At 42.8% G+C, this 144,179-nt stretch overlaps 3 protein-coding genes across 3 annotated transcripts; all 3 read left to right on the top strand.

Moving 5' to 3' along the window:
* Nucleotides 1–31,065: 31,065 nt before the first annotated feature.
* Nucleotides 31,066–39,835, top strand: C4BPB (complement component 4 binding protein beta). Its single transcript, XM_075540563.1, has 6 exons — nucleotides 31,066–31,160; nucleotides 31,677–31,850; nucleotides 32,995–33,171; nucleotides 37,027–37,120; nucleotides 38,975–39,080; nucleotides 39,662–39,835. The coding sequence occupies exons 1-6, from the start codon at nucleotides 31,103–31,105 to the stop codon at nucleotides 39,803–39,805; spliced, it is 753 nt and encodes a 250-aa protein (XP_075396678.1). The 5' UTR covers nucleotides 31,066–31,102; the 3' UTR covers nucleotides 39,806–39,835.
* Nucleotides 39,836–47,297: 7,462 nt separating this feature from the next.
* Nucleotides 47,298–105,484, top strand: C4BPA (complement component 4 binding protein alpha). Its single transcript, XM_075542366.1, has 12 exons — nucleotides 47,298–47,307; nucleotides 48,544–48,672; nucleotides 49,879–50,061; nucleotides 52,313–52,412; nucleotides 55,313–55,398; nucleotides 55,567–55,758; nucleotides 59,828–60,010; nucleotides 61,716–61,916; nucleotides 65,130–65,321; nucleotides 74,797–74,961; nucleotides 103,949–104,124; nucleotides 105,128–105,484. Exons 1-12 carry the CDS (start codon nucleotides 47,298–47,300, stop codon nucleotides 105,266–105,268), a joined length of 1,758 nt encoding a protein of 585 aa, XP_075398481.1. The 3' UTR covers nucleotides 105,269–105,484.
* A 19,606-nt stretch (nucleotides 105,485–125,090) lies between these two features.
* On the top strand, nucleotides 125,091–131,242 carry LOC142439774 (C4b-binding protein alpha chain-like). The gene is made up of 4 exons (XM_075542378.1): nucleotides 125,091–125,169; nucleotides 129,189–129,359; nucleotides 130,117–130,292; nucleotides 131,087–131,242. The coding sequence occupies exons 1-4, from the start codon at nucleotides 125,091–125,093 to the stop codon at nucleotides 131,240–131,242; spliced, it is 582 nt and encodes a 193-aa protein (XP_075398493.1).
* Nucleotides 131,243–144,179: the final 12,937 nt, after the last annotated feature.

The raw sequence follows: 144,179 nt of genomic DNA on the forward strand, positions 1-144,179 counted from the left end.
ATTCCACCTGCGAGAAGAGCCTCACGTTTCTGTCACTGTTCCCATGTATTGGATTAGCGTGCTAGACATTCTTGCTGTCAGTGCAATGCGGTAATCAAGCAGATTGAGGTTTTCTGTCTGAAGCCCAGAGCACAGTTTTACATTTCAGAAGACGGGTATCTGCCCTCTATAAAAGGACACCACTATGTGAAGACACAGCGAGCGTCTTTTGAATCTTTTTCTCTCATTGATCTCGATTATAAGTATATTGCCAAGAGATGCATTTCTTCAAAACGCATTTGCCTAATAAAACCATGCTCAAAAATACGAGTAATCAGAAAATGGAATAAATGTTATTTTTCACTTAAAGGGATGCTATTGGTTTTTTAAATGTTAAATTATACCCAAAAGGAAATACCATTCTGTTAGTTACAGTACGCAAAAATCGTATTAACCTTGTCCGAGATGCATTTGAAACTAATGTCTCCTGATGTGTATTTCCCACAAGGGGTTTTTGATGAATGACACCTGTCCTTATCGAAGGAGTCAGTGTTACAGGAGTTCAGGATTGGGCTGCTGACCCCATGGTGGGTGGTTCAAATCCACAAGCCACTCTGTGGAAGAAGCGTGTGTCTGCTTCCACAAAATTCATGGTCTGCAAACCCCGTGATGTGGCTCTCCTCTGCCATGGAGTGCTCAGCTGTGGGCCAGAGTGCTCGAAGGCAATGGGGGTATGTGTGTGTGACTTTATTTCCACTATTACATATTATCAGAGGAACATTATTCCCATGAATTAGCCACATCCTAGTCTAACGTAGGTGCTACTTAACGATCATCTGCTGAATGTCGGGCAAGGAGTAAAAGCCCCTATCCTCTCTCTAGAGTCCTTAAAGAAGAGCAGTTCACAGGTCTGCCACCTGCTGCTCGTCAAAGCAGGCCTCCTGAAGGACGCTCCCCCCAAACCGTGACTGGGGAATCCTTATATGGGCTTGACAACAGAATTTGGTACATTATTGAGGCCACAGCAACAGGGACTAAGTGGAATAGAGCATTTGTTCATTTCATAAGAAGGGTTCTTTTAAAAAAATCATTTTATTGGGGGCTCTTACAACTCTTATCACAATCCATCCATCCATTGTGTCAAGCACATCTGTACCTATGTTGCCAATCATTTCAAAAATATATTCTTCCTACTTGAGCCCTTGGTATCAACTCATCCAACCCCTTCTCCCCTGATAATTTACAAATTCTTTTTTCATGTCTTACACCGACTGCTATCTCCTTTCACCCACTTTTCTGTTGTTCATCCCCCTGGGAGGGGGTTATAGTCGATCATTGTGATCGATTCCCCTTTTCTCCCCCCACCTTCCCCTTCCCCTCCTGTTATGGCTTCTCTCATTATTGGTCCTGAGGGGTTTATCTGCCCTGAATTCCCTGTGTTTCCAGCTCTTATGTGTACCTGTGTACATGCTCTGGTCTAGCTGGATTTGTAAGGTGGAATTGGGGTCATGATAGTCTGGAGGAGGAAGCATTAAAGAGTTATAGGAAAGTTATGTTTCATCAATGCTATAATGCACCCTGACTGGCATGTCTCATCTCTTGTAACCCTTCTGTGAGGGGATGTCTGATTGTCTACAGATGGGCTTTGGGTCCCCCTCATTCACAATGATGATTTTTTTGTTCTTTGATGCCTGATCCCTGATCCCATTGACCCCTCCCACTCACACAGGCTGAAGAGGAGGGTTCTGATGGTTCAGGAATTCTCCATGTCGGACACGAAGGGGAGCAGGGTACGCTCTGGTGAACACACTGGACTGTAGCACTCCATCTGGAGGAGTGACCATAATAAGGGGCGTCCAGGCTTTCTTTGATGGATCTCAGGACACTGTTGCAAGTGTGATCGCTTTCAACCAAGAAAACCTCATTTGTAGAATGCTGGGCAGGTCGGGGATCATTCCCACTGTTTTCTGGATAGGTGAATTCAGTGTGCTAAGAGACATACCGCAACTTTGAAGGAGTCTGTCAAAGACAACACCTCAGGACAGAGCAAATGGGGGACAAGGAGGACGCAGCAAAGACACCTGCTGCTGGTCACCTACCAATGATATCAAGATTCCGAAAGGACTTCACAGTGCACTCTGGTGCTAGGATGCATCATCGCTTTCCTCTTGTAGAAATGATTGCATCATGGCTGAAATTCCCTGGGGCTTTACCCAAGGCTCACTGTAGGAGAGGCAGCCTTCGGGCTCATGAGCTTGCCTTGGTCCGTGCCAACCCCACTCGCACTTCACATGCTTTAGTGGTCTCGAGAAGCATTCTGCAACACCAGCCTAGATTAATTGCCTTTTTTCAGATTCCACAAAGAATAAGGACCAGGGGTGGGATTCAGCCCATTTTCCCTGGTTTGGCAGAACCGATACCTAATTTTGGGTTCAGTTTGGCCAAACTGGTGGTTAAAATGGCACTTGTAATCAGAGTTCTCTCTGAGGTGGGTGGCTGGGCAGCCACCCAATGTGGAAATCACAAACTTACATTCATTTCCATGTTCACCTGCACAATAGGGTGTTCAGATGCCACATTGTAATGATAAATTACCTTTTGGTATGCCTTTTAAAAAGTTATTTAAAATGGTCAATAGGGCAGCAAACCAGTTGTTAAATTATTTGAATCCCACCAACAACAAAGACTCTCTCCCAAGCAAAAGGTAGCTTTACAGTTGTGGGGTTAGGGACCATGACCTTGTGAGATGCATCTCTGGGCCCCAGGATAAGGTTCCAGGAGCCATACAAGAATCCCCACCCTTCACATCTCCCCTTTGAGGTGCGAAGAAAAAAACAGTTTCCTTACTTGGATACATACAAGGGAAAAAAATCAAGTGACATCCATTTCATTTAAATGCTTTTAAGCAGAGGATGAAGAATGTATGAGATACTGAAAATTTTTTTTTGAAATTTTTACCAGACACTGGAATAATTAAGAATTTGGGTGGATTTTAATGAACTCATGGAGATCAGTACTTTTAAAAACAATTCTCAAGGGACATTAAAATATTTTTTTGGTTCTCATCAAGCAGGTGTCAGCTGCTGTGATAGTTTATTGTGCCAGTCTGGCCGATAAACACAAGTGGGATTAATTGAAGGACGGAGAGATAAATGGCTTGGTGAGCCTCGCCTTTCTTGCCTCTCGCTCTTTAATCATCAGACCAGTGTGTGGCTGCCTTGCTTGTTCTGTGCCTCAATTTAAAGGGTACACTACCTGTGGGACGCCTAGCCTGTGGACTGTGTCGCTGTAAGTTGAGGTCCCTTTAAGCTTACACAATTGGAATGTACATCTCTGGAGCTAGGGACCAACAGTTGGTGACCTGCCTTGCTGTTTGCTGCCTGGTTATATATAGCCCAGCTCTCTCTACAGAGGAGGAACTGGCAGCCCTCAAGACTTAAAGGGCTGCTAGTGTCTCACTGCTTTATAATTTAACTGTTCATTTCTTGTATTATATATCTATATCTGTATATAATTTAGCAGTTCATTTCTTGTGTTATATATCTATATCTATATAATTACTAGCAATCTGGTTTTATCTCTCTAGAGAACCCTGTCTAACACAGCTGCTTTGTTGTTGGTAAGTGCAAATCCACTTGATGTTTTGACACATGGCATCCCCAAGTGACAGTGTGGTCCAACTGAGTGCCCCCAAGATGTTCTAAATACCCCGGGGAGTTTTTAAAAATAGTTATTGGCATATAATTCACATATCACAGAATTCAATCATTCAATTATATTAAGAAGATTTGGACAATCCTCATCACAATCACTTCTAGAATATTTTCTTATTTCTTGTCCTCATATAAATGCCTTTCTTGATTGCATACAATACCTAACTTGTGGAAGCCAGAGCAGATTCTATATGGGTCTTTCGCCTAGCAATTCAGCGGAACGATCTCAGAGGCATAGAAACCCTTGGGAAGCAGCATTTTAGAACTAACAGGAGCCTAGCCTCACAGAGTTTCATGTTTGTTAATCGCTCGCATGAACCACTATTGCACATCACCAGAGGATCGTTACTGCCACTCACACATTAGCCACATTCCAGTTTTAGTCATTTGTTTAAGCACTCCTTAATGACCGACCACCTGTTGGTTTTCAGGCAATGAGTCAAACCAGCCACCCGTCCAACTCACCTGAAGGGAACAGTTCATTTATCCAGCTGGTGTCCATTAGTGGTCAGTTAACCTCATTGTTTACAGTCAAGCTCTGTCTTTCTACTGTCATTCTAGGATTTATGAGTGGCATGAGGAAGCAGTCTGTGGCACAATTTAATAGCGCTCAATAAGCATTCTTTCCCAAATTCAAATTCCTGGTATTTTCACCCAAACTCTGGTTCACTATTATTTTCAGGGAATTGAGTGGATTTCTGTGTGCTCAGATTACAGTTTGGTTTGGCAGAAGGTATCAGGAAACCCAGAACGGCAGAGTTGATACCTTGGCAGAAGGTGTAATTTGACACACGGTCAAATTAAAGCACAAGGAAACTAAAGTCCATTGATTTATTTGAGCCGTCCGTCTGAGTAAATATAGGTAGAGTGCTCTGTTCATAAAAACATGGACACTCATTTTAGGCCAGGCGCTGTGAAGTAGATGAAAGGAATAGAAACAGTTGGAAATTAGCTAAAAAGATACATTTTGCGGTTAGCTAAAGCAGACCCGTGTCAGTGCCAACCTTGCCAATTAGGAGCCACACCATGGTGGGGGAAAGAGATGCCCATCCCTTAGCTCACCATAGGAGACAGAGCGACATCCAACCTCAGATTCTCTCTTCTGAGACTGGATTGCTACTTGTGTTAGTCTCAGAAGACTAAAGAAACAAATCTACAGAGATTTGTGTGTGTGTATAAGAAAAAGCTTTATATACAAGGACAATTGTACTTTAAGAAAACATCCCAGCCCAGTCCAGATCAAGTCCCTAAGTCTGATAGTAGCCCATATATCTGACGCCTATCTACAAAGTCCTCTTCAGACTCACAAAACACATACAATGACATCAAATTCAGAATGATCACAGGCCAGTGGGCGGGAAGTCTTGTGGATCCAGTGGCGGTGTAAATATCTCAGTACTGGCGAGGGTCTCCATGTGGCTCCTCCAGCTCAGGGCACTAGAGTAGTTCCATGTGTCTTGTCAGCTGCAAGGTCTCCCAGGGAGTGAGCCTGCATCCTGCCTCCAGTGAACTATTTATCTCCTTAATGCCTCTAAATGAAGTCATCAAGCTATGACCTGATTGACAGGCTAAACTCCACCCCATTCACTCATAAGTCTCAAATTAACACGCCTTTCCATGAAAGAGGACAATCTGAGGGCCAGAGTGCTTTGGAAGACTCCCCCAAACCTTAGCTATGTACTCTTAGAGGTTGTTGAGTTAGAAAGACCTAGTGACCACAGTGCGTCACTGTATCCTCCTATACTGCCCTATATTGTTTTCTTCCTATACAATTCTGTTAGAATTCATGATAAAATTGCAAACATTTACTGCTTCCCTTTCGACAATAAGATGAAATCATCTCCAGCTGAAGAACCAAACCCAAACTTATTACCATCAAGTTGATGCTGACTCTTAGCATGGAACTGCCCCTGTGAGTTTCTGAGATTCTTTAGAGGAGTAGAAAGCCCATATTTCCAGGAGCAGCTGGTAGGTTCAGACTGCTGACCTTGAGGCTAGCAGCCTATCACATAACCTCTATGCCAGCAGGTCTCCATTTGAAGGATAAATCTCGATAATACATGAGCTGGAATGTGGATGTGCCTTTCCATGAAAGGACAGTCTGAGAGCCAGAGTGCTTTAGGATACTCCCCCAAACCTTAGCTATAAAACACCCCTTAATCTTGAGGATGCAGACATTGATGGGCAAGGTCTCCTCTGCCTTCCTGGATGCTTAAAAAACAAACCATCTTTCTAGATAAGAAAAAATGGGATAAACAATCCGGAGGAGAAAACAATGGGACCAGTGGTTCCAAGGGAATGCGGGAGAGGGGAGGCGGGGGAAAGGAAGTGGGTGTTAACAAACTCAGGGACAAAGGAACAACAAGTGATCCAAAATAGATGCTGAGGAGGGTATAAGATGACTGTTAGGACTTGATAGAGGACAATGTAACTGAGCAGAATTACTGAAACCCAAATGAAGACTGAGCATGATAGTGGGACAAGAGGAAAGTAAAAGGAAACAGAGGTAAAAACTAGGAGGCAATGGGCATTTTTAGCGGTTTCTATATACAGGCATGTACATATGCAAATATATGTATATATAACAATAGGGAAATAGATCTATATACATATATTTATGTGTTAAGTTTTACAATAGCAGATGGACATTGGGCCTCTTCTCAAGTCCTCCCTCAATCCAAGAACACTTTGTTCTAATAACCTGACATCGTGACACAATCCCTGAAGACAAAATGGGTGCATAAAAAATGTGAAGAAAGCTGATGGTGCCCAGCTATCAAAAGATATTGTGCCTGTGGTCTTAAAGGCTTGAAGTTAAACAAGCAGCCATGTAGCAGAGAAGCAACAAGCCCACATGGAAGAAGCATACCAGCCTGTGTGATCATGAAGTGTCAGTGGGATAAGATATCAGGCATCAAAGACCCAGAACAAAAAATCACATCAATGTAAATGAGGGGGAGCGCAGAGTGGAGACCCAAAGACCATTTGTAGACAATGGGACATCCCCTCACAGAAGGGTCACAAGGAAGAGATGAGCCAATCAGAATACAGTATAGCACCAATGAAATATACAACTTTCCTCCAGTTCTTTAATGCTGCCCCCTACCACCACTATCATGACCCCAATTCTACCTTACAACTTCAGCAAGAGCAGAGTATGTACACTGTTACAGATAAGAGCTGGAAACAGGGAATACAGGACAGATAAACACCTCAGGACAATAATACCAGGAGGATAAGGGGAAGGTTGAGGAGAAAGGGGGAATCAATCACAAAGATCCACATATAACCCCCTCCCAGGGGGGTGGACAACAGAAAAGTGGGAGAAGGGAAACATGTAAGACATGGGAAAAAAATCATCCGTAAATTATCAAGGGTCCATGAGGAAGGGAGGGTGGGGAGGGAGGGCAAAAAATTGAATTGATACCAAGGGCTCAAGTAGAAAGAGAATGTTTTAAAAATGATCGCTACACATGTCCAAATGTGCTTGACACAATGGATGTATGTATGGATTTTGATAAGAGCTGTATGAGCCCCCAATAAAATGATTAAGAAAAAAACCAACCAAACTGATTGCCTGGAGTCCATTCTGACATGGTAACTTTTTTCAACAGTTTTATGGGCATATAATTCACATAACATACAATCAATAGTTCAATCACATCAAGGAGATTGTACAATCATCACCACAATCAGTTTAGAACATTTTCTAAACTCATTTTTTTATACTCACCCTTATTCACTCCCCATTACCCTGCACCCTCCTCTGCCACATCCATAGGAACCAGTAATCCAGCGACTGTCTCTAGAGTTGCCTATCCTGCATCTTGTATACAGAAAACATTAAAAAACAGACAAAAACCCCTAATAAGTATAACAAAGTAAAACAACCACCTCAATCCAAAAGAAAGAAGAAAATATTAAAAACTAGAACAAATTTACATGGATTATAAGTGAGATCAAATGATAGGGTGCTATATTTTAACCTAAATGCATCTGCAACAATCTACTTTCCAAAGCATGCTGGTTGCTAGCAAGGCTGTTCACAACCATGGCCATGGGCAGAGGGGATGCACCGGGAGCTTAATCCACGTGTATTTCCCATTTACATTTTTTAATTGAAACATCTTTAAAGTGGGTCAAAAGGGAGATAAAATATTAAGATATTACATTTTGTTCTAATTTTGTCCGCCATAATTGACTTTACAATGCTCTCCGTCTGGTAGCATGCCTATTCACATCCCACAACTGTGATCAGAAGGGATTCACCAGATGCTCACATGGACCCTGCAAGCAGATTTTGGCCATCCACTGGCGTCCACTGCTGCCTGCAAGCCAGGTGTCCACAATTTAAGCTCCTGCAAGCCAGGTGTCCACAATTTAAGCTCTGCACCATTCCCTTCTCCAGATTTGGATTATATTATTAACACTTCTTATATCACACAGACCAGTGTGCTTCTTCTATGTGGATTTAGTTGAGGCTTCAATTATATGGCTGCTTATTTGAAAAACAAAAAAAAAAGTCCTTTATGACCCCAGACATAATTCTTTCTGATAGCCAAGCACCATCTGGGGTTTTCACCACACTTTGCTGTAGCACGTGTATCTTCAGTGATCTCTTCCTGAGCTGGAACATTAAGCAGTAGCATGTCATAAGAACTAATGGTTCTTAGATGGGTGCTAGGATTAAGTGTAAGCCCCGAATCCATTCATACACCTATAGTTTATATATGTCTCTCGCTCATCTTAGAGACATCATTGACATTTTATGTTAGACAATATTATCGATTATCCACCTGGGGCATCACTTCCACTGCCATGAAATCAATGCTGACTCATAGTGACTCTATAGAGTAGAATTTCCCTTGTGAGTCTCCTAGCCTGAAAATTTTTCATAGTAATAGAGAGCCTCATCCTTCTAAAAGGGAAAGTATTTTTTATTCCTTAAGCTTAATATTTTTAATAATAGTTTTATTGACAATCCAATATATCCATTCACACAGATTGCTGATGTTCAATCCCATCAAGTGGAGTTATTCACTCATCAATGCTATCAGCTCCCTATTCACCCAATCCACCCCTCCCCTTCCGGCACTTTCAGGAAACCATTACTCCTGTTACTGTTTCTGCAGGGTTATCTGTCTTGACTTTCATGTACCTAATAATCTTAAATATGCAAATGAGCATATGCAACTTTAACATGTTAAATGAGATAAAACAAGTAACAGTCTTAATAGTGAGGGGAGGAAATATTTTTAAAAATTAGATAATTATGTGGTTGACCAAGGCCATATTGCACCCTGAATTTATTGCCCTTTCTGTGTGTGGCCCCTCTGAGAGGAACTGTCCAATTACCTTGCAGGTGAGTTTTGGGTCTTTATTGTTTCCACGCTCCTTCACATCTAGTTTTTGAACTTCTGATACCTCTTCCAGTCAACACCTCATGATCACACAAGCTGGTGTGTTTCTTCCATGTGGTCTTTGTTGCTTCTCAGCTAGATGGCTCCTTGTGTACCTTCAAGCCTTTAAGATCCCAGACACTATATCTTTTGATAGCTGGGCACCATCAGCTTTCTTCACGATGTTTACTTATGCACACATTTTGTCTTCAGCAATTGTGTCAGGGAGGTGAGTGTCATACAATGCCAAATAATTAGAACAAACTGTTCTTGTACTGAGGCAGGATTTAAGTAGAAGCCCAAAGTCCACCTGCTTCCTTATTATATTTATATATATAATGCATTTTTCCTCCTACCCCCAGTTATGCTTACCTGTCACTCACATTTCAGTAATTCCTCTCAGATATCGTTCAATTGTTCAAATACATAAAGAGAAGCTACCCTCTCCTCCCTGACAATTTCAGAGCACTTAGTATTTTCTTGTACCCATCATTATTGGCTTCCTGCTCCCCTCTCCACCCCCTCCCATGCCCCCCCAGCAACCATCAGTCCAGTTGCTGTCTCCATAAGGCTGTCTATCCTGGATTACTTGTAAAGATAAACACCAAAAACAAGCAAACAAACATACAAATAGTCACAAGTCTAGCAAGAATAATGACACGGAGCAGATAAAGACTTTTATGTGCAAAGGAAGGAAAGGACATGGGTTATCTATCCTGGGCCCACTTACCTAACCACTCATACCTCCTTTTAGTCTTCAGCAATATTGAGTCCGAAAGGCAAGCACCCTATAGGTCCACATTGCTCTCCCAGCCATCAGGGATGGAGTGGAGTAGACTAGTGAGTGCACCCCCCCGGCCCAGTTATGCTTTTAGACCAGTGGTTCTCAACCTTCCTCATGCCATGGCCCTTTAATACAGTTCCTCGTGTGGTGGTGACCCCCAACCATAAAGTTATTTTCATTGCTACTTCATCACTGTAATTTTGCCACTGTTATGAATCGGGCAACCTCTGTGGAAGGGTCATTCAACCCCCAAAGGGGTCTCAACCCACAGGTTGAGAACCGCTGCTTCAGTCTTTCATTCTGGCCACCCTGTGATTAATACCCACTCAGTTCAGAAGGGGTGCAAAATGCTGTCTCCTCAAGTCAGAAGTCTACGCTCGGGATTCTTTGGGGACTTTGCGGTTTTGCTCCCATCTTGGTTTGCCCCCAGGTGGGTGGGTCAGCCCAGCCTCTCCGAACTGTATCTTCAGGGCTGTCCTCTGCAGCACTGTTATCTAAGAAACCTGTTTCTGAGACCACCCTGCAGTCATCTCTGCGAATGAGCTGCTCTGAGCAGGGACAATGCCCTTGTGAATTGGCACACTGGAATGAGGTCCTCTTTCACTCTCCTGTTCCTGTGGAAATATAGACAAGCCCCTCCCTTTGGGTGGGCTAGGGTTCCCTGATGCCCCATTGCCCTCGTTATTCTCCCCCCACCTCTCTGTGGGCCTTGAAGGCATATGAGGGAGGGGAAAGATGCCTTACAGATCAAGTGCTAACTGAATCTGATGTTGATGAAATATGGATTGGCCTGGTGTGGCTCTTGCCGGAATGTCTGCTCCTCAGCCCAGGGATTGTGTGTTGTTCATTCTCCCTTGGGCCCATTCTGCTGTTTGAACTTACTATATGTTCTCGAGTATAAGCCGACCTGAATATCAGCCGAGGCACCTAATTTTACCACAAAACTGTATTTAAAATGCGCTCTAAAATTCGGCGTATACACAAGTATATATGTTACCTCAGTGGACTCATGTTGTACTTGACCTTTTTGTGCTTGGCTAACTTCACTCAGCATAATATCTGCCAACTCTTTCCATGAAATGAGGCGCTTCATAGTTTCATCACTGTTTTTGGGGCTGCATAGTATTCCATTGTGTATATATACCGGCGTTTTTTTTTTTTAATCCATTCGTCTATTGATGGAAATTTAGGCTGTTTCCAATTTTTGGTAATTGTGCAGTGATGAACACTGGGGAGCAGATGACTGGTGGTGGTCTGTTTCTTATTTCTTCTGGGTGTATGCCCTGTAGTGGAATTGCTGGGTCATATGGTACCTCAGTTTCCATCTGTTTTAGGTAGCGCTAAATTGCTTTCCATGGCGGCTATTCTATCGACAAGACCACCTGCTATAAATAAGAGTTCCTGTCTCTCCACCCAGCTTTCCGTTTTTTTTTTTAATTGAGTATCTTTGTGGTTGTCAGGTGGCATCTCACAGTTGTTCTGATTTGCATTTCCTTGATGGCTAATAGCTAATTAGGAACATTTTCTCATATGTTTATTGACCATTCAGTTTTCCCCTTTTGTGAATCTTCTGTTCAGGTCTTTTGTGCACCTCCTCAATAGGCTATTCATTTTATTCTTGTTGGTAGTTTGCAAGATTCTGTAGATTTTAGTAATAAACCCTTTGTCTCTTATACCATTACTAAGTATCTTTTCCCAGTATGTGTGCTCTCTGATTACTCTCCTGATGAAGTCTTTCAATGTACACGTGTTTTACCCTTAGTAGGTACCAAGTACCGCACATCTATTTTATCTTCCTCTATTTTATTTTTGTCTATTTTATCTTTCTTTAGTTCTGATAGCCCATGTAGTCCCTGTGCTAAGGTTCTTAGCTTTGGTACAATTTACTTATTGAGGACCCTGAGAGTTTTGGGTTTTACTTCTTGGTCCGTGATCCACCTTGAATTTGTTCTTGTGCATGGAGCTTCATTCTTCTGCAGGCTAATACCGTTTTTCCAGCACCATTTGTTGAAAAGGGCATCTGCTTCCCATTTGATATTTTTGGGGCCTTTGTCAAAGATCAATTGTCTATATGCTGCTGTTTTTATTTCTGGATTTACTGTTCTTATCTGTTGGTCGGAGTACCTATCGCTATACCAGTACCATGCTGTTTTGACAACTGTGACTGTATAATAAGTTTTAAAGACAGGTCATGCGAGCCCACCCACTTTGTTCTTCTTCTTGAGTCAATTGAGTCATTGAGTCAATGCTGACTTATAGGATTGTTTAGGATTGCCCCATCTTTCTCCTGCAGAACGCCTGGTGAGTTTGAACTGCTGACCTTGCAGTTAGGAAGCCAACAAGTAAAGTAACCACTACTCCACCAGGGCTCCTTATAACACCCATGGGACTTCCTAAAATATGTTTTCCCAATTCTCTCTCTCTCTCTCTTTCTTCTTCTTCTTCTTCTTCTTCTTCTTCTTCTTCTTCTTCTTCTTCTTCTTCTTCTTCTTCTTCTTCTTCCTCCTCCTCCTCCTCCTCCTCCTTCTTCTTTCTCTCTCTCTCTCTCTCTCTCTCTCTCTCTCTCTCTCTCTCTCTCTCTCTCTCTCTCTCTCTCTCTCTCTCTCTCTCTCTGTCTTTCTCATGTGACTCCTCACATTCTTCCCCTGGCCAATTTTTGTATTTTTACCCTCTCAACTCACTTCCTGATCTCTTCCACTAGTCATTGTCTGCTTGTTCCATTACAAAGCATTCAAGCTGGTTTGAATACAACTGACTTCTTTATCCCATTTCCCTGTAATGTCAAAATCCCCAAAGATTTCAATGCAGTTTTATTCTAACTTAATTGACAGCACCAAAAAAACCTCTAAACTCTTTCCATCAAGTCACTGCTGAGCCTTAGCAATCCTCCGTGAGTTTCTGAAACCGTAACTGTTTATGGGAGCACAAAACCCAGTCTATCTCCCTAGCAGCTGCTGGTGGTTTCTAACTACCAACCATTTGGATCACAGTCCAACGCATAACCACTACACCACCAGAAAATGACCGGTATTTGTAAAAATATTTTAAATCTCTATATAAGGAGCCTGAACTGTCAAAGAAGAAAATCGAATACTATGGTAGGAGTGAAAACAATTGAGGAACAGGAGTTTGCACTGGGCAGTACAAAGTGCTCCAATGTGATAGGTTTTTACAGGGTGTATATATACAGAAACTTCCAGAACAGGCATTTCCTTCCTCTCCACCCCCCACTCCCCATCCTCCACCCAATTGGTTGATATTTACAAGGCTCTGTCTAGTCAGTCACAAAGTTATTATGAGGCCCAGAGACTTCAGTTGAAAGAATAAAAGCCATTTCAAATTAACAAAGAGGTTAATCTTCAGACTTCTGTCATCCTGCCCAAAACCATCAATATGCAGTTTTCTAAGTCCATTTTATATCAGGAATTTTTGTCCTGAGCTCCCTGGAACATTCTGATCTCAATCTTAACCACACATTTTCTGAGAGCAATCACATACTTGGGTACTCTTTGGTTTCTCATGGGTTGTACAAGTTAGTGCACAGGTTAGTCTCCGGTTAAAATGGTCACGAAGCGGAGGAATTGACTCAGCTTCCACTAGGGGGCACAGATCACCCACAAAGACATATTCCTTCTTCAATGAGGGTTTTGTTCTGAGGCAGAGGTTCTCAACCTGCCTAATGTCGTGACCCTTTAATACAGTTCCTCATGTTGTGGTGACACCCCCCCCCCAAAAACCATAAAATTATTTTCCTTGCTACTTCCTAACTATAATTTTGCTACTGTTCTCAATCAGGCGGCCCCTGTGAAAGGATTGTTCGACCCCCAGGTTGAGAAGGGTTGTAGTGCTGTCAGCCCAAGGAAAGTAGATCGTTCTTCTTCACCTGGCCCAGCTAATGGCCCTGGCTTCAGGATGAATAGGTTGCTGCAGGTGGAAACTGTGGCGGCAGACAAGGCCAAGTTGGAGGAACAGATTTCGAGTGAGTTCAAACAAAGGAAGCAACCCATGGGTGACCCAGGAAGGTAAAGAAGGGCTTCTGCGTGCAAAGTGATTTGGTCTGTTCAACGGATTCATCTCCTTTAAAGGACTTCATTCCGGGCACAGCTGCAACAGTTTTGCACTCAGTACAAGTAGCAGACAATCATTTCATGTTGTATTTAATCCAAGAGCACAAGTCTAATTTGCAATATTCAGCAAACCCAATTGTCAATTCTATTTGCGCCAAGGCTATTTGGTAACCAGTTAAAACCAAACTCCCTGCCATCGAGTCAATGCCAACTCATTGCGACCCTGTAGGAGAGGGCAGCACTGCCCCTGTGAGTTTCTGAGATGGTAACTCTTCTGGGAGTAGAAAGCTCCATTTCTGGCCTGATGAGGGACCGGTGCTTTCTATCTGTGACCTTGGGGATCGCAGCCCAATGCATGACCACTTCGCCACCGGGGCTCCTAACCAGCTAAAGACATAAAAACAGCAAACAAGGAAGAGTAAAGGCTCAAGTAGAAAGCAAATGTGTTGAGAATGGTGATGGCAACAAATGTACAAATGTGTTTGACACAATGGATGTATGTATGGATTGTGATAAGAGTTTTAAGAGTCCCCAATAAAATGTTAAAAAAAAAAAGAAAGAGAATTCACACATACACACACACAAAATAATAAGGTGCATTCCGTGCTATTAGATGGTCTTCTGATGGATCTTTGTGATGCCTTGTTCTATTGTCCTTCTGATTTTTATCCAGGAGCAACAAGAGATGTTAACAATAGCACAAACTCCACCCTGTGGGCTCACAGAAACTCTAACCCCAAAAATAAACAATACAAAACAAAAATACAGCGATCAAAGTGATTCCAACTCAAATAGGAACCCTATGTAATGTAGAAGATTGAGAACAATCTAGAGGTTCTCAACCTTTGGGGGTTGAATGACCCTTTCATAGGGGTTGCTCAATTCATAACAGTAGCAAAATTAGAGTAATAAAGTAGCAATGAAAATAATGTTATAGTTAGGGGGTCATCACAACATGAGGAACTGTATGAAAGGGTCGTGGCTTTAGGAAGGTTGAGAACCACTGATCTAATATTACTTTGGCAAGAGATTCTAAAGACTTTTGTCCAGGGACCATTCTATCTGAAATATTATTGACAATTTGAGCCATATATATATTTTAATCATTTCTTAGAGGCTCATACGACTCTTATCACAATCCATACATGCATCAATTGTGTAAAGCACGTTTGTACATTCATTGCCCTTATCATTCTCAGAAAATTTGCTCTACACATAAGCACCTGGCATTAGGTCCTTATTTCCGCCACCCCTCTTCTGCTCCCCTCTCCCTCATGAAGCCTTGATAATTTATAAATTATTATTTTGTCATATCTTGCCCTGTCCACCGTCTTCCTTCACCCACTTTTCTGTTGTCCATCCCCCAGGGAGGAGGTCATATGTAGATCCTTGTAATTGGTTGCCCCTTTCCAACCCAGCCTCCCTCTACCCTCCCAGTATCACCACTCACACCACTGGTCCTGAAGGGATCATCTGCCCTGGATTCCCTGCGTTTCAGTTCCTATCTGTACCAGTGTACATCCTCTGGTCTAGCAAGACTTGCAAGGTAGAATTGGGATCATGATAGGGGTGGTGGTGGTGGTGAAGCATTTAGGAACTAGAGGAAAGTTGTATGTTTCATTGTTGCTACACCGCACCTGACTGGCTCATCTCCTCCCCAAGACCCTTCTGTAAGGGGATGTCCAGTGGCCTACAAATGGGCTTTGGGTCTTCACTCCATATTCCCCTCCTCATTCACTATGATAAGATTTTTTGTTCTGATGATGCTTGATCCCTGATCCCTTTGACATCTCATGATCGTACAGACTAGTGTGCTTCTTCCATGTTGGCTTTGTTGCTTCTGAGCTAGATAGCCACTTGTTTACCTTGAAGACTTTAAGACCTGGGACACTATATATTTTGATAGCCAGGCTCAATCAGCTTTCTTCGCCACATTTGCTTATGAACCCATTTGTCTTCAGTGATTGTATCGTGGAGGTGAGCACACAATGATATGATTTTTTGTTCTTTGATGCCTGATAACTGATCCCTTCAGCACCTAGTGATCACACAGTCTGATGTGCTTCTTCCATATGGACTTTTTGCTTCTGAGCTAGATGGCTGCTTGTTTACCTTCAAGCCTTTAAGACCCTAGATGCTACATATTTTGACAGCCGGGCACCATCAGCTTTCTTCACCACATTGACTTATTCACCTGCTTTGTCTTCAGTGGTTATGTTGGGAAGGTGAGCATCACAGAATACCAATTTAATAGAAGAAAGTATTCTTGCATTGAGGGAGCACTTGAGTGGAGGCCCAATGTCCTTCTCCTACCTTAATACTAAACCTATAAATATATGCACATAGATAGATTTCCCTATCCTCAATATATAAATATATTTTCATATTTACATGCCTATATCTATACTTTTATAAATGCCCTTTGCCTCCCAGCTCTTTCCTCTATATCCTTTGACTTTCCTCCTGTCCCACTATCATGCTCTGTCCCCACCTGGGTTTCAGCAATTCCTCTTGGTTACATTACCCTTGATCACACCCTACCAGGCCTCCCACACCCTCCTCACCACCGATTTGGATCACTTGTTCCCTTGTTCTGGGTTTGTTAACACCACTACCTTTCCCACCTCCCCCTCTCCCATGTCACCCCGGAATTGTAGGTCCCATTGTCTTCTCTTCTAGACTGTTAATCCAGCCTATCTTATTTAGACAGACCTGCAGAGATAATAACATGCACAAAAACAAGACAGAGCAAAAACAAGCAACAATATACAATAAAACAACAACAACAAACCAATGACAACAAAGCAAAACAAAACACAACAAGAAGGAAACGCTTGTAGTTAGTTCAAGGACTGTTTGTTGGCCTTTAGGAGTGTTTTCCAGTCCAGTCTGCTGGGGCACCACTCCCTGGCCCCAACCTTCAGCATTCCCTGGGGACCTCTCTGCTCCATTCCCTTACTGTTGTGTTGCACCCCCTTAGTGTTTTACCTCAGTGTGGCGGGATCAGATCGGGCACAATTCCCACACTGTGTCTCCGGTGTTTTCCCCTGTAGGGCTATGGGTCAGTGAGGGACATCATGTCTCAAAGTGGGGCCGCCCATGTGGTCCTTTCTGTGGACTGGATGCTCTAATTGGGAGCATCGTCCTCATGGCCTGGTGGGCCAGGATGTGCTTCACTCTCTCCTCCTTATTCTTCATCTGCTCACTTGTGCTCTAATCAGATATGTCCCTCTCCTGGAGCTGCAGATTCAATGCCTTCTTTGAAATAAATTCTTCTGTGGGGAGGGGCAGGTGTTCACATAGTAGTTGGGATTGGGGCTGGTCCCCCAGACCTCTCCACTGGGTCCCTACTCCACGCCAGCATGTTGCATTCACAACTTGGGGCACTGGGTTGAAGTCTGGTTCCTCTTTCCCTGTGGAGATATAAACAATAATCTCCTCGCTCTGTGCCCCCCAATACCCATTTCTTTATTATTACTATTATTTTTTTTCCTTCCCCACCTTCTTTTCAGTTGTCTACCATGTGTATCCCTGTATTTGGTCTGGTCCCTGCCATAATACCTGGTCCTCACCCAGGAATGTTTGTATACAGTAGCTTTTCCCCTATGCCCTTTTTGCATATATTTATTTAAAGCTTACCTCAGTGGACTGATGTAATCTGAGCCATATGGAGGATAAATTATAAATAGGCCCTTTGAGTTGTAGTACACCATATGTAGGTATATACTCAAAGAAGACTGTTGCTATGCAACATCTTTAAATATAAGCCTCCTTCATGCATGGAAAAGATTTTCAAATAACCAACTCAATGTAGACTTTCAGTATAGGTGTGGATATCTAAAGGCATTATAACAGTTCCTGGAGTGCATTGCTTTATCATGTTCCAGCCATTCAGACATAGGGATGGTCACGTGGAGGGTTGTCTCCTTTCCTGCAGCAAAACTTGATCATCCGCTACCTGTGCCCACCGGGGTGCAGGTCGTAGCTTCCCTGGCATTGCTTGTAGAGTGGAGAGGATGACTCACCCTTTCTAGCAAATAATTTTTACCAAGGTACAATATTTCCAACTTTAACAAGTTTTATATTTCAATACACATATATTTTTCCTCTCTCAGATATGTTGTTAAATTAATTGTATAGACATCTTTTTAAAACCTAGGGGCTTATCATGTAAGACAAAAAACTCACTTTGACAGTCAGAAGGATCCCAAGCATCTTCAGAGAAATATTTGCTTACAATTCAGGATGAATTACAGAATGAAGTACAGACATCATACACCTGATGAAGTTGAAAGGTTTCTTCAGAGGTGTGGCTACTTCCTATATAAGTGGATGCTATGGGAAAGCTTCTTTGCTTTCTACTGCATCTGGATCCTGCATCTGGTTCATTAACCTCCTACCTGCCGTATTGCTTGCTGACCATAGGAGTCATCACCGACCTGACATTTGACATGTCATTTGTTCTGCCTACATGAATTCATTTGCCTTTTAAATCATAAGCCTGACTTGCTGGCTTTGGATTGTTGCCCATGACCTTGCTGCTGGTCTTTGGTTGTTCCTAATTCTGAAGCTACACAAGTCAGGAGAAGCCTCCAGGTGAATGTCTGATCCATAGAACTCAGACTGGATGTGCCAATTCTACAATTTTGTGAGCCATTTTATTGCTATAATGCTCTATCTGTCTGTCTGTCCATCTACCTATCACTGGTTTTGTTTCTCTAGAGAACTTGCTTAAAAGTGTTGATGGTTAAAGTGACATCTGAAGCAATCTTCATTTTCCATGAGAGACACTAATGCATTTTAATTTTCATGCACAGATAACAGAGAGGGACGATGGATCCAACATTTAGTCAAATTCCTGGCACTAGCCACTGACTGGGCTAATTTAACAAATGCATCCCCACCCCTGCAAACCATCAGAAGAAGTTGTTTGCGAGAAAAGAACAAAACTTAATCGTGTTTTCACAGTGAACACAATCGTTAGGAAATAAGACCACAGGTATAGAATAAAGCAAATAGCAGGAGAACAGCTATGGTTGTAAAGCAAAGTCCCAACAATCCAGCAGACCGCGTGAAGGTTTGCTCCATGATATGGGACCAGTGATCCATTGCGTATGTTGCCTGCTTCTGACTGCCTGGGCATTTCAAAGGAGTTTCAATTCTTCAGAGGGTTGGCAAGTGCCCAAAGGTGCAGTGGCTTTCTTTGATTGACAAATGGATTCAGGACCTGCAGTTGTTCAATACATGGGTTAGCAAGGGGAACAAGTTATAGTCCTCTCCAGTGGAATGCTAGTAGGTTCTTCAATGATACACAGAGCCTCTTGGGGCAGATTCTGAAATTCTAATTTTCAGTTATCAAACTCGTCTATCTTATAAAAAGTGTTCTTTAGCGTATTGGCTTAGAGGTTAGGGACATTTCAATAGTTCATATTAGACAATGTTAGAGCCAGTGTGGGCAACATAGGGCATCTAATAATTATTCCATGTGTACTTGGTTATGGAGTCCAAGTGGAGCTGACCTTAAGTTCAAAGGGAAGAACATTAGTCCAGTTAAATTTAGGGTTTCTCCAAGTTTGGTCTCTTAAGTTTCCTTTTTTACCATTAGTTCATTCCACAAGACCAGAAGGTGCAGAATGATAAAGTCAAGGCAGCTTCTGAAAACTAGGAAAAAATTTTTATATACTTCAAATAATATGTCCAGGGAAATGAGTTCCCCTGTCACTACAAAGGATATTAGGTGCTCCTTAAGTGGGGATCGTCTATTCGATAAATGGCTTGGCTATGCATGTCACAATTGCATGATGGGAGGAGAAAGCCACTACCTAATGTGGCAATGTAAAGATCCTCACGAGGTTGTGTTTGTAGGTATCTGAAGGTAGGATCTGGCTAACATTCAGCTGCCATTCTAGTACAAAGCAAGAAGGCCAAGGCCATTTCCAAGTGAGATCTTAACAAGTCCCAGGGTTGTGGCAAAGGGAAATGGAGGCAGAGAGTGTCTTCAAAGAAAGGTCCCCGCCAAGATTCCTTTACATTTTCAGTCATTTTATCTCATCCTATGTGGAATCCTTCATGTAAAGACCACCTCACACTAATATAAAATAATTTGGATGGGATAGGCTTTGGGCTAGGTCCTGTCCATAGTTTAGTCATGGGATCTTGAAAAATTGTGCTCTTTTCCATATACCAGTTTCCTTGATTTTTACCCATTGGTGACTTTAAAATTGCATTTTGAAGCTGAACTATGAGAGGACTAGTGGTAAGCAGCAGTGGGCAGCACACTGTGACAACTGCCTTCTGTCTCATGGAGGCGATGATTGTTTTAGAGGCAGCTTGCTTGGCTGCATGGTGAACAACATTTTTGTTTGGTAAACCTGTATTTTTATGACAGTAGGTTCAGAGGGGTGCAGTGGAACAGCTAACAGGTTCACTACTTACGTTTCATTTTTATGGCTGTTCCAAAAGAAGTTAAAACTCCAACTTGTTCCCAGAAGGCACAAAACAATGTAAAACTTCGGAACACTATCTAGAATCAGTCTGAATGTTGACCGATTTTCCGGAAGCTGGTTTACCGGATATGGTAAGAGCACTCCACTCAGTTTGTTGAGCAAAGGTTGTCTCAGGAAGAGCTTGACTTTTGGTAGAGGTGACGATGGCATATCCTGTATATCAACAAGACTTGGAAAATTCAGATTTTAAGTAAGGCCAGCTACAAACAAAATCCCATCTGTGTTAGTGAAAGGAGTTCTTAGAACCTATTAGGGAGTCACACTTTGTTCAGTCAAGTCCAGGAAGTTGCGATTAGGGTGATTTTTATCATCACGTCTGGTAGTGTACACATATGTGGTGTGTTTCATGTTTCTAGAACACTCAGAGCCCTTCCAGAAATCCTATCTGCAAACAAGGATGAAAATGTAAGCGGTAATTGGGAAAGCCAAGTACAATTAAGTTTGCTAGAGCTTAGCTCAGGTTACTTATCACTTCTTGGTATTTTAGATCACTCTGAAAGGATCTGGTAAGGAAACTTCAAGATGCCTATGTAAGGGTTGAGCTAACAAAGAAAAACTAGGAATCCAAGTTCTACGGCAGCCACAAAGCCTTCAAAACCTACACCCCAGTCACGCCCTTAGTCCTACGGACAGGGAAGGAAACAATTGGCTTCCTTTCATTGGGGGTCAATCAAAATACTTTCTGTAGAAATTATGGGGCCTTGTATTGGTCAGTGGTTTGAGCACATTAGTTGACCCACAGAAGAAAGATAAGGTTGTCTGTTTCCATAACGATGTAGTCTCAGAGACTTAGAGAGGCCGTTTTATTCTGTTCTCTAGGGTCACTATGAGTTAGAGTACACTTGCTTACAGTGGGTTTAGGTAAATATTTTTGGCAAAACTGGAAAAATTGCACCATTACTGTGGATATTTTTTATGTCCTCTGGAGACCAAGTGTTTCTGTAAAGCTGTGTTCTATCCAGTACAAACCAGGTGGGAGGGAGAGGTAGAACACATTTGCAAAGCAAATCACTTGCCTAGTATAATGCTTTAAAGTCATGTATAAATCACAAAGGCTGCAAATCTGTATGTAGGATTTGGGAAAAGTAAATAGGAGAATCAGTAAAACTCGGAAGCACTGCCATCCAAATGAATGGTTAAATCTCAAGTGAAAGCAAATAAATATTGGCTATTAGGCTGTCCCGGAATACCTTTATTTTTTTCTTTTAAAAATTATTTTATTGGGGGGGGCCTCATACAACTTTTATCACAACTTGGAATACTTTTTCATTCACTACAAAGACCAGTCATTTTGAAATGTGCGGCATCTAGAGAAACATTGGAAAGTAATGCACGAGGGTTTGCCATGAAAAGAAATCTAGGCATAACAATGCAGTTTATGGGGCATAAATCTTGAGTAAACATCTACTCAGGCCTTTTAACAGAGAGTACAGCAGTATTACACGGGCTGGTGCAAGGGACAATACACCATTGGAAGGGGAGTCTTGCATAATGGGAACCAGTCCTTATTTAATTTCTCCTTTAAGGGGATATTGGGAATATTCTGCAAGGGCTGATGCATCTACTTGTGTTTTGATGAACTCTACTGATGACATTCGTCCCACATCCGTCTATGTAGTAGCCCAGGGGATTTCAGGAATTAAAAAAAATGGTCAGAGCAGAGTGAGTCATATGACATTAAGCCATCTTTGTGTATGACCTATCCTCGCAAATAAGACTGCTTTCTCCTCCGAATGAGCCCTGATTCACATTCGTTATCAGTGCTTTTTGAGACATAAGGCAAACTAAATAATATTTCTCAGTTTCCAGAGAAATCAGACACTACAATGCCAATGAGATAAAGAACTTGACCCAACAAATAGGGGCATCAGAGCTAAATAAAACGTGGGGTAAATTTTCACTGGGACCCAGTGATGTGGAAGTAGGCTTGGAATGAGTCAAAATCTGTTCTTTGCTAGTAACCCACGCTACGATGGATGTTTTCATTGTCCAGGGCAAGCGCTTCTGTAGAGCAATGGGATTCATAATGGGGCAGCTTGATTGCTGAGTGCTGATTGGTAGAACTCTCAGTTAATAGTCTTAATAGTCTTCCTTGCAAAGGAAGCACCGTTTCCTGAGACTTCCTCCATCAGGTACCAGGTGGAGAGACTTCTGGGCTGGGAGCTATCATTTTCCTCGGCAGTTTGCAGCATTCCTTTTGCCAGCTATCAGGCATTTTACAATAGTGACAAATTCTAGGGCTGGCTTACTTTGGGTTAGACTGAGGCTTGGTGCGGTTTGCCCTGGCAGTTCTGTAGTGTCATTAACTTGTTCTGCTTAGCTGCTTCCTTTGTTCTGGGCTCTGGGCTGATTTAAGGGTCAAATGCTCAGATCATTCATATGCGCACTGTCTCCCAGTCTAGTGTACAGTAGCTAACAGCTACCGTCAGTTTTGGATGTAGGCCATTTAGAAACATTACATAATTGGCCATTTCAGCTCCCTCTTTGGTAAGCATTCAACAGGAATGTTCTGCAAAGATTTGCACCAGTTGATCCCTGTGATTTTAAATGTCATCTTTCTCTGTTCACAACTGCAAACTTTTGCCCTGTCTTTTTTTTTTAGGAAGTGCTTTTGTGATAACATCTAGTAACTGCTTCGCTTTAGTTTTTGTCTCCTTTAGTGATCCATAGCCAAATGTGGCAGCTTCCATAACCAAAGGCTCCAGTGGGATTTTTCCATCCACCATTTAACCTCTCCTGGCCTAACATTTATTAGCTGACATATATCAGGTGATCCAAGCCCATAGGTTTCAGCTGGAATTTTAAATTACGTGACTCTGCAGATCTCTGTGAGGGCTAGGAAATTCCATCACAAGTGTGCAAGGTTCTGCTTTAGACAAAGGAAAGAAAAATTACCTGCAGAAGTTTATTATCTCCCTTTGGTGGTTTTATTTCCAAATGCATCTGATATTGGGATTTAGAAGCTGGAGTCCTGGACAGAAGATTTTTCATTGTGTTGCTACTTTAGATAAGAGATTTTCAGTTGGCTTCTCAGAGAAGAAAGAAAATTCAGGTTGATCAGAAGTTCTCAACCTGTGGGTCACGACCCCTTTGGGGGTCAAATGATCCTTTCACAGGGGTTTCCCAATTCATAACAGTAGCAAAATTACAGTGATGAATTAGCAACAAAAATAATTTACATTTGGGGGATCACCACAACATGAGTAACTGTGTTTGTCGTGGCATTAGGAAGACTGAGAACCACCGAGGTAGGGTGTTATTTGGAGAACAAGGAGTTAAAGAAGGATATAAAGGAGAGAGATCTGGTAAAGGGGCAGGTGTGAAGCAGCAGGGGCTGTTGAATCAGAGACCTGATATTGCAGCTCCTTATTTTGTTTAGTTAATTTATGAAGAGAACCCTGCAGGAAAGTAATTTTTCTACCTTGATGTCTGTTAGATGCTTCTCAAACTCCAAACACCACCATCAAGTAGGTTCTGACTATAGTGACTGTAACTATAGAGTAAACCTGCCCCTGTGACTTTCTGAGACTATAACTCTGTACAGGAGTAGAGTTTTGGCTTTTTCCCATGGAGCAGCTGGTGGTTTTGAACAGCTGACTGTGCAGTTAGCAGCCCAACACATAACCACGATGCCATGAAACTTGTAGGTAACAATCAAATAGGTTACTATCATAGAATGAATTGTGGCCCATCCTCCCCATGCCCCGCCCCCCACACCAAAGTAGTGTCAATGTGTCTACACCATGGGTTTCAGTATTTTGTCATTGTCCTTCATTTTGTGATTTAAATATCCTATGTGCTATAAATCCTAATCTCTATGATGTTAATAAGGTAATATTATGCTATTGAGGCATGAGGCAATCTACAGAATTAGTTTGTGTCTTGAGTCAATATCTTTTTAGATATCAAAAGGATTAAACAGGTGAGCAGAGATCAAAGGTACCTGATGGCCACCAAGGAAGCCCCTATGCTGAGTACCTCCTAGAGCCAGGGGAAGATAATGTTAAGATCCAAGGAATACCAGACCCACAGTGGATAAGGGCCTTCCCTGGAGTTGACAGAGTACATTTTTCCCTCTAGAACTGGTGTCCTGGATTCAGACTTCCAGCCTCCTAAACTGAGGGAGAATAACTTTCTAGTTGTGCAAATCAGCTGGCATTTCCCTTATAGCAGCAGCACTAGAGAACTAAGGCAGTAGTATCTCACTGAGGTTGCTTAATTTAGGAGTCTTTAATCTCAAATTTATTGTGCAGAAAAAATGAATTCAGGTAAATAAAAACACAAACAAATTATAAAGTAGCCACTGATTTTCTAAACTCGCATTAGCTAATCCATGCCCACCAAAATTACTTGCAATAATTTCCTGTTTTATGCTTTTGCTTATGTAAAGCATAAGCACTTTCACTTTAAAAATAATTGGTTAATGTGCCATTTTGATAGATCCTCTCTATAAAATACTACGTATTCCTGAAGAAGTTAAAAAATCATTCAAAACATGGGCTTATTCAAAAAGAGATTATTGGAGTAATTTTTCAGTTGAGCATAGAGCATTGTCTAGTATATATTCTGGGAATTATTGATTCTATTGATTCCAAACTTCTATAGATGTTTTAAAATTATTACATAGGTTCATTTAAAACATTGTGTTAGCAGAAGCTAGTTTGAAGACTAATAGGAAGACAAATGATTTAAACAAAAACAAACCTAACTTGTGTAAGGTAGTCTAGAGGTGCCAGGGACCAAATCAGTTGAATTTGAGCAAAAAGGCTTTATTGGGGAGAAAAACCCAGCCTGGGCAAAGTCCCACGGACCAGTGTCCAGGCCAAGGGAGTCGCACTCCAAACTACAGGAGTGGTGTTTATATAGCCGGGGAACATGTGATTGGGCTGCCTTGAGTCCATATAAGGTAAAGTAGTCAGGAATTGGGAGATACAGGTATGTCCGGGTTTCTGGAATGTAAAGTGTCTTCCTGCTTCCGGGGGTTTTCATGCAAGGTACAAGTAAAAGAGAAAAAAACCTTGCGAAGCTGCTTTACATAGCAGCTCTGGTCAGCTCCCCAGGTGTGTGTGGGAGATTCAAGGCCACTTGCTGCTAGTTGTTTCAGCCAGCTCTGGTCAGCTCTGCCCCGGTGGGGGAGATTCAAGGCCACTTGCTGCTAGAAGCCAGCCTGGTATTGATCTGGCCATACAGCTTGTGTATCACAAAAGAATTTAAGTCAGTTTCAATTTTACTTTTCTTCCATTTATTACCCTCAGACTAGTGCTCAGATCTGATGAATAAGGAATTTGGAGTGTTTTTAAGGCTTTGACACTTCTCTCTCCAATAAATAAATACATTTTATTCCCTTTTATGATCATTATGCCTTTTATTTGTGAGAGCGAACACATACAATAGGTATGTAATCACAGAGCCCATCGCTTCAAAGCAGTGACAGTGAGCAGCGCGTTTGGGGGGTTGGGGCACGGAATGCTGATGTGGAAGGCGGATGGGGCTGGTGACCCCAGGAGATCCTCCCGTGTGGGGTGCTGGGGGGCTGATTGGCATCTGTGCAGGAGAACGCGACCTTGACTCATGAAATGCGCGCGGTGAGTTAGAGTAACTTAATGTCGGGCTGTCTCCCCTGGCAGTGGGCCAGCGGGCATGTGGCTCAACACGCGCCCTGCGAAGTGACGCTCCGCCTCACTGCGCTCGGCAATTCACTCGTCCTCGGTGCTCAAGAAGGGGATTTATCTTGCCCCAAATCGTATAGTCAGCGATCCACGAAGAGAAGTCTGCAAACGTGCTTCTAAACGCTGGACCCCACAAGACGTGCGCAACGCCCGAGCTGCCTGGGCTTTTATGGGCAGGACAGTCCATGACAGGACGATGTAAATGGAAAAAATAATCTATAACTTATCAAGGGTTCATGAGGGAGTGCAGGCGGGGACAGATGGGGAAGAAATGGGGAGCTGATATCAGGGGCTCAAGTGGGAAGAGAATGTTTTGAAAATGATGATGGCAGCATATGTGCAAATACGTTTGACACATTGTAGGAATGCATGGATTGTGATAAGAAATGTAAGAGCCCCCAATAAAAGTATTAAAAAATATATAAAGCTGTTTAGCCCAACTCACCTTGTGTAAAGGTTAAAGAGGGTCACTGTAGGGTAAAGGTTAAAAGGTATGTGGCCCATTGTGAGCTAATAGGGGGTTTACATAAGAAAAGAACTTTGTACTTTAAAAATCTATAGGAAGTTTGTGCAAACAGGCATGTTAAAATGCAGTTTGTTCAATTTCAGGGAGGCTTATGAACCCTGCTGAAGAGTTAATCCAGGGACCTTCGGGGTAAAGAGTCCTCATCTGGAGGGGATGGCTTGTGCTCACTGCCACCTGGGCGCTGCTGATTCAAAGTGGTCCTCTGTGGGTTTCAGAGACCAACTGTTTCGGGAGAGGAGATCCCAGTCTTCCCGTGGAGCTGCTGGTGGCTTCGAACCGCAGACACTGCAGATCACAGCCCAACTTGTAACCAGGACACCGGCAACTAACAAATGGCTTTTAAATTATACAGCCACCTAACTTACGCAGACACTCAGGCAGGACTGCCCATTGTAGGGTTCTGTATAGCACTGCTCCTCTTTGGAAATGAAGACGATGAGAGCGGAGAAGGAAATGTGAGTGATCTTGGAAAATAATCACCCAGAAGGGAAGCAGTAGATAGATAGGAATGTCACTGCTTGTGCAGACTTCCCTCAGGAAGTGGATGCTTCGAAATGAATCGTTTGGGATAGGATTGCGATCGGGTGCATGTTGCAGGTTTTGTGTGTCAAGTCAGCCTTCTGCAGTCCTTTGCTGAGCCCCCACTCCTGATCCCTGCCATCGAGTCCTGCTGACTCATTGTGGCCCTAGAGGACAGGATGCAACTGCCCCGGTGGGTTTCCGAGTCTGTAACTTCACAGGAGTAGAGAATCTCCTCTCTCTCCCGTCGAACTGCTGGTGGTTTCTAACCACCAACCTTGTGGTTAAGAGCCCAGCGAGTAACCACTCCACTTCCAGGGCTTGAATCCTCCCAGAGTGCCGTCTAATTCCAGATGGTTTCACTCCTTCAGTAGCCTCAATATATAAATCAATACATGCTGCCTTCTCCGCAGCTCACCAGTACTCAGCTTTCCCTTTCTGATGCCTAATTTGCTGGATATTCCTGCAATAAAACTCATGATCGTTTCTACTGTAAACAAACAAACAAACCAAAACCATGACAGAATCTTTTTCCTTCTTTGTCCTCTTCACTTATTTTTTCTTTCTCCACCACCTTCTCTCCTTAACTCATTGCCCCTTCCCCCTCCCTCTCAGCCCTGGCCCTGGTTTTCAAAGCCTTTTCCTAATACCAATGATTCTTATACAAAAAACAATGCAAATTAATTTTGTGCATTAATAATGCAATCAATTTCCATCAGATCAAAATGTAAATTTCAAGTGTTACCATTTGTGGCTATATACTGCTTCTGTTCCTAAGAATCAGCACAGAGCGGGTTCCTGTGAGGAAGGTCAAGGTTGTTCCATTAGCCCAAGCTATTGTCCTCTGGCATCAGTTCTAACAGCCACTATATTTCCTTCCCTTGGCGTCTTCTGGTTCAGCCCATCACAACAATGTCTCACAGAACTCACAAATTGTACTTACAGTTAAGTACTTTATTGGGGAAGGAACCTGTCATACCTCAACCTCGATCAACTTGGAAGTTATAGGAACAACTCACGAAACAAGATGAAATCTATCAATCGGGGCAGCTTCCAACCAAGATAGCAGTGAGTCCCTTCCTTGGCCATCTCCACAGGCAGGTGCTCCACTCCAGCCTAAGACTGCTGGGCTCTGCCAGCTCTCTGCCACTTCTAACCAACTGTGTCACTTCATACTGTTTTCAGTTCTTTGTTCCATCTCTCTCTGAAAAACCTCTGTCAGGTCAACTGATAAAAAATATTACTGCAAAATCACAGCAGCCTTTCATTAAGAAAAGAGCATCAAAATGCAAGGTTTCTTGCCATCTTCCGTCGAGGGCTATACACTTCTGAGGGCAGCGATTCTATCTCTCTCATTCTTCCCCCAAGGAACTCGGTGCTATCTGATTTGCATCACATAAAAAATATATTCGAGACACTCAAATAATATTCTTTTGAAACGTTCTTTGAGTTCTGGGAACAAAAGAAGTCTGAAAAGGCTGGATCATGGCTGGAGGGGGCAGGGCTATGGTTCTCCCCCACCCCCACCCCCCAGCCCACATTCTCAGAGGCCAGCCTTTGGTTCCCTCCAAGAATGAGCAGGGGCATTTCAGGATGACAGAAAGTTCCACCATTCAACTTTTCCTGGACTTTTACTCACTAATACCTTCATCAGTTGTTTGAAAATGTCTTCATAATTAGCCCCAGTGTCCTTCAAGAAAATATGCCAAGTTTCAACCTTTGAAAACAAAACAAAATAAACAGAACAAACTCACTGCCAACGAGCTGATGCCAACCCATAGCAGTCCTACAGGAGGGGGTATAACTGCCTCTGTGAGATTCTCAGTGTAACTCTTAGGAAGTAGATAGCTTGTCTTTCTGCCACAAAGTAGCTGGTGCTTTCGAACTGCTGACCTTGCAATTAGCACCCCAGCTCTTAAGCATGACACCACCAGGGCTCCTCCCTGGAATCCCCCCAAAACAGTATCCATAACTTTGTAAACTAACCTCTCTCCCTTGAAAAGCCCCTCAGAAGTTGTTGTCTTGATTGACCGCCCCCCCCCCACCTCACTTTTAAGACAGCCTAATGAGAATGTCATCTCACTGAGAGGATGTCTAAAGCCATCTACTGATCAAACAGACATGTCTCTACACATTCTGTAGCAATACTTCTTGGCTTACCCTTGTATAGCAAGCTGCTTACCAATTCAAAGATATCCTTCACCCATCCGCAAGACCAAATCAAGTCACTCAAAAAAACCCAAACCCAAACTCACTGCCATCCAGATCACTCCAACCCACAGTGACACTAGAAGACACAGCAGGACTGCCCCTGCAACTCCTGAGACCATAACTTTTTGCTTTTTCCATGGTCTTATTTGCACTTACTCCACACGACATCCAATTCAAGAATCCCATCATGTCAAGGAGAGTTGTACAATCAACGTGGCAAAAATATACGCAACAAAACGTTCTCCAATTCTGCAACTTAGACATGTATGACTCAGAGCCATTGAGACGGCAAGTCTTCAGAATAGTGGAAAACCTTGTGTTTCTCTCACAGAGTGACTAGTGGTTTTGAACTGCTGACATTGCCACTAGCAGCCAAACACATAGCCCCTATGCCCTTGGGTATCCAGGCCCACAGTAGACCCCAAATAATGCATTTTACATAGTAAGCAACCAACCCCTCAATTTTTTATATTCCTTATTTGTACAGTAGACTAACTTATCTCTTTAAATTGTGACCCACCAAATATTTTGGCAGAATTCTAACCCGAGGCCAGAGAGACCATATAGAAAGGGAAAGCCCTTGTACCCCAGTTCCCTCCAGCATATTCACTAGTTTTACATCTATTAGCAAAGCCACTTCAGAACACCTTTGACCAACAGATGTTGTAAACCTCCATTCCTCAAATTCTCCTTTGAACTGGTTTTTAACATTTTGGTGGTTCCTCTCTTAATTAATGAGTTGACTTAAATCTTTGACACATTTTCTATACACATGAGTGTCTGGTTTTTAACTTTTTGAAAATTATTCTTTTGTGCTCTAGAAACTAGAGCAGCTATGAGAAAACAGGGCAGCATATAATGCATGATAACTTCTCAGTGTGGGTTTTAATGGGTACGAGAGTCTCTGACTAGCTGTATTGTTTCCATCGATTCTGCATTTCTTTTCTTCGTCTGGCAGACAGTGGTGTGCCCTGTGGAGCACTGAGAAAGAAATCACCAATACAAGCGAAGCACAACCCGGTCCTAGAGTTCCTAATGCTCTCGTGTATGAGGAAGGAAACAATGGCAATGGGAGCCTGAACGAATGGTACTTGAGAGCTTCTGATGTGTTTTTATGCTTTATTTTTATTATTTTATTGAAGTGTACACTTTTTTGTCAGAACCATGACTCTGAGGTTTTCATTCAAGCGCATAGAACTAATTAATTGCTCAGAGTTCTAAACAAAATGAGTTCCTTCCCCTCCACCCCCATGCTGGAGAGAGTCCCAGAGGACGGACTGTGAACACTGGTAATTATTGACACAGGTCAAGGTCAGAGCAACAGTATGGGGCAAGTCTGCTGTGGAAAGACAATCCTGAAGTTCAAAGAGGGCTGGCCAACTGAATTTGCATTTCCAGAAACCAGGCACTTTCTGAAATTGAGTTTTAAAACGGCAGCTCTTTTCCCTTGTGACTTTTCAGAGTCCCTCCCTGAACCAACTTCCTTGCAGCTGGGTTTTGGGTTGTTTTAATTTTTTTTGGTTTGTTTTGTTTTTGTATGTGTGTGGTAGGATTATTTTTTTCCTCTTGATTTTCATATTCTCCAGGGAAGGAAAATCCCTAACACGTCTTCTCTAAGAGGGAGGTGGTTGCTGGTTTGGTCTTAAGTGGTATCAGAAGATCTAGGTGGATTCAAACCAGGTGTCTGGGCTAGGTTCTTTCCAGCCGGAGCCACATAATTGACCCCCAGATGTTTTTTCAATTTGTGGGCTTTCTTGTGCTTGTGAGGCTGACTTCGGCTTCAGATGGTACGTATGCTTTTCTGCAGCCCAATTGGCAAGGCGCTCTGCATTCTTCTGTGGGTGAGGAGGCATTCTTTCTAGAGTTGTAATGAGATGACTTAAAAAAATTTTTTTTAATGGAAGTCTCAAATATCTTGGCCAAATGTTCTTCCTTGGTAGGGGCTTAGTAAAGATTGAATGATGATTATTCTGCTCTCTCTCTCCAAAAAAAAGGGAAAGAAAAGCAATTCCAAAATGCTGAGAAGTCTTACATGTTATAGACTCTAGGTCTGCTCTTTGAGTCTCTGGGTAGGGAGTGTCTTTTAGGAGTGAATAGCTTGTGGTTTGATGTGAGTGAACAAGCTGTTATCCTTTTGAAAATCGAATGGTGAACTTGGAGTCAGGGATGGATGTGGACATGAAAGAGTAAAGAAGAAATCAGAATCAATAATTGAGAAAAAAAAGAAAGAAACTTGGATGGAGATAGGTAACAGGAGCTTCCTTACTGCACCTGCTAAGTCAATCTGTCTTGTTTCCTTCCAGTGGAGAACTGTCCAGATCCTGCCTCGGTGGACAATAGCATTTTTGTTGCCAAGCAAGAGGAAGGGCAGCTTCTGGGGACTTATTTTTGCCTCCAGGGCTACCATCTGGTAGGAAAGAGAACCATTCACTGCAATGCCTCTATGGTGTGGGACGCCCCCTCTCCTACATGCCACTGTAAGTTTGATCTTCCGGCTTCTATCCGCCTTGTCTTTCAGTACATTCGATCACCTTCCACCTCCAGTCGGCCCTGCTGTACTTTATAAGAGAAAACTCCTCAGTGTTTAGGAATATATATTTTTTCAGGCACTCAGTCACAGAACTCCTCAGCACTTGATCGGTACTAATGTATTTGAATGAAGGCAGTCAACTATTCACATGAGAAGGAAAGATTTCCCCCCACACGTTAAAACTCTTTGTTGCTGTTATAATCTAAGTGTGTGAGAGATTCTTGTTGGATCTCATATAATTTGTTTTTATATATTATGGGAAATTTTGAACATCTCTTAGACAGTATTAGTTTAACTTAATTAAAAGAATCAATCATTCCAATGGGAAAGAAAAATATTTCCCCCCATATTCTGACATTTTCTCTTGGCTATAGTTTAAGTGCACTTTAATTTTGTTGACTTCCATAACACTTACAAACTTTTGCATTCTAGGAAATTTCACACATAAAAAGTAGGCAAAAGGGTAAAATGTGCTCATGTATACTACCCACCCATCTATTATACAACTTTTGAACTGGGAGAAAACTGTGCTCTCAATTTACAACCAAGAACTGAGTGACTTCTTCAAGGCTGTGAAGCCCATTTGTGGTGTCCTGTGTCCAGATGGAGAAGTAGCCTAGGTCCTTTTTATCGCCAGCATTTTTAAGAATAACTGGGTGAGGTCGCCTTTGTACTTTCTCTTTTCTAGGATGAAACACATGAATATTTTTATCTGGTACTCACATGACTAAATTCACATCCCTGTGAATTTTCTCCTGTTTTTATTTATTGACCTACATCCTGGGTAAAACAAGAGACAGTAATAGACAGAAGGCTCAAGCAGGCTTTGCGTCACAGGATAGTAAGCGTTTTCCTGGTCATTTCCTGTCATATGCTTAATTCACTTTTCAATTCATGTGATTGCTGTACGCGATTCCAAGCTTTGCTGCCATACTATGTCCACCTAGTCTTTTCTTTGAGCTGCACTGATCTGGTCTATCCTGCTATTAGCCTCACCGTCGGTGCTCTCACCAAGGACCCGCGAGGTTCCGTTTTCACTGCGGCAGGCTTCAGCGTGTCATTTGCACAGTGCCGCTTGTTTTTGTTTGCAGTGGGCCACTGTCCTGACCCTGCCCTCTTCAATGGTGAGTTTAATTCCTTGGGGCCTGTGCAGATGAGCGACAACATCACATTCCAGTGTGACGATGGCTACATCCTTATGGGCAGCAGTTGGAGCCAGTGTCTAGAAGACCATACCTGGGAGCCTCCCTTGCCCATCTGCAAAAGCAGTAAGTGCTTCAAGAGGAACAATGGTCCATGCCAAAGACCTTGATTAGGAGCGACTTCCTGGGCAGTTGCTGGCTCCCTGCAACTCCGGCTTTGTTTCTCGGTGCTGCTGCAGCAGAAAGACCATCAGGGAGTGGATTCAGCAAACAAACGTCCTTTCTCACACTCTGGAGACCAGAAACCTGACTTCAGGGCACCAGCTCTAAGGGAAGCCGTCGTCTGGCTGCTCTGAGAGAACATCCTTGTCTCACTTGGGTAGCATTCTTCTTGGCAAGAGCATTCATCTGAGATGATCTTTATCTCAGGGCGGTATTTACCTCCTCATGTGTACCCCCCCACCCTTCCACCCTGTTCATACTTCATACCCCAGATGATTGGCTTGAGGCCCACACTATACTGGTAAGGTCTTGCTAACATTAAAAAAAGAAGGAGCCCTAATGGCATAATGGGTTACAAGTTGCACTGTAGACCACAAGGCCAGCAGTTCAAAACCACTAGCCACTCTTTGGGAAAAGATGAGGTTTTCTAGTCCTGCAAAGAGCACAGTCTCAGAAACCCACAGCATTGACTCGAAGGCAGTGCTTTTTTTTGTTTTTTGAGTAACATAACAAATAATACCCTCTTATCAAATAGAGTTACATTTTCAAGTATAGGGTGTAGGATTTATGACACATTATTGTTGAGGGGGGGGCGCATAATACAACCCATAGCAGACTCCCTTTTATCGTTTGGATCTGGGAAGAAGCATGATCTAGCACAGCAAGCGGCGCTCACAGGAACTACCAACACGAGTGGTATTTCCCAGGGAAACGAACCTCAGCGATGCGTTTCTTTTCTCCAGCAGGTTCTGTCCCACCAGGTCCAATACCTTTGTCAAATTTTCAAGATAGTGCTTTTAAGGGTTTTTTTAAAATACACAAAACAGGAAAAAGAAACCATAGCTCATCCATGAAAAAAACCACATATAGTCTTGAAAAATCCCTCTTCCATGACTACAATTATTTAATTATCTCTTAATTACATGTTTGCACAAACTTTTAAAATTTCCTTCACACACACACGTAGACATACATATTTATGTTTTAAGATGTATATCTCTATCAACATAACATTACAAATAAACACATCAAGTCAATTACTGACAGGTGTGAATTATATGACTATATATATATATATATATATGAGTGTATATATCTTCACAGTCATTGAACTTATTCTGATTCATAGCGATCTTATATAGGATACCTGAGGTTGTATATCCTTCATGGGAGCAGACAGCCTCATATTTCTCCTGTGTAATTGCTGATGAGTTCAAGCAGCCAACCTTGTATTTAGTAGTCCAGTACTTAGCTGACATGACCACCTCAGGGCTCTCTACTTCTGCCTCTGCCTTCAGGCACATATATGTTTGTTTCAAAATGGAACCTCACTATACATTTTTTTTAAGACAGTCAAATTCAGCAGTGGAGGACATTTAATTTTGAAAAAGCTTTTTTTCCATACAATATAAATAGGCATCTTTTTAGACAATACATGTAGTTCTATCTCTTGCTTTTTGTTGCTATTTTTGTTAATACTATTTTTTACTGAATTTTTAATTGTAAATTGGGTGAGGCTTATATTTCACACTATCAGTTATCTCTTGCTGCTTAGTGTCTGCCTAGTGATGCATCGTAACTCATCCCACATCTTTAATATTCAAAGGCATTTACCTCATTTCTCCATGGTGTTGCTACTACAAATAACAATGCAGTTAATTTTACCAGATAGCAATTTTTGTCTATGCTGTTATTTCTATAGAATAGCTTCATTATTTACAAAAGATATTTAAAAGGTCCAAGCTGCTCCGCTACAATTATTAATACATGGTTGGATACAAAACAAGTATTGAACACAGTTTGACTTCATATTGATAATTACTAGTTGAATATTGAAATGTAAAAACAATTTCATCCAACAAGGCTTATGTGAACATTTACTGAAGGATGTATGACAAGCAAAGGTTTGCTATGATCCTGGGTGAATATACTTAATGTTACAAAGAGATAAATGCAATCCTTATCAGAATCTGACATTTCATAAGTATGTGATTAATAAAAATTAGTTTTTGATCTTATTTGGAAAGATATATAGGTGAACACTGCATTTTTAATTTTGCCAAATAATTGGTAATATATATAGTTGGCTGGGCCAAAAATGAGGAAACACTTCTTTATCAGTTAGTAAGCTATACTATAAGGCTACTATAAGAAAAATAACAAGTCATAAGTTGTATAATTAATATGGCATTAAAGTGGCAAGGTTGTTTTATTTCTCCATTGCATCAATTTATAGGCCCAGAGAGGTAGAACACTTTAAATCAGTGAGAAAAGTCCGTCTTAATAGTAAGGAGAAAATTAATTAACCAAAAATTAATTCTCTACTTAAAAGAATAGTGGGGGTGCTAGCGCACCCCAAAACAATGCATTCTGAATCATTTAAATACGTACATTACGAAGCAGAATTATTCATTAGGAACGGAAAACAGGAGAGAATTTAATGTCTTGAGGTAAGATCAGGCCTTTGTAAGTTATAACTTAGAAATGAGATGTCACAAGGAAGAAAATGGACATTCTAAAATCAAAACTTCTCTCTGGCAAAAACACAAACCCCAAACCAAGCTTATCTCTGTGGCGTCTAATCTGACTCAGTGACCCTGTGAGACAGAGTAGAGCCGCCCCGTAGTGTGTCCAACCCATTGACACTAACTACCAAACCCCGGTCGGACTCACTTCCTTCAAGTCAGTGCTGACGCAGAATGACCCGCTAGGGCAGCACAGAACTGCCTTTGCTAGTTTCTGAGACGGTAGCTCTTTACAGGAACAGAAAACCCACCTTCTGCCGCAGAGTGACTGGTGGTTCTGAACTGCCGATCTTGCAGTCAGTCGCCCAGTACGCCACCAGGGCTCCCTCTATAGTAAAAGACACCGTAAAAGTTAGATACTAACAGACTTAGTAAAAACGTTTGTAACCTATCTGGTGGCTTAGGAGAAAATCCACCTACTCCTCACGATGGACTGTCTCCTTAAGAAAAATGTCACATTTGCATCATAGAGAAAACGCTGCTATTCAACTATTGTGTGTTCCCGTGGCAGAAAAGAATGCTGTGGTTGGACGCTGCGTCTGAGTTGGGGGTGGAGGCAGTTGGTGGGCAGCATGCGCTGGATGGGTGCTCTCCATGTTACCACTGGCCCCATAGATGCTGAGCATGGCCTGCTGCATGGCCTCCCTAGCGACTCCTGCTTAGGAAGAGAGCTGAGATGACAGGCATCTTTTGTGCCACATCGTTAGTGGAAAAACAAGAATAAAAAGTCCTATTTCCTAATAGGTTGCCTAACTCTCCACAATTCTATACAGACTCCTCCCCCTTGCTCCCTGTTCTGTTCTTTTTACCTGAGAACCGATAGAAGCACAACTCAGGTTGACAGCCGTATCAGCATCTCTTCTGAGCTTACCTGCTCCATCTCTTGTCTCAGGGAGCCACTTCTTCAGCCTCTACATTTACTCTTCCTATTTCCTGGTACAGGGAAAATTCGCATCTCTACAACTTCAATTTCCTTTCCTTAAGCTCCAGCCAGTCGGAAGGTACTACCAAATCCCCAATGACTTAGAGGAGAAGCCGGGTAGGAGAGGAGTCTTTCACATGAATAAATATGATTTAGAGGAGAAGCAAATAATTAGAGAACACAGACCCAAGTTCCTTATGGTCTGCTACCGCAGAGTCTGGTGCTGGCATAGACAGTTGCAGGTAGTGAGCACTGACCATTGCATTTACCTGGTCTTCATGACTCAGTCACGTCTGTCTTCCTTTCTCTCAGGAGACTGTGGCCCTCCTGGGAATCCGGCTCACGGCTATTTTGAAGGAAATGATTTCAATGCAGGATCTAATATTACTTACTATTGTGAAGAGAGGTAAGTGTATGCAGCCATTAGAACATGACACGTTGCTGATTGGGTAGCAGCATTGTTTGGGGGAACGACCTGATCTTTTTCAACCAAAGTGCTTGATTTCCTACTGCTCCAGGATCCTGAGTTCTCTCTGAGTTTGAGAGCTCTGGGGGAAAGATGGGCCTTTCTGCTCCCATAAAGAGTTACAATCTCAGAAGCCCACAGGGGTAGTTCTGCCCCACAGGGTTGCTATGAATTAACATCAACTCGATGGCAGTGAATTTTGGGGGGTTTGTTTTTGTTTTCAGCCCACTTCTAGCTCTTCTGAGTCTTCACAAGGTTCCTTCTGTTTATCCCAATAAGTGTATGACTTTTCCCCTTGTCGTTTAGATCAATAAATTTTAACTATGAAAAATAATTATTTTTCTTAAGATCTGCACATCAATAAACTTGCAGAAAAACAGAACCACAGAAGTGAAGAAATAGAAGGAGCTTGAGTACAGATCTTTAAGGCATCGTAATTAAAGTATTTAAAAAACAAATTAAACCCACGGCTATGCAGCCAATTCTGAGTCATGGCAACCCTATAGAGTTTTTGAAATGGTAAATCTTTACCTGCTCAGATAGCCTCACCTGTCTTCTGCACTGGCAGGTTTGAATAACCACCCTTGTGATTGGCAATCTTATCGGACAGCACCAATAGGACTTTGGATCAGCCATTCCCAGTTCAGTTATGGCTGACTAGACAAAAGTAGGGTAGACCAGAATTAGCAAAAATGTGGTGCCTGGAATAGTAACCAGAAAAGGAAAGATCAGGGGCTGTAGCCTCAGAATGGGAGATTCAGAAGAGGCACAGTAAACCCTTTTAAGAGCCTGATGTAGGAAATGGGGTTATTATGAGGACGGTGGAGAAAGACACACCTTAGAAATGGCTGCCGTATTGAGCCTCTCCGCATGGTCTCCCACTCTGTGAATCAAGAGCTTTGGTTGCTAAGCAATGTACTGTCCTTGCTTTCCTACAAGGAGATTGCGTTTCTAGCAGGGTGTTGACTTATCATGTTTCCCATTCCAAACAGTCCTATTTTGCCAATTCTAATCCATTCCAGTTTCCCTTTGTACACCACGACAGAAGCAGGACAAGTCCATTTGAAGTCCTGAGTTAGTCTGTCTGACCACCAAATGAGAAGATTTGGGTGGTGCAAAGGGCGAAGCTCTCAACGACTGCCCTGCAACTTGACATTTCAAACCCAGCCCGAGGCCCTGCCCCTATTTCTGAATGGTCTCAGCCTTGAAAACGATAGGTCACAGGCGTTGTCTGCCACACATCGGGTCCCCATGAGTCAGGGTTGACTTGCTGTCGGTTGGCTGGTTTGGTCACCCGTGAGACAGATCCTCTAGACTCCCCCCCACCCCTTGACGTAGGCTTATTCACAATGAGGCGCATGACCTCACTGGTGTTCTAGCCCCATGAGGTTCCTAGCCAACATTTATGGTTTTTCTAATTAAAATCTACTATCCCGATTTGGCCTGTTCACTAAGATTTATTTGGGGAACGACCATAAATTCCAGTTCCTGTTTAGAACATAGATGACCAATAGAAGTGCATTTTAAGGTTATTGAGGAATTACATGCTTCTTCTCTTACCCTTCCCACCCAATGCTCCTCCCATACAGGTTCATAATTTCTGAGCTCTGTGCTGTATGGGTAAACTCATTAGTTGGCTCTCCTCACCTCCATGCCTAGCGAGTGGCTTTACTGTATAGTTGTTTTATGACATTGAGATAACTTAATAGTGCATTCTGGCTACATAAAATTAGCGATAGTTGTCTCATTCCAAAGGAGGAGGCTAATTGTAGTGACATTCTAATTCCTATCCAGGTACTGCTTGGTGGGCACCCAGCATCAGCAGTGTGTGGATGGAGAGTGGAGCAGCACTCTTCCATTCTGCCAACAAGTCCCACAGACTGAGCTGGAGAAGGTCCTCGTAAGTAGTGTGCTCATGGCCGTCTATTCCCAGCTGTGTCTCCAGGCTTGCTATTATTCCTAGTAGATGCTCAATACATACCTATTCAATTTGGAATCAACTTTTTGAACAGGTTGATGGGGCTTGATTTGTCTGTAGAATGGAGCTGATGAAGTAGCAGATTATAAAGAAGTTTCTATTTGCCACCACTGTCAAAAATGCGTGCTACATCTCTGTTGATAGAAGGTGTCATCTTCTGTTCCCAGTATAGGAACAAGTTGCTGCATGAACTCAATGTCTGAGTCTTGGAAGCACTGCTCGATAGTCTAAAATCTTTCCCGACTCTAAGAGAATGCTGAGCAGTAACGCTGAACTGATCAATTCTACTTGAGACTATTCTTTGGGTTTATATTTTATTTAGCCATACTACTTTACATATATTGGCTCTGGCATTAAAATAATTTGCTATTTTGAAGATCTAAATTCTTACATCTGCTCTTTTTCTGAACCTCTATTCAGATATCTAATTGCTATATACTCAGAATACATAACTGTCAGTTATTAAGTTGTGACTTAAAAAAAATTTTCCCCCTTCTCTTCAGCTTGCCTTTCAGGAGGGTAAGGATCTTTGTCAAGCCACAAAGGACTTCCTGAAAAGATTAAAGGAAAGTGGCCTCATAATGGAGGAAGTAAAATATGTCCTGGAGATGAAAAAAGCTGAATTGGAAGCAAAAAGGTTGCTTTAATATTGTGTCAAAGCAGTGTGGGGAATAGAAATTGACCCACGAAGAAACATTCTTCTTGACTCTAACATTGACATCGGAGTTATATCTCATTTTGCTAAAAGGAAACTTCACTTGAACCAAATGCAATTGCATAATACACTCGGTGTGTGCGTGTGTGTTTATTGTTGCACTTAGGATACAGACGGGCCGAGTGTGCCGGCTGTCTGCTGAAGGCCAGGACCAGATAGCTGTACATTAACGGGACTGAAGGGTTTTATCTCCTGTTTGTAGGGAGAACTGGGAAGCTTGGAACTCAGCTCAGAGTGTACTTTACATGTTTTTTCTTTTAAAAATCATTTTATTGGGGCTCATACAACTCGTAGCATAACCCACACATCCATCCATGTGTCAAGCACATTTGTACATTCGTTGTCTTCATTATTCTCAAAACATTTTCTCTCTACCTGAGCCCTGGGATCAGCTCATCATTTCCCCCCTCCCTCTTCTCTCCCCCTCCCTCGTTAACCCTTGATAATTTATAAATTATTATTATTATGTCATATCTTACACTGTCTGACATCTCCTTTCATCCACTTTTCTGTTATCCGTCCCCCAGGGAGGAGGTTATATGTAGATCCCTGTTGTACCTTACAATTTAACATGAGACACATAATAAAAATAAAAATTCACCTTGATTGAAAAATAGGAACAAAAATGAACCTCTCATCTTAAGAAAATACAAAGGAATAATATCCTTAAAATGACCCATTGGGACAGAAGTAGCTAGCGTTAGAAAACAAACTCTCTCTTGGGTTCTCCTTGTTTCTTATTTATGAAACCAGGTTTCCAAATCTTCTGAAGTGATATTATTGTCTTTTGGATTAAATCCAGCCCTGTTATGGTATATTTGAGGTTGTGCAATGCCTGTGAATGGATTTTTTCTTGTTTTTTAGAAGACAGAGGAAATAAGAATCCTAAGACTTTCTGTTAATATGCATGCCTGAGCTGACATAGCAAATTACTTCTATCTCGCACCTTGACCTACATGAAGTTATAGAGAAAATATAGCCAAAATACATAAACACCTTGAAAGAACAAAAAATCCTTAGGTGAACTAACTACAAAGGAGACTCAACAATGGAACGTGTCCACAAGTAGTCCACAGTCTGCTATTAGACAGCACACATACATAACGTTGTTTCAGGTGGTTGGTCAGATGAAATAGAACACTTCAGAGAACATGTTCTGGGAGTGCAGATAAGAGGCAGGTCATTTCATTGTGGGAGAAGGAGGCAGAAATACCTTCAAGGAAGAGGTCATCGTTATTTGAGTCTTCAAATGAAAGCATAATTTAGAGATATAGATTAGGGAGGAAGATATTCTTGGTGGAGAGAATGTTTGAGAAATGGATTAAGAGGGTCATAAACTTTTAAACCAAATCAGTAATTGGATAATAATAATTTATTCTAATATCATTTGAGTAAAAAAATTTGATTTGGCATTCTTCATATTTCAATATTGTCTACACTAGCAAGACTTTTGGATCACTTAAATGTTTGATCTTAAGGAATTTTAAAATGAATTTTGGTATATCAGAAACAATACAACCATTTATAGTGACTATTATGAAGAAAGAGAAAATATTAAAGTTATAATCTTAAGTGATATTATAATACAGAATCATAGATACTTGTAACTGTATATATAAGACATTTATTCTTGTGGAATAAAAGAGATTCATTCATTTGTGTCTCAGCTAAAATGAGTTGTCTTGGAATAGTGAAATTACATGTGCTTGCTCCTTTTAATTTCTTCGATGTTTTTGAGTGCGCATTTAATAACATTTAAAAAGAAGAGGAAGTACACACTGAGAGCCTGAACATATGATATGTGTTTCTAAAAAGACAGAGGCAGGACATGTGGCATGTGTAGGGACTAGCATATCGTCTAGAGAGCCTGAATGAACATGGTAAGTGGTGGGAGAGAAGACTGGAGAGATGAGTTAGTCAGTTGATGGAGAGTCCTGAATGGCATATTAAAATAATTTTAACTTTATTTGGTAGTAAGTGAGTTGACATGGAAGACTTTCAAACTTGACAGTGATAGGATGGTTTCTAATGGAGAATTCCTCTTTTAACAATAAAATAGTATATATTGGTAGGTCTCTAATCAGAAACAAAACAAAACCCAAACTCAGTGCTATTGAGTCAATTCTTATTTCCAATAACCTTCTACTTTACCAAACACAATGTCCTTTTACAGGGCCTAGTTTCTCCTAATAATATATCCAAAGAATGTGAGATGGGGTCTCACCAGGCTTGCTTTTAAGCAGCATCTTGGTTGTACTTCCAGGACAGATTTGTTTGTTTGTCTGGCAGTCCATGGCACTCTCAGTATCCTTCAATATTCCAGGTGGTGCAAATGGTATACATTCTTCTGCTAGCCTAAAGGTTGGTATTCAAACCCACCCCAGGACTCCTGACTTTAATCTTCATAGGACCAGACCATTCAATCTGTTCTCCCATGGAGTAGCTGGTGGATTTGAACTGCTAGTCTTTCAGTCGACAGCCAGGCACTTAGTCATTGTGCCACCAGGGCTCCTTGGTTTTTCTTCGAGGATGTGGTTAAGTCCATGAGAGTTGGTAAGATAGTTAAAGGCGTGAAGAAAACAATTCAAAGAAGGACTGGGATCTCTATGCCTACAGATCAGAGGAAATGGTGAAGATAAAAACAATTCAGAAGGAAAATTAGCCCCCAATTAAAGTATTTTTTAAAATAATAAGATTTTAAAAATAAAGATCTATCTATGAGGGGATAAGTCTAAAGTATTGCTATAAAATCATAGAAATCTTCATTAAACTAAAATATATGTATATATATTATTTTTTTAAAGAAAGAAAATTCGAATAACTGTTTGTAAAGTTGAGAGTAATGGAGGACCAAAAAGTTTTGGAAGGTAACTGGTCGGCACTGTTAAATGTGGCAGAGAAATCAGAAGAGCTGACTTAAACAAAATTTGCACTTGGAGACAATTGCGTGTTTTCAGAGGAGTGTGTGCGGAGAAGTGTGGGTAGCTAGACCAGAGTTAGGCAGGAGAATAAGAGGGAATGATTCATGAGGAAGAGTTGGCAGGAAGCATAGTCTAGCTTTTTGCAAACTTTGGTATCTCACGGAATAGGAAACTCCAGGGTGTGGCAAGATTGAGGGAACATTTCCGGGTGGGAGACACATTGCCCAGGAGGTAGGAAGAGAAGAAATCTCCTCTGAACCAGGAGGGAGTAATGGGAGGAAGTCTGAATAGAGGCATTTAGCGAATAGCGTAGTCAAGAGGAAAGTCCATCTACTGAGAAGAAGACAGTTTGGAGAAGCGGAGAGACCATATGGAACAGTCAATGGGCAAGGCCAAGGGCAGGCCAAGGGAGACTGGGAAGTGGTATTTTGAAAACCTAACTTCAGCGGTGACATTTCCTTGCACTTAGTTCTTTGAACGGGACTGTCCCCTGTGTTCGCTGCCGTGAAATCAGTCCTCACCTTGGTGACCCACCTCATGTCCTCACAACTCCTACCCCCCTTTGACGCTCAGTCCAAGTCACACATGTTCGGTCAAAGCCACGTTGATGATTTCAGCCCTCTGGAGCTCCACTCCTTGCTTTTTGAAACCTCTATAGGTTTTCACTAAACCTTTCAACAGAGGTCTGACTTGTCTGGAAAAGTTGCTTTTAAACACTGAACAGCGAATTCCATGGGGCAAAGCTGCTGCTGTGAAACAATCTCTTTAACGTGTTGAAAAGCAAAAATGGCATTTTGAAGATAAGGTGTGCTTGACTCAAGCCAGAGAATTTTCCATTGCTTCACAGGCTTGTGATCTTTGGACAAGAAACGAGGAAGGGTGCAGGAGAACTGATGTCCTTGGATTGCGGGCTGGTGAGGAACGTGGAAAGTACCACAGATTACCAGACGGACAAACAAATCTGTCTTGCACAAAAATACAGCTGGAATGTCCCTTAAATGGGAGGATGGTGGAACCCCTTCTCAGATCCTGTGGACATGTTATCCGAAAAGGCTAGTCCTTGGAAGATGTCATCATGCTTGATAAAATAGAGGGGCAGCAAAAAAATAAGACCCCTACCAAGACAAATCGATAGAGTTGATGTCACAATGGGGGCAGTATGAGTCAGGACCAACCTGATGCCCCCTAAGAACAATAATTACAACCTCAGGAGGAATAAGTCATTGGAAAAGTGTCAGTGATTGGGTTCTTTCTCACATCTGTAGGATAACAAACAGGACCAATACTTCATTAGCTTTTTTTGAAGAGTGCTCACTACTAGACCGATGTCTGGGGGTCTTTCAGTGCCTGCGTGCAATAGCAGTGGTGGTGGTGGTGTGTTAGTGGTGATCAAGTTGGCCCTGGCCTAAAAAAACCCATGTACAACCCCCTGAGATGTCTCAGCCCTGTGCTGCCTTCACGATTTCAACTGCCTTCACCTCAGGGGTAGGGGTGCATCGTCCAGCACTAGATCAAATGGTATTTGTTGTAATCCATAAGGTTTTCTCTGGCTAATATTTGGAAATTTACCATCAGGCCTTTCCTCCGAACCTATCTTAGTCTGAAAGCTCAGCTGAAACATGCCCCATGATGCATGACCCTGTGGGTCTTTGAACTAACAGTGGCAAAACTCATACCAAGACAGCAACTCTGAACCCACCATAGGATGACACACGGCAAGAAGGATGATGGGGGACGATGGCTGTTAGTGTTGATTGAGTTCTAAATATGTTACACAGGAGACAAATGAGACTTTCCACTCGGCAAAGAATGACAGTCTCAGTCATTCTGACCCCATGGCAGTGGAGTTTAAGTATGCTCCAGAAAATTCAGTACATGGGAGGAACACAAGAGATCTTTATTACATTTCCTATGTTTTGTACTTACTGGGATAAACTAAAGACCAACACAAGTCAAGCACCCCAGTCGGTACCTGAGCCTTAGGAAAGCCGGTGGGATCTAGCACTGTGTAAAATGGTTCGCTAATGGAGCGCTGCAAATATCTACGCGTTGTTCTGGGTTAGCTACATTGCATTTGCATAACACTCTTGTGTTTATGGAGAGACAAAAAGAAACCTGGCATCAAGTTCAAATTACCTCTCCATTTAGGGGAAATGGTTGGCAGAGGAGAAAATAAACGATTGCGACATATTATCAAGAAGGAGCACTAGTGAAGAGGAAAGAGGAGCTAAGGCAAACACTGCTGTTTAATTATTCACCGAGCCGCTGGAATATTTCGGCCCATCTCCTTCAAATCAATCATTTCTGACCAGCCAACCGTATGGCTGGAATGCTGGGACTTTTTGATGGAGCAATTGCTAGCCAAGTTCGGGATATCGCAATAAACTCTACCCTGGGGAGGGGCTAGTAGTATTAGAGATCAAGACACTTTTCCTCCTTGAGAAACTACCCTAGCACCTTAATTGAGCCTTCTTCTTCTTCCTCACCAACTGGCAGGTCAGTGGGTTACTGAACAACTGGGGTATCTTTCGGGAAAGACTGGGTCGGTTTTGTATCTTTAAGGAATGTAGGACGGACAGGAGAAGAGAGAGACAGAAGCTTGGGGGGAGTTCTGTGCAGACGTTTTTCAGAAGTGCCTGGTTAGGTAGTGAAAGAGCGTGTATGAGTTCTGTGACTTAAAGAGGGCTTCTAATCCGTCCTGGTCCTCAGCAGTTCATGGCAGATGGAAGAGCACCTGTGGGGACTGGCAGAGGGAATGGAAGCAGGGCTGTAGTCTGCAGACACACAGACAGGGAAGACAGCCAGGTGCTGTTGTGACTGTATGTGGAAGATACATGTTTCGGTTGACTGATCCTGCACAGTCTCCTCACAGAAGAGAGCTGAGGTTGGCCATAAGTCACACTTCCTAAAGTTTACTGAGGAGCAGGGTACAGAAAAACTAGTTTGCAATGTCTACATCCTGCCAAATTGCTACATTTTCCTTTGGAGACTTTGTTATCCCCTGCACATTTCTTCTACCTTGAACAGCAAAGGACTTTGGATTTCACCATCAGGACAACATTGGACAATTCCCCTCACCTTCTTTCTCTCTCTCACTTTCCAAATTTGACTAGGAGATCCTAACTCTCCACCGGAGTAGGAACTGCTATCTTTCTCCCACAGAGCCGCTGGTGCTTTCCACTGCTGACCTTGTGAGGTGCCGCTGGATGTGTAACCCACTCGGCCGGTAGGGCTCCTCCATTGATAGCCAGAAAACATTACATACAAACGCTTTCAGGCATTAAAATCTAGGACGCCTTTTGGGAAAGGTAAAGAGACCTCCCTGAGTTCCCAGTGTTCTAAGTGAGAAGAAGCAGGGGGACAGTTGAAGACAATGGAGGGAGACCTGTGGCAATGTTTGAAACAGGTGACCACGATGGAGGGGGCCCATGGGAGGGTTGAGCAGAGTGCCATGGTCTGAATTGCTTTTTAGGAAGATAATGATTGATGTAAGCATGGAAGATGGCTCCCAAATGTTTGTAGGAATTGACTCGACAGCAGCGAGGTTTTTAATTTTTGTTTTTTCAGTGAGGGGTAAAGGGGACACTATGAAACCCTAAACTTAGATTGGGGAAGGGAGTGGAAGAGGAAGGGGAAGATTCTGGGGCTGTTACTGTGGCAAACAGCACAGGAGAGAGAGGAGGTAGGGATGGCTCAGATATGTAATCTCTTGGATTCAAGCTACCTACCTACCTAACTCATGGCCACTGAGTGGATTCTGACTCACAGCAACCCGGCACGGCACAGGGAAGGTGCCGTGTGGGTTTCTGAGGGTGTAAATCGCTGTGGGAGCAGGGGGCTGGGTGGCTGGAATTGTTGACTTTGAGGCTACCTGCCCAATGGGTAAGCCACGACACCACCCTCTTCCTGGGAGGTCAGATTCCTCTGAGATGCAGATGCAGCTGTTGGAAATATCGATCCGAGTTGAGAATTGTCACTTACATTAAGAAGAAAAGAAACAAAAAGCTTAGGGAGTCAAACAGAATGAGAAGTTTTCATTCCTCTCAGTATTGTAAATGAAGGGAAAGCAACAGTAGCATAAGGAGCCTGTGTTTGATTTTGCACACACACAAAAAAATATGACAACAACTTCTTAAATTAGAAATCTTAATGTAAGGATTATTTCGGGAAAACATCGTTCGGTGAGATACTCAGTCAGAGGGCTGTTTGAAGGCCTGCTTCTCTGAAGCTGTGGGAAAGAGAAAGCTTCTTTCACTGGTTTTTAAAAGGCCTACAGGTTTAAGGCTAAGCATGGGAATGCCAGTAGTTGGCAACAAGAGAAGATAGGTGCACACGACTGGCATGAGACGTGCGTGTGAGAAAGAACAGGGCAGAATAAGACTTCTAGGAACCATTGAATTTGGGGAGCATGCTCAGTTTTGCATCTACAGGATAAGTGGACCTAGAGGTACGCAAGTGACTCAAGTATGGGCAAGTCCTGGACGCAGATGGAGACCAAGGAAGATGGTCAATGGTGAGCTCAGGAAAAGGTTCATTGGGTACCAGTGCTTGTCTCAGTTCCAGTTTGCCTTGACCAAGGGCCACAATGGAGACCACAACCAAGGGCTTCTTGTCCAGGGCCAGTGGTCTTTTTGGTGAATTAAGGCTTTATTAAAGTCACCTGCTGCTTCAGCAAGGCACCCGGGTGGTGCCGATAGACGTGCATGCAACTGCTAATCCAAGGGTTGGAAGGTTTTCACTCACCCAGTGGCACCATAGCAAAAAAGGTGTGGTGCGTTGCTTCCATCAAGATTACAGGCAAGAAAAGCCAGTGAAGCAGTTCTACGCACACACGGGGCCACCGTGAGTCAGAACTAGCTGTAAGGCACGGGTTTGATTGTGTGTGTGCATCTCTGTGTGGGAGTCATCACACTATAATTATATTTTTAAAATCATTATTGCAACGAGGATGTTTTGACTCATTCGAGTTCCACTCCTGGTCGAGTTACATCCCAACTCCATCGAGAGAATCCGGTCCCTGTAGGTTTTTGAGTGTTTCCTGTGCCTCATCAGGGATTTGTCTCTCTCCGCGCCCCTACATTTGTTTCCTTTGGCTCTCTCCTCTACCTTTTCCTGGTTTAGACAATCTCACTTGGCCCAGGCAACCATCTTAATCTCGTCTTCTCCTCTCCATCCTTTTTATCTGTTTTGTGCATATCTCCTGTAGCAGTATTTCTAAAACATAGGAACTGGGTCGTTTTCTAGCTTGAAACAAAACAAAACAAAACCCCACATATAAAAGCAACGCTCCTCTTCCCCTGCAGTGGAAAGTATGAATTCCTACATTTGTCCTTCCGTACTTCTCAGACATAGCTGGAAGCTTCTCCCTCACAGACGCTCTACTCTCTAACCAATTGGAAAGTAACTGCTGTTGTTCCCCCAACTTAAATTTCTAAACTCGAAAGTTCACACAACTTTAAAATCTCTAACTTTAGGGACCACCACCTAACTTGGACGCAAGCCCCTCTGTAAAGCCAACTCCCATCTCCCCATGAGGAGCTTCTCTCTCTCTGGGCCTAGTGCTTCTTCAGCACCTACACGCTCATTGCTCTTGTGTTATAGCATTTGTACGCATATCTTTTCTTCCACTCTAGGCTATACTTGCCCGTTGTGATTATCTTAGCGCATCAAGACAAACAGAAATAGCTATTTATGAATGAAAATATTAACGTTTCAACAGTTCATGCACCCCCCCTCCGCCCCCACCCAGGAGCTCCAAATTGGACCCTTCATAGAAAGAGAAACATGGCAGGCTGGCCCTTCTTCAAGCTGCGGCAAGTCTGTGATCCAACTCTGTTTCAAATGACCTTCATCTCGGCTCTCTTGGCTACCGTTCTTGGTGAGTAATGAGGAACAAGTTTGGTCTGGCAACAATGAATCAAGATCATCTACACCTTCTTTGTTATGTTTAATAAAGAGATGAGTACATTTCTAACCTAAGACCCCCTGGTGGTGTGGTGGGTTATGCACTGGACAGCCAACCTCAAGTTCAGTAGTTCAGAATCACCATTTGCTCCACTGGAGAAAGACAAGGCTTTCTATTCCCGTCAAGACTTAACAGTCTGGGAACTCACCTGGGCAGTTCTACAGGGTGGCTGTGAGTCAGAATCAACTCGATGGCAGTAGATTAGGCTTGTTTCGAAGCTTCTAGCAGAAATACAGCTTCAGGAACAAAGGGCTTACCTGACAAGCTGGGATTGCAGGACTTTGCTTTACACACGAGGCCATTTTCTAGAGACTTCTTCCTCAAGTTTCTTCTGCAGGAATTTCCAAGAACAGTTGACTCCTGATCATGCTTTAAAGCAAATCTGAAAACAACTTTCACTGTTGTGTGTTTATACATATATGTCAATTGGGGCTCCTGAAAGATAATCCATTCTGTATTTAATTCTTGGTAGAGAAGCAGAATTAAGATGTTCATATTTCAAGGGCTCAGTGCTTCCTCTTCCTTATCAAGGCATGAAAAGGTGTATATATTCTCCCCACCCCAGTTTAGAAGGCAGGTATTTTCTTTCTAATATAAGATGAGCACAGTATTGATGTATAATCAGATATAGACTGCAAAAAAAAATCCTACAGCTGAGAAATGATTGTATGTGGCTTCCTCCTTTGTAAAAAGGAATAAAATGCTGTTCTTGTTTGTCTTTCAACCCCCTCTTTTCTGAGGTCACCAAAGAGCTGTAGTGGAGTCACTACGAAGGCAGTAACTGCTTTTCCCGTTGAGGCTCAATTGTAGGGCCTGCTGGCAGTGCACAGATGGGCAGATGAAATCTGTTTCTGTCATCACAGTTGTATAAACTACCTCTCATTTACTAGTGATGACAAACTATGCCTATAGTCGTTACTATGTATAATTCTCACTGTCATGATCATTTATCGGCAGACATGTATTGCCAATCACTCATCAGGCTCATTGGACAGTGGGGAAGCAGGGGTCATGACAGGAGCAGCAGCGCGTTCCTGTCGTAAGAACCCTGCTACTGCGCTGCCGGGATGTGGAGTGGCCACTGTAACTGACGGTGCTCTCTATCATGCTTGTGTCCAGGTGACTGTGGCCCCCCGCCCAAATTAGACTTTGCGTTCCCAGTCAATATGGAGAATGGGACCAATTTCAAAACAGGAACTACTCTGAAATATCAATGCCGGCTTGGCTATGGTCGATCTAGCTCAAACACGCACCTCACCTGCGACATTGGAGGAGTTTGGAGCTACACCACCTTCTGCATCAGTAAGTGCCAGCATTTATTTCATTCCCTGTGCCTTCGTCTTCTTGGGAAAGTTGTTTCAGGAGGCAAGCAGCCTCCTGAATGCCAATGGGACTCTGTGACCGTCTGTTTCGGTGCATGTGTGTGTGCCGCTCTAGGAAATGTAAAACAGGAAAACATAGGAGCTAGTTAATTACATGGATATAGAAGTCTATTGCTTACAAAACTGTCCACCAAACACTTCTTTCAAGAATTGAATGGTATATTCAATTTTAAGATCTTGACAATGAAATTCATTTAAAAAAAATCATGCATCTTCCAAAGGAGGCTCACCTGAAATGTTGGCTATGTTTGGAAGATGATGCTGCCATTCACCCTCAGGTGGGAATGCAGTCAGAGATCATTGTTCAACACTAAGGCTATATAGGGACCCTTGTAGTGCAGTGGTTATGAGTTGGGCTGCGAACTGCAAGGTTAGTAGTTTGAAACCACCAGCCATTCAGAGGGAGAAAGATGAAGCTTTCTACTGTAAGGAGTTACAGTCTCAGAAACCCATAGGAATGGTTCTACCCTGTCTTAGAGGGTCACTGTGAGGTGACATTGACTCAATTGAAGTGAGTTTGGTGTTTTCCTTTCATGGTATACAATTGAGACCCCTTTTTGTTGTTGTTCCATTTGTGACCAAGGACATGGAGCAGCATGAGTTCAAAGGACATGCCATAGACAAATTAGAGCAGTGTTTCCTACATCAGGTATCCTGTCCCCTGGGAGCGCTGGAAAGATCCAGGGAGGCTGCACAAGCAGATGCCTACACTTTATCCTGGATCATGGACTATGCAGTACAAAGTAGTCCAGATGTGAACAGCCCTGCTCTCAGAGAGCACTGTAAAGTTGATTATGGTAGGTGCAGTTAGATTAACATGTAAAAAATTATCATCTGATCTCCCTTTTGCCCCATTTAAGTTTTCAGTTTTTAAGATATTTTATGTTCTTTTCAATTGAGGTTTTCTCCATTTTTTCAATGTTGTTGATTTTTGGGTTTTTTTTGTTTGTTTCTTTATTTTGTTTTGTTGTTTCTGTATATTAAATCCAGGATAGATAAATCTATGAGGCCAACGACTGGATTAGAAACTCCCTAGGGCATGGCAGTGGAGGTTGGGGGATGTGGGAGCCGGCAACCATGAATATGAGAATAAAGAAGGTGTTCTATAATTGATTATGGTGAGGATTGCATAACTCTTCATAACACGATTCAACGTGTATGACACAGGAATTAGATGCCAATGAACTTTTAATAAAACAAAACTACAACATTAAAAGTTGTTAATTACCAATGGGTAATTTTTTCAAAAAGTGGCTAGTAGGCTAAGTTTGGGCACCTGTGGATTAGAGCAAAGCTTCCTGGTTAGCATGTTAAATCCTGGACCATTGCTCCCTTGTTATTGGTGTTGCCAGTTGCCACCGCCAGTTCTGGCTCATGAAGACGACATGTGCAGAGTAGAACTGCTCAGTAGCATTGACCAGGCTGTGATCTTTTGGAAGCAGATCTGTCTATCATGTGCTTCTGGGTGGGTTTGAACTAACAACCTTTTTGCCAGTAGTCAAGTGCTTAACTGTTTGCACCCTCCGCCCCCACCAAAGGACTCTGATCTAATTGAGCAGAGGCTAGGACACATTTTTTTTTATTGATCAAATGTATCTAAAAAAACAAAATAAGTGATATCCAAATTTGCATTCATTTTTCTTCTAAATAAGATGCTAAGTCAGGAGCAAACCTCAAGAAATAAGATTGACCAGAAGGGTAAAGGGAATGTGGGGAGAGAGGGAAACCAACCGATCATCATGATCTACATATAACCCCCTCCCTGGGGGACTGACAACAGAATCATGGGTGAAGGGATACGTCGGTCAGTTAAGATATGAAAAAATAATAATTTATAAATTATCAAGAGTTCATGAGGGAAGGAGGGTGGAGGAGGAAGATAAAAAAATGAGGTGTTTGATACCAAGGAATCAAGTAGAAAGAAAATGTTTTGAGAATGATGATGGCAACAAATGTACAAATGTGCTTGACGCAGTGGATTAAGTATGGATTGTGATAAGGCCTACATGAGCCCCCAATAAAATGATTTAAAAAAAGAAAGAAGTTTGAAGTTGAATCGCTTCATCTCTTTGGAAGCAGTGATTCAAGTCGAGCAGTCATACCTCTTTTCTAATGGTCTACTTGTCAGTGCTTGGAATATCATCGTTTGATTTTTTTTTAATCCCCCTCAGGAAAGCGATGCAGAAACCCAGGAGAAATACCTAATGGCCAAGTGGAAATTAAGAGAGACTTAAGTTTTGGATCATACATAGAATTCCACTGTTTAGAAGGGTGAGTATGAGGCAATCAAGAAAAATAATTATTTAAAATGAATTTTTTAAAATAGCTATTGTAGTCAGGTATTCTAAAAATTTGATCTGTCTGTTAAGGTAACTTTCACTTCCACCCCATTGCCCACAAATCCCATTCCTTCCTGTCTGCAGGCAAGGATACACTGTTATTGGCCTTTTAAAAAAATGTGTATTTTTGTGTGTTTCCTTACACAAACAAAGTGAAGAAATCAGTATGTATTTATTTTCCCCCTTTCCAATATGAAATGTACATCTACTTCATGCCTTATTCTGTTTATTTGTCATTTCTATTTCCATGTGTTTACATAGAGGTTTCTTATTCGTCCCCTTCTATAATTCCACGCAATGTCCTTACATCCCTGTATCATAAGAAGCTCTGGGATAAGTACGTGTTTGGCTGTTACCCAAAAGGTCAGCAGTTTGAACTTATCAGCGTTCTCTGTGGGAGAACGATGTGGCAATGTGCTTCTGTAATGATTCTCATTCACTGCCAGAGTCGATTCTGACTCATCGTGACCCTATAGGACAGATTCGAACTGCCCCCACGCGCAGTTCCTGGAACAGAAAGCCTCATCTTTCTCCCGAGGAGCAGGTGGTGGTTTCAAACTGCTCACTTTCTGGCTAGCAGCCCAGACATGTAACCCGGGTTGCCAACAGACCTAGGCTGCTAACTGCAAGGAGACTTTCTCTTCCCATAGAGTCACTCCTCAGGAGAAAGAGGAAACTTTCTATTACTAGTTCTACCGACTCAGGAACCCACACGGGTATAGTTCGACTCTGACCTATAGGGTTGCTCTGAGTCGGCATCAACTCAATGGCAGTGATTGTGGTTCCTGTAGAGATTGCAGCTCTGGAAACCCCATGGGGAAACTCCATCCCATCACTATTGGGTGGCTGTGGGTTGGAGTGGACCCAATGGCAGTGGGCTTAGATGTGCCATGGCACTAGCAACCCCTTGATGGAGTGTTGGGTATTTTCAATTGTGTCTTTGCATATAAGTGCAGTTATATCTGTAAATTCCTACAGTGAAATTTCTCAATCAAAGAACATTGATATTTGAAAATTTTCCAATGGTCATATTGTCCCCTGTAGGTTACACAGTTTTTTTTACAGAGTTTACAAATATTAGATTTTCCATAGCACCTCCAGCAGAGTGTGTTGGCAGCCTTTGAAAACTTGTCCAAGGTTTGGATATTGGCCAATTTGAGAGATTAGATTGACATCTCCCTATGATCTTGATGTTTGAGAGATGAGAATGACATCTCACTATAGTTTTGATATTTGAGAGAATGACTCTCACTATGGTTTTGATGTACAGTTTCCTTATTATAAATTTCGTTAATCAGCTTTTTCAATGTTCAAGGGATATTCTAAATTATTGGTCAACTATCTAGTCATGACTTTTGCCTATTTATCTTATTGAGATTTTAAAGTAGAAATCCTTTTGATGACTTACTTTTACAGGTAGGTGGATCTGGGTTCCAGACACCCAGATTTTGGAATTTTTCTTTATAGGAGATATAGATATGTGAGGGGTTACCCTCCCCACCCCCACCCCCACCCCAAACCCCAAAGAACAAAAAAACCCAAACAGAAAAAGCTTCTGCTGGGCAGAGCTTTCATAGTACGCATTTTTCCCATCAGGCAAGCATCAGGCAACTCACTCTGAGTTAGTGCACCCAGTGGCGTCACCTGGGGAGATTCTTTCTGGTCACAGTAAATTTTTTTGTGTGAAAGCTGTTTCATTAGAACCTTGTTTTTTTGTGATGACTGATTTAAGAGAAGAGTGTGTGGCTGTGACATCTTGTTTCCTGCTTGGGAAAAATGCTACAGAAACTGTTAAGGTGTTGAACACACTTTACAAGGACAACTCTCTGGGTGGGTGGGTGGAGGGGGGGGAGAAATCAAATGTACAAGAGGTTTTCTCATTTCACAAAAGGTGAAATGTTGATTGATGACAAATCTTGTTCTGGACATCCATCAGTTTCCCAAATGGACAAAAATGTAGACTCGTGTATTTGGAGTTCATTCCACCAGGTCAGACTGGTTATCAAGCTTTTGATTTAGAAGTTCTGAAAAGATTGCATAATAGTATATGACAATAAAAGGCCTGATTTGAGGCATATGGGGGACTGTTTTTTCCACCACGACAATGCACCTATTCATGCAGCCATCTCAGTGCACCAGTTTTGGGCAAAAAAACAGCATGCCTCTCTTGCCCCACGCACCTGACTCACCTGACCTCGTTCTGCGTGCCTCCTTTTTGTTTCTATAAATGAAGAGGAACATGAAAGGGCAGCCACCTAGAGCAAGAGAAGAAAAAAAAATGAGGCAGGTGCTGTCAGCCACCCAAACAGATGAGTTTCAAAAAAATGTTTTCAAGAATGGATTTGCAGATTTGACAAATGAATTTAGAGCAATGGAGCATACTTTGAAGGTGATAAGGTTGTTTTGTAAAACAAAAATTAAATACACAGCTTTGGGAAAAAATTCCGATTTGGTAGGGTGAGAGCAACCCTCATATGTATAAAGATGTTTCAAAAATGTTTGTGGAAAAAGTACATCATCTTTCAATTACATTTCCCCCCACAAATTTTGTTGGAGGCCCTTATGCATATTCGAGTTTAAGCCTGTTTCGGATGTCAGTTGTTACAATCTTGTTCATAATCCTGGTCAGTGCTGAGATGCATCTGCATAGAGTCCTGGTTCTCAAAAGGTTCTGACTCCCAGCAACTCAATGAATGGGAGGGGCTTTCCAAGAAACATAGTATTTCTGCATTTTTAATATTGAGTGACAATTCTACCTGTGAAGACTCTTCTATCTAAGAAGATCCAGGGTAGGAAGGACTCTATTAAAATATTTGATCCTATTTTATTCAGATACATCCTAATTGGCTCAACCACCAGTTACTGTGAAGTCCAGGAGAGAGGGGTTGACTGGAGCGATCCTCTCCCGATTTGCACAAGTAAGGACAGATTTTGTTCATTCCTAACTTGAACCTAAGCCATGTGGTGCCTTTAAACTTCTGTGTGCCTTTGCTGCACTGTGTACCGTCCAGGAGAATTTGAGTCATGCATTTTAGATTTGTGATTATGCCTTTCCTGATTATTTTTCCCCTCTTCCCTCCTCCCAGGTATACATTGTGAGCCCCCTCCAGCCATCAGCCATGGGAGGCACAGTGGGAGAGAAGAAGATTTCTATACATACGGCTTTTCTGTCACCTACACGTGTGATTCCCAATACGCACTTGTAGGCCAAGCCTCTATTTCCTGCTCAGTGGAGAATCAAACAGGTGTCTGGAACCCAGATCCGCCTACCTGTAAAAGTAAGTCATCTAAAGGATTTCTGCTTTAAACCGCTTATTCTGTTTTGTTTAAAAGGGGAAAAAAGTATACTGAGGAAATGGAGCAATGCTTTATGGCATCCTTTGCTAGTACATAGAGGGGCTATGATCAAGTAGTGGTTACACCCTAGACAGCAATCTACAAGGTCAGCAGTTCAAAACCATCAGCCATCCTCTGGAGAAAGATGGGGCTTTCTACTCCCGTGAAGTCACAATCTTGGGAAATCTCACTGGAGGGTCACTATGAGACAGCATCGTTTCGATGGCAGTGAGATTTTGAGTTTTAGCATATGAGAAGAGTAGCAACTAGGACCCGGAGCTCATTGACTTTGTGAAATACAAGCTTATTTCTCATTTCCCTAAGTTGGCTTTGTTTCAAGGAGGTTCTCCTAAGCTATATGTTCTGAACCCAGGTGTTTGACGATGGGCCACCTTCATAATGAAATGTGCTTCCACATAAGGGGGCATCAGGAAGTTGGTGGGGAAATGGAATTCAAGGATAATGGAAATTTCCCCGTGAACTGTACAAAGCTGTCTCATCGATACAACATCCATGCCAGGAGCAGCAAAACAACAAGGAAAAAAAATCTCCCCAAACCTAGATAAATTGGACTTTGTCAAAATTTAAACTTTCTGTACATCAAAGGAATTTATCAAGAGAGTGGAGAGCTCATCTACATATTGGAAGAAAATCTTGGGGAAATGTGCAGCTAATAAAGATAGAATATCCAGATTATATCAAGGATGTCCACAACTTAATAGCAAAAAGAGTAACAATTGGCCAAGGGTTTGAATAGGTGTTTCACCAAAGAGGTTAGGCAGATGACTGGCAAGTTCAGGAAAAGATGCTCAGCACCACTAGTCATACCAGGACCCATGGCTGACCAGCTGGTTCCTACTCCTGGTGACCCAGGTGTGTCGCAGGAAAGCTCTGCTCCATAGGGATTTCAAAGACTGATTGGTCTGTAGATTATGAGCTCTTTCCTCAAGGTTCCTCTCAAAAATGTACTCCAATCAAGTCGATTCCAACTCACTGTGACCCGAAAGGACAGGGCCGATCTGTCCCTGTGGGTCTCGAAGTCTGGAGGTCTTTACGGGAGCAGAAAAACTCATCTTTCTCCTGTCACACTGGCTGTGCAATGGATACGATGAAACAAACACACAAACAAAATAAATGAACAGCAGCAGAAAGCAGCAACAGAGACTAGCATGTGCTAACGAGGCCGTGGGGAATGGGGAACACTCCCTCCTTGCTGGTGGGGATGCAACATGGTCTAACTGCGGGGCGGGGGGCGGGGAGTTCACAGTTCCTTCAAAAATTACATACAGAACTGCCGTGTGACCCAGAAATTCCAGTCGTGGCTATATATTCAAAAGAAACGAAAGCAAGGATGCAAACAGGAGCATGCACCCCAAAGCACTGCAGCACTCTTCACAAGGGCCAAAAGGTGCGAACAGTCTACAGGTCCCTGGACAGATGACTGGATACACACAACGTGGTGCCTGTAGATCAGAGATTATTACGTAGCCACAAGAGAAAGGAAGTCGTGATGTGCACTGCAACATGACTGAGTCCTGAATGCATTATGCCGAGTGAAATCCATTAGTCACAAAATGGCAAACATGATATGATTCCACTTATATGAAGTAGGTGTTTATTACTGGTCACCAAGGGTGAGAGGACGGAGCCTTCCTTGGTGTCCTCATGCGTAAGTATTTGACTGCTCACTGAGATGCCTGTGGTTTGAATCCACCAGTCGTTGCTTAGGGGCACTGGATTTCCATGAAGGGTCACGGAATACTCTGGAAACGGGAATACTTGCACAGCATGATGAGCGTAATCAATGTCACAAAAAAATGTTGAATTGGAAAATGTTGTGTAATACACACCAAAATAAAGACAAATTCTTCCGTAGATACAGAAAGATAAATTTTATTCTGACTATTAAGAGATTTGATCTCTAAATGACCACCTATCATGTCCCATTGCACCTTTTGTGCCACAACTACCTATCCTATTGGCCTGGGGAACAGAGCACTTTATCCCCAGAATGAACTTGGCAATACTGATTGACACTTTTCATGTTCATCACAGATGTCTACAGGAAAACAATGGGTCGAGTACAAAGCAATCAGTAAGGGAGCCAGAAGATATGTTCTTGCTAGTTGGCTGATTTAAGGGACTTTCCTTTGACAATGTGCCTACACTGTATCACCTACTGTTCTCACTCATCCCAGCACACAATGAAGCCAGGCTCTGAGAGAACAGGATACTGCAAACTCTAAGAGGCGGGAGTGGTAGGGGCTAAGGCTGAAAGGCCACAGGGCTAGCTTATGAAGGGTCTCATGCCTCATTCTCAGGAGTTCAGAATGAAGATGAAGGGGAGAGAGGACAAGGTTTTAAGCAGGGGGGTAAATGTGCTGCATTTTAGGAAGGAAACTGGCTTCCAAGAGCTGAACCTGAAGCCCAGGAGAGTGAAAGACAACCATTAGAACCATTCAGAGAAGAAAAGGTGGTTTCAACTGCAGCCTAGGCAATAGGTCTGGAGAGAAGTTGAGAGATTGATGCTGTTAAAGATTGTTAAATTGTTTCCAACTCATTCAACAGAATCAAACACTGCCTGGTCCCCAGTCATCCTCACAATTGTTGCTATTTGAGTCTATTGTTGCAGCCACTGTAGCAATCCATCTCACTGAAGGTCGTCCTCCTTTCCATGGCCTTCTACTTTACCCTACATGATATATTTCTCTGGGGACTACTCCTACTGATGACAAGTCCAAGTACAGGAGACCAAGTCTTGCCTTCCTCGCTGGTCAGGGTCATTCTGGGTTTCCTTCTTCCAAAACAGATTTCTTCATTCTCTAGCAGCTCTTTGTTCACCAACAATGTAATTCAAAGGAATACTTCTTCTCTGGTGTTCTTTATGCATGGTCCAGCTTTCACATGCAGATGAGGTCATTGAAGACATCATGGCTTGGGTCAGTCACATCTTTGTCTTCAAAGTGACATCTCTGTTAAAAAAAAAACTTTAAGGAGAGATTGTAGCTGTAGCGGTATCAGTGGTCCTTTCATGGTGTGAATGGTTAGTACTCAGCTACCAACCTAAAGATGGGCTGTTCAAACCCATCCAGGGAGCTGTGTAATAAAATCCTGGTAATTCATTTCCATAAATAGTACACAGCCAAGAACACCCCCAATGGAACCTTTTGCTCTGTAACACATGTAACACATGGTGTTGCCATTGGGCAGAACTGGCTAATTTTCAAAGTGTATGCCTGGGCCTTTCTTCCTAGTTTGCCTGAGTGTGGAAAGCTGTCCACTGTGAGCGAGTGACTGGTGACGTAGCTTGTTGCACCATAGCAACAGATAAGCTACCATAGGATGGCACTCTGGTAATGATATGAAATATATATACACACATTTACTGTCAAATGGTTCCCAAGTATGTTGTACAACACAGACCTTTGTGTTGTACTTGGAACGGAATTAGCAGTACCACCCCAACCTGTGTTAGTCTGGGTAGACTAGAGAAACAAATCCAGAAAGAGCTTGATATAAAGAGTAATTGTATATTAAGAAAACATCCCAGCCCAGTCCAGATCAAGTCCATAGTTCAATATTAGGCCATATGTCCAGTACCAATCTGTAAATTTCTCTTCAGACTCGCACAACACATGCAATGACGCTGAGTGCAGGAAGATGGGTCAGTGGGTGGGAAGTCTTGTGGATCCAGTGGCGGTGGAAGTACCTCAGGGCTGGCAGGGGTCTCCATGTGGCTCCTTCAGCTCCCGGGCTCTGGTTCCTTTAAGCGTAGCTCCATGTGTCTTGTCAGCAGAAAGACCAAGCAGGGAGTCTGGGTCTGGCCTTTAGTGAACTATTTATCTCCTTAGCTCCTCCAAATGAAGTCATCAAGCCTCAACCTGATTAACAGGCTAAACTCCACCCCTTCACTCATAATAGTCTCAAGTTGACACCAGTATGTAACTATCACACAACCCTTTTTAAAATGTCTTCTTTATAACCCAGTTGTCTTTTCTTATGTTTCCTTAGAAGTCACCTGTCCTCAGCCAGTGGTTCCCAATGGAATAATAAACACTGGGTTGCGGTCTATCTATACTTTCAAAGACTCAGTTGTGTTTTCCTGCAAGAATGGACACATCCTCAGAGGCAGCAGAACAATCCAATGCAAAGATGATAACAGCTGGCATCCGGCTCTTCCCACCTGCGAGCTGAGTGAGTATGGGCCACGAAGCGACTTCAGACTTTGGCAGGTCCTCTAAAGGCACCAAGAAATGCCAGTGGCAGCACGCTTGCATTTCCAGGCACCGTTTGTAACTTAAAGTGAAATGAATGGCTTCCTCTATTTTTTTTTCTTGTTGGATTTAAGAAAGATTCAGTAAACTGTTTGAAGTCCTACAGCATCACAAGGGCTAGCATATATGGTTGTGTAAATTATGCACACCCCAGTTTTTCTCTTTATCCTTTTATTGGGAGTGCTTACAGATAGCATAATATTTCATAGGTCAGTCATACCAAGCAGTATTGTACAATTGCTTCTACAATTAATTTCAAAACATTTTCTTTCTTCTTGAACTCCATGATATCAGTTCCCTTTTATCCCCTCCACCCCCCATCCTACTCTCCAGGAGCCCCCCTTTTTGTTCTATAATAGTTTTTTTGTGCCACATCTTACACATTCCAATCTACCCATTCACACACAATTCTGTTGTTCAATCCCACTGAGTGGGGTTATGCAGTCAACAATGCTATCGGCTCCTTATTCCCCACTTCCCTTCCATCTCTTCCTGAACCCCCAGGGAACCATTACTCCTGTTACTGTTTCTGAAGGGTTATCTATCTAGGCTTTCATGTACCAAATGATCTCAAATATACAAATGAATATAGGCAAATCTGACATGATTAATAAAAACCATAATAGTAAGGGGGAGCAATAGTAAAGAGCTAGAGGATAGTTATGTGTTTCAACAATGCTATACTGCACTCTGGATTTATCATTCCTTCCATGTGGCCCTTCTGAGAGGGACTGTCCCATTATCTTGTAGGTGGGTTTTAGATCTCCACTACATCCACACCCCCTTTATATTGATTTGGTTGCTTGCTTTTTAACGTCTGATACCCCTTCCTGATCTCATAGGCTGGTGTTACACCCCAGCTCTAAGGGGGCAGCATTCACATTGTCAACATCATGGATCAGTTTGTTTATGACAACCACTCCCTGGCAGTGGATAGAGAATTGCGATGTTCTCACAATATTTTTTATATTACACTTGATCGTTTTGGAAGGTAAAAGTAAAGTTTCATGAGAAATAAATGATTTTTTCCTTAAAAAAATGTTTGAAAGTCGCTTGTTTGCCACTAACACATTGAAGCCAGTTTCAGTTTTAACTTTCCTCCTTTTACAGCCACTCAGACCCACGTTTAGATCCGAAGGGTGTTGAGACTAGGATTCAACACTCAGTTTCAAAAGATGTTTGGAGTTTCATTTGTTCTTGTTAAGCCCTTACTCGATAAGGTTCCTGGTGCTGGTTGAGGGTGGGTGATGACTCTGACCGGTTCCCTCCATTAGTCAGGAAGGAGTCAGAGGTTGTGTCTGTCTGCGGCAGCTCTTCTGGCATAGTTCACTAGCAATGGGTCACACATCCACGTGGACAACACACTTTACAGACTACCACAGAGAGGAAGGACACGTCATGTGCTTTACAGTCAGCACAACACAGAGACCACGTGGTAGCACCCTTAGTGATCCCCCCGGGGGGCTGTGCTCACTTGGGTGCATGTTTCTGCAGTAGCCGACTCAGTCTCTGTAGCCAGTTCTTGGCTGAATGAATGCTGGACACTTATTGGTATAACTGGATTACGGGCCACCGTGGGAGCCTAGTAACAGTGTCCTTTTCCTTTGCTCTTTCTTTATGAGCAGACAGTTGTACCAACTTACCAGATATCCCACATGCTAACTGGGAAGTATATAACTACTACAAGCCAAAGAAAGAAAGCCTGTATGATGTTGGGACGGTGTTGAGGTACCGATGCCATTCTGGCTACCGATCTGTGGCAGATGCACCTATGACTATAACTTGCCGGGAAGATTTGACATGGACCCCATTCAAAGGGTGTGAGAGTGAGTTTTGTGTTTTTTTTTTCTATATATATAAAGCTTTATTTATTCTATATATTTCTCTTTCTCATATCAAATGCCCAGTATATGTGCCAGGGGTCTCTTCTTGAGTAGACTATCATTTCACCCTCCAAGGTTAAGTTCGAATTGTATTCATTCAGCAGGCTGCTGTTATTGCTAGCCAGCATTGTACTGGTCCTGACCCATAGGGACCCCACAAAACCATATTGGGAAATATTCCATTGTAATCTATAAAGTGTCCACTGGGTCATTTTTGGAGGTTGATTGACAATCCTTTCTTCCTGTTTCTGTCTGTTATAACCTGTTAGCAACATGGAAGCCACCCCTGACATACAGATGGTGATGGCTGTGAATAGAATGAACTATTTTGCCAGAAAAAAATCATAAAGGCCTTGGGATGTGAGGGGCTGAACTTATTTCTACCTCTCCCCATCCCAGCTCAGAACTGAAAGAGAAATAGAGCCAGAGGTCCATGCTTCTGCCCAGACAATATCAGAAGACAGACTATAAAGTACCCGTTACTAGAGACAGATTTGTCTCACCACCCTTGCCTTCCCCAATCTAGACTTAGGGGAGCCAGGAAAAGGGAAGTTCTGAAAGAGTCATGGACTCAACTAGCTCCAGTCTAACCCTGAGCTAGGAGGGCAGACAGACAGACATGGATTTCCTGAGAGATGTCTAGAAGACAGACTCTGATCCCCGACCCAGCATTCTTACCCCAGAGACACAGAATGGAGCCATCCTCCATTCTCACTGGTAGGAGATGTGTCTTTTCTGGGTGGGACAGTGAGTCACCAACTGGGCACCAGAGAAGAAAGAGAGAAATTGCTTCCTTCTCCACATCTATTAGAACCTTGACATTTTAAAGGGGGAGACCCCGAGTCCGGGAGACAGGAAACTACTCAACAGATTAAAATTTGGAAAATGTTGTGCATTTCCTGATGCATCAAAAGCAGCAAGTATAGTGCTTTAGATCAACTGATTGAAAGGACATTTATTTCCTATTTGTGACTATTCACAAATTAAATCTCAAGTATTCTGCCTCAATTTAGGGAAATAGAATGCAAGCTCTTGTTAACAAAAGAATGGAATTAAAAATCTTTCTTAAAAATATTAATAATATCTCCAAAAGAAACAAAGTATTGATAAGAAACAAAGTATCGATATGCATAAGCCTTTGAAGAGTCTCTTTTATGAATATGAATAATGGCATGTAATGAACAAGCCTCCTTCATCTGTGAGATGTTTAAACACCTTTTTAAAAATAGGCATATTCTTTTTATCTACTTCTGATTTGTGGATTTAATTTTAACAACAGATTTTTCTAGTCATTTAGAAAATAATTTTCTAATAATCTATACTGTAGAAGTAAAATTATATTTATTATTTGTATCATAAATTATGAGTCAATCTAAATTAAGGTTCACAGCTTACATATTTAAAAATTTTGTATACCGTACCCACCGCCCACAGATGTGAAGTTGACTCTGATGCATAATAGCCCCACAGAACAGAGTAGAAACGTTCCTTGTGGTTTCTGAGGCGGTAACCCCTTATGAACGCAGACTGCCTCATCTTTCTGCTTCAGAATAGCTGGTGGGTTGAACTAGCAACCTTTAGGTTAACAGCTTGGAACTTAACTCATTGCACCAATGGATCTTTGGAATACTGTACAGCACTATGTGAATGTGTTTTTAGAAATTGCATACATGCTGCACTTTTAAAAATGACAGTGGACACATGAGTGAGAATAGAAAGAGAGCATCGGAAAGGCTCCATGAAAATCAGCCTAGCTCCTGACTTAGAGATTAGAGCATTTTCTTCTACTCTGATTTTCCTCTCACATCTGGCAGTATTAACTTCCTGTCTTAATGTGTCTTTTAATGAATAGGATATTACATCCTGTATAAGGTCTGATTGGATTTAAACTGAAGAACTTGGTTGCTATGAGTAGGAATTGACTTGATAACAGTGGAGGTTTATCGGGGGAGGGGTATTTTTCTTAAGGTTCACATCAGAATGAACCAGAGAATCGGGGAAAAAATCAATAAGTAGAATCTACATTCAGAGAAGTATATTTTCTGAAAGGATTAACAAAATTTACAAACCATTGGCAAACTTAACAAAGGAAAAGAGAAGCAGCAAGTATCGCCAATAAGAAACAGATGTAACTGAAATATAAACAGATAATAGCTCAATACTATGAAGGGATACAGCTATCCAACAAATGTAACAACCTAGAAGAAATGGATACATGCCTAGAAACATACTGCCAACCCAGGTTAACACCAACCGATCTAGAAAACCTCAGCTGACACATAACAAGCAAAAGACAGATGTCAGGTCTAGATGGCTTTGCCAGGAGATTCTACCAGGCACTCAGAGAAAACTTGAAACCAATGCTACACAAACCATCCCAAGATATAGAAAAGGATGGCAACCCCCAGACACAGTGTGTGAAGCAAACATAGCTCTGCTACCAAAACAAGGCAGCGACATCGCCAGCATAGCAAATTACAGCTCCACATCCCTTATGAACAAAGATGCAAAAATCCCTAACAAGAATCCTAGTCAATACAATCCCCAAAAGTAATAAAAAAATATGTAACATATCATGATCAACGGTGACTCATACCAGGTACGGGAGGGTGGTTTCATATAAAAACAACCCCTGTAATTCACCATATAAATAAAAGGAAAGAAAAGAACTACATGTTTATATCAACTAATGCAGAAAAGGCATTTGACAAAAGCCAATATTTGTTCCTGATAAAAACTTTTGGCAAAATAGGACTAGAGGAGAATTCTTCTATATAATAAAGGCCGTATACATGAAACCAACAGCCCACATCTCACTCAATGGGCCCAAATTGCCCTTTATCACCATTCTTATTCCATAGCGTGCGGGAGAGCATGCCAGCTTCTGAGTTTGAAGGCACTGTGTTAAAGTGTTTTAAACGGTCTCCTGGAATCAGAAGTGGCTCAATAGCGTAGGGTTTCGGAACCGAAATCCCTGAGATGGAGTTACCTTATCATACCAGGGTCCAACACTGATGTTGACTCAAAATGTCTTAGTTGTACTTTTTAAAATCACATTTCCAAATCTCTGAGACCTTAAAAATGGAATGAGATTATGATGCACAGGAGCCTCCTTTTGACTAATTGGCTAACCGCTAGCTTTATTTTAATTTTTAGAGATATGTTGCCCCAAACCACAGCTGAGGAAAGGCAAAATCACTTCCCAGAGAACCAGTCACTCTACCGCGCCCTGTGACTTTTTCTTTGGGGACCAGCTTGGCTATTCGTGTGATGGGAGTTTTAGGAGATTCGAGGCTACTTGCCAAGCTGATGGCACGTGGAGTCCCGGGACACCAACATGTAGCAACGGTAAGAGCTTATAGAATTATTTCTCTTGGAAGCTTCTTCCATTGAGGTTATTAAGTGAAGGTCTATAGTTAGCTAAAAGAAGATGCATATACGTAAGGGTAAGTAAAAAAAGCATTGTGCCCTGGATTCCCGGTTCACACACGCACAGGTTTTCTGTCCAACAAAACATGTTTAAACATGTCTCAGACCAGTGAATGACTACAGACAAGTCCTCTCTGTAATACATTTGTTACAGTCTCCTTAGGGTGCTGGGATGCTGGCTGTTAGAGCTTTCAAACCAGTCGAAATAGTAGCTTCCAGGGGAATCTGCTGGGCCAGGTCAAAGGGGAGAGGTCAGCTTAGCAGGTTACGGTGACCATTTTCAGGGGGACTCCAAAGTAGTCATCATGATAGAATTTCTTGAAGAACGCAGGACAGTCACAAGGCTGATTATGAAGAACATTCAGAAAATTGAAAGCTACATTGATGAGCAAGTCCAGGAAAGTTCCTCTAAGAATGTTTTTCCCATCATGCTTCTGCACCTGCTCATTCTTGTAGGGTAGCCAGGACTGCCATATGTGAATTTCATCCAGAAGCCTTATTCCATCTATCCTACAGCCCCGATCTGACCCCGTCAGACTTCTTTTTGATCCCCAAAGTTAAAGAACCTTTTAAAAGAACATGAGGAGAACAAAACTGCTACTTTAATGTGGTGTCAACCAAGGGACACAGAACTCTTTGGGGGAAGGGCTAGAGAAATGGAGCACCACCTTCAGACGTGGACAGGACATGACAGAGGCTATTTTGAGAAACAACTAAGATTTTGATATTTTTGTTTAATAAAAGTTTTAATGATTTTATAATAAGATGTTTTTTTTTTTTTGCTTACTTACTTATGCATCACCTGCATGGTTCTACTTTAAATTGGAGTGCATTCACTTGTTAAAAAGTGTTCACCCCAGTCCAACATTCTCCTTCCCCATTGCTTGCTCGCATTCTCTTGCCCTTTCTGAACTCCTCTTCTGGGCCCCCAAATAAGCTACACTTAATAGATGAGTTAGACTTTTTCAAGTATTGTTTTCTATTTCTTTATCTTTACTCTCTTCTTCCTTTACAACTTGGTCCATAGGCCTTTACCCGAAGTATATGAACTGCCTATCTAAATCTGTTTTAATCATGTTTAACCTTTCCTTCCTTACATAGTAGCCTTCTGCTTCTTCTAAGCCAGGGTTTTCAAGCTTCCTAAGGCCACAACCCTTTAATACAGTTCCTCATGTTGTGGTGACACCACCCCCCTCACCTGACCATAACATTATTTTTGTTGCTACTTCATCGCTGTGATTTTGCTACTTCCATGAATCATATGTGTTTTCCGACGGACTTGGGTGACTCCTGAGAATAGGTCATTCTACCTCAAAAGGGGTCACAACCCACAGGTTGAGAACCTCTGCATAGCAGGATAGATATTATTTTTTCTCTTACCTTCTGGATGAGAAGGAACCCCCAGGATCCACAGTGATTAGGCATTAGTTGCAGCTAATCAACAGAAATCTTTCTCTATTTTTCTCAGTAAAAGTATTCCCACTTTAAGAAGTGGGACCTCGAAACCCGCAACTCTCAGAGTTCGGGAGGTAAGGAGCACTGAGTTCTCAAGTGCGTCCCTTAGAGTGATGGAAGAACCACTCATGCCCCAATCTCTTGGTTTCAGGACCCATACATTTATTTCACTGAGGACCCAGAATACATAGATGATGGTCTTTGATTCTGAGTGAAGTGTGCTCTGGAAGGTAGTGCCCCATCATTGTAAGCCATTGCCTCTCAGCTGGTGCTTCTGTTTGCTTTTAATTCCAAACTCCACAGGGTGTTGGGGTCTGTGTGATATAGTATGCTCCATGAGTGGATTCCATGTCCCTGGTCCCAACACTGAACTTCTTGTTATCACACAAGTCATAGCTAGAGGTCTTTTAGTTGAACTCAGTGCCATGTGTGATCAATACTTGATCAAGTATTCGAAAAGCCTTGAGCTAGATAGCAGTACTGACTGAGGTCTTCAGGCAGGAAAGACAAGCCCAGACTTGCAATATAAGTTCATGTTTGTCAGAATCAATGGCTAGCCCTTCTAGATTAGAAGAAGACCCACATAACCAACTTGCCACCAAGCAGGTTTTTGGTTCCTTGATGGATGGCATCATATCAGATATCTAGAGTTCTTGTTCGTGGGTTGCACATTCAGCTAGTCCTTCTTGGTACTTGGGAGTCATGCTTTGGGGATCATGCTTACTTATCCTTCATCCATGCCACATGCTCTTATTTTCCTTGGGCCAGGATGATGGAGTCACTGAAAGAGAGTAGCTAATTTCAAAAGACTAAGACACCTCCTCACAAAACAAAACCAATACCAAAAAATGGGTTGTTGAATGCTTCTTCTATTTGTGATGTACTTTGGCAGTGGTGACATGGAAAATGTAAATCTTTGCAATGTAAATCTCACCTGCTGATACTCTAGGTCTCCATGTGCCTGCTCTTCCAATCTTTCTCCTAACAGATGTCTACCAGACAGGACTTCATTCCAGTCTCCAGAAACCCAATTTCTTCTTTCCATGGGCTACTTCTTTGTCTAATAAAGAGAGTGATCAGGCATGCCACCTAAAGCTCTGCCTGTCAGTAGGATTTTCCTTACAATTGTTTTCCTAGGCCTCTCTTAATCTGGAGCTACTGCCTTGTTTTGCTTGCACACATACAAACAACTCAGACTTCTTCGTTGTTGTAATGAAAAATCCAGATAGCCACAATTGTGAGCTAAATACACAGTTTGGAAAATTTCTTTCTATCAAAGTGATGGGAATTATTCAAGGAAAACTTAAAGTGGGGCACTAGCTTATGCCTATGTGCACAAATGTATGCCCTACTGGAAGTTGCTAGTGCAACAATGATTGGGTAAAGCAGGACTCAGACTCCCTCCTTGTACAGCTTTCTTGGGCCATCTTGGTCCTGTGCCTGCTCACTCCCAAATGAACCACTTTTAACTTTTAATGGGTTGTTCTTGGGTTCTCTAGATCTTATAATTTAGATGATCTCATAGAACCCAGCTGCATGATAGGTGGTTGTGGCTACACAGTCTCTTGATGCCCCAAGTTTAGGTGTTTGATCTCTATTCATGACTAATGAATATGCCAAGAGTTCTATTTCTCAAACTATATAATTCTCTGCTGCATCCCATATCTGTGCTTCAAAAATGTCAAGGATAGGATGGACTTAAACACAGCAACAATTATGAAAATGGCCCAGGATTGTCAGTGTTCTGTTCTGCTGTAGACAGGATCATTATGAGTTGGAACTGACCAAGAACACTTAGAACAATGCAAACAAGTCTGCTCTGGTTCAGGCCTGAAATCAGGGACAGGCAGTGGGCCTTTGTGAAATGATACAGGCATCTGCCACCCCTCCCTGGTGGTATGAGGAGGGCTGAAATGAAAATGCTTTGAAAACTGCACTGAGGAGGCCAAAGAGGAAATGTCTGGGTTCTATGCCTTCTACCTACAAACCAGGGAGCCCCAGTGACACAGAGTGCCAGACCAAGGCACTTGTTCAGAATGCACTTACATAATTTACTAGCAATTAGCAGAATGAGGAAAAGAAAATTTGGGAAGAAATTGTGAGAGAGAAACAAGTTTGTGAATCTCCAGGACAGCTGATGTTTGCTGTTTACTCACCTGTGAAAGACAAACTTAATATTTCAAGTGATTATTGATATAAAATTCTCAAAAATGACATAAAAAACAGTTTAGGAGTTCTCAGTGAGATAAAGGAAACCATGAGAAAAAATTTAGAAGAATTCAGAAAAACAAAACAAGAGGGAAACAGGAATTTAACAGAGATAGAAACCTGAAATAGAAAGCAACTAAAAATTCCAAAGCTTAATAATAAAACAACAGAAACAATAGAAGGAAAAGTCAGCAACATAGAAGAGAAAGCCTGAGATTACTCAATTTAAAGAAAAATGGACAGTGGAAGGCTTTGCTGTAAGGCAGCACCCAGAGAAACAATATACACATAATGGGAATTCTAGAAGAAACGAAAAGAAGTCCAGAAGAAATTTTTGAAGAAATAATGGCAGAAAACTTCCCAAATAGGAAAGGCAAGATTTTCATCCAAGAACTCAAAAAAATTCAATATATGATAACCCCTTAGAGAAACACAACAAGCTATGTCATGATTGAACTTTCCAGAAACAAAGAAAATAATAATAAGAATTTTGACAACAGCACGTGATGAGGGAAATATCACTTACAAAGAGCCTCAGTTAAGATTAACTGCTGGTTTCTCACCAGAAGCTATGCATACGAGAAGACAATGGGGTGCCATGTTCAAAGCATAGAAAGAAAAGAACTATCAACCAAAAATAATATACCTAATGATATTGTCACTCAAAAATGAGGATAAAATTAAGATATTCTCAGAAACAGAAATTAAGTGAATTTCTAGTCCACAGAGAAGTCCTGCAAGAAACAACAAAGGAAATTCTCCAGAGAGAAAAACAACAGCAGTCAATAATCCAAAGTGCTGTCACTGTGGACTTCCGGGAAGATGGCGCCCATCCGTTAGGTGCTCCCATTGTGAGATCAGAAAATGAAGAGAATGTGGCCGCTCACTGGCGCGACAGAGCAGTCCAGACCCCCGTGAGCAGGCCTGAGGTCCACGAGTGACCAAAGATCCGGAGCAGCGCACTTGCCTTCTCTTGTTACTGAGCCAGGCTAGTTTCTGAGGACGTCCTCGGCTGATGGCAGTAAGGCGGTCAAACTGCCTACCTTCCCCTTTCAACTCCTAACATCAGAATTACAGCCCTGGGGTAGGGAAAAAGAAGGGGCCGGAGGGGAGAAAGCGGGAGCTGATAGCACTGATGACTGTGTAACCCTACTCTTGAGGGGAGTGAACAACAGAATTGTTCACATACCATTTATATGGGATGGTGTAAGATATAGCAAATAATTAAATAAGGGTTCCGAGCGGTTGGATGCGGGAGGGAAGGGATAAAGGGGAACTGGTACCAAGGAGCTCAAGAAGAGAGAAAACGTTTTGAAACCGATGGTGGTAGCACTTGTATGATACTGCTTGATGTGATTGAACTATGGAATGCTATGATATCTGTAAGCACTCCCAATAAAGTGATTAAAAAACAAACAACCCCCCCCCCCAATCTCAAGGATATGTCCTGTGATTATCCTATTGATATATATTTTTTCTACCACAGACATGTCCAATACTCTTCAGGAATGACTTTGCTGCAAAATGCACCTACTGAATAGACCTTTTCAAATATAGGCTCTATTCAAAGCTGGCAATATTTGGGGTTACCTAGCACCTAGGTTGGAGTAGTATTCCCAAGAATGATACATGTTGTTTCTAGAATCTGAAGAAGCCTATTAGGAACTCTGTTTCTTGTTTTCTGGATGGGCGATGATGTTTGCAATCAAGTCGCTTTACTTTGGATAAGGTATGCGGGCATGCCCTGAACTCTGGGCCTCTAACATTGTTTCCTGATATGAGAAGTCTCTGAATTTTATCTGCCACACCATGGCTCATCATCATGCTAGCCCCTTCTTATTCATTCAGTAGAATTAACATGGTGTCATTGACATAGTGAATCAAAGTGATGTTCTGGGGGATGTTCAGATGTCCAAGACTCTACTGTAATGGGGCAGGAGAAATATAGCCCAGGAGCAAAACTGTCAATGTATTTGCTGCTCCATTCCCTGTGAATGCAAATGGTTTCTGATGTGCCTCCTTTTAAAGAGAAGATAGACAAGAAGGCCTTTGCTAACTCAGAGGCCTTGTGTACTTCGGCCTACATGAATTTGCTCAGATATCACATTTGTCACAGTAGCAGGGATAAAATGAGTCTCAGTAGTCTACTATTGCTACTATTGCTCTCCAAAATCCATTTATTTATTTTAATAAGCAAATTGGTGAGCTAATAAGAGACATGAAGGAGATCACCATGTCTGCACATTTAGGTCTTTAAGAGCAGCCCTAAATTGCCCTTCTGCTCCAACATGTTTTTTATTGATTTCTGTGCTACAGGATGTGGAAAGGAGGTATCGCTTGAGAAGCAGGCTTCTACTTGGTCTTCCCTGATATGATAGCTTCACATATAGGTCACAAAACCATTATGGGGGTTGAGAGAAAGAGATAAAAGAAGCCATACAAAGAATCCCAAGGCTAACTGTTGTCCTGGCCCACAGTAGATGCATATCTCTCTGTTAAATAGTGAGCAGGCCCTGTTAGAATCCATCAGTCTAAGGCCCTTTTCTTTCAGGGATCTATAACCCAGAACTTGCTAACCTAACAGCACATATACCCAGTAAACAGCCTCATCTTTCCCCAGAGGAGTAGCTGGTGGTTTCAAACTGCAGACCTTGAAGTTAGCAGTTACGAGTTCGTCATAACCAGTATGCCACCAGTGCACAGGACCCACACATATGGACCTATAGCTTGACAACTGAAGAATGAATTACAGGCCATCCTTTCCAAGATCTCTTTGTCGCTTTATTCCTAGGAACTGGCTGTTATATGATCAACAAACTCGAGACTTGGACTTGACCCAGGTTCAGATCTGAGCAAGTAGTAACATCTTTTTTACTCGGCCAACTGCTGTCACTCTCTTAATCGTCTAACCTTTGACTGTACAAATTGAGTGGTGCTCTTGTTGCCTGCATATTGATTTTCAATCAGCATTTGTATATCTCCCAGACATCCCTGCCTTTCTCTATGGATGACCTTACCGCGTATCATGACGATTCCGTTCAGGTACATCTGAGCAGCCTCTGCCTGCTGCTATGATTGGGGAACCTAGTTCCTTAGTGGCCTTTCCTGTCACCAGCGCTGGCTTTTGATGCTGTTACTCACCTTCTCAGAGAATTTCTTAATATCTCAATAAATGTTGTGCTGCTAGGCCCTGCTATGGAACACAATCATCTGATGATTACACACTGGGACGCAGTCTGCAAGGTTGGCAGTTTGAAACCATCTGCAGCTCCTTGGGGAAAAGACAGGGCTTTTCTACTCCTGTAAGCAATTACAATCTTGGAAACTCACGGGCAGTTCTACTCTGTCCTACAGGGTGGCAATGAGTTGGCATTGACCCAATGGCAGTGAGTTTGGTTTTCGTTTGGCTCTGTACAGATCTCAGCACGTTCCCTTTCTTGATTCCCTTCATCTCTTCTTCTACCATCTGCCATGGCAACTGTAGCAATCTAGTCTCACCAACAGTCAGGCCTCAATCTCTCTAGGCTTCCAAATGCCACCGAATACTGACCTTCTATGTTAGTCCCCCACCACATCCTCACGTTTACCTAACAGTCTCAATGCTCTATTTCATTTCCATTTCTCACACAGTGTTGGTGAACATCCCTTTCAGAGTACAATGGGATGGGGGACTTCAGGTCAAATGGTCTCTAAAGAGTTTACGCCTATAATGCCTAAATTTTTAATTTCAGGAAAACAAAATTTTTTTGTTTTTATTCTTTAATTTCATATTATCAGTATATATAACAACCAAAATATATCTTAAAAATATGCAATTTGCAATGATTTTAAAATGTAACCAAATCATCACATTCATCCATGGATTTATAATACAAGAAAAAAAATGAACCTTCATTTCGATATTATTTTTCATCTTATTTTATTATTAAATAAAAGACAAACTGAAAACTTATTTATATAATATAATACAAAATTTATTTGTTTATAATTTTAGTTAGTGTGAAATTGAATAAAACAATATTTTTCTTTTGTGATACAAAGATGAACTTTGCCTTTGCTACAGAAAAATACTGGTGCACTCTTGTAATTTACATTTTTGCATCTTCCTCTGTTTGTGACCTCAGGGTAACGGTGAAGACCATTCAAATGGGTATCTCTTCCAGGGATACTTTTGGTGGCAGGACCTCTTCTCTTTGTGTTAGCAAACTCAATGTCCGTAAAGCTAGTAGAAGGGCTGCCTCTTTTTGTTGGTCTATTACTTTTTCCTTCAAGAAGAGCTTCGGCGATGCTCATTTTGAACTCTTGCAGACTTTGGGAATTTGTGAATTATCATTGAAGTGAATCTTGGACTTTATATCTATCTCTACTTATCACTTCTGATACAATAGGACAGTTTAGTTTGCTCTTCCAATATAAACGTGAATTTGAGAGCTTCACCATCGACATAGCAAGCAGTGTACCCTCAAATTGCTCAAGTTCCTGGCCACTCAGTGCAAGAGGTTTATTGGGATTTGCTGGATTGCATAAAGATTTGATTGGTCGACAATATGAGTAATGCTATCCTTCGAGAAAAAATGTCTAAAATATTCAACAGGGCATTTTACTACCCCAGAAGGAGATATTTGTCCTAACCATTCAGGCCTAGGTGTAGCTGTACTGTCTCCAGAAATGTGCCGCCAAAGAGGAATTCTTCAATTTCTTGATGTAGATGGCTTTGAATTTGTAGATATTAGAATCTATTCTTCAACTCCAATAACTGAACTTTCTAACTCATCTTCACTACTATTATCATTACTAGCTACGAGGTCTTCTAATTCATCCAAATCACAATAATCAGGTGTATAGTCACTTCCTATCATGGGAAAAAAATAAATATTGTTATCAAAAGAGTTTGAATAACAATATAATTAAAATTTTATATTGTAAAATAAATTTTAAATATAATACACATTTTATTTACCAATTTCATCCATATTAGCATCTCATTTCTTATCTGAGTCTGTATCGCTTCCATCTAGGTCATAAATTCACTGTTTTCCATAAAACAAATCACAATCCATGCTGTGGTAATTTTTGTCACCATCGACTCAAAAGACGAACATTATGAAGTCGTTACATTTTGAAAAAGCGGAAATGTATAATAAATTTAATGTTTTTTATGAGTATTACACTGTTGACATAAAAACTAGAGTTTTATGAACATGTAAAAAAATCAACACTGAAACTTCACTAGATTGAAAATTATCGTAAAATGCACTGAACGCAAATGACCACTGAACCTCAAATGCATGGTCGGTCAGAACAGGCGCTACTGTGCACGCATTCTGCCACTAACGTGCGTGACTCGCGGTCTGCGTTTGTACTAGTAAAGCGTGACGATTTCGTCGACATCTTCATCGGCTCCAAAAGCTTTATAATTTCGGTACCAGATACGTTTTAAATAAATGTTATGTAAGCGTTGCGCTCAGCGTTTTAGGGCTAAAGTTCAGTGACTCTATCAAGAAAAGGGGAAAATGAGATTTGAACTCAACTTGAGCCTTACTACTTACTCTTCATTGGCATAAGAATTATAAGACAACAGGACAAGTTCTGAGACACACAAAACATCCTTTTGGGCATAAACAAAATGTCAGGGTGAACCTTCTTATAAACCACATCATGCCCGGAATGTCTTATTTCATACATTTTGTAAGCTCACACGCTCTCATTTTTCTCTCTCGCCACCATCAAGTTTGCAATTTTCCTCCTAACATTGCCCATGGACGTCATCAACTAAACATTAACATTTTCAAAACGGAGGCTTTGTATGAATGTGATGATGGATACGCTCTGCAGGGACATGCTAAGATCTCCTGCAGTGATTCAACCTGGTCCCCTCCACCTCCTAAGTGCAAAGGTAACTGCTCCTCCCTTTTCAATCAGGGCAAAGTGGGTGGAAAAACCATGACCGGATGAAGAGCAGAGCTTAATTTCTGTCTGAGACAACATGTATACATCTGTTTATATTATTTATTTTAAGCAATTAATATGTGCACATGGTACCCAAAGCAAAAGTACAAAAAATTGACTGAAAAGTTCATCTTCCCTATATTTTTATTCCACTCACCCAATTTAGGCCTCTAAAGGCATTCTGTGCTCCCCCACCCCCCACCCCTGTGTTTTGTATATCTATTTTACCCGAGAGTAGCTGTGGGCCCAAGCAATAATTTAATAAAAAGTCCCCTTAGTATAAATGTATGCTTCTATGGAATAATTGCAGCCATCATGAAGCGCCTCCATCAGCCTTGTGTAGGAAACTAAGTTGCCCATGACACAGGTGATGGGATGAGGGACTCTTTCCTTGTTTGCCAAAAAATTATGGTGACAGAATGAGTCAACCTTGTGCCTGGGGTTTACATGTAAATAGCTATTTTTATTGTTTTCTAACAGCAATCCCAGAAATTGTTTGCAACTGTTGTGTCTGTGAGTACAGAGGACAATGAGGGCAGAAGAGCATTTTCATACCGAGTATTTTACAGTTATCAAGACCACAGGAGATAGTTATTTTACAATCTAGGAATCTAGGGTCAATATATATATATATATATATTTAAATTATTTCCTGAGCAAGTTTCTGAACATCTCAACAATGCCAGCTTTCCCCACCCCCACCCCTCTAGAAAGTGTGATTAAAAGCCATCTCATGGGGTTATTGTGAGGTTCAAATGAGATGATCACATAGTTCATAAAACAGTCCAAATGTTGATAGTCAATTCTCAATAAAAATGTTGATTAATGTTCCAGTTTTATGAAAGTGAAAAAAAATTAGACTGGAAAATATACCCTAAAACCCCCAAGCTACCACTCTTGTGCTGATTCTAATTCATAATGATCTTACAGAGTTCCAAAGTTATAAATCTTTATGGGTCCAGATGACATCATCTTTCTCCCTTAGAGCAACTGGTGGGTCCAAACTGCCAAACTTATGGTTAGCAGCCCATTAGTTACCAGACAGCACCATTCAAGCTCCTCTAAATATAGTTCATACTTGCCATTCTAGCCTTCTATCATGCTTTTTTTCTTAGAATGGCAGGTCAAGGAAAACTGTGTTTTCATTACAGCCCAGTGCCTGAAACCAAAGGTAGAAAATGGCCGTTTGTCTGTGGAGAAGAATATATATTATGAGGGTGAAAATATTTCTGTCCAATGCAATCATGGTTACAATGTGGTTGGCACCCAAAGTATCAGCTGCTCAGAGAACAGAACCTGGTACCCAGAGGTGTTCAAGTGTGAGTGGGTAAGTAGCACACACTGTTCAAGGAAGTTCCTGTCCTGTCACATCCTAAACATGGCGGGCCCTCTGAAACACCCTCCCAACCATCACTCATGAGATCGGACTTGTCTGTAGTCCTTTCGGAGTTTTTGAAGATCACTCAACGGCCTCTTCTTTTCACCTCTACAAGAATCTAATGAGTTAGGGAGGGCAAGTTTTCCTGCTGTCACCTTAGGACAGGAAAAATTGAGACCCTTAGTGAGAGGCCTTCTCATTGACTTAAGAGCCTTGACTCTGAACTTTGTCAAGACCATATAATTATATCCTGTTGTTTTATTTCTGGATGGCCAGCAGAAAGAGCTGAGGCCTTCTGAGGAGCTGTCTCAGAACAGACCTAAAGAGTTTTCTGGTTTACCCGACTCAGCCTCCAAATATGGGTTGGTTGCGATCCTGTAACTTTGCCTTTGTCAGTGATATACCTGTCCTCATGATCTGAAGCGAGCCATTCAGCCACGCCCACCGCTCTGTCTCTTTCAGGAAGTCCCTGAAGGCTGTGAGGCGGTGCTAGCAAGCCGCCACCTTATGAAGTGTCTCCCACAACCAGAGGAGGTGAAATTCGCCCTTGAGGTGTACAAACTGTCCCTGGAGATTGAAAAACTGGAACGAGAGAACCGCAAGGCAAATACCTGCCCTCGGGATTCTCCACCGTAAAATTACCCAAAACAGGGAGGAAAAAGGGCTTTGCTACTTTCAGTTCCATACAGATCACTTGTGTTTCACAACTCTACTGTTCCTTTGGCACCATCAGCGATGGTGCTGTCCATCTGGGTAGGATAACGGCTGTGTGCTTTTGAAATGATAGAATCGTTGATTATCTGCCCTCTTTACGCTTATGCAAGTGCTTTTCAGAATGCAAAGTATATATTTTTCCCATTAAAAATTCTCATATCAAAAAGCTCTTTTGTCTTGCTGGCCACTCGGGGCTGCGTGAGATGAGGGACCCAAACAAGCTGATTGTTCAGGGTTGCTGCAGTGACATCAGAAATATGTTGATCAAAATGTCTCTATTACTATTCTTAGCTTTAACAAAAAGGAATTAGATTTGTTAGCGTTTAGGTGGCTAGTTGCCAGCTCTAAGGAAAGTCTTTCTCTCTCTTCTCAGGGAGAAGGTCTTTGTCTTTTTGCAGCTTCTTTCTTTCCATTTCCCCTTCCTGGAGATGGTCCTGTGCCCTTTGTTCTTCTGCCTGCCGGGCTGGCCAGAACCAACTTGAATCAGTGCGAGTGTGTCCTTGGGTGTGTGATTGAGCGAGTTCTTACCAGTGACACTCGAGAAGGCTGTCTTTGGATACATACAGCTGCTGTGAGACCCACCACGATGGCAGTGAATAATGGGAACACATCCATACATGTGCTTCTGCACTCTCTAGGGCAGATGTCCCCGCCACAGTCAGCCACGTTAGTGCCACCCTCTGCCCTCTAATCAGTTGCACAAGTGATAATTGCAATGCTTCCGGGCATTTCCTTCTTGTGTGCATTCCATAGTTTTGTTTGGTTTTCACTCTCAAAATACACAAGGCTAGTGGAGTGTGTTTTCGATGGCATAAAGACTGAATGGTTTCCCGTCCTGGTGCCCTCCAGGCCCAGGTCCCCCTCTCACTTCTCATACTGGGGCTGACGCCTGTTACCACCTCACGCCCCACACTAATGCTGGTCCCGGGCACCGCCTGTGTCCTTGTTGGCCCCATCTGCGGAAGCTCCAGGCCTCTCCCACCTCTGCAGCTCCCTTAGCTTGTCTGCCTCTTGATCCCTCCTAATTGCTAGAACCCTCTAGCTCCACCGCCTTACCCTTCCCAGCTCCTCCCTGCACACGCCCGCTGCCCAGGGATTTATCCCGTGCGCAGGCTCTCACACAAACCCTGGTCCCGATGCTCACAGAAGCTCCGCTCTCATTGCTCCAATGGAAGTGCATCCCAAATGGTCCACCAACAGAAGAAAGGAAGGACCGTGCGCGCGATGGGAGACCCCTGAGCGCTAAAGCGCGTTACATACGCGGCTCAACCTAGAAGACCTTAAGCCACGTGTTTACGTTTACAGAAGGATTTCTTACAGAAGCCTAGAGGCACTCCCTTCTACAGACAGAGAGCCCGGGGACGTGGTGGTTGGAGGTTGCGGGACAGCAACAGAGACACTTGCTTCATGGGTACCATGTTTTGGTGTGTGGTGGTGGAAATGCTCTGAAAGTGGACACGGGTGCTGGTTGAGTAAGACCGTGACACTATGTAGCACAACGATCAGACGAGAAAGACTTTTAAACTTGGTATAATGCGAAATCTAAATCGACAAATCAAAATAATATGAACTACAGAAAGAAAAGGGGGAAAAAATTCCCCCGCGGATGATGATAACCATTCCCAGTCCTGGAGTCCCTAGGCCTTCGCTTTGTGGGAGGAGTTACTGGGGAGGGGGTGTGATTAGGAGCTCGGTCCAGGGGACCCAGGCCCGAGTTGGAGAGGGAGGACCAGAGGCGCATGGAGTGCAGGGTTCTCATCGTGTAGTCGGTGGGCCATGAGGGCGTCGGTTGCTTCTGAAGCTGGCAGAAGAACACGTTCCAGCTGGCCAGTAGGCTCTCCCCGTGGCTCCACACATTGTGAGGGGGACCGCGATGATGAGCCATGCTGCTGCTGGGTGCTATCGCAGCCCGAGCACCGTCACCAGGGCGTCCAGGGGTGCTGCTCACTGACATTCTGAATGGAGAGCTGGTGCTGGTTCTTCACTCACACCATAGCCCGTCTTTACGCCTTTCCCATGCCACAAAAAGCCACAGCCATGAAGTCCGTTCCCAGTGCCCCGCCCTCAAGAAGCCTTTCCCCACAGCTGTCCCCGAGCAGAGGGGTCTGAGCTAACTCTGGGCTCTGGTCCACTCTAGTTCTGAAATCCTCCTTGGGTGACAAAGGCGGCCCTGTGTAGTTCTTCGCACCCCTGAGCCCTTCCTTGGTTGCCTCCGTTCATTCAGCTCAGCCAATAGGTGCAGGGCTCTGTAGACTGAAGCTCTGAGTCATGCCTTCTGTTAAGCTGCTCCCACAGGACCTGCCGGCTGGTGAAGTAAGGGAGAGGGTCAGATTGATGGAAACATGTGTCCAGCCAGGTGGTTAGGACATCTGAGAATGGCTCTGAGGGGGTTGGTGAAAACCAGGGCCAGAGCCCCAGCCTTTTCCGCCACATGGCCCTCACCAGGTACCCCTGCAAAGGGCTGGGGTCCTCTGCCTACCTTCCCTTCTGGAGGCCAGTCTCAGGCTCACCCCTTATGACTGTCCAGACAGTGGCAGGCCTGGTCACTAAGCAGGGGGCTAGGAGCGCCGTAGTTCAGGGCGCCCTTCATCAATGGTCTGACCAACTGTCCTTTCTCAGGAAGCCTGGGTAATGTCTCTGTCTGTGCCCTGGACCCTTCCCACCAAAGAGTAACTCTTCCGGAGAAGGCCCGTGCTGTGTCTGCCTGTGTACCTCACAGCTCAGCACACAGGATGTCCCACGGAGACCTGTGGGAGGCACACAGGGAGGCTGGCCCCTGTGCCAGCCTGCCCAAGCCCTCACCCCGTGCACCAGAGTGCTGCTTGATTGTCAGTAAACACAAGAGATTCTCCTCTCCCATGGACACTGGTCTCCCGAGGTCCACATGTATCTGAGGCCCTGAAGGACCTGAAGCATGACTCTACTTACACCTCCTTTTTGGAGTTTCCCATGGGGGATGGGCACACAGAGCCGGTGGGGATCATCGTGGGGCATGGATTCTTCCACAGGCTGCTCGGGAGCTCCAACCCTCCTCTCTGCACCCAGGGCTTCCAGGCTCCACCTGCAGTGGTCTGTGACTGCTTCCTTCCTGCAGGGAGCGCCCCTGAACTCACTCCTCCAGGGAGACCTAGATTTGGGGGAAGCAGGCTCCACCCATCCCCAGACCAGGCACAGGTCCCCACAAACCCCACCCTTTATGGAGACAAGAGGCCCTCCTTTCCCACCCAAAGTCACTTTACAAATGACAGACCTCTGCTTCATGAAGGAGAGATGAATGGACAGTGTGAGCACCCAGCCCGTCCTCTCTAGCAGCCTCTTCCACAGAGACAGGCGTAGTGTGCACACTTGCCATGACTCATCGCTGGCAGTCTGAGAGTACTCTGGCAGGTTGGTCTCATTGCCCCTTCTTCTCAGAGGGGCAAACCGAGGCCCAGAGAGGTGAAAAGAACTTCCTGTGCTCACAGCTGGGAGGTGACACAATTTTACTGCACTGTGGATGGTAGGCCACTCACCTTTTGATCAGGATGTTAAGGATCTCTGGAAGAGATCCTTATCGCAGAAGTCGTCAGAAAACGTGAGCTTCCATCAGGATGTCATCAGCCAGGAGTCCTGCTGGCTTCCAAGCTGGGTGGTGTCTGAGACAACCTGAATTGATGGATGGTCTCGTTGAAATGGGAAAGAGGAGGGACGTACTGCCAGAGGCAGCCAGACTCCACTGCCTGGTGTGTCTTATAGCTATAGTTGAGACATTAGTGCTTCTAACCAAAAATGGGGCCTGATTTTCAAAGTAGAAGTAAATGGTCTTGAAAAACATTAGGAACCTGAAATGATACCATTGACCAAGGGAGCACAGCATCTCCCTGCAATACCAGTGAGGCCTCACCACCCCTCACCCCCCACTGGACATGAGAGGAAGCAGACGTGTAGTGATGTCAGCTGTCTGTTACAAGTCAGGCAGTCAGAGTCCAGAAGTGCCTGACTCTTGGGCAACTTGACGTGCACTCTGCGGTTGCCCAGGCCTGGCAGCTCCTGCTCAGAGGGCAGTGGGAGGTGCAAGCTCTTTCCTCTCCAGCGGGAGGCAAGTCCCAGATCAGACCAACCAGGGCATCCATTCAGGGGGGTTAGAGACCTGTGGTCTCATGCTAGCCATGGGTGAAAGCTGGATTCCCACCATTAGCCAAGGATCTGAGCAGGCGACTCAGGGAAGTGAATTCAAATGGTCTGGATAGGACTGACAGGGGGCCTTGCCTCTCAGAGCCAACATTACCTCAAAGCCACCCTGTGGTTCTATCAGCTACACTGACAGAGGATGAGATAGGTTCCACACAGGGACACTACCCTCACCAGAGCATGCTGGTGTCACGTGACTGCTACAGCTGTTTGGGGCAGGGGGTTCCGGCTCTAGCAATCCTAACTGTCCCTGGGCTAGTCTGTCCCAGCCTCTCACTCCTGGAAGTCTGTTTTAGTCTGGATAGACTAGAGAAGCAAATCCAGGGAAACAATGTGAGGATAAGAAAGAGCTTTATATAAAAGAGCAATTGTATATTGAGAAAACATCTCAGCCCAGTCCAGAAAAAGTCCATAAGTTCGATATTAGCCCATATGTCCGATACCAGTCTATAAATTCCTCTTTAGACTCACACAACACATGCAATGATGCCAAGTGCAAGAAGATCATAGACCAGCGGGTGTATAGACTTGTGGATCCAATGGCAGGGGAAGCATCTCCAGTCTTCCTCCAGGTCCTAGGCTCTGGCTCCCATCAGCATGGCTACATGTGGCTTGTCAACAGGAATGTGAGAGAGGAAGTTCCCAGAATCCTCATGTGAAGGCCACACCCACACAGAGGCATCGTTACCTATAACCTGATTGACAGGCTAGACTCCACCCCATTCACTCATAATACCCTCAAGTTGACAGGAGATTATGTAACTACCACAGACTCTCTGTGTCCTCAGGATGGATCTATAGAGACAATACAGGGTGACAGCCAGGGAGGCATCGGGGACCCTCCAGTCCTCCCTTTCCTGACCCGACACACCTCTCTCCCAAATGGACTCAGTCTCTCACTCATCCAATAGCATTTGCCTTCATGTCCTCCTACCCAACTACTAGGGACCCCAGGAGGACAAGGGCTGGCATAGCCTGGGGGCTGTTTTGACCAGTGTGGGTGTGGTGCCGCCCAGGTGGGATCCCAGTGGTGGCCTGGCCCAAGTTGGTCTGCCCAGGACCACCTTTTGTTACTTTATAGTTCTTGTTGGCCAAAGGCCAGTGCCTTCTGAGATGGGAGTTCAGAATGAAGCTCAGTTTTCCTAAAAGTCTTCATGCCATTGGCTAAATAAATCTTGACACCGGAATCAATATGTATAGAGAGTAGGATAACACCTTCCTCTGTGGACTTTCTCCACAGAAGTGAGCTGGGTTGGGGCTTTACAATGTGGGCACCCAGTTACCGTGGTTCCAAGTTCTTTGTGCTCCATTACAGAGGAGGTGAGGTCACAGCCCTGGCTTGCTCACTTATGCCCTGACCTCAGAGAAGACCTCCCTGAAGATCCTTCTGGTCTGCTAAATGCTCACCTCTCACCACACCATCTCCAAAGTGTACTTGGTGACACCAACACACCCTCTGACCCACCCCCCCGACCCACCCCGGAAACCTAGAAAGGCCAGGGTGTAGCCAGAGTCCTAGCTTTGAGCAGGCAGAGCTGGTTTTACACACTGCACATCTCGCTTCACCAGTTCGTCATGATGGCCATTTCTAGTGTTGAAAGGGGATTTGAGAATTAATGACATTGGTCCTGCAAAATTCTATTGTGCGATCTTAGGTGGTTTGTCACCAAGGCCATGTTTTCCAAAGTGATCCATCTTCTTAGCTTCCAACTCTCCCATGCAATCCCCAGGAATTACCAAAGCACCCAGTTTGTGTGTTTGATCCATTTCAGAGTGTAGAAGTTGGTAACAATTTTCAATTTCTTCATCACCTGGTTTAGTGCTCAATGTGTACATTTAAATGATAGACGTAGAACCCTATCTTCCTAATGGGTATATAGCCATTATCATATCACATATAACATTGTGCTTCAAGGTAGGACTGAAAATGATGCGGAATGTGATGCCACTTATTAAATAATTTCATGTCAACTTGCTAAACAAGTATAGGAGTGGAGTCTAGCCTGTCCATCAGGTTACAACCTGATGATGCCTTCTTGAGAGCATGGCCTTCTCATGAGGATTATGGGAACTTCCTATCTTTCTCCCTGGAGGTGAACCACACACTCTCTGCTTCAGCTTCCTGTTGAGGAGACACCCCCCAGAGAGCTGGAGAAGTATCACACCAGTATTGAGGTGCTTCTACCACCTCTGGATCCACAAGACTTTTCACCCACTGGCCTGTGATCTTCCTGCATTCAGCATCATTGCATGTCCTGTGTGAATCTGAAGAGGAATTTATGTACTAGTATAGGACTAACACATTATGGTAACTTGGGAGTGGGGTTCTAGAGAAACAAATCATGAAGATGCAGAGTGAATACTTGTTTGACCTCTTCCTCATGGTAGTTTTTCTTTTTTGGCTAGCCAGAGGTCAGATAGGGCTACATTATTTACTTGATTGTTTTCTGGAAAGAACATGGGAAGTTAAAGTTTTTATTCTTTTCCTTGGTTGTTGTCTTTGGTTATTCCTGTTTGAAATGGTGAAAATGAATGTGATTAATGTATTAAAGGGGAAAATGGCTCCTTGAACTCTGGGACCATGCTGCCTTGTCAAAATGGCTGACAGACCCTGCCCTGTCTTGAGGAAATGCAGCCATTTTAGCCATTTCATATCAATTGGATAGTTGAGATAAAAAAGGATTTAATTTGACTTTTAAGAATGTGTTTAGGATCTGACTCTATTAGTTTTATGCTGATTTCTTCTACCTATTGTTATTGATATAATGTGTGATATAAATTATTATTGGGAAGTAAAAATAGTTTGTAAGCCTCCTTGCCTTCATCCTTTAAATTGGAAGTAGGACATGCCTACAAAGAAGGCTCTGAAAAGATACATCCACCAGTGCTTTCAGTGCTCCGGACATTGCATTCAATTAGAGATTTGCCTAGGGGGATGTTGGCAGACAGAGGGTGGGGAGGGAAAGGGAGCCTTTCACTTAAAAAAAATTTTTTTTGAACTAGTGGTTTGTGCCTGAAGCTGGAAAAAAATTGGAGCCATGCAAAAATTCTCTTTCTAGGACTGAACGTTAAGGGGATCCTGTGAGGAGCCTGAAATGTTTGCTAGGTGACCACCTGGATCCAATTGTTGAGTGGAAATGGAAGAAAGGCAGCAATAAAGAGATAGCATGAGTCTAGCCACTGACGCTGGTGGACCTGGTTCACAGGGATTAGAAGAGAAGATGAGAGTGGTTTGGTTGGTCTGAAGTTCATGACCTAGCTCAAGGGAGCTAGGGTTGTTGAAGGAACCCATGGCCTAAAGGCAAGGAGGTCAATGGGGCACCCTGGTGAGGCTAAGCTGGGAAACCCACATTGAGTTGACCAGAACACAACCAGATGAAGAGAAGATTTTTGAGTCTGTGATTGGTGCATATTACTGCTGACTTTATGGAAGGCCTGGCCTGATTTAACTTTGTTTATGGATGTGGACTTACAAGGTTTCAACTGGAATGAAGATTCCTCACATCAAAGAACACGCTTGTCTCCTCAGAGCACTGGGTTGATACAAGTGGGCAGTATAGAAATTGGATTCCAAAAACTGGGGGGATAAAGGCATGAAGTGCCTGGCTTAAAAACTGTCATAGGAGGGGAATATGTCTATAGAATTAGAGGATTATGATCACATAACTTCAGCTGTTAAGCATAGAATATTTTTATTTTGTTGCTTATCGAGTATTATGCTTAAGTGAACCTGGCACATTTTGAGTTGCATGCATTTTAGTTCTATCTTGTTAGGAACAAGCATGATTTTACTACTGTCCTTGTTTTAAAAATTATCTGTGGCTAAAGAGTTGTATAAAGGTGTCAAGTTGACAAGGAGTGGTCTGTGGCAGTTACATAATTTCATGTCAACTTGCTAAATAAGTATAGGGGTGGAGTGTAACCTGTAGATCAGATCACAGCCTGATGATTCTCCTGGTGAGTGTGGTCTTCTCATGAGGATTCTGTGAACTTCCTACCTTTCTCCCTGGAGTTAGACCACACTCTGGCTGCTTTCTTAAGAAGGAAGCCATTTGCTGTCCACTTCCTCTTTCCTCCTGCCTAGGGATGAAATGCTGACAAGTTTCCAATGAGGCCTCTGATGAGGAAAACACCCTGGGACATATTGGATCGACAAAGAGGAAGGAACTTGACCCTGTTTGGCCTAGATGGGCTGAGCTGCCAACCATTCACTTCTGCTTCTGGAGTGTTACATAAGAGAAAAGAAAACATTTCTTCCTGCTTTGAGCTACTGTGGTTTTGAGTATCTTTGCTATTTTACTACAGCTTAGTCTAACAGTGCAAAGGCATCTCCAAATAGCCATGTTTATTGTTACCTTATTTCTTGCTGTCCGGTTTCTTCAGAGTCTAGTTTCCTCCTCATTAACTTGGGGTTCTTAGATGCCAGGTAAGATTCCTGTTGCTATCTTCTCGTTGAACGTTGCTTCTCTCTCCGTGCCCTCAGCCTATACCCACCACGACACTGCCTTTCAGAGACCGTGCTGATAGCACTTACTTTCTTCTCTGAAATGATTGTTTCCATCTGTATCACATACAGGAGTTGCACCCCCACAGATCCTTGCTCTCAGTATATGCAGGAGAGTGATGTGGTTGTTGTCGTTGTTAGGTGCCATCAAGTGAGGTCTGACCCCTGCACACTGCACAGTCCTGTGCCATCCTTACAGTTGTTCTTGTGCCCAAGCCCATGGTTGCAGCCACTGTGTCCATCTAGCAGAACATTTGAAATTGATTTCCTTCTAGGCAACATTCAACTTTTGAACCAGCTTGGCATCTCACTCAACTACCCTAAAAAAGGGTAATAGTAAAACAAGATGCCAACCTGATGCAAAGTTTAATGTGGTCTAGGATGAAATCCATTTCAAAAATTTCTGATGGCAAATATTTTTCTTTGATCATTTAAAGTTTGTTTCCAACTTCTGGATTTAATGAAAGAGCTTGAGGAGAAGGAAGTGGGGGATTCAAAGATTCTGATGAAGCATGAATAAATGGAGAGTACCGTTGAGCTAGGGAGAAAGATGAAGTCTTCTTATCCCGCGAAGGCTTAGAATGTCCCCACTACTGCCGGATTATGTTTTTAACATATTTGCTTCTGTTGACTGGTGGTGCAGTGGGTTACTCTTTGGGCTGCGAACTTTGAGGTCAACAGTTGGAATCCACCACCCACTCTTCAGGAGAAATAGCAGGGTTTTGCTTCCATAAAGGGGCAGAGCTACTCTGTCCTGTAGCGTCGCTATAAGGCAGACTCCACCAATGGCAGTGGTTTGTGTTTTGGGTTTCATCTTTAAGTCGTGCAAACATCCCAGAGGTGTCTCTTGCCTCCATCGATTTTCCTCGACCTTCTTTTTATTGCATATTTCCTTCTCCTTCATTCAAGTTAACATTCATCCATTCTTGAGCCTGTGAAATTATCTACCTCACATTTTTCTCCCATCCCTGGTAACCATCAAAGAATGTTTCTTTTAGCATGAAAACTACTTTTTATATTTAATAATAGTGATCTTATACAAGGTAAAAAATTCAAGTCAGTTTACTTTAGCTGGATCTGTTTCATCCTAAAAGGAAGATTTTTTTTTGAGGATTATGATAATTTATGTGCTTCCCAGTGTTAATATAGTTTTCTGGTTAATCTTTTAAATTACTTCTTTTATTGTGGTTCCCCTTTCTAAAGGAAGCAGCTGCTTCATGAGTTTATTTAGTCTCCTTTCTAAGAAGTTGAAGCTAAATTGTGCTTTCATCAATATCACAAAATGATTCCTCCAGTCATATTTGATAACTATTTTGGGGAGGTAAGCATTTTGACTGTTTTGGGTACACAATAGGCATCTAGCCTATCTGAGTGGAGATCACTTGAGGATATTTTTTTTTCTCGAACTTTATCTTCTTTAGTTAGTTTGTTTTTTTAAACTAAGATTATTGTATTGTCTCATTGAGTCACTGTGAGTCATAACCAGTTCAATGGCAATGGGTTTATCTTTGTGTCTTCCATAAATAGATAACCTCAGCTAATGAGCAAGTTAGAGCTCTAGACTGGTAATTTCACTCATCCCATTTAAGGAGAGAACAGCTAGGAACTTATCTGAATGAACAAGTTCCAGAGAGTAACAAAAACTCAGTCTTGTCTTACAGTTAACTATCTATGAACAAAAATGAATATTTCATTCTACAATATGTCTTTTGGTTCCCGAGACCCAACATTGGGCTTCATCTTTGTTCAGTGACATTCAAGTATTTTGAAAATGGTAACAAAAATTCTGTTTCTTTTTAATTATTATCATCAGCGCTTTCAATTTCACTCTACTTTCAAGGGTGTAACTAAAATAGTTTCATAGAATGAGACATTTCATGTCTTAGATAGTTAAAGATTATTGTGCCAACCTGGCCAATAAATGCATGTGGGGTTAATTGAAGGGTGAAGGGATAAATGGCTTGGTGAGACTTGCCTTTTGAGTTCTTGGGTCTCTTGCTGTTTGATGATCTGACTAGGGTGCAGCTGCCTTAGCCAGTTCCCTGCTTCAGCTTGCAAGGCTGACTTCCTGCAATATATTGCTGAGGAGAAGCCACATGGACCTACCCTGATGTAGCCCTGGGTCCTGGAGCAGCCGTATGGAGACCCCTGCCAGTGCTGAGATGCTTACACATTCACTGATTTGGCTTTCCTCCAGAAGTCAGCATCATGGCGTGTGTTTTGTGAGATGAAGGAGGACTTTGTGGATTGGTGTGGGACATATGGATTAATGTTGGACTTGTGGGCTTGGGAAGCACTGGATTGGGATGTTTTCTTGATGTTCACTTACCCTTTATAGAAAACTCTCTCTTATGCATATGAGTTTCTATGGATTTGTTTCTCTAATGTACCCAGACTAACACAGTGTCTTTTAAACATCACAATTCCCGACATAGCTTTCCATATTTCAACCATAGTGTCGTGTGTATTGCTGTGATGTTGAAAGCTATGCCACCAGTATTCCAAATACCACGAGGTTCTCCTGTGGTGGAAAATTCCAACAGCGCTGTGGGACTGAAACTGGTTAGTATAAAAGCCTGGTGCTCTGCCTCTGAGAATGAGCCAATGAAACCTCATGGATCACAGCAGAATCTGGAGCTTGAAGGTTTGCAGTGACTCGTTTCCCAGAAATGGACCATTGCTTTCTTCTGGATGACCTCTTAGTCTGTATGCTCCACTGAAACCTGTGTACCCTGGGTGACTCTGCTGGCATTTGCACTGCTAGTGGCATGACTCCCAGCATCTCAGCAACTTGCAAGTATCCACAGTAAATGTCAAACCAATGAGTGGTGAAGTCAAGGAAAACTAGAAATCATCAAAAATGTAATGGATCACATAAAGGTTGATATCCCAGGCATTTGTTAGCTGAAGTGGACTGGTATTGACCATTTTTCATGAGACAATCATATGGTCTAGTACCCTGGGAATGACAAGTGGATAAAGAATGGCATCATAGTCATTGTCAGAGGAAAAACATTATGAGATCACTCCTAAAGCCCTTTCAGTGACAGGATAATATCCATATGCTTAAATGGAAGACCAGTTAATATGACTACTGTTCAGATTTATGCACCAACTACTACTGCCAAAGATGGAGAAACTTAAAATTTTTATCAGTTTCTGTAGTCTGGATTTGATCAATCAATGCAAATCAGATGCATTGATAATGACTGGTGATTGATATGGGAATACTGGAAACAAAGAAGGTGCATGCTTGGTGTTGACTCATAGTGATTACGTATAACAGAATGGAATGCTGCCTCATCCTGGGCCATCTTCACAATTTTCATTATGTTGAAGCCCATTGTTGCAGCCACTTTGCCAATCCATCCCACTGAAGGCCTTTGTCTTTTTACTAATTGACTACTCTACCCAGCCTGATGTCCTTCTCCAGGGACTGATTCATCCTGCACTATGCCCAAAGTACTTGAGATGAAGTCACTTTTCAGAAGTATTCTGTCTGTACTTCTTCCAAGACAGATTTGTTTCCTCTTCTGACAGCCCACGGTGTATTAAAATTTCTCCACTAACACCAAAACTTAAATGCATCATTTCTCCTCTCTTCTTTTGTATTCAGTGTCTAGGTTTCATATGCTTATCAGACCACTGAACATACCAGTATGGGTCAGGTGTACCACAGTCCTCAAAGGAACATGTCTTCTCCCTAATACTTTAAAGATTTCTTTCCCCAACAGATTTGTCCTATGGAATATGTCATTTGATTTCTTGACTTCTGCTTCCTTGAGCAGTGATTGGGAATCCAAGTAAAATGAAATCCTTGACATCATGTATCATGACCGTGTATTTTGGCCCAGCTGAGAATCTTTGTGCTTACTTCATACTGTGCTTCTCTCCATACTGAAGGCTGTAGCCTTTGCTCTTCATCTGTAAGTGCTTCAATTCCTCTACTTTCATGACACCAGGCTGTTAATGAACCTCACTCTAATTCAGAAGCCATGTTCATCTTCATATGGGCCAGCTTTTCAGATTATATGCTCAGCATATAATCTGAGGTCGGAGGATGAAAGGATGCAACCCTAAGGAACACCTTTCTTAATTTTAAGCAGTGTCCTTTGTTTGGTTCGAAAGACCCTGTTGCTAAATGGAATTTAAAAATGAGTGCAGCAATTCATTGGCAGGGAAGAGCCAGAAATTCAAGGTGGCTTTTGAAGAGGATGTAGAATGAAGTAAATCATTGTTGATGTCAGATGGCTCTGGCCTGAAAGTGCAAACTATCAGAAAGATATTTCCCTATCTTTTATGGACTAGACAAAGGCATGTGACTGTGTGGCTCTGTCTTAGACTGGCTTCTGTAGAGAAGCCAAAGCTGTGTAGCTAAGCATACAAAACCACCACCAACCACTGCATTCAAGTCCATTTCAACTCATAGCCATCATCTCTAGATAGGGGCTTGAAGGTTGTAAGTCTTTCCAGTAACAGATAGCCTTTACCTCTTCCACACAGTGGCTGGTGCATTTCAAATGTTGACCTTGCAGTGAGGAGTCCAACACTTGCCCAGCACTGTCACCAGAACTCCTTTTGTATGTAGACATAAAAAATGTACTGCCATTGAGTCGATGTCGACTCATAACAACTCAATAGGACAAGGTGGAATGTCCTTTGTGAATGTCCAAGACTGTAACTGTTTACAGGAGTAGGTAGCACTGCCTTGCTCCCTCATAGTGGTTGGTGGTTCTGAACAGCTGACCTTGCGGATCAACAGTCCAATGTATGACCACTATAGCACCAAATTTCTTCTTTGTATAGTTAGAGAGAGGAAATGGCTCATATTGTTGTAAAGGTGAGGAAGCTCCAACTCTGTGGGCTGAATATCAGATTGAAGGCTTCTTTTGATCCATGTAGCTGCAGATGTGATGGACCCAAGATTGTGAGATCAGACAGCAGGATTTTGGTTACAGAGGTGAATGAATCCAAGGTCCACAGATAAGAGGGTAGACTGTTAATGACTTTCAAGATTGAAGGGCAATATAGTAGACTGCTGCCTCAAGTTTGAGCCAGAGATCAGATGATGATCCAGATCCGGCAAAAAGCAAGCAAGCAAACTTTTCCACAGCATCGATATTTGCTTAAAGTAGGTCATACTCCCAAGAAAACTCCTTTTCAATTGGACGATCATAGAAGCTCTCATTCTGGAGGTAATCAAATTGCATTAGATCCAATACATCTTAACTGCCAAATCACTAGGTAACATAGCCCAGAAAACTTGGTCAAAAACGTTGTTAGTAACAGAATTATAGGAAATTATAGATAACGTCAGAAAGAATGGAAATTCAAGAACATTCATTATGCTAATGAGGAACCTGCGTATAAATCAAGGGTTAGTTGGTTGAACAGAACAGGGAGATGTTGCAAGTTCTCAGGAAAGCTGCACATCAAGTTTGTATTCTTTCACTACAGATACTTAATCTGTATTCTCGACATGTAATCCGAGAGCTGGACTCTGTGGGGGGGGGGGTGGGGGGGGAAGAAGAAGAAGGGAGCACCAAGAGAGGAAATATACTCATGAACAAACCACAGTAAGCAGATAGCATACCTTGTTTACTAAAACCTAAGAGAGCTTGTAGGACTTACTAATGAAGATCAAAGACTACTACCTTGATAAGGAAAACAAATGTCTTCACCACTCGGCCAATGAGCAACATCATGACACATGGAGAAAAGAGACATGGTCATAAATTTATTTCTACTTGAATCAACAGTGGCCATAGATAGGCAGTCAGGAAATCAAACCACATTGCATCGGACATATCTGCTGCAAAAGATTTATTTAATGTAGTTAAAATGCAACGATGTCACCTTAAGGATTGAGATGCCACTAACCCAAGCCATGGGATTTCCAATCTCCTCACATGCATGTGACAGTGAGACAATAAATGAGGAAGACCTAAGAAGAATGGATGGCTTTGGCATGTGGAATATTAAATACTCTATGGACTGCCAGAAGATGGAACAAATCTGTTTTGGAAAAAGGACATGCAGAATACTCCTTAAAATCAAGGATGGCAAAAAAAAAAAAAATCAAGGATGGCCATCTAGCTCAGAAGTAACAAAGCCCACATGGAAGAAGCACACCACCTGTGTGATCATGAGGTGTTGAAGGGATCAGGTATCAGGCATCATCAGAATAAAAATCATATCATTGTGAATGGGGGTGGGTGGGGAGAGTTCAGAGTGGAGACCTAAAGCCTATCTGTAGGCAATTGGACATCCCCTTACAGAAGGGTCTCGGGGAGGAGACAAGCCAGTCAGGGTGCGATGTAGCAATGATGAAACATAAAACTTTCCTCTAATTCCTAAATGCTTCCTCTCCCCCACTATCATGATCCCAATTCTACCTTACAAATCTGGCTAGTCCAGAGGATGTACATTGGTACAGATAAGAACTGGAAACACAGGGAATCTAGGGTGGATGAACCTTTCAGGACCAGTGGTGTTAGTGGCGATACTGGGAGGGTGGAGAGGAGGGTAGCAGTGGGGGCAGGGGGGACCAATTACAAGGATCTACATGTGACCTCCTCCCTGGGGGATGGACAACAGAAAAGTGGGTGAGGGGAGACGTCAGATAGTGCAAGATATGACAAAATAATAATTTATAAATTATCAAGGGTTTATGAGCGAGTGGGGAGCAGGGAGGGAGGGGGAAAATTGAGGAGCTGATGCCAGGGGCTTAGGTAGAGAGCAAATGTCTTGAGAATGATTAGGAAAATGAGTGTACAAATGTGCTTTACATAATTGATTTATGTATGGGTTGTGATGAGAGTTGTATGAGTCCCTAATAAAATGATTAAAAAGAAATCAAGGATGGTGTGATTTCATCCCATATACTTTGAAATATCATCAGAAGAGACCATTCCCTGGAGAAAGACATAATGCTTGGTAAAATTAAGGGTCAGTGAAAAAGAAGAAGATTCTTAAAAAGATTGATTGATATAATGGCTGCAATAACGGCTTTAAATTAAAATTGTGAGGGCAAGGCATGCTTCAGGCCAAGGCATGTTTGGTTCTGTCCTATCTGGGTCTCTATGAATCAAACCTGAGCTTACATGACCTAACAACCACTTATTGCTGAAAGGTGAGTTCCCTAAGTTGGAAAGCACTACACAACAGCCAAACCATTGCACTTGAGTGTACCTGTGATGTGGAGGATTTAGCATGACCAGGCAATGCTTCCTTCTATTGAACATGGGATGTACATGGAATCACCATGACTCAGAAGCAACTTAATGACAGCAATATACATCAGGAACCCCAAGAATTAGGGAGGACATTTCCACTTACACATTGTAAGAATACTTCTCTTTTGCACTTGACTCTTGAGCATTTTAACATTGAAAAACGTGTGCTACTCTATTCTGGCTGGACTACAGGTAGTCTAGAAAATGTACTGAAGTTTCTAGACAGTAAAAAAGCACCATTCTTCAAATTCAAATCTAAACCCCAATGAAATACCACTTCACACTCACCAGCATGGCTATAATAAAAATAAATAAATAAAAACAAAATATAACAGGAATTGCTGAAGATGCAGAGAATTTGGAACACTCAGACTTTGTGTTCAGTGGTGCAGGGGCTGTTCAACTAGTTTGATATTTGTTCAAAAAGTTAAACATGGAATTAATTATCACATGATGTGGAAAATTCTGTCATCGGTACATACCTAAGTGAATGGAAAGTATATGTTCATATAAAAATTTGTCTGTAAGTTTTCATAGCTGCATTAACTGCAATAGGCAAGAAGTGGAAATAACTCATAAAGCTATCAACTGATAAACTGATAACCCAAAAGGGATATGCCCATACATTGAACTATTCAGCCATTAAAAAGAAAGAAGTATTAAAGGTTATGTGATGTACAAGAGAAAGTGGAGTAATAAAATTAAAAACTGAAAGTTCTGAGTCATGGTTTCATGGAACCCCCAGAATGAATGGCTTAGTAATGTCCCTAGTGCTCCTTTTCTACTTCCTCGTTGGGTGCGCAGTGCCCAGGATCTTGGAAAATTGCAAGTGACCATTCAAAAATTGATCTCTACTCACCTGGAACAACAGAGAAAAATGGAACATAAGGAAAAGGAGGAGGACATTAAAGGTGGTCTACCTTTTTTCACTGACTGTCTAGTGGGCAGAGTGTCCTCTAGGGATTGGTCCCTCCTAATAACAAGCCCAAGGTCTCGCCATCTTCACTTTCGGAGAGCAATTCTGACTGCCTCTTCTAATCCAGCTTTGCTCATTCTTTCAGCAGTCCATGGCATATTCAGTGCTCTAAGATCGCCAAGGCCACAATTCAAAGACATCAATTCTTTGGTCTTCCTGGAACAGTGAGGGGTGGGTGAATTCCTGAAACTATTGTCCTCAGAGATTTAAACCTTAAGCCAAAATTATTCTCCGAAGTCTTAAAACCTAATAATAGTTTAGCTTATTAAGGAAAAAGATCTCTACCTTGAACACTAGCCCCCCAGGACGATGGCCCTGAGCCACCTTGCAGGCTTGGGACCAAACTGACCCTCAAGGCTTAATTTTGAGCTAAACAATCGATACATCTGTATGGGGAACAATAACACTAGTGAGACGTGAACATCTTAGTACAAAGGCAGCATTGACGCAAAGACAAAGGTCAGGAAGGTTAGGAAAGAAGGAACTGACAAAGGAAACACAGGGAGGAAGTAGCATAGATGAGATTCTATTGAGGGCATTACAGTGTATGAATTGCATGAATTATTGGATGTAAAACTGACCATCTACTCTGTAAACACGCACCCAATTCACAATGAAAAGTTAAAATGAAAATTTTAAAACTGTCTATATGGGATCACCACTACTTGTTTGTCAGTTTGTCGTACTGTGGTGGCTTGTGCATTGTGGTGATGCTGGAAGCTGTGTCACCGGTATTCCAAATACCAGCAGAGTCACCAAAAGTGAACAGAGTTCAGCAGAGCATACAGACGAAGAATAGATTGTGAAGACCGAATAGGCGACCCACTTCAGAGTAATAAGCCACTGAAAACCTGAAGTATAGCATGAAAACATTGCCGGATACTAAAAATCTCTTGAATAGAAGCAGAATATTTTCAGAAACAGTGCCAGAAGATAAACCCCTTAGGACATACAGCACTCAGAATACGCCTTCTGAATTTCCAGTAGACCATCGTGACATGGATAGTCAAGGCTGTGGGAGTAAAACCTTCAGGAACACTATTTGTTGATGGGGCGCAACTCAAAATGAGAAGAAGAGGAAAAAGCTGCAAACATCAATTAATAATCAGAACTTGGAATATACACAGTAAGAATCTAGGAAAATTGGAAGTAGTAAAAAAAAGAAATGGAACCCATAAAGATATATATTCTAGGTGTTGTGAACTGGGATTGGGGATTTTGAACCTGAAAGTCCTACTTTGCCAGTAAAGACAGATTCAAGAGGAATGGCTTTGCACTCACTGTCAAAAAGGGTGTTTTACGATCTAAAAGTACAATGCTGTCTGTGACAGGATATCTATCCGCATACAAGGATATCCAGACAATACAACTATAATTCACATTCACACACCAGCTACTAAAGCTAGTGAACACCTTCAGGCTAAACTGAGCAAACATGCAATTAAGACGCATTGCTATTTACTGGTTATTAGAATGCAAAAGTTGGAAACATAAAGGAAGATAACAACAGTTGGAAAACACGGTCTTGATGATAAAACAAACCTTTGTAAGACCAATTGCTTGTTCATAGCAAATACCTTTTTCAACAATAAAACAAGGACTATACACATGGACTTCTCCAGATGAAATATGCAGAAATAAAATCGAAAATATCTGTGGGAAGAGATGGTGAAAGAGCTCAGTACCAGCAGCTAAAACCAGGGCAGGGGCTGACTGTGGAACAGCCCACCAGCTGCTCATATGCAAGTTCAGGTTGAGCTGAAGAAAATGAAAACAAATCCATGAAGCCAGAATGTGGCCTTGAGTCTATTCCACCTGAATGTCTATTGAGTCTATTCCACCTGAATGTCTATTGAGTCTATTCCACCTGAATGTCTATTGAGTCTATTCCACCTGAATGTCTATTGAGTCTATTCCACCTGAATGTCTATTGAGTCTATTCCACCTGAATGTCTATTGAGTCTATTCCACCTGAATGTCTATTGAGTCTATTCCACCTGAATGTCTATTGAGTCTATTCCACCTGAATGTCTATTGAGAGTCTATTCCACCTGAATGAGTATTGAGTCTATTCCACCTGAATGTCTATTGAGTCTATTCCACCTGAATGAGTATTGAGTCTATTCCACCTGAATGTCTATTGAGTCTATTCCACCTGAATGTCTATTGAGTCTATTCCACCTGAATGTCTATTGAGTCTATTCCACCTGAATGTCTATTGAGTCTATTCCACCTGAATGTCTATTGAGTCTATTCCACCTGAATGTCTATTGAGTCTATTCCACCTGAATGTCTATTGAGTCTATTCCACCTGAATGTCTATTGAGTCTATTCCACCTGAATGTCTATTGAGTCTATTCCACCTGAATGTCTATTGAGTCTATTCCACCTGAATGTCTATTGAGTCTATTCCACCTGAATGTCTATTGAGTCTATTCCACCTGAATGTCTATTGAGTCTATTCCACCTGAATGTCTATTGAGAGTCTATTCCACCTGAATGAGTATTGAGTCTATTCCACCTGAATGTCTATTGAGTCTATTCCACCTGAATGAGTATTGAGTCTATTCCACCTGAATGTCTATTGAGTCTATTCCACCTGAATGTCTATTGAGTCTATTCCACCTGAATGTCTATTGAGTCTATTCCACCTGAATGTCTATTGAGTCTATTCCACCTGAATGTCTATTGAGTCTATTCCACCTGAATTAGTATTGAACACTAATAACAGAAGACCTGATGAGCTGTGGGGTGGTATCAAAAATACCACACACGAAGAAAGCAAAAGGTCATTAAAAAGACAGGAAAGAAAAAAGGATCCAAGTGGATGTCAGAAGAGACTCTGGAAATTGCTCTTGAGTAGCTAAGGCAGATGGAAGATGTGATGAAGTCAAAGAGCGGCACTGAACATTTCAAAGGGCAGCTCAAGAAGACAAAGTAAAATAGTATAATTAAGGGTGCAGAGCTCTATAGTTAGAAAACCAAACAGAAAGAACACAGTCAGCATATCTTGAATTGAAAGAACTCAAGAATAAATTTAAGCCTTTAGTTGCAAATATTGAATGAGTCTAGAGGCCAAATATTGAACAATGCAGAAAGAATCAAAGGAAGATGGAAAGAAGTCACAGACTCACTGTGCTGAAAGGAATTAGTCAACATGCCACCATTTCAAGAGGTAGCATAGGAGTAAGAACCAATGATAGTGAAGGAAAAAGTTTAAGCTACACTAAAAACATTAGCCCAACACCAGCCTCCAGGGATGATGAAATACCAATTAAAATGTTTCAACAAGCTGATGAAGCATTTACTCATCTATGCCAGGAAATTTGGAAGACAGCTACTGGAAGAGATGCATATTTGTACCCGTTCCAAAGAAAGAACCCAACAGAAACCTCAAATTACAGAACAATACCATTCATATCACACGCAAGTAAAATGTTGCTGAAGACCATCCAATAATGGTTGCAGCAGTACGTTAACAAGGAGCTGTCAGAGGTTCAGGACGGATTCAGAAGAGGACGTGGAATGAGGGATACCATTGCTGATGTCAGATGGACCTTGGCTGAAAGCAGAAACGATCAGAAAGAGGTTCACTTCTGTTTTACTGACTACACATGACATAGTCATGTGGATCATAACAAACCCTGGGTAGCCTTGAGAAGAATGCGTCTCTATGAGTTGGAATCCACTCTACAGCAGTGTGTGTTTTTTTTTTTAATCTGTGTTGAGTTCTGTTGTATTTGTGTGGTTTTAAAAAAACAAAAAACATACCCATCATTTTATTTCACGGAGTTCTTCTTAATCTCTTTTAATCCCTTGAATTACTTCTAGAAGCCTCCCAAGGCATTTCCAATAACAAGATAATGCAAAGTGGAAAAGCATTTCTCTTTACTTATTGCAAATCATTCCTGCCAAAGATGACAACACTAAAAATTGTGAGATTTATTATGAATACAAACTAAATATTTGTTTACTTAAGAAAAGAAAAAACAATGATGAGGTTAGCTAAAATTTTCAAAGTCACCTTTGAAAAGATAAATCTCAAAATGTACCCAATATTGAATCAATATTAAATGACATATTCTTATTTCTGATATAAACTTATTAGACACATACCCACATAATAAGGATATGCAAGATAATTTCATTCATGTGGCATTTCGATCTGGTATTTTGGAGTCTATGAGTAATTTCTAAAATCAATGGATAGCATAAACGATAAAAAAATCATTTTATCTCCATGTTTTTCAAAATATGATGCTATGAAGGAATATTTCAATCTAGCAGTTATATAGCAAAAAAGAAACCATATCATATAAACCCGAGGACATGAATCTGATGAACATGAGATGCAGCTTTCCCTCCGTAGGAGAGAGCCCAGCAAATGGTGGATGGCTTGTCTTAGTCATTTGACGTGAATGAGTTGTAGTGCACATAATGGTTATTTAATTTCATGTGGCTTTTATTTATTTTTTAATTGTGGTTTTCTCATTTAATGTTTTGAAGAAGACTAATAGTAAGAATGTGAAACAAATTTTTTTTAATTTCAGAACTGAGAATGATGCCTGATGTTGCTCAGTAGTGGAACTCTTTGCATAGTTTAAAGATTGAGAAAGGTGCATGGTTATAAGTTGTGTGGATACAGTTTGGAAAATTATATGAACAGATCAGTTCTTAAATAAAGATGCTATCAATAAAGATTTAAAATACAAAAAAAAATCTTATTGCACAACCCAGAGAATGTAATCAATGTCATTGAATTGAACATTCAAAAAATGTTGAATTGATGTTTTGCTGTGTATATTTAAAACAACAACAGAATACATTTTTTAAAAATGCATTCCTCTATGAGCAATTCATACCCTTAACTCAGCGATTCTCAACCTGTGAGTGGGGGTCAAACGACCCTTTCCCAGGGGTCCCCCAAGACCATCAGAAAACACATATTTCTGATGGTCTTAGGAACCAAGCCACCACTCCTCTATCCGTCTCCAGGCGGGTCCGCCCACATGCAGACACACCCACACATGAGTACCCATGCTACACCATGCTTCAAGACAAAATTTCATTTACTTGTCATTAGAAATAAATATTTCACACTATATAGCTACATATTGTTTTTTTGATTCATCACTATGCTTTAATTACATTCAATTTGTAGCAATGCAAATACATCCTGCATATCAGATATTTACATTACAATTCACAACAGTAACACAATTACAGTTAGAAGTAGCGATGAAAATAATTTTATGGCTGGGGGGGGGGGGGTCACCACCACATGAAGAACTCTATTAAAGGGTCGCGGCATTAGGAAGGTTGAGAACCACTGCTTTAACTGATGACACCCATTCCCTGGACAAGCATTGCTTCTAAGTCAGGGCCTTTTCTTTTGCTGTGACTTGTAATTCCTGCAGAACCCACCCCATGCACTGTGCTAGCCACTTCAGGAGCGGTCGTGCCTTTTGCCCTTTTGCCTTTTGCTCTTGGTTCCTCAGAGGAGAAGCATGCTCCTACTCAGAAGGGGACGCAACATGTGCCTCATCCAAACGGTGAGCAAAACATAGGATATTATTGTAAATATTCAGTATCAGAGCGTTCTCATCTCAAGCGCCAGTTTCTTCTTCCCAAGCAGGGGGTGTTTAGGAGCCTTGCCCAGAACCTGACCTTCTAGCCGTTCCTTGCCCCTCCTCTTTAGTGACACACAATATTGGGAACTAGCCAGGGCTTAGTTCTCTGGCTCAGGCATCATTTCAACTATTTCTTAGAAGACTTTTCTTCATTTTGATCCTGGGTGTCTGAGCACACAGAGCTCACACCTGCATCTCAGAGACTCCGAGCCATGTCCCTCATGTGGCTGAGCCGTGTCCCAGCACTGTGCCTTTTGGGGGTCTTGATCCTACTGCAGTGTCCTTCAATCTCGTGTGGTGAGTACAGTGGCTATGGGAGAAGTGGGATGCTTTATCCAAGGCATGGAGAAAAAAATTCTCAATGGCTAACTCCTCACAAGGAGTGAAAATTCAGAGGTAATAGTTCAGGAGAAGTTTGAGGGTACAGTGGATTTTGTTATGAATGAAAGCAAAGCCTTGAATTAGATTATAGAGATTAGTTCCTTTCAAATATAGGTTGTTGCTAGGTTGGGATAATAAAGAATTGAGGCGCCAACATCCTTGCAAGGCTGCCTTTGCTTTTCAAATTGTTTCATTGTATTTAACTAGATGCTCCTAAATTGCAACACAGTTACTTTCTTATTAAGTTAATTTTTCCATCTCCAAGCTAAGTTCCTGATTAATTGGGGGGAAAAATCATACACAAAGCAAAATGTCATCGAAGGTCACAAATACTGAGAAAATCTTCTTGAGTAACAAGAAGGTACATTGTAAACCGCAAACCATATCAGTGTAAGACAGTGTTCTTGCAATGTGGGGGGAATTTTAAAAACCAATGAGACATGAAAGAGCTTGGGAGAATTTGACACAGCGGTTGCTGTGGAAATTAGAGTAATTTCTTATGTTATTTAAATGGAAATGTACATTTATCAAAGTGGCATTTTCCACCACTCGTCTGTCAGCTTGTCATATGATGGCTTTCGTGTTGTGATGCTGAAAGTTACGTCATGGGTATTTCAAATACCACCACCACCACCAATGGGAGAGAGGTTTCAACCGACCTTCCAGACTAAGACCGATGAGGAAGAAGAAACAGGCCCACTAATTGGGCTTAGCCACCAATAATCTTGTGAATCATGCCAGAACATGATCTGATGTAGCACCAGGAGATTAATTTCTCACGTTGAAAGACTCAAACTATGGCTGGGGAAGAGTTTCATCCTTCAAGTAGAGTTGACCTTGATGACAGATGCTTGGGGGAGGGTCAATGAAAAAGAGGGAGAGCCCCAACAAGATGAACTGACACTGTGGTGGCCACAACGGCGGGCTCATCCTCCCAGCCATGCAAGGACGGTGCAGGACTGGGCAGTGTTTCCTGCCGTGGTACGTCGGGTCTCTGTGAGTTGGAGACAACACCACCACCCCACCATTTTCCTATTTTATTAGGGAACATTATTTCCTGCCTGAGAGAACCATTTTTATAATACATTAAAGTTTCCCCCTGAAATATCTGTAAAAGGAGGAAAATGGCGGGGGGCGGGGGATTGAGACAGTTTAGAGGGAACATCCTGGTGCTAAAAAAAATGAGAAGGTGAATGTTGTTTTCTGAGCTAGCAGATTGATATAAAACTAGATGGCATACTTCGTTCGTGATTAAGAGTGAGGGCAGGGGAGGGCATGGCCACATTAAGGAAGCATCTTTATTTGGAAGATGATTCTTCATGACAGAAGGATGACCGTTCTTCTTGAGAGGCTGTTGTTTTTAGTTGCTGTCAAACACATTCTGACTCATGTGGCCCATGTGTGCAGAGTAGAGCTCTTCCATGTGTTCTTGGCTGGGTTGAACAGATTTTGTTTTGTTTTTAATAAGGCTGAGTACCTATTCATAAGTTTGTTGCTCATTAGTGTAATTGCTTTAGAAAAGTGTCTGTTCAGGTCCCTTGGCTAATTTTCTTCAGTTGGGTTGTCTGCCTCTGAAAAATAACTTTACAATTGATAGAAGTTGGTTCTGTCAGGGTGACTCCCAGGGGTGGCATCCGGGCTTTGCCAGCAGCAAGTCCCCGCACAGCGTTATAGTTTAGTGATCCTGTGAAGGGAGTGAAATCCACGGTTGAATGTCATTGTGACCTTGTTTTGTGAAGTGCAAAGATGTCCTTGTCCCCTTGTTCTGAAATGAATTCAATGAAACTCTGCTTTCCTCTCTCCCTCTGTTCTCTCTCTGCATGGAAGACTGCAAGGTGCCGCCAAGCATTGCCCATGGATCCCACAAAGATGTGAGCTCGTTTCTATCATTTACCACGGTGGTGCAGTACACCTGTTCCGAAGGATATGTCCTGGTTGGGAAGGCTAGAATTACCTGCACGCAGTCACATTGGGCGTCTCCACCTCCTCAATGTAAAGGTAACTCCAGCTGCATTGATAACCTTGGCTCTGCACGTAGGCCTTGCATGCAAGTCACAAAGCATGACTGCTCACAGTTTATCACCCTTGAAGCAGCCCCGATTACCAATCCATGTCCCTCCAGAAGCTATTTAAAGAGTCACTTTGGGTCTTGCTTGATAAAGGTTTACGTTCAATGGTAACATGCGACAGAACTGTGCACAGATCTTGGTATCAGTGAGTGATCACAGGTGACCTAGCAGTGAGGTGCAGAGGCACTGCCACTACCCCACACTGGAAGTGGTCTGCGTGCTCTCCTCTACTTATTCTCAGACTCTCCTCCCTAATGGGGCCATGATCCCAAATTCAAAAACTCTGAACCTGGTTTGCCTGCTTTTTAATAAAGGGAATTGTGTACAAGCTGTTTTATGCCTGCCTTCTTTATTCACTGTTAGGATTTTACAAATGAGTTATCTCTTTGCAAGTAGTGGTAGCTTATTCATTGTGATTTTAAATAGTTTTCAATGTTGTATGATATCTCATCAGATGAATATCTCATACAGTATGTTTCCATGCTCATATTGGTTAAATTTGCATTTTCGTGTTGTAGACTATCAGGAACGTATTCCTGGTACCAAAATGTGTTAGATGGGGTTCTCTAGAGAAACAAAACCAGATTGCTAATAATTTTATATATATACTTATACAGATAGATATATAACACAAGAAATAAACAGTTAAATTATAAGGCAGTACAAATGGCTCAGTGCAACTCACTCTCGTGAGGCAGTTGTGAGACACTGGCAGTCCTTCAAGTCTTAAGGGTCACCAGGTAGTCCTCTGTAGAGCAATTCAGGCTATCCGGGCACAGGCAGCAAAGCAGGTCACCAACAGTCAGCCAGCTGACAGGGTCCGACAGTCCCCAGCTCAAGACATGTACATTTCAATGGTGTGGCGAAGCAGATCTTGAAGCAAATTACAGCAACACAATCCACGGTTCAGGTATCCCACAGGTAGTGCAGCTTGCAAATGGAGGCACAGAACAAGCAAGGCAGCCACACACTGGTCCGATGATCAAAGAGCAAGAGACAAGAGAGGTGAGGCTTGCCGAGCCATTTATCTCTCCACCCTTCAATTAATCCCACATGAGTTTATCGGCTAGGTTGGCAGAATAAACTACCTCAATCACCAAGCTGTGGTGACATGATGAGGTTAAAGTTCTATCTTTTAAATTCCACATGGCATCTTTATCATTCTGCTAAAAGCAACACAAGGAGCTAACTCCCCACGGCTGTCCCTATTTAACACAGGAAGTTAAGAGAAGGAGAATAAAAATGAATTTCCACCACCACCACGCCCAGTCTGTTGCCATCAAGTCAATGTTGACTCATACCAACCCTCTAGATTAAAGTAGAACTGTTCCCATGGTTTCTTGAGACTATCAATATTTACAGGATCAGACTGGTTCTCCTTAAGGGTACTTACTGGTGGATTTGACCTGCTGAGCTTGTGCTTAGTAGCCCAAAAGGTTGCCCAGGCTGTTATTAAGGGAAGAATACAATCACATATTTAGGATTGTGTAAAGGACAAGGCTTTGAGTTAGAGTAGGTTTGAAATCTCAAATTCTGAGGTTACAATGTTTCAGTTGATAACATAACTATGTTACCACAAAGTTCCCAAATGATGAGTAAATTGTTTAAGTTCTCTGCTGCTCTTTTTTCTCCCTAGCTAAATGAAGAAAGTAATATTAGTTTGGACTGATAATCACATGGACATGTAGTATGTGTATAAAAACATTATTATTACTAATAATTTCATTAGTGTAATAAAATAAATGGAGGCAAAGAATAACTCTCAGTAAGAGTATAATTTACTATCAGTGTTTCTCACCCTTTAATAATCTACGGTATTAATATAATATTTTCTGGAGAATCAAGAATGATTTTTTAAAATTGTGTTTCTCTCATAGCTTTGTGCTTGAAACCAGACATAGAAAATGGGAAGCTCTCTGTGAATAAGGTTTCATATGTCGAGCCTGAAAATGTCACCATCCAGTGTGATCATGGCTATGGTATAGTCGGCACTCGCAGCATCACTTGCTCAGAGAACAGAACCTGGTACCCAGAGGTGCCCAGGTGTGAGTGGGTAAGTACCCCGGATATCCCCACATGGGCAGCTTACCTTACAGCACGGGTTCCGCCAACATCAATGAGATCTGACTTTTGTCAGGGTTCATCACTGAGCTGTTCGAATCACTTGGGTTTTAATCAGCATTTTCAACCTTGAAGCATTTTCATGAGCCGATTGAAACAATTTCTAATTCTCAGTGTGAGAAGGATCCAACCAGGCCTTAGGTAGAAGGCCTCATAAACCCCAGTAAGCTGACCCCCAGGCCTATCTTTAATACAATAAATGCTTTTGCTCCATTTTGAATGGGTTACCAGAGATCTCCCTGCAGATCGCTCTGGGTGTCCTTTGCACTGTGTGCCTTCCCTGCATCATCAGTTATCTACTGATGCCTATCTTAGACACCAAGAACTGCTGCAACAAAAATAAACCACATATCCTGCTTTTCAAGAATAAAACTTTATTTTACCACCATTCTGGAGGTCAAAAGTCCAAATCAGATTCTTGGGTATGTTTCATCTTGGTCTCTCACCTAATTTCTGGTGTCTGCCACCAATCTATAGTGTCCTTTGCTCAAAAAGAAATGCTCACATGGCTTCTGGCTTCCTCCAGTGCATACCTCGGTCTCTGCTGCTCTAGTTATAAGATATCCAACCCAAAGAAGCCAACTTTGTTGTTGTCTAGTCGATTTGGACTCACAGAAGACATCATTCAGAAGTAATTAGATTTGGTACTCACCCGCTCTGATATGATGTCATTAATATAATAAAAGAAAAGTTTATTTCAATGGGGATCATCTACAGGGGTACAGGGGTTAGCACTTCCACATTTCTTTTGGGATAACCTATTCCAACCTGTAACACTGCCCTGGGGTGACCACTTGGCTGAGGCACAAAGTGTCTTTTGGATTCCATCCATTGCTATGAGGAAATTCATACTCCAATTTTCTATCACCTGTGATGCCATCTTTACAGTTTGAAAAGAAGCTTCTCAGCACCGTGCTTTTGGCTCTCTCTTTCAGAAAGTCCCCCAAGACTGTGATCAAATACTAGCCGGCAGACAGCTCATGCAGTGTCTCCCCAACCCACAAGATGTGAAAACGGCCCTGGAGGTGTATAAGCTGTCACTGGAGATTAAACACCTGGAGCAGAACATCAGTTAGAGAGCAATACATCTATTTCACTGTTTCCTTTCCGAAGGAAATAGAGGCTTGCGTCCGTTTCCTACATAGCAACTCTACTGTTCTTTCCGTATTAGCTATCATCAGAAAACATTCCTACTTTATATTCTTAATGACACTGGTAATGAGGAACTGTTGATTTATATCTTTATGCATCAGCTTCTGTTTTCCTGGATTGAGTGGGCTGAATGAAATAAATAATCACCTGTCAAAAATAAAATTATCTTAGTATTTCACTTACATTCCCATGTCACAAAAACTTAGAACCATGTGCAAATCACTTCCTAATATTTCCTTCAAGATATAAATGTGTGCCCATGCCTGAAGGGTATCTATGCTCCATCTTCACTTCCTACACCTCCTTCAGTGCTCGATGAAGCATCACATCTTCCTCCAAGTCTCCTTTCTTTTCTCCCTGTTTGATGACATGTACTCACTTTTCCCTGCAGTCACTTACGTCGCCTTCCACTTTATAAGATGCATTGGGTTTGATCTAATATTCTGTCTATCCAATAATAATGAGCTCCTTGAACGCACAATATGTGTACGTATGTATAACCCAGTGTCAACCTCTGGGGTATATCCAATCTCCCAATGTATTCTCTCCACTCTTCTCTCTCATATTCAATTAAAATGGCTTTGGTGCCTCTTAGATCAGGTTCCATAGAAACTGACCTTGCAAAGGGGATGCCTAGGCTATTGGCGGGAGTGCTAAGGAGAAATGGAAAAGGGGGAGGGTGAGCAGGACAGGGGAGAGAAGGAGGCTAGCAAACTCTCTGGCAGAGACCTACAGAGTCCTCTTGTTCTGTGGGCCGCTGTCCAGTCTGCCCAACTCCTGGCAATGGATTATAATTCCTACTTGAAATGACCTCAAATTGGAAACGACCAAAATGCTCTCGAGCCATATCGGGAATAAGTTAATGATGGCATATGCTTGATTCAGTGGTATGATGAAATAACACCTATGTCAGTCCGAGTCGACTAGAGAAACAAGTCCATAGACACACATGTGTATATAAGACAGAGGTTTATATACAAGAGCAATTGAACATTGAGAAACCATCCCAACCCAGTCTAGTCTAAGTTCATAAGTCCGATACTAGCCCATAAGTCTGATACCAATCTATAAAGTCTTCTTCAGACTCATGAAATACATGCAATGATGCCGAATGTAGAAGATCACAGACCAGTGGGCACAAAGTCTTTGGATCCAGTGTCATTGGAAACATCTCAGCGCTGGCAGGGATCTCTGGATGGTTTCTCCAATACCCAAGGCTGCATCAGGGTGGGTCCATGTGTCTTGTCAGCTGCTCTGTCTCCCAGGGTGTGAGCAGAGAGAGTCTCTCCTGCCTCCCAGGGGGAAGCACTGGATTTCCCAGAATTCTCAGGAGAAGGCCATGCCCACACAGAGGCCTCATTGGCTATGATCTGATTGACAAGCTAGACTCCACCCCTACACGCTTAATCCTCAAACTGACAAATGATTATATATATACCACAACACCACAACAATGGAATGAATGACATATGAATGAATTTCAAACAAACAAACAGACAAACAAACAAAACATGTTCAATGAAAGATGCCAAACACAAAATAGTATATACTACTTTATTTCATTTAGATAAAATGCGAAATCGAAACAATGAAACTCACTGCCACCGAGTCCATGCTGACTTAGAGCAAAACTACAACTCTTCTCAGGAGTTGCAAGCCCTGTCTTGAGCTGTTAGCATCCCAATGGGTAACCACTGCACCATCACGGCTCCTTAAAGTGCAAAAGCAGGCAAAATTAGCCTACGATATCGGCGGTCAAAATAATTAATACCTTGCGAAGTGAGCAGAGGAGGGGTCTTGAGGAGCTGATAATAATCTGTTTCTTGGTCTGATTGATGCTACATGGGTATACTCAGTTTCTGCAAATTCAACTGGCTTTGTACATTAGATACTGCACTTGTTAAATTATTAGTGAAGAGGGATAGGTGTGGGGAGCAGAGCAATGAAGTCCCCAGGGAATGACAGGGATAGATGTGGGGCCAGGGCATGGCACCCCATCAGACTCGATTGGAAAGCACTCGTAAAGGACAACAAATAGACCTTGAATTATTTATAGGATTTTTGATGTTGTTGTAAATATTGTTTCATTTTCAATTGTTGCTTCGTTGTACTTGGTCTTTTGATGGTGATATTGTCGCTGCATGTCTACCTGGAAGGGATAGGTGGGATAAACAAGCCAGAAGAGAGAACAATGGGATGACTCTGGGGGACATGGGAGAGGGGGAGGTGGGGTAAAGGAAGTGGGTGTTAACAAACCCAGGGACAAGGGAAAAACAAGTGATCCAAAATTAGTAGCAAGGAGGGTGTAGGAGGTCTGGCAGGGCTGGATCAAGGACAATGTAACCAGAGGAATTCCTGAAACCCAAATGAAGGCTGAACATGATAGTGGGATAAGAGGAAAGTACAAAGAAATAGAGGAAAGAACTAGGAGGCAAAGGGCATTTGTAGATATCTAAATACAGGCATATACAGATGTAAATATATTTATATATGATGAGGGGGAAATAGATCTATGTACATATGTTTATAGTTTTAGTATTAAGGAAACAGATTGACATTGGGCCCCTACTCAAGAACTCCCTCAACACAAGGACACTTTGTTCTAACAATTCGGCAGTCTGAGATGCTCACCTTCCTGACACGATCGCTGAAGACAAGGGGTGCACAAGCAAATATGGTGAAGAAAGCTGATGGTGCCTGGCTATCAAAAGATAAGGCATCTGGGATCTCAAAGGTCTGAAGATAAACAGACAGCCATCTAGCTCAGAAGTAACAAAACCCACACGGAAGAAGTACATCAGCCTGTGCGATCACAAGGCGTAGAAGAGACCTGTGGGCATTTGGACATCCTCCTGCACAAGGACCGCGGGGAGGAGACAAACCAGTCAGGGCGCAGTGTAGCAATGATGAAACATAAAATTTTCCTCTAGTTCTTGAATGCTTCCTCACCCCGCCCCCACTATCATGATCCTAATTCTACCTTACAAATCCAGCTAGACCAGAGGATCTACACTGGTACAGATAGGAACTGGAAACAGGGAATCCAGGACAGATGAACCCCTGAGGATCAGTGGTGAGAGTGGCAATACTGGGAGGGTGGAGGGAAAGTGAGGGAGAAAGGGGAACAGATAACAAGGATCTACACATAACCTCCTCCCTGGGGGATGGACAGTGGAGAAGTGAGTGAAGGTAGACATCAGATGGCATAAGATATGACAAAACAATAATTTATAAATTATCAAGGGCTCATGGGGGAAGGGATAGCAGGGAGGGAGGGGAAAAATGAGGAGCTGATACCAAGGTCTCAAGTAGAATGCAAATGTTTTGAGAATGATAAGTGAAACAAGTGTACAAAAGTGCTTGACACAATGGATGGATGGATGGATTATGATAAGAGTTGTACAAGCCCCCAATAAAATGATTTTTAAAAATCCATTTACAGGATCCCCATGTGGATTAATTCTCTGGTGAACTCCCTATGACCATTGACCAGAGGTGTCAATAGTCTTGCTCTCAGACAGAGTGCACTGAAAAGTGGACTAACACAAATGTAGCAAGGTTAAAATTTAACACCTCTTTTGGTTGTCACTTTGGCTCATTTTAAATCTGTTCTGTTTTATTTTCTGTCACCTTTTCAAATGATGTTTTTATGTTTTATTGTTCCTGGATTTAAACAACCACAACTTTTCCTTTTGTTTGTTTTTCTCTATATGAAATCCAGAAATGGTAAAACTATAGAAACGGTGTGATAGGTAGGTGTATTTTGCCAACCTTGCCAATAGGAACATGTGGGATTAATAGGTCACAGTTTGATTGAAAGGTCAAAGAGATAAATGGCTCATCAAGCCCCACCCCTCTCTCTCTTGCTCTCTGGTGATTCGACCATCATGTGGCGGCTTTGCCTCAACTTGTGAGCTACACTGCCTGTGGGACAGCCAACCCATAGATCATGTGGCTAGAACTTGAGGCTCCTTCAAGACCTGTTTCATCACACTGCTGGGGTATACATTGCTTGAGCTAGGGGCTGTCAGATCCTGTCATTTTGCATTGCTTGAGTTCAATATCCCATCTGGGCCTGCTTTGCTAAGCTCCTGAGCTGCTGACTGTTGGTGACCCACCTTGTTATTTGCTGCCTGTGGCTGGACTGCCTGCATGGGCCGAGGGAAGACTCAACTATCTGATTCCTTGACCTTGGACCCAGCAGCCCTCGTGAGTTGAAGGACTTCCAATATATTAACTGTTTCACAGAAATGAGTTGAACTGAACCTTCTGTATTGCTGTGTGGACTAATAAGCTGTTATATTCCTTCATGTTGTGTCTATCTATCTATCTATATCTATATATAATATAGATAAAATCATAAGTGTCCTAGTTTTGTTTCTCAAGAGAACCTTGTCTAACACAATTGGTATCGGGAGTGGAGTGGGATAGTTTCTCAATATTAAATTCCTCTTGTATATAAAGCTCTTTCTTATACACATATGAGTGCCTATGAATTTGGTTGTCTAGTCTACCCAGACGAACACAGGCAGTAACTAGATTAGTAACTTCTTGAGTTATATCAGAGAAGTGGGGAGGGATGGCGAACTAATGAAAATGAGTAAAAGGAAAAAAAAAGTGTTCTAAAATTTTAGTGATGATTACACTTTTTTAATGTTTAAATGACTGAACTACATAGCATGTGATTGCATTTCAATTAAACTGTCAAAATTAGGGGGGGGGGAATGAGTCAACATGGAAAACAAATGGTAAGATCTTATATTTACATCAAGTTGTATCTACAATAATCCACTTTCCAATTCACCCGAATGTGGACAAGAGTATTCACAGCCTTGTTCAATGGTCAGAGGGAATTCAATAGAGGTCAAATGCATGTGGGGACTCTGAAATGGATGTGGGCTTTCACTATCATCCTTAGCCTTCTGCAAGCCAGGTGTTCAGAATTCAAGCTCTAATGCAATTCCCCACTCTGATCTGGGGTTCTACCATTGGAAATACTTGGATTACACAGGCTGGGTGCTTCTTCCATGTGGAGTTATCTGGAACCACACTTAGATTGCTGCTTGTTTAGACAAGCCCTTAAAATAGGGTCATATTTTCATGAGAGACCTAATATTGATTTTAGAGTGTCTGTTCTACCTCTTAATTTGGTGAGCAGTTCTGTTCCACATTTCCCTCCCTGACTCTCTTTAATCAGGATTCAGACACTGAGTGCTTTATCAAAACTTTCAGTAACGGCAGTCAGGCACTATCCAATTCTTCTGGTCTCATGGCAGAGTAGACAGTAGTTCATGGAGGCACTTAGATTTATCGTCTGGTTCCTGCTACAATTCCTGGGTCTCCTTTCTCCTCGGTTGCTCCAGGTGAATGGAGACAAATTGTATCTTGGATGAACCTTTGCAAGCTTTTAAGACTCTAGGCACTACTCACTGAATTAAGAGGTAGAACAGAAACATTAAAAGCAATATTATGCCTCGCATGAAAAAAAATGACTCCATCTTAAATATTTGTCTTAAGCAAGCAGCCATCTGAGGGTTGTACCAATTAAATCCACATGGAAGAAGTCCACCAGTCAATGTGATCCAAAGACTTCAAATGGTAAAACCCCAGATTAGAGTGGGGAATTGCATTAGAGTTTAAATTCTGGACACCCGGTTTACAGAAGGCTATGGGTGACAATAAAAGTACAATGGAATATAAATTTATTGGGCTCATAGGGATTGGAGAATCCCCTGAATCAATTGCACATAGGTAATGTCTAAAACCGGAACCAAAAAATATCCTTTGAAGTCACCTATCAGCTCAAGTAGTAGAAAATGTTTACCTTAAGCATTGAAAGGACATTTAAAGAATTATCTATATAAGATCAAATTGGTAACAGCAACTCTAAAACATGGATAGAGTTTTGGGGATGGTGGATCTAATTTAGTGAGTGTAAAATAATTTGGGTACAGATAATGATAGTGCTGATTCAACACGAAAACTGTAACCAATGTCACCGAATAAATTGTACACATAGAAATCATCGAATGAGTGTTATTTTTCTCAATAGTTTTATATGATTCACAAATCATACAATTCAATGGTCCAATGACATCAAGAAGAGTTGTACAATCATCATCATAATCTGTTTTAGACCATTTTCTTCATTTTTGTACTCACTATTAGTTCTCCATTCCCCCCCAACATCCTCTGCTCTAGGCATCACTAATCCAGTGACTGTCTTTAGAGACTCACCTAGCTTGATTTCGTATACAAAAAAAGATTAAAAAGTTATTTAACAATCTCCCAAACTAAAAGGAATAACATTAACAAGATAAAACACATAAAAACCTCTATTTAAAATAAAACAAAATATTAAAAACAAGAGCAAATTTAAATGAATCATAAGGGAGATCAAATGATAGAGTGCTAAATTTTAACCTAACTCCATCTGCAGCAGTCCCCTTTCCAATGCATTCTGCATGATACAAAGACTATTCATAACCCCGGTCTGTAGTCAGAGGAAGTTCACCAGGGATTTAATCCATGTGCATTTACCCTTTGCTTTTCAAAGAAACTGAAGCAGTTTTATAATGGGTCAAAAGGGAGATCAAGTGATAAGATGCATTTTGACCTAACTATGTCTGTCAAAATTGCCTTTACAATGCTCTCCGTTGGATCACAGCGCCACCCACTTCCCTCGGCTATGCTCAGAGGGGATTCACTGGATTTGATCCATCTACTCCTCCTGTGAATGGGTTTCGGGCTTCTACTCCCACCCGTAGTCTTCTGAAAACCAGATGTTCCGAATTTAACCTCTTTTATATTTGGATTATATTATTTACACTCCTTGCATCACACAGACTGGTGTGCTTCTTCCATGGGGATTTAGTTGACATCTCACTTACATGGCTGCTTGTTTGCAAACAAGACTTTAAGAGCCCAAATGCTATTCTTTCTGTGAGTTGGTAGGCATCTAGCTTCTTTACCACACTTTGCTATAACAAAATGGTGCGTGTTTTGCTGTGTATATATTTTTGCAAAGGTCTATCTTTATATACACCTTTTGTATATATCTATTATGCTTCCATAGAAATTAAATTACAACATTAGAAAGAGGGAGGCTCTTGTATAACCTAGTCATAGAGGAAGACAACCGATTTCCCATTGACTTAGGGTATTCGTACATTTTATGTTCAGACAGGAGCCCTGGCGGCATAGTTGTTACAAGTTACATAGTGGTTACTGTATGAAACCAGGTTAGCAGTTTGAAACCAAAAGCTGTTCCCCAGGAGAAAGGTCAGGCTTTTTACTTCCATAGAGAGTGCCAGTCCTGGAAACCCACGGGGACAGTTCTACCGTGTCCTACAGAGGCACTATGAGTCAGGATTGACTCCCTGGCACAGTTTGGCTGTTTGCTGCTGCTGTTTTTAAAATGTGTTCTGAAACAGGAGAAGCCGTCATTGCAGCAGAACAGACAGAAATTCTATTTCCAGTACTGACATTGGCTGCCACCTTTCCCTTTACAATGCTACCTGCTGCCTGCCAGAGTTACTATGTGGGACAGGGCAGTAAGTCCCAGTATCCAGAAGTTCATCTGAGCTGCTTTGGCTCCCTCTGTTGGCTCACTGATTTTTCACCAGTGTGGTAAGCAATAGCCAGGGTATTCGAATTCGATGCTGTTATTATCCTTTATTTTATTCCATTGGTCCTAATCCTCAGGAATTAAATGTATGGTTTTTATGCTCCCTTAGTAATCTTTGCCTCCTATTGTTTATCGCAAGCCTTTAGTTTGTACATCAAACACCGATGACAGGAAGGTCACGTTGGCTTTATAGCATCATGTATTCACTGCCATTGAGTCAGTGCTGACTCATAGCGACCTGCTGTGGGTTTCTTAGACTTTAACTGTTTACAGGGGTACAAAGCCCAGTCTTTCTCTACAACATCATATTGTCTCCAGAAACACTTAGACTTATCAGGTGTTGGAGTCAACCCCACTGCTATCAATAATCTGCCTAAAGATCATATTAAGAATCTTAACAAATGTTAGGAGTACACTCAGAGTGATGGAAAGTTCAGATAATTACGTAAATAAAATCATTGGCTCATCTGAAAGATAGAGAAATTCAGAAGGAAACCTTCAAAATCTGGATACAGGCTGAATAGATCCATTATGATCTCCAAGTTAGGTAGAGGTCCAGTTTGTAGAATTCAAAAGCTTCACCATGGCTGAACCACTGCGATGATTTCATCTGAGTGAGTGAGAGGCTCATCAGCACCAGAGAACTTCAAACGTTCCCTGCTAAGGCTTGCTTTACAAGGTGGGCCAGCTCTCCAGACTGGCTGGTTCTGCTATATGGCAGGTCCACGCCTCTCAGACTTACTATCAATATACAAAACGATCACAGCTTCATGACTCAGCTTCTTCTGGCAGAGATATATAACTGCCACTGGGGACAACTCTGACTTGTGGCAACCTTGTGTACAAGAGAATAAATTTTACCTGGACCTTGTCACACTCATGATTGCCCCATAGTCGAGTCCATTGTTGTGGCTCTGGTGTTCATCTTTGTCACCTACAGTGTCCCTGATGGGCCCTCTATTTCATCCAACACGATGCCTTCTTCCATTGACCGGATCCCTCCAGATAATGTGTCTCTAAAGCAAGGTGGTAGATATTTCTACACGTAGATTGGTAAATGCTGCACATATATGATGTATATAATAGAGAGCATATAGGTGACACATGTATAGAATCTACTTAGCGATAGTTGAACCACTGAACCTGAAGGCTAAAGACCATCATCTAGAGGGGCATTTAGCATAACTGCCAAAGCATAATTCATAAAGACATTATTGTACATCCTAGTGTTGGAAGTGGTGTCTAAGGTCTTAAAAGCTTGTGAGCAACCTTCTAAGAAGCAATTAGTCTCTTCCCTCCAGAAGCACAAGGTATCAAAGAAAAACGAAGGTCCAGAGAAGCAAGTAGTCCAAAGGAACTGATGGCCGCAGGATCCACAGCCACTTCTAACCTGAAACCAGAAGGCCTAGATGGTACCCGGCTGCCATTGCCAACCCCTCAGACCTAAACTGCAATTCAAGGTCCCCATTAGAATGGATAAAACATGTAGGACAAGATTCAAAAAGCCAAAAAGCCAGAGCTACTGGTATGAAAGAAACTAGAGGAACCCCTGAGACTATTGCTTTGAGACAATCTAACCTGAAACTGAAGACACTCCCAGAGGTCACCGCTCATCAAACAAGACAACATGCATGTAGAATGTGCTTCTTAAATATAAAACAAACAAAACCCAAGAAGAAGGTGCTCCTTAAAAAACAACTATATGAAACCATACTGTGAGCCTTTTCCTCAAACCAAAGGACAGAAAAGGACCAGGAAACAGAACAAAGGGAAACAGAGAAACGAAGGAGAAAACAGAGAGATGAACGTTCCAGCTGTCCTTCTTCCAAGACAGACTTTTTTCTCACTCTCTGGCAGTCCATGGTATTTTCCATAGCCTTCACCAACAGCATAGATCAAATGCATTACGGCCTAGTGGATTCTTTTGGGCACGATCTGCATCAATGGCCGTTTGAAAGCACCAGCATCCACGTGGGAGAAAGACCAGGGACAGTTAACGTATCAAAAACCCACAGAGGTTTGCTGTGAGTCAGCTTTGACTGAATGGCAGAGAGTTTGGTGTGGGTTTATTCTGTGACTTGTCTTTGCATACAGATGAGAGGATTGAAATAATCCTGGCTGGAGCAGGAGCACCCACTTACAGCACAATAAAGTGTCATTGAAAGCAGACAAAGCAACCAACCAACCACACTGCACACCCGCCAGAATGGCTACAATTAAAATGGCAACACCACCAAATGCGTGTAAGGATGAGACACACGTGATCACCCAGACACTGTTGGTGGGAACAGAAAATAATATTGTCTCTCTGAAAAATCATTTGACAGCTTCTTGAAAAAACTAAATGTACAACTGCCATATGACCCCCAAGGTCTCTCTTGCCTATTGAAATGACCACGTCTTAGAAACGGAGAGGAGATCAGTGGTTTGCCAGGAGTCTAAGATGGAAGAGGAGGGCGAAGGGAAATGGGTGCGATTATAGAAGGAAAATGTTAAGAGATCCTTGTGTTGAGGGAAAGGTTGTGTTTCTTGACTATGGCGGTAAATACATGAAATTACAGATGTGAGACAATTGTACAGAACCGACTATACACATATGCGTGTTTCTAAATACACAAAAATTATTATAAGGTGATATTTTATCAGTGGATTGTATCCATGCGAATATCCTACTTTTGATATTGCATGTCAGTTTTGTAAGATATTCTCACTGGAGAAAGCACGATTTAAATTAAATTAAATTTAAAGAAAGAGCTGTATATCAAGAAGTAATTGTAGATCAAGAAAACATCCCAGCTCACTCCAGCTCAAGTCCATCATTCCAATATTAGTCCATCAGTCCCCCTTCAGGCTCATGCAGCCACATGTAAGGATGCAGAATGCAGGAAGATCAGAGGCCAGTGGCGGCAAATTCTTGAATTCCAATGGCAGTGGCCACATTCCAAGGCTCACAATAACCAGAGAAGGTCATGCTCATAAGGAGGCACCATCAGACTGTGATCTGATTGACAGGTTGAATACCACCCCTACAATGTTATATATCTTCAAGTTGACACAAAATTATGTAACTATCACAACATGAATCTACAATGATCTCAGTAGAAATTTCCTGATTTCCATGGTCATAAGTTGCCAACCATCAAAACATGTATTTGGTCTAGAGTTTATCAACATTTTATCACTGCTTATGACATGAGACAACAAGGGCTAATATTAAATTTTAAAAAATTGTTTAAAGCTGCTCCCAACAACTTCTTCAAGACTTTACCCAACTGCTACAATACAGGTACCTTAAACTCCAGCTAAATAAAATACCACTAAATAACTGTATTCATCCAATTCTCTTCCACTTCCAGGTTCTTGTTCATATTCTGTTCACCAAGGTTTCTGAGCCAACTCTTAAGTCCCTGACACAATAGTCCTTCAACATTCATTGATTTTTTTCATGCAGTGGCTCTCGATTCTATCTTTTCATGGCGACTTGGAGAAGAGAGACAAAATTTCTACTTTCTAGATTTAACTCCATGCGTTTGTCTTGTTTCTACCCATTATCAATGTTTTTCTTTGACATATTTGTGTTATTTAAAAAGTAGCAGGTGATGGTGAAAGGTACGCCTGTCATGGTTCACATCCTGGTTCGGTCATTTACTCTTTCTATTTGTGCAGTTTTGTGCAAGTGTCACTTAATTAAAAATATAAATAATAGACCATAAATCCATGTTGTATTTAAAGAGAATCATTTATGAACAGTGCCTAGAACAGTGGTTCTCAACCTTCCTAATGTGGCGACCCTTTAATACAGTTCCTCATGTGGTGATCCCCCCAACCATGAAATTATTTTCATTGCTACTTCATCACTGTAATGTTGCTACTATTATGAATCAGGTGACCCCTGTGAAAGGGTTGTTTGACCCCCAAAGGGGTCACAACCCACAGGTGAGAACCACTGGCCTAAAACATGTTGTGATGTTGTTCAGACTAATAGTGGCCGCATGTCCAGCAGAGTGGAATGCCATGAAGCAGACCGTTGTGATCAGAGGATCTCTACTGACTGATTTTTGGAAGCAGGTTGCCAGGCCGTTGTTCCTACTTCATCTTAGTCTGAAAGTGAGGCTGAATCCTGTTCAGCATCATGGAAACATCCATGCTTCCATTTTCAAATGGGTGATGGCTAGGTGTGAGGTACATTGACCAGGAATTAATCCCAGCCCTCCAACAGAGAAGACAAGATACTGTTTTGGGTTACAAAAGAGACCCCACCTCAAATACAATTTAAAAAGAACATGCATTAAGCCTTAAAAAGACAAAGACACAGACACATCATCTGGAAGAAAGAGGCCGCTAACATGAAGTTGACATGGCGTCTGAAGATTCGCAATTGGGAAACAAGATAAATACAGCATGGGGGATGGAAAGCAAAGGGAATTGCCACAAAAGCTTGCTTGATGACAGGTCAAGACATCAGTGACAGGTGGGACTACACAGCAGGAACGGGACCATGATTGGAACATATACGTCATAGGACAGATGGGTTTACAAGACTGGGCAGGCCTTCAGACCAAGGCAATCGGGGTGAGACTGATAGGGTACCACTCACAACTTTCTGTACTATCTCCAGGTTGGTAACTTCCATGATTCAAGGATACACTTACACAAGTCCCTAAATGAGACACTGCTCCTCCATGGGCTGGTGGGAGAGTGGTGGAGGCCATCCACGCTCCAAGGCATTCTGCTCAAGAGCAAGATTATCTGTATCCCTGGTTAATGATCTGAACCTATCAAGGGGCCTTACTCGATGTGGGACTGTGCAAAATGCTGTAAGGCTTTCGCTGACATCCTATCCTTTTGCCAAGCAGGATTTAATCTCTAATACAAATCCTACCATGGACAGACCAGTTCCTTGTGCTTAAAACCTGCCGTTGTTATCAAGAGCCATGGAGTCACTCGAGGCCTCCGAGGGGTCCCACCCACCAGTCTTTTGACTAATAGTAATCAAACACTTAATCATGTGCACCACCCGGGCACCCCACTTACTACTTAGTAGGGGCTTAATAGGTCAGAACCTATACCTCACAATAGTTATACGAAATGTCCAAAATGGGTTGTTTTTCCTAATATTCAGTTGTCTTGAATTTTCCCCCTATACTTAGGCAACTGCATGGTGGATTTGCTTGCTTCCTTTCACCCAGGAAGGTTAAGACTGAACTGCCCAATGGGCAATGTTACATCAGCATCTATTTCTGCTAAGTGAGCACTGAGCACTTTGGTTTTTGAACTCTTATAACTCTCTGGAAGTTGGACAGGGTGGGAAGGTCATTGTCAGGCAGTTCTCCAAAGTCATTGTCCTCTGTTAGTAAGCATCAGCACATCTTCAAATGTTACTTCCCATGAAAGATAGCAATCATGCACATCAGCAACTTGGTTTTCAGTACTTTCGTTGGAGACAAAACAGAGTCGGGTGTACCCTGGACAAGCCCGCTGTAAAAGTGACATGGGGGCTGTGTCTGACGTCCTCTGAGTTCACCAGGGGGAGGAAGAATCACCGTCATCCGCATCAACCCAGAGCCCACTCCTGTGAGGCAGAGAGCTCTGACCTGCCTCCGTCTGATTATGAGGTTCACTAGGGAAGTTAACAGGTTATAGTTCAGCATCAGGAACACTCGGAACACAATTCTTCCACCAGGACTGCCTCCTCTCAGCTGTGCGTCTGCCTGGGCAAGTGTTACAAAGCTCTTTTACCTCTTAGCCTTTCAACCCCATGGTCCCTTGGTCTCTGTCCTGCTTGAGCAAGTGCAGCTATGTTGAGTCAATGCCCACTCTGTCATTAAGCCTTTGCTTGAAGATGCTCATGCCTAGCTTCTTGGGTAGGCAAACTTAGCTTCCCCCGATTAGGCATCTGGGGGCAACCCACTCCCCAAGGAGCCTCCCGCCCCAAATTCACTCAGTGTGCTCACTCCTAGTCCTCGGCCTGGGATTTTGGTGCTGCTCTTCCACTTCTCGTCTCTGGGGTCACCGTGAGGCAGACTAGCAAAAGAAACTCCGGTTTTCAGCCGGTGAATGAACTGCCTCCTTCCCCCTCCCATCTCAGAAAGTCCTACTAGGAATTGATTTTAGAATGTACTCTCATGTACCCAGGTTCAGGACACTACATTAGTTTAGACTACTGTTCAATGCAGCGTTTGTTTTAATATTTTTTTTTTATGTTGCCATCTGGATGGTGCAGTTAATCTTGTTATGATAACCAGGATGCTATAGTCAATTTTGGTATTGTTTCTTTTATGGTAAGGAATGTACTTTGTAGTGCATTCTTGCTCTTCTTGAAGTTACCAGTAATGCTCCCTAACCCTAAAGAATACTAAAATTGATTTTGCTTTCTGCTTCTGTCCCCATTTGCTTAAGTCTTAAACAAAGAATAAATAAGTTTTTCACCTTTAAAGATGAGCTGAAATGTGGACTTAGGACTGCAATCAAAGAATCGCTTTTAGATTCTCGCAGTCCGGTTATCATCAAATAAAGACTCTTCTAAATTATCAAGACATTATAGTGGCTGTTATTTATTCGAACCTGCAACAACCATTCTTGGGCTCCTGGATCTGTTAGGTTTCTGGAGTCGGTAAGACCTCGGTTCTTGGCTTCGCATGATGAAAGAATTCAAGTTGAAGCCCGCTTTGTAATCTAAGTGGGTCTTTGTGAAGCACAAGACAAGTTTCAGGTTTGACAGTCTCAAAGGGGTTCACAACGGGGCCCCAACAACCATGTAGAAAAGAGTACCCACACGTGTGGATCTTGGGGAGGATTGCGGGAGGCCAGAAGCCCAAGAACCCTAGAGGATGAGAGCATTTGGGCCACAAGCCTGTGGGTCCTGAGTAGGCGTGGAGCAGGCACATGTGTGCCCACATGGGGGAGGGAAATCCTCATCCTCTACTTGCTTCTGACCAGGAGCAGGAGGAGCGAGCATCCCAGAGAGCGCTCCCTGCTTTTAGTCCAGCCTTTATTCTGGCTGGGGGACAGCGTGGTTGATAGTATTGGTTGACCTCATTGGCTGAGTTAGGACCAACTGGGCGATGTCATGAGCCTGGGCCTCATTTGGTGTACCCAAGTTACCTCCCACCAGGCTCAGGGGCTTGAGTATGAGTGTGATCAGTGTGGGGTCTTCATAAGTGTCCAATGGTTGCCTGATTTCTTTCCAACCTCCTCTATGGGGGCCTTTGCAGGCATGGGAAGCACAACCCCCTGTCTTAAAGTTAGCTACCTAACAGATCAAGGAGGTTCAGCATGGGGATCATTGAGGCCAAAGGACATGCTCATCTCTTGGCTCTTCTTTCTCGATGGTAGCGAGATCGCCATTCCTGCTTCTGAGATGTTTCATTTTAAGCTTTGTGAGATGGCAAAACTGGCCCACCCCCTCATTAGGGTTCTATACACCTTATTTGCATGCCCCCCCCAGAGCTGACTTGTACCTTATTTACATTATTAGCTAGTCATCTAATCCCCACGGTGGACCATAAACACGTCACATATGCATAGTCATACCTTGTTAAAGTTGGGGGACAGCAGAAAGAGGAAGGCCCCCAGCTAGATGGATTGACACTGTAGTAACAGAAATGAGATCCCACATAGGAACCATTGTGAGAATGATGCAGGACCAGGCAGTGTGTGGTTCTGTTGTGCACAGGGTCGCTATGGGTCAGAACTGACTTGATAGCATCTAACAATGACAACCACCACTACCCTGTCATTTGGTGGGTGTTCCAAAGACTGGCTAGGGGAGCCATATTATCACACCACATCACACCACACTTCTGCGATCTATGGAACCTTCACCTCTTCCTAGTTCGCCATCCCTAACCATTCCAAGATCTGATCCTTCAGTTACCATTGTGTCCTCTTTTAACAGACTAGAAAGGCACCAATGTGTGATTCGCTAGATGTCTTGAGTGAATCAGGATAAACTAAGAGGAAGGCACTGCTCAAATCATGTGTGAGCCAAGAAAGCAGGGGTGGTGAAGCAATCCCAGATGATGGGCAGTCAGATTCCTCATACAGTCCCTCTGTCAATAGACCCAAGAAACCAGTGGGGCAAATAAAGGTGTCAACTGGAGAACTTTGAACACCCAAGTCAAAGCTGAAGAGTTGGAGTGAGTTGAATGCCAAGTAAAATGAGACACTGTATCAAAGCAGACCGTACAAGACTTGCGGACCTTCAGTACTCTGCCACTGACACCGACACAGCATGGCCATATTGAGACTAAGGTAGTCATGTGGCCAGCCCTCTCCCTTGGCACAGCCAACAAGGAGCCACTGTGCACACACAGCCAGAGGCAGGCAGCAGTGCTCCAGTGCTAAGCGAGTTAAATGCACTCACCTCACCACCCTCTGTGCCTTCCCCAGCCCTTCTGCATGCCTGACCAACATCTTCATCCATTTCCACCCCTCCCACATGAAATCAGGATCCACCAGCACCTGCCACACCATAAGATGCGGGTACATGGACCGGCTACACCCGCCCTTTGCTCACTCATTGCATGGTCACTGTGGGACTCTCTGGCCAGCCTCTGGCGGTGGTACCCTATAGAATAGTGGTGCCTGCTCCTATGATCAAGCTGCCTGCACAAGGGGCTTAGAGTTCAATAGCACCCACTGCTCCACCCACTTACTGGCACCAGGAAACCATGAACTGGAGGTGCCCGCTCTATCCCTAGCCACCTATATCAGGGACCCACCCACACATAATTGGTACTTCCTCCTTCTTCCAGTCAACTGTGCTGGGAACCAGCACACTGATGACACACCTCCTCCAGGTTGCACTGTAGGGGACAGGGGCACACCCTCCTTGTGGGCATCCAAAGACTGGTGGCCTTGCCCCCTGTACCACCACCACCTGCAATCAGAGAATTGGACCTGCTCTGGCTAACCCCTACAGGCTTGTCCATCTGGGACCCTTGGTGAGAGTCTCCATACTACCCATCCATTGATGGATGACCTAGGTACTCTCACCCCTATGACCCAGCAGCCAGAAGTGTACAAACACAAGCCCAACCCACTACAATGAGAATACTTTCTGTACCCATGCACAGGTGACTAGTCAGACAGATGCAGCACTTTGCCAGGTACACCCGTTGTGTTTTCAGCTATGGTCGCCTACCCAATTGCTTGCCCACCCTCCCAGGCAGGTGCTGAGAGCTCCAGGGTGGCTACATGAGTGAGCAGAGCAGACGCACATTCCTTACGTACCAAACAAAAACAGCAAACCAGCCAAAGTGCAGGAAATGAGCATAGAACAAAGCTAGAAATAGAGTAACATCTGCATACTTTGGAGACAATAGACTATATCAAACAAAATGGGCCAGTAAGCTATCAACATGGAGAACTAGGAAATCCTTTGGAAGAAGAAATGGTAGTGAAACGACATAATAAGGAAAGCAGAAGAACTTTAAAAACAACACAAGAACTAACTAAGAAAATAGAAACCATACAAAAATAATAACTAGAAATTCAAAAGAATAACAATAACCTCTCAGAAATACAAAACTTGATAGATGGACATAGGAATAGAAGAGAAAAATATGGAACAGAATCAGAGGAATAAAGGACAAATCCTTTGATATCAATTTGAGGGAAAATTTGGGTGGGAAATGAAGAAAATGGAAGAAATCCCAAGAACTATCTGAGGTATTATCAAGAGGAAAGCTGTATGTATAATTGAAATCCCAGAGCAAGAAAAGGCAATCCCACTCCAAGGTAGACACCCTCAAGAAACAAAAGCCACGACACCCAGAGATATACACACATTCATGTTTATTGAGGGATTCTTCTCCATAACCTACGGGTGGAAACAACCTAGGTGTCCCTCACCAGATGAATGGGTCGACAGAATGGATAGCATGCCACATGAAGAATAATGGTGCTTTCATGAACCATCTCACGACACGGGTGAATTTGGAGGACCTATGCTGAGTGAAATAAACCACAAAAGGACAAATATTATATGAGATCACTATTATGTACTTAAAAACAACCACCCAAGAAAGTTTACGTATGGGAAAAAAAAAACCAAAATGTTGATGATTGCCAGGGATGGTGAAAGAAGGTAGGAAAAAGGACCAACTAGACAGATGACATACGTTAATAACCATGAAAAGAAAGGCAATACACTATTTGGAAGAAGGAATCCAGAATAAAGGGTGACTATGTACTTTTTACAGCAGAAAATTCTGCAACAATAGTCTTAACAAATAAGACTTTGCAAAGGTATGCTAAAGGAGTGGGGGAGAGTGGGAGGCAGCGTGCTCACTTGCATATGTGGCTGTGGGGGTGGAGAGTTCTGTATACAAACTGGTGGGGGCTGCATGTAGTAACAGACAACAGAACACAGGGCACAGTCACGGAAACACTGAAATATGACCAGACACCTAGCAAAATGTGAAGTTCCTACGCTTGAAGGCAAAGGACTCTATTCTCAGGGGACATCTACATCAATCGGCACAACATAGCTCACAAAGGTAGCCTATTTTTGTAAGTAGCATTTCCATCTAAGATGCAACTATTAGTCTTCTCCCACGCAGAGCCAAAGAGGGTAAAGAAAAGTAGAGAATCAAGGGAGCAATTTGGCTAAAGGACCGATGGACCACATGAACTATCATACGCAGGAGTTCAAGACCAGAAGCCATGCGATTTTCAATCACTTTGTAAGCATGTGAAAGTTGGACATCAAATATGGCAAACTGAAGAATTGACCCACGTGAACTATGGATAGGACAGGTTACAATCGCCCCTGTGCCTTTTTGAGACAGTAATTTTTTGGCCATCATTTATTATTTATTTGAATCATTTTATTGGGAGCTCTTACAGACATTGTAACAATCCATGATTCAATTTGATCAAGAATAATGGAACAATTTCTGCCACCATCAGTTTTGAAGCATTTTCTTTCTTCTTGAACTCTTTGATATCAGCTGTCCTTTATCCCCCCCCCCCCCCCCCGCCGAAGCCTTCTTATTATAGATTATGGAGACTAATCTTTAGGGGAGCAAAAATGTCTCGTTCTCCTTTGGAGTGGCTGGTGGGTTTGAACTGCTGACCCGGTGGTTAGCAGCACAACGCATAACTCATTATGACAGTAGGACAGAAAGGGGTAGAAACCTCAAAACAAAACAAAAATGGGGAGCCAAGGGTTAGGTATGGGGAGAGTGTTAACACCTCAGGAGAGGCAGCCAGCCAAGGCGTGGGGCGCTTCATGTCGCAACCATCCACTGGAAAACACATGTGCGTTGTGAACTTCCACCCGAAGCAGAGTTAAAATTAAACAGCAAAGGGCGGCAGCAGCAGCCCTAGTGGGGAACTTTCCAGCGGCTAACAGAAAGTGTAGTCCTCCAAAGGCAGGGCTCCTGGAAAGCCTAGGGGGCCGAAACCCTTCTCTGCCCCAGAAAGCCTCTGTGATTTGGAAGGAACTCGGCAGCACAGGAGAACAACGATTTTTGCCAGGCGTGAATTCTTGAGTCGTTTCACACTTCTCTCCCCAAAGGCTTCATCATTTCAGGAAGGGAACTGACCTTTCTCATCTGCTTCTGGATGTATTTGCCATTCCATCAGCCTATGGCAGCCCCAACTCAAAGTTTTGACTTTGAGTGCTTCTCAGTAAGGGCTTTCTCTCACCCCCGCATTTCCAGGTTCTTCTGGAGGAATGCTCAGCTTCTTGGCAGGCACTCACCCAACCCCCATCCTTCCTGTCCTCCCAATACACAGAAACGAATTATTTGCATTTCTAAATAGCAGTGTCTTAAAAGTCTCACTCCTACAGTGAAAAGAAGACATTAGGCTTCTATTTCTAATACCCACGGAGTTCCACACGGCTTCTGGCTGATTCTATCTTGACAGAAGAGCTAGGGTTTCAATGCCCTTTGGCTCTGTTGATTCTGGAAGACCTAACCCCCCTCCCCCTCTTCCTCACGGACCTTCCTCTTCCTCACTCAGTCTGACCCAGCTTCCCCCAGGTTTCAGTTGCTGCTGAGGAGCCGTGGGCAGAACTCCAGCTTGACAGGTGCACGGCTTCCTGAACTCTTTCCTGCAGGAGGAAGTGGAGCGCTTGGAACCGCTGTTCCACAAGGCCAGCGCGTGCCATGAGGCCTGTGCCCGTGAGCAGTGCCCCAGCTCTTCTCGCAGTCCTGACCTTGCTCCGGTGCCCACTCGGGCTGCACGGTGAGTGGTGGAGTTGCCAGTGGAGTGTCCAGGGCTCCTGGAAAGATGGGCAAGATGTGGACATTGGAATGGTGAGAACGTAGTCAATTGCAAATGCGTTTCTTCCACCTTGGAAGAATTTTTAAAGTGTTTACAAAATCTGGTCAAATCCTAGTGATTTATGCCCATTTGGTAGAAGGAATGACAAATGATATTGCTAATAGATAAGTTGAGTTCTAAAAGATTTTCTAAAAGTGTTCATAGTTTTAGAACCACCCTGTTACTGTACTAGAGAAAAAGATCTGTAGGTTTGTATGCATTCTTGGGCTCTTCTCACGTAAATAGGTCACAGTGAATTGCAAGTAACTTCCTTTTCCTATATATAAATGAATACACTGGTATACTTAAATTTCTCCTTTTCTCCCTATGACCCCCAACTCTACTTTTGTTGACTTACTGGTTGTTATGCTTTTACCATCTCTGCCGAGCAAAAATGAAATTGTAATTGCTAGCACAAGGGCTGAAAAATTAACTAGCGTGTAAAGTAGCAGGAGGTATGTGTATCAACGCTCTTGGTAAAAGTTTAAGTTTTACAGTTTGGCAAGTAATTTTTATAAATGAATCAGCTGAGCAGATGCTTAGCCTATCTGGAAGATTTGATGGCATTGCCTAGGTAGGTGTACAACTTTGAGGAAATGGAGCACTATGCTGTGCTTTAGATCAATATTTATGTATTTATTTATATGAGATGTTATGCTTTCTCTCCTCTCCATTTTGGATAATTTAAATCACGTTGACATCTCCATGCATCCACCCCAGCTCTGGCAGTTACCAGTCCTACACAATCCTCTCTTCTCACCACACTCGTTTCCCTCCTTCCAAATCATTTTTATGGAATGCTTAGAGATGATCTCAGTCCTGAATATTTAAATGTGTATCTCTCAAAGATAAAACACTCCTTTTAAAAGCATTCCTCTTTGTGCTTGCTGATTCGTTGTCCCGCTTTCCCACACACGTGAGACGGTTGAAAATGCCATGGCTTGGGTGGGTACACCTTAGTCCTCAGCATGACATCTTGGCTCTTCCAAACTTCAAAGGCGTATTTTGCATGAGATTTGCCCAGTGCAATACCTCCTTTCATGTTTTGACTTCTGCTTCCATGAGCATCACTGCAGAACCAAGTAAATTGAAATCCTTGACAACTTTAAGCTTTTCTGTTTAATCACGATGAAGCCTCTTGGAGAATGTTTTGTTTTCTCTACATTATGTTGTAGTCCATAGCGGAGGCCGCTTGTGTTTGGCCTTCATCAGTACGTGCTTCCAGCCCTCCTGGCTTTCAGCAAGCAAAATTGTGTCAGCTGCACGTTGCAGGTTGTGAATAAGTATGACCTGAATCCTGAGGTGGAGTTCTTACTCATCTAATCCAGTTTCTCAGATTATTTTCTCAGCGTACAGATTGAGTAAGTATGATAAAAGGGTCCATCTTGGACACGCACCTTCCCTGATTTTTAACCAGGCAGTATTCTCTTGTTCTATTTGAGCTACTGCTTCTTGGCCCAGGTACAGAGTTCACATGAGCACAAGTGTTCCGGAATTTCCATTTTTCCCAATGTACATCCATAGCTTGTTATGTTCCACACAGTCAAATGTCTGCATGTTCAATAAAACACAAGTAAACATCTTTCTGATAGTTCCTGCTCTCAGCTTCGATCCCTTGTCGCATGTCTTCTTCTGAATCTGGCCTGGATTTCTGTAGGTGTAGTACTTACTGCAGTCATTTTTGTTTTCTTTTTGTTCACAAAATTTTACTTGCATGTGAGTCAATGATATTGTTTGATAATTTCTGCATTCTGTTGCGTCACTTTCCGTTGCTACGGGGTCTTTTGCAATGTGGAGCTCTTGTCAGTTGGCCAATAGCTGTCTTCCAAATCTCTTAGCACAGACAAGCGAGTGCTTCCAGGGTTTAATCAGCTCATTGAAACATTTTGATTAGTATTTCCTCAATTCCTAGAGCCTTGGGTGTTTCCCCCAATGCTTTAGCCCCATTTGGATTCCTTCATCATATGCTACCTCTTGAAATGGTTGGTGGCTGACCAATTATTTTTGATATACTGATTCTGTGTATTCCATCTACTTCTGATGCTTCTAGGATCATTTAATAGTTTGCCCAGAGCTCCTTCAATATTACAACTTGAGGCTTGAAGTTTGTCTTTCATTTTTTTCAGCTTGAAATATGCTGAGTGTGCTCTTCCTCTTTGGCTTTCTAACTCCAGACCTTTGCACATTTCATGATAAGATTTTGTCTTCTCAGGATTCCCTTTCAGAGATTGCGTTCCTCTCTTTTGCATCATTGTTTCTTCCATTTGCCTCAGCTATTCTACAATCAAAAGCAAGTTTCAGAATCTCTTCTGACGTCCATTTAGGTCTTTTCTTTGAGCCTGTCCTTTTAGTGACCTTGGGTGTCCTTTGGGCGTGATGGTCTTGATGCCGTCCCACAACTTGTCAGTTCCCATCATTAATATCCAAGGTGTCAAATATTTTACTAAGATGCTTGTTTAATTCAGGTGAGATATACTTAAGGTTACAGTTTGGCTCTTGTGGACTTGTTTTAATTTTCTTGAGCTTCAACCTGAATCTGCATATAAGCAATTGATGGTCTGTTCCACAGCTGGTCCCTTGCATTGTTTTGGTGGATGATATTGAACTTCTCCATCATCTCTTCCCACAGATTTGGTAGAATTAATTCTTGTGTAGTCAGTCTCATGATATTCACATGTATGGTCGCCACTTACATTGTTGAAAAATGGTATTTATAACAAAGAAATCGCCAGTCTTGCAAAATCTTATGCAATCCTCAGCTTCCTTGCTTTCACTAATGTTCTTCAACTTTGCATTTCATTCACCAGTAATTCTCAGTGCATCTTGACTGGATACTCAATCAATTTCAAACTGAATTCTTCCATTTCTTCATCACTAGCACTAGCTTTAGTGGTTGGTGCATAAATTTGAATAATAGTAGTAGTAACTGAATTTCTTTGTAGGGATATAGATATCATTCTATGACAGACAGCATTGTACTTGGAGATAGATCTTAAAATGTTCCTTTTAATGATGAATTGGATGCCAGTTCTTCCCCCCCCCCCCAATCATTCCTGGTATAGTAAATCATGTAATTGTCTGACTCAGGTGTCTAAAACCAGTCCTTTTCAGCTCACCAGTGCCTAGAATATTGGTCTGTAAGTGTTGCATTTCATTTTTGACAGCTTTGAGCATTTTATGACACATACTTCATATAGTCAATGTCCGTGTTATTAATGGAGGTTTGCAGCTGCTACTTCTCATTTTGAGTCGTGCTCAATCAGATCATTAAGATCTTGACAGCTTTGCTCTAGATAATGATCTTCATAAATCATAAAGGTTGACTTTGCTATGAGGAGGCAGCTCTTCCATAGTCATATTTTGAGTACCTTCCAAATCTAAGAGCTCATTTTCCAGAATTATAGCTGACAACATTCATATGGTTTTCAGTGGCTACTCCATCCGAAGTGGGCCACCTGTTCTTTCTTCCCTATCTGCTCTTCTTCTGAAAGCTCTGTAGAAACATATTCACAAATATTTGCCGGTATTTGAAATACCTGTGGTATAGCTTCCATCATCACAGCAACAAGCAAGCCACCACAGGCCAGCAATCTGACAGGTAATGAGGACTGGAGGTGATTAGGAAGGATTGAAGTCCTGTAATAGGTCTTCTTCTTCTTTCATTTTCCTGTGCTCTCATTCACTGCCTTTGACTCAATTCCTACTCCCGAGGCCCCTATAGGATAAAGTAAAACTCCCCTGTGGCTTGTGGAGGCTGTAAACCTTCATGGGAGCAGAAAGGTCATCTTTCTACCATGGAGATGCAGGTGGTTTCAAGCTCCTGATCTAGTGGTTAGCAGCCCAAATCGAACCCACGGCACCACCAGGCTTCCTTATTATAGTGCTATTTTTCCCAATGAATGAGAATAAAGTCTCCCTTACTCTCCCTCTCACCACCTTAGGTTGCAGTTTGCCTCCCAGAATTAAACATGGACATCATAAAGATGTTAGTCAATTTCTGTCCTTCACTACCGAAGTGGAATATGAGTGTGAGGAAGGATACATCCTGGTTGGAGCAGCTAAAATCTCCTGCCTATTTTCAGGATGGTCCTCTCCAGCTCCTCAGTGCAAAGGTAATTCAAGCTACGAGGGAAGAAGATGGGTTAAGGAGGTGGACCAACTGTCACGGATCTCAGAAGCAACTCAGAGTGCAAAGGCCTGCTTCTCCCCAGGCAGGGGCAGTGTTTCCAGGGCAAGGTCCTTGACGCCTAAGTGGGGCCAATTGTGACTTAATTCCAAATAGCAAGTCATAGCACCCTTGGGTCTTATGCAGGCCATAGCTTTCTTGAGAGAGTTGACCTATGGGTTTGACCTTCCTATTGGTCAAACTGCATTACATCAGAAAAAGCCAACAGTTTCTAAGCAGACTATCTGCACCATTTTGCTCATAACCTTCCTGCCCGACACAGGAGAACCCTGAGGCCATGGGAGGGGTCACGGAGTGCAAATGGGAAGGAAAGGCCCCTGAGATGATTCCCTGGCTCTGCCGTTTCACCGCTGTGTGCTTTGGGACAATCTATTTAGCTTCTCTCTGCTTCAGTGTCCTGATCTCTGTAACGGGGGATGACCATCGAGCTCCCTCACAGGCTGCTGAAAGTTCACATGAAGTGATGCATGTAGTGTGCCTAGCACATAGGCTGAACTACTAGTATAGCAAGTGTCAGTGAATCATCACCAGATAGTGTTGGCCGGGGGCCTTGATGGTGACAGGAGGAGTGACAGCAGTAGCGTGGGAAGAAATAGTAGGATACAATTCTTGTCCCTTTGATTACTTACTAATGTAGAGATATGCTTTCTATAATATGCTAAGACTATGCGGTTTCATTACAGCTATGTGCCTAAAGCCAGAAATACCCAATGGAAAGCTGTTTGTGGAGAAGGCTCAGTATGTCAGCCCGGAGACTGTCCTCATCCAGTGTGATCCTGGCTATAGGATGGTTGGCTCCCCACGTATCTCTTGCTCAGACTACAAATCTTGGAGCCCAAATGTACCCAAGTGTGAGAAGGTGACTAATGCTCATTCGGTGCATTTTGTGTTATATGATTTCTGAAGACAAACTGGAGAAATTGACCCACGAGACAATGTTTCCTGCTTCTATAGGTCTGACTTAACTGTTGGGCTTCATTGTGGTGAATCTACTGGTTGATTGCTCCTATTTTGTAGCAGGTTAGCCCAAGTCTGTGGACATGGGGGGTCTCATGGGTTAAATGTCCTGGTTCTTTCCCAGTTGCTGTCCAGTTGACTGTAAGGCAGGGAGAGGTGTGCCTCCTTAGCGTTTTCAATGGCTGATTTTTCAGTGATAGATCACCAGGACTCTCTTGTGACGTGTGTCTGCGGATGCTTGAATCACCAGTCTTTCAGATAGTCGCTGAGTGGTAGCAATCAGTGCCCTCAACTCCTCCCTCACCCTAACCCTTCCTGTTTCCCCCAGAACATGCTGTTCTTTTTCTCCGCAGCAGAGAAGGTCAGCAGGCTTTCTCTGATGGTTGGTCAGCAGAGCGCACAAGCCAGCTTTTCAGGGAGTTGTTTGTTTTGGGGGGCTGTCTTGCAGCTTTACTCCTTTTCTGCTTCAGATACTGATTGTTACTTAAGAACAGAGATGATTGTGTTTTCAAGAAGATCTAAGTATTTTTCCGGAGGTTCCTGCTCACCCACCTCTTCCACAGTGCAACCTTACCATGGCACCAATTGGGTGGCCATTTCTCACCTTGATCCCACTGTGAGGCTTCCTGAATGAAGTACAGCCCTTCACAAAAATGGGAGGCTTTCTCGAATCACCCTTTTGATTTTGTCTTTCAGAAAGTCCCTGGAGATCATGAGATCCTCCGGACAGGCCAAGACATCTCACAGTGTCTCCCAAATCCCCAGGACTCAAAGGTGGCCCTGGAATTATACAAATTGTCTCTGGAGATTGAAAAACTGGAGCAAAAGAATGGCAAGGAGACACGCCTTTAAATATATCATAGCTCTTTCCCCCACAGAGATGGAGAACAGACTCGCTTGTTTGCACAGCCCCACAGAGGAAGCATCAGTTCATCAACTCCACTTCAGCAGCATCATTTCTTACAAGAAATAACTCTGGAAAACCTTGATCATATGCATAGTGACCACAGGAATGTGGAAATGTTGATAATGTATATCATTATCATGCAGCTTTACGTTGGCTAGAATAAACAATTGTCTATTCAAGACCAGATTGTCCTTATTTTCACGTGGATGCCTACACGGTATGAATGCCCTGCACAAGCCCACTTCTAAAGGTACTTCCATTTTCTTTTCCATTTTATTATAGCCCCAGCAATGGCTCTACGCACAGAAGCAGAGAGTTATAGCTAGCAGCCCATGTTCGTCAGGTAAATGCCTCGCTTTCATTTTGGATCTTGGTTGTAGAGTCTAGTCGATCGCAAGCCTTAGTTCATATTAGCACTTCAGGTAGGTGAGCACCCTGGCAGCACAGTGGCTAAGCACTCGTCTGCTGACGCAAAGGCCAGCAGTGATAGCCCACCAGCCATGGGCAGTGATAGCCCACCAGCCATGGGCAGTGATAGCCCACCAGCCATGGGCAAAGCTCCGGCCACATGCTCCCATTAACATTTCCGCCTTGGACACCCTTTGGGACATGTCTACTCTGTGCAACCCACTCACTATGACTTGGAATCTACTTGAAGGCACACTATCATAACTGGTTCAGGTGAGACTGTGATCCTTGGCCCATGCAAGCACTCCTTCCCTTCTGTCTCCTTCCCTTTTGATTCCTCAGTTTGCTCTCGCCACCCTCTGGGAGGCCCCTCTCATGTGCGTGATACCAAAAAGGAAGGAAGCAAGGAAGGGAGGAAGGAAGGAAGGAAGAAAAAGTTACTGATGAGTTGCCCCCATCTCTAGATGGCCCCGTGTGTGCAAAGTGGTGGTGGTTGCAAGCTGGTGGACACATTGCTGTGAATAGCAGCTCGTGGGGACCCCACTTGTACACAATTAAACTGCCCTCATAGGGTTTTCAAGGTTGTGACCTATCAGAAGCCAATTGCCAGGCCTGCCTCTCTGGGTGGGTTTGAATTAACAACCTTTCCATTAGTAGGTGAGTGCTTAAATGTTTGCACCATCCAGGGATGCCTCTTACACATAGCAACCTTATAGATCACCACAAACTGTGACTCAGTCCTGCCACCTCTTCTTGTGTGGGTTTCAGTCCATGGTGGTGTGTCGATCTAGACCATTGAGGGCTTCTGTCTTCTTCACTGACTCCCTGCTTTACTGAACATACGGTCTTGTTCGACCAAACGGTGTTTCCTGATGAAACTGCCAGTGTCCAAGTGAGCTGCAGTCTCACGCTCCCACTTCATCTAAGGAGCATTGGTTGTATGTCTTCTAAGACTGATTTGTGTATCCTTCTGGGAGTCCATAATATATTCAATAATTTTTTGCCAACTGAAAAATTAAAATACAATGTGTCAGAGTAGATGTCCATCAATAAGCATCTACTTTCATTTAATGAGACTAAGAACAAGTAAACTGAGGCACTTGACTAAATAAAATGGTTGGTTTAGGGTCTTGTCTTTCTTTTGAGAGTGTAGAGCCCTGATTTACCCTTCCTGGCCTGTAACTAAGTAGAACAAAGGAAATAAAGATGTGGTTTCCCTGCATTTAAGCTGTGGGAATGTCAATAAATGAGGGAGTATCAAAACCCATTTTGACAGGCAGCTTCAAAAAATACTTCTGTGTGATCAAAATGTTTAAAATGTCTCAGAGAAAAGGCTTGCTGCCGATTCTTACAAAATCTACCAGCAACTACCTACAAGAAAGATTTCTTTTGAACAAGTGGTTTCCATGGAAACCCTCCACATCCCACTTCTTCCTACACGCACTGTAACCAATCTGAAACGTAGACAGATAGACTTCAAACTGATCCGCTTCTACTCACCACTTTCACTAAGATGTGTAAGTGCTTGAGAGGCTTTGTTGAGATCCACCCAGAACTTGTACTGAGCTACTAATTTCCTAATGCTGACCTAAACTGTAACCTCGGATTAAAATGATCTACTTCGGCTCTTTTTTCTAATCCGTTCCATATGTGTCTATTGTTCCAGCATTTTGTAATTGTTGGTTGATTGTACTTTGGCTAAGGTCTCCCTGATTGAAACTGTATTTAGATGTCAATAAGTGCCTCTGTTTCAATTTCCAACACTGACTGAAATACTGTAGGATTCTAGGCAGCTCACTGGCATCGGCATCAGAGACTAGACTCAGTTACTGGGACTGACTGAGCCTTCAAGCTCAGTTGTCTCCTAGGTTCTCAGAGGTTGCAAAATCACATGTAAATACAAAATCTCTGCATTGTTGAATGTTGACGGCTCTCTGAGATAAAAATGTATTAGAAGGCTCTTCTCTTTCTTTTGGGCTTCCTTTTCAGCCCATTTGCTGCTAGCAAGGCAAAGTCCTTTTACACTTGAGTGGACTGACATCTACTGGCCAATAGTTATCAATACAGCCGGGCTTTTCCTTGCTCCATGTCTAATCAAGTGGACACACTGACTTTTGTACAGACAGGGAACACATTTTAGGTTGGGGGAGGCCACATCTAAAGAGCAAGCTGGGTTTCCCGTGTGCTTACCTGTGGAAGCACTCCGGTCGCACTGCTGTTTCACGTGGTCGCTGTTGGCATGTACTTACCACGGTCACCCTGGAGGACCAGGGCCGATCCATGGCAGCTCGGACCTAAGTAAACTCCCCTTTCTGCATGGACAATTGGAAACAAAAGGCCTCTGAATTAAATGAGCCCAAGTAGAAATGCATTTTCTACTTGGCATTTTGAAGCTTCGACAACAATACCAGGGAAGTAGACCAGCCCCTTGATAAGATACTGTTTCTGAACAAGCTAAACCGATGCCAGAATCATAATGCCAGAATTCTATACCCGACCCACCTGTCCTGTCTCACTGGGGCTATGGCGGCGGCGGCTTCCCTCCCCCTGCCCGCTCTGTTAGACCGCCTTCTCGTGATTCCCTTTTGCAGTCCTCTCTGAATCCCTCTCCCATCCCGCTGATTCTGAGGTTGAGGCGAAATGCCTTCCTGAGACATCCTTTGAAGTACACTGAGCACCACTTGTAGCTGCTAGCAAAGAAGCTTCCAGAGAAGTGAGTCATGTGTCCTTTGTCCCATGGAGTTGCACTGGGTCACATCGAATTTCTAACGATTTCTCAGCTGTTCAGAGAAGCCAAACCGCTTTCCTAATGGATTCAAGGTCCTTACCAATACAGACCAGCCTGGATTGCCTGATGGACATTAATTATCTCTTGTGCTGTTGAAATCAAGAGATGCTCAGATGTAGCTGAACAATGTGGAGTAGGATGTCCAAGCTGTCTTTGCTTTCCAAACTAAATTCACTGTCATTGAGTCAATGCTGTTCACAGTGACCCGAGACTGTAACTGTGTATGGGAGTAGAAAGCCCAGTCTTTCTCTTGTGGAGCTTCTAGTGGTTTTGAACTGCTGATCATGCAGCTCACAGCCCAAGGCTTAACCCCCTCACTCCCCCATTCTCTCTCCCTCATTAATTTCTTGATAATTTATAAATTATTATTATTTCATGTCTTATACTGACCAGTATCTCCCTTCACTGACATTTCTGTTGTCTGTCTCCCTGGGAGTGGATTATAAGTAGATCATTGTGATTGGTTCCCTTTTTCTTCCCCTACCTTCTCCTTGCCCTCCTGGTATTGCTGCTCTCATTGTTGGTCCTAAGGGGTTTAACTGTCCTGGATTCCCTGTGTTTCCAGCTCTTATCTGTACCCATGTAACATGCTCTGGTCTAGCCAGATTTGTAAGATAGAATGGGGTCATGATAGTGGGGAGGGGAAGAAGCATTAAAGAACTAGAGGAGAGTTGTATGTTTCATCGGTGCTATGCTGCGTAGATGGTAATCTTAAGTTGCCCGTTATTGGGGCAAAAAGAAAAATATTTGAACCAAAATCTAATGATTTACCAATTCACAACCTTGGTCTAGCAGTTACCTGCTTCTTCTCACACTAGGGCCTTTTAGCGCTCAGCCCAAAGGAATATTTCAGTTCCTTTCATCTGTAAGGAATGTATATGGTAATGTTTGGCTCCTTTAGAGGGTTTCTAAATTGGCCCTATTTGATGTGGCCTAAGAATGCTATTGTACAAGTGTGAGGTGATACTTCAAAAAGGCAAAATTCAAAATTCAGTTAGCCTATTGCATGAAGCCTGGGTCACAAGGCAGCCGACAGCATGAGACCTGAGTCACCCACTCAAAATGCATACTTAGCAAACTAATACAGGGCAGATCCTCTCCTTTGGGAGTTTTTAAAAGTCTTTTCCAGTAATGTTAAGTGTTTTTCCCAAGAGCAGGCTGCCCCTCCATGACTTATACACCAATAGAAATAAAATCCGCTTCGCAGAGACAGACATAGGCCCCAGTTCCTCTAGTTATGAATTTCCATCGAAATTCCTTGAATACCATTTTAGGAGTGTCTAGTAATTTAGTCTGATCATGGGAAAACGCTGAATGGCAGGAATTGTTTGGTCTCCTCCCTCTCCCCGCTACCTCAGAGAGGCGACACCTTTTCTGAAGAGGCAGCTTATAAGATGGACAAATAGGGAGTGAAGAGTGGATCATAAGCACGAGCCAGCTAGGCACACAGTCACGTCCTTGGGAGATCCGATGAAATGATGGCACGACCTGATAATAAATGGCTTCTTTGTCTTTGTGTTTACCCTTGTAGCAGTGACTCATCCAGAACTCGTCCTCTTGTGATTGACTAACTTCACCCGGCCTCGTGGTCTCCAGGTCTGTCCATGTGGTGAAGTGCTTAATGGTTTCATCCATGTTTTTGGTGATGCGCAGAATTCCTCTGGGTGTATGAACCAAAGTTTGTTTATTCCTTCTTCTACTGTCGGGCTTTTGGGCTGTTTCCATGTTCTGACTGCTGTGAACAGCGCTGTGATGCACATAATGTGTGCATATGTCTGCTTAGTGATATGTCTCACTAGGGCCCTTAAGTTGGGGAATTTACCCAGGAGAGGTATTGCTAGGACTAGCTAGCAATAGATGTGGGATTCCCACATGTTTTCGGTAGCACCCTAATACTTTCCACAATGGTTGCCTATGTTTTCAAACCCACCAGCAGAATTCCAATCTCTTGTACTCTCTCCAGCATATTTCTGGTTTTTGTTCTTTTTTCCAAATTCAGTTGTCATCAGTGTAAGGTGATGGCTCCTTGTGGTTTTGGATGGCTAGTGACTAGGAGCATTTTTTCTTTGTATTTGTTACCCAATTGAATGTCAATTTTGGTGAATGGTCTATTCGTGTCTTTTGCCACTTTTAAACTAAATTGTTTGTTTTTTTTTCTTCTTGAGGTATTGCAGTATTCCATCAATTTTAGAGATAGGTCCCTTGTCCATTGTGTCACTGCTAAGGATGTTGTTCCAGGCTGTGGACTATTTTTTTACTCTTTTGATGAACTCTCTGGATCCACAGCAGTGTCTTATTTTTAGTATGTCCCAAGGATCTATTTTGTCTTCTACTGTGTGGCCTTCCTTTGTTACATTTGTATGTCTATGCTCTGCACCGGGGCTCTTAATTTGTCTTTATTTTCTTGCTGATTATCTTTATAGCTCTAGGGCTTTAGAATTAGGCCTTTGACCCATCTTGAGTTTGTTTTTGTACATGGATGAGGTATGAGTCCTGTTTTAATCTTCGGCAGATAGAGATCCAATTTTTCCAGCACCATTTCTTGAAAAGGCTATCTTTTTCCCCATTTAATATTTTCCAGCCTTTTGGTCAAAGATCAGTTGTCTTTAGGTTGGATAAGTTTATTTCTGGGTGATCTCTTCGGTTCCATTAGTCTACATACCTGTGGTGGTGCCAGTACCAAGCTGTGTGACCACTGGGGCTGTGGAACAGGGTAGTGCAAGGCTTCCTATGCTGGTTTCCTTCTTTGCTTACCCTGGACCCTTAACTCTCTATAGGAAGTTACCAATTGGTTTTTCCATTTCTTTAATATTGAGTCCATTTATCTCAAGCCAAACAGGACAACTGGTAACAGTGGAGATAACATAGAGAACTGTGGCAGATGCAGGAGCAACTTAGATTTCTTAAGAGGGCCAGTGGGGCTGAATGTATAGATTTACCAACTCTGATCAGAAAGCTGTTCAGAGAAAGCTTGAGCCCTGGGCTGGAGATCACTCCCTTGGAGAAGATGACAAGAAATGGCCACAGATTCTTTCTTTTCATGTATCCACACCCTAGATAGTTCCTCCCATTGAAGGCAAGAGTCTGCATCCCTTCCCTTTAGGCCGCTTTAGTGATTTGCCTTGACCAGTGGGGCAATAACGTGAGCCGTGGTCCAATTGTAGTACTCTTGCCTTCCATGTGGGGAATTCAAACACGGGCCCTCATGCAGTCATCACGCACTCAGCTGTCAGTGGTTTGCATGTTACCGTGATGCTGCTTCCAGACTAAGGTGGACTAGGAGGTGGCAATCGACTTCCAAAACTCAGCCAATCCATACCCTATGGGTTACACTGGTCTGATGGGGTTACATGAGTCAGGGCAGACTCAGTAGCTGCGGAGAAACAACAATAGCAACAATGGGGTGCTAGCGAATGTTAAGCAAGCTCAGACAGGCAAAGCACTTTGAGCTCCACCACTGGGTAAATAAGCCGTCTAGCCTGCTGGGTCAGGAGAGAAACATGACACCCGTTGGGGCTTTAGCTGGAACTAGCTAATTGTCAGGCTTGTGGGTGAGGCCACTTGGACTAGTGATTCTCCAGCCACCCCACTGACTGACCACAGACACATGAGTGAGTCTCAGCAAGATCAACAGAGCCTGGTCGTATGAGGAAACAAAGCAAAATGAAACAAGAACACTAGTTAGCATGGAGCGTTCTCTCCATGGGGAGCTGTCTCAGATCACCAGGTTGGAAGATCTTGGTGTAGCACAGACTAAGCAGAACGCTCCCTCCAGTTTGCCTTTTTCCTTAGGTAGTTTGTCAAGTTACGCAGCACAAGGAACGGCAGAGACGCCCTGCGCATGTTGGGCTGTCAGAGAACTGATGGAGGCTGTCGCCCAACAAATCTCACTTTCTATTGGGTTGGGTTGTGACGGAAAGTGGACAGAGGCCTGGAGGATGACGCTGAAGGACAGATGTGCTCACCCAGTGCCATCGAGTCCAGGAGGTGGGAGCCAGAAAGGCGGGGGCAGAACTTGACTCAGGAAGTGTGACAGAGTCGCATGCCTGTCTCAGGGAGGGCAAGAGCAAAGCTCCAGAGAGTGGGGATGTTCTTACGCTTCCCAAGCCGGCCAAGCAAGGAGGACCCCAGAGGGAGCATCGCAGGCCTTGACAGGAGAAGAAGCCTGGTTCAGGGTGAGAAGCCTAGTTCGGAGTGTGGGTGATGAGGGAGAAGGGTACTTTTCTCCCAGATAATTATTGCAGCTTATCTTCTAAGACAGAATTGTAGGAGAGAGCCGTTGAGGTAACAACGTAGTCTTTGGAAGAAGACAGGTCTGGTGGAGAAAGTCAGAGGGGACGTGGACTGCACTTATAACAACCATGCACAAGCTGCCCTGGCAGAGGACCAGCGCTAGGGCACCCACAGGATGGCTTCAGCAAGTGATGGGTAGGAGGCTCCAGCCATAGCAAACACTCCCCAAACCACAGGGGCTCTACAAGCAAAGGGTTGTTTACTTCAAGCACTACTTGCCCACCTTGTGTGGGTGTGGTGGGGGCTGGGTTCTGCTCAGGGATCCTGGAGGGAGCTGACTCCTGCGGGCTTTGCATTCTACTGGCAGAAGGAGAGCCCTGCAAGGGGAGTTTGAAGGAACCCGGAGAGCAGCCCTCCATGCTGCCCACCTTCAATTCCCGGTGAACGGCAGGAAAACCTAGCCCACCAGACAAAGGAAGCATTCAAGGACACTTTGGGGTTTCTTGTGGATCCCGATGACGGGCAGTTTTGCAGCTGACCGGTCCAGGGAGAAAAGCCTGTTTTAGCAAATATGGACAGGGGACAGACAGAAGGAATCCGGAGGTTGTACGGACCAGACATGCCTAGATCAAGCAGTTCAGTCTAAGTTTGTCTATGTCACCAAGGGCCGGGAAAGTGCCAAATTAGATCTGTAACATTTATAAAACGAAGCGAAGCCCATGTTTATTGATGGAGGGCTGGTTTAAAATACAATGTGCGTCCAAACAATGTAAATGATCCCCAAACACCCACTCCCCAAACACCCACTGAGGGTCTGGAGTGTTTGTGCCCGGCTGGGTCCTAGACATTGAGGAAACAATAGGGAATGTTTTTAAAGTTATTAAAATTAAATGCAGCCATTAAAAAGCAAGGTGCATCTATTTGTACTGAGGAGCAAAGATTAAAACATTTATTGAGTGAGAAAAACTTGTCAAAGAAAAGTAGGTGTCAAACGATCCCACTGAAGCATGAAACGCCTCTGTGTCCATATTTACATATATGTAAGCGTGTGTATCTGTCTGTCTATGTGTAACCATAAAACACTTCCAGAAGGACACACAATGATGTCAGAGTGAGTATCGCTGAAGAGTATAATTGGGAGATGGTTAGGAAGAGAGACGATTTACTTGGCACTTGATACAGGTGTACTATTTGCAATGTGGAGTACATGACTTTTATAATCATAAATATGAGCTTGAGTTATAAAGCATTGCTAGCACTATGGTTCTGAGGAGGCCCAGGTGGTGTGGAGGATTATGCATTAGACTGCTAAGCACAAGGCCAGCAGTTCGAAACCACCATTTGCTCCACAGGAGAGAGATGAAGTTTTCTACGACCATAAAGAGTTACAATCTCAGAAACCCACAGGGTCAGTTCTGCCCTCTCCGACAGGGTTGCGGTGAGTCGGACTCAACTCTATGGCAGTGAGTTTTGGGTTTGGCTTGACTAGGGTTGGTTCCAGTTCATACGTGCACAGGGTGTTTCCAAATGGGACATGTTTAAGCTTGTCTTTGCGATCAGCAGATGGCGGCAGACAAATTCACTCAACAATACCCTTGTCTTAGTATCATTAGAGTGTGTGTTTTTTTTAAAAGGTCCAATGAAAGTGGGCTTCCGAAGGGATCTCCTGGGCCAGTTCAGCTCAAAGCAGAGTGATCATCTCTAAAGGCTGTGGTGATTGATTCTTAGGAACCCAAAGGGGTCATTGTGGCAGATATTTTTGAAGGTATGAAGATGATCATGGGGGATTATTAGGAAGACATGATAAGAAAAGTGAAAACTGCACAGATAGAGAAAAAGCCCAGGAATGTTGTGCCCAGGATTGTTTTCTTCTCTCTCTCATCATGACAATGTACTGGCTAATTCTCTGAAGGTAACACGGCCCATGCTATTATGATTTCATTGGGCAGCCTTGCCTCGTCAGTCCTACATCCCTCATCTTGCCCCTTCAGACTTCGTTTGCTCCCCAGACTCAAATAACGTTGAACAGGAACATGTCAGGAGTGCCCCCAGTTGACCAACCTGCCATTTGGATGTGGCGTACACTCAGGAGTGCAGAGTTCTTCGGGGCCGGGTTGGAGATGTAAGCATCGCGCTCAGAGCGTACAGATGGAGGCCAGCTTGAGATGCAATCGTTTGAGTTTGATGTTTTTTTGTGAATAAAGGCTTCAATAGTTTTGCAGCAATACTTTGTTTCCTTGTGCTCGGACGAGCTGAAATTGGTTTTAAAGACTAAGAGTTTTACTGGGCTTTTGAGGGAAAGAAAACGAGAAGGGTGGAGTATGATGAGGTTGAGGGGTAAACGGGCTTCAAAAATTGAAGGTGTGTGTGCAAGCGGGCACACGTAACAAAGGCTGTTGTTGGTTTGCTGTTTCCATAGGTCAAAGTCAAGGGGTGGGTTTGAGGGCCGACCTGAGCAGGAGAAGGCCTCAGGTAGGAGACTTGACATCTCCATTTCACCATCGAAAAGGAGAGAATGGATGGGTGACTTTTGGTGTTGAAGGACGGTTTTCTTCATGATGGATCCAGTTTTTCCAGGGAAGTAGAAGGCCAGAGCACCTCCTGAGATAAAGGGGAAAGGTCGGGAGGCTTGTATTTCAAGAAATGTAGGAAGGAGTGAGCACATTACAGAAAGTGTTATTAGCTGCAGTCAAGTTGGCCCAGACTCCTGGCAAGCAAAGACGCAACAGAGCCAAAGGTTGCCTGGTCCCGCCCCTCCTCCTCCCATGATCACTGGTACACTCCGGTTCGCTGCTGCATGGGCGCTGTGTAATTAATTGATGTTTCTTCTAACGACGTGTTTCATCTTCCAGCACTGTATTTGACAGGATGATTTTCTTTGGCTAATTTGTGGAAGTGTATCACCAGGATTTTCTTCCTGATCTTTCTTAATCTGGAAGTTTCCTCATAACCCGTGACTTGGCTGGTGTTTGAAACCAAGTCCAGCATCACAGCAACATGCAAGCTACCACAGCTTGATAGACAGACAGATGGATAGTTGTAGACAAGGTAAAAGCAACTATATTAAAGAGTGGTAGACATTCCAAAGAGCTGCCATTGAGGGCCCAAGTGATGTTATAAAACCCAAAACAACCAAATTCACTGCTATCAAGTCGTTTCTGACTCACGGCGTGCCTAGAGGACAGGGTAGAACTGCCCCTGTGAGTTTCTCAGATGGCAACTCTTTGCTGGAGCAGAAAACCGCATCTTTCTCTCTTCAAGTGGCTAGTTGTTTCAAACTGCTAAGCTAGAAGGTAACAGCCCGACACAGACCCACCATGCCACCAGGTCTAGCAACCATACATTCATAGCGACGCGACTCCATTTAACTTTATGGTTTATTGCTGTTGTTTTTTCCCTCTCCCCATTTCACTCTTTGCATGGAAAAGCAGATATCCGATTTGTTTAGGGCTGAGATTTTGTTAGGTCCATGTGATGATCCTGTGAAGGAGCAAAGCAGCTTGTTAATCATAGTGGTCACTGTGGTGAACCTGTGTTCACTGTGGTGAATGAGAATGGAAAGGAGAGGGGCTCATGGGTGGAAATGTGAAGAGAAGGCGTGGTGACCAAGGCCTTGGAGGAATAAGCACCTGGGTGATGGCCATGCCTACTGTGATGATTGGGGTGGGTGGAAAGTTAGGGCAAGAATGTCACTGGAGCTGAAGAACCTGAGAGGCAAGCCCTTTCCTAACTCCCCCAGTTAGGCCACCTGGCCCAGAGAGCATAGGTGGGGAGGGGGTGGGAGCACCGAGGGCGGAATGTATTTGGCAGAGCATAATTTAGGGATTCTCGAGTCCCTTGGGAAAAATGCTATTTATTGTGATCCAAATCCCCATGTAGTGTCTAATAATGAGATTCTTGATCCTCCAGAGATCAGAACTCCCTGCCTTAGCTCCTATCTACTGGGATCTGAAATGCCATCACTGGTGTCATTGATCAGGGATCCAGGTCCCCACACGGGAGGGCTCCAATACTGTTGGCTATAAATCTATCATTCCTCTGGCATCCACTTGTTAAGCCTAGTTTACAGCCATGGCCTGCCTAGTCATTGTCCCTGGAAAATAAGGTGCCAAGAGAGGATCAAGCCTGCCTCCTCCAGGAGGTAGCAACCCTTGAGGACTAATTAGAGAGATGCTGCTGGAGATGTTTTTTTCCTCATTGGCTCTGCTTTTTGTAGCCTTCCCAACTCTCCATGCTGGCGTCTCCCATCAAGGGCTGCCCCTATTCCAAAAAGGAGAATTTGTGTAGAAGACTAAGCAAACAGTAATTGCAAGGTTTTATTGTGCAATGTTTGTATTTTCTGATGATATGGGGGCCTGACCTCACTTGTCTGTCAGTCAGTCATGTTGTTGCACTGTTGTGGCTTGCATGGTGCTTTGGTGGCGGAAGCTATGCCACCAGTATGTCAAATACCAGAAGGACCGCCCATGCTGAACAGGTTTTAATCGAGTATCCAGACTAAGAGCAGTCTCCGAAGAAGGAAGCGGCAATCCACTGCTGAGTGACTAATCCCTAAAAACCTTACGACAGCAGAACAGTGTCGGATCTAGTGCATAGGAGCCCCTCAGGTTGGCAGGCACTCAAAATATGATTTGGGAAGAGCTCCTTCTTCAAAGTAGAGTCAACTTAAATGACACGGTGGAACGACATTTAGGACCTTCATTTGCTGAAGGGGCACAGCTCAAAATGGGCAATAACCCGAAGGAGGAACGTACCAAGTATAAATGTCGGAAAATTTGATATCATAAAAAATGAAATGGAGTACCTTAAGATCAATATCATAGTCATTTGGAAGCTGAAATGGATGGATATTGGCCATTCTGAATTGGATGATCATACACTTTACTGTGTCGAGAAAGACAAATTCAAGATAAATGGTGTCCCATTAGAGATCTCTGTCTAAAGTGGCAGAGGCTCCAACCAGGAGCACCAGAGGCTGGGGCCAGGAGACCCTGAGACGGAAAAGAGGCGCAGGGCTGAGACTGAGATGGTGAGGTAGAGCAGTGGGCTGGCTTCCCGGTCCCCGGAGACAGAGGCCAAGGGACCTTGTGGCTGAGAGGCTGAGGCCTGGAGAGAGACTTGGCTGCCATCGAGTTGATTTAGACTCATAGAGATCCCATAGGAGAGGGTAGAACAATTTCTGTGGGTTTCTGAGATGCTGACACTTTATGGGAGTTGAAAACCTCGTCTTTCTCCCATGGAGCAGCTGGTGGTTTCAAACTGCTGGTCTTGTGGTAATCAGCCCAACACATAACCACTACATCACCAGGCTCCGAACTTCCCTAATAAACTCCCTAAACAGTGAGGGTGTGTGTGTGTGTGTGTGTGTGTGTGTGTGTGTGTGTGTGTTCATCGATCACAATGTCTCAAGACCTCCCTTGAAGTACAAAGCTGTCTCAGAGCATAACAGCAGG

Source organism: Tenrec ecaudatus, chromosome 1 (assembly GCF_050624435.1).
Source record: "Tenrec ecaudatus isolate mTenEca1 chromosome 1, mTenEca1.hap1, whole genome shotgun sequence".
NCBI lineage: Eukaryota > Metazoa > Chordata > Mammalia > Afrosoricida > Tenrecidae > Tenrec > Tenrec ecaudatus.

Bases quoted from the DNA above. Each gene is read 5' to 3' on its own strand.
- C4BPA (XM_075542366.1), top strand. The intron at 48,673-49,878 runs GTGAGTAATGAG...GCTTGTGTCCAG, and splicing joins TCTCTTGGCTACCGTTCTTG to GTGACTGTGGCCCCCCGCCC. The intron at 65,322-74,796 runs GTAAGAGCTTAT...GCCACCATCAAG, and splicing joins GACACCAACATGTAGCAACG to TTTGCAATTTTCCTCCTAAC.
- C4BPB (XM_075540563.1), top strand. From the start codon at position 31,103: ATGTTTTTTCAATTTGTGGGCTTTCTTGTGCTTGTGAGGCTGACTTCG. The intron at 31,851-32,994 runs GTAAGTTTGATC...TTTTGTTTGCAG, and splicing joins CCCCTCTCCTACATGCCACT to TGGGCCACTGTCCTGACCCT. The intron at 33,172-37,026 runs GTAAGTGCTTCA...CCTTTCTCTCAG, and splicing joins CTTGCCCATCTGCAAAAGCA to GAGACTGTGGCCCTCCTGGG.
- LOC142439774 (XM_075542378.1), top strand. From the start codon at position 125,091: ATGAGGCCTGTGCCCGTGAGCAGTGCCCCAGCTCTTCTCGCAGTCCTG. The intron at 129,360-130,116 runs GTAATTCAAGCT...GTTTCATTACAG, and splicing joins TCCAGCTCCTCAGTGCAAAG to CTATGTGCCTAAAGCCAGAA. The intron at 130,293-131,086 runs GTGACTAATGCT...TTTGTCTTTCAG, and splicing joins ATGTACCCAAGTGTGAGAAG to AAAGTCCCTGGAGATCATGA.